General features: G+C 42.6%; 4 protein-coding genes and 1 long non-coding RNA gene across 7 annotated transcripts in view; 2 read left to right on the top strand and 3 right to left on the bottom strand.

Moving 5' to 3' along the window:
* The window catches only part of cfap299 (cilia and flagella associated protein 299), a 54399-nt gene extending 53663 nt beyond the window's left edge, over positions 1-736 (bottom strand). Inside the window, exon 1 of the mRNA XM_027028634.3 lies at positions 598-736. Within this exon, the coding sequence (XP_026884435.1) occupies positions 598-708 (111 nt within the window). The 5' untranslated portion in view covers positions 709-736. The remainder of the gene's footprint in view (positions 1-597) is intronic.
* A 6493-nt stretch (positions 737-7229) lies between these two features.
* fgf5 (fibroblast growth factor 5) lies at positions 7230-15618 on the bottom strand. The gene is made up of 3 exons (XM_027029723.3): positions 15302-15618; positions 13802-13905; positions 7230-8047 (listed from the first exon to the last, which is right to left on the bottom strand). The coding sequence occupies exons 1-3, from the start codon at positions 15516-15518 to the stop codon at positions 7682-7684; spliced, it is 687 nt and encodes a 228-aa protein (XP_026885524.1). The 5' UTR covers positions 15519-15618; the 3' UTR covers positions 7230-7681.
* A 7559-nt stretch (positions 15619-23177) lies between these two features.
* prdm8b (PR domain containing 8b) lies at positions 23178-28844 on the bottom strand. The gene is made up of 4 exons (XM_035530063.2): positions 28658-28844; positions 26405-26629; positions 25922-26153; positions 23178-25473 (listed from the first exon to the last, which is right to left on the bottom strand). The coding sequence occupies exons 2-4, from the start codon at positions 26624-26626 to the stop codon at positions 24224-24226; spliced, it is 1704 nt and encodes a 567-aa protein (XP_035385956.1). The 5' UTR covers positions 26627-26629; positions 28658-28844; the 3' UTR covers positions 23178-24223.
* Positions 28845-44026: 15182 nt separating this feature from the next.
* antxr2a (ANTXR cell adhesion molecule 2a) lies at positions 44027-84019 on the top strand. Of its 2 annotated transcripts, XM_027029094.3 has the most exons (17): positions 44027-44509; positions 45751-45822; positions 47910-47981; positions 48322-48403; positions 48932-49036; positions 49149-49217; positions 50008-50088; positions 52100-52160; positions 52279-52374; positions 53048-53117; positions 56869-56947; positions 57040-57135; positions 60030-60074; positions 60201-60296; positions 61294-61461; positions 61575-61655; positions 80636-84019. In XM_027029094.3, the coding sequence occupies exons 1-17, from the start codon at positions 44370-44372 to the stop codon at positions 80672-80674; spliced, it is 1452 nt and encodes a 483-aa protein (XP_026884895.2). In that variant the 5' UTR covers positions 44027-44369; the 3' UTR covers positions 80675-84019. The 2 variants fall into 2 exon arrangements, with proteins under 2 accessions (XP_026884895.2, XP_081570259.1); XM_081714133.1 differs by lacking the exon at positions 57040-57135.
* Positions 84020-142343: 58324 nt separating this feature from the next.
* Positions 142344-144179, top strand: part of LOC145657928 (uncharacterized) — a 20969-nt gene continuing 19133 nt past the window's right edge. Inside the window, exon 1 of one of the 2 annotated variants that reach the window (XR_014123879.1) lies at positions 142344-142418. This is a non-coding gene — a long non-coding RNA (uncharacterized LOC145657928). The remainder of the gene's footprint in view (positions 142419-144179) is intronic. The other variant, XR_014123880.1, reaches the window with a different exon arrangement.

Here is a 144179-nt window from a genome sequence, read left to right as displayed (position 1 = left end):
CAGCTTTTCGCAGTATAAATACTATAAAACAAGCCAACATATGTATAGCAGACAAATGCCATGTTGTTAGAGTTTGAATGTAAAGTTAATTAGATATAATTACAGTATCTTGCAGCTTAGACCTACCAAAAGTTACAGTGGTGCAATTAGCTTACATAAGCTACTGGTGGATCACAATAATTCAACACAGGGAACCGTTTCCTTACATTTTTCCTTTAAATATACATTATGCAGAAATAAATGCGTCGACATTTAAAATGCGTTAACCACGTTTGTGCTGCCATCTAGTGTCCAAATAGGCTCACGACCAATTTAAAGCACCGTGCGTCTTGACTACGCCACCGAGCGTCTTGACTACGCCTCTTTCAACCTGCTACTTTGCTATCAGTTTTAACATTAAAGTAATGTTCGCTCCGTTTGACTAGATTAAGACTATCTCAGATGGTTACATTATCAAGTGAGTTTCGTGTGTGCCATAGGACAGAGACAGAAATTATAGCTATAACGTTAGGTTAGTTAGCTAGCAACCTAGCTTTTTCGTTAGCTATTACGAAAAGAAAAACTACCTGCAGGCCAAAACTTTATACACATAATTACCTCAAGGTAATACAGGTCAAGTGATGTTATCTGAGAGTCTAAGAAGTCTTCATACGTGTGAAAATCTGTAACACTACTATCGAAAGCCGCAGCAGCTTGGTCCTCCTCCATTTTCAGTTTGCAGTAGACGCGCTATATGGTTTCCATAGCAACAGGTAACGCTTTTTTTTCTGGCGTTTACAACAAAAAGGAAACGGAAATGCTGGGACAAAAAGAAATATGGCATATAGGAAGGAAGACAATCAGTCACACCATTTATTACTTTATGCATGTGTCATAGATTGTAAATTCACCCCACCTCTAAAAAGGTTGCCCAGGTGGTTCTAGAAATCACTGGTTGCTTGATTAGATTATGGGGCAGTTATAGATTTAGCTAGCGGTTAGATAGATTAACCTGCTTAATATATACATCCTCTCAAAATGGCAAGATACACTAGCTAATCTCCAAATCCAGACTTGTCATTTACATACTAGGCTACAGGTTGGATTTGGTGTGAGCCGTGGGCTGTATCTGAGCCAGGATGAGGCTAAAGTTAAGATGTATTAACTTCTTCTTCTTAATCATCATCATCATCATATTACTATTATCATTATTAATATTCATCATCATCATATAACTATTATTATCATTATTAATATTCTTCATCATCATCATCATCATCATCATCATATAACTATTATTATCATTAATATTCATCATCATCATCATCATCATCATCATCATATAACTATTATTATCATTAATATTCATCATCATCATCATCATATAACTATTATTATTAATATTCATCATCATCATCATATAACTATTATTATTATCATTATTAATATTATTCATCATCTTCATCATCATTTTGTTTTTCTTCATCATTATCTTCTTTTCTTTATTTACATATTTTAGTGATTTTAATTTTCTTAGCATTTTTTTCCTTTCAGTTTGGATTCAGTTTAAAATAACTTTTGCCTGAAGGATTAATATAATTCAATACAAAGTAAAACTAAGCATTTTGCCTTTAACCACCTAAGAAGTTGTGCAATTTAAAATAACTGGGCAACAATCTTAGTAAATCAATAAATCGATACTCTTAAGGTCTCTAGCACTGCACATTCTATTAAATAGTCCGTGCTCTACTACCCCCTAGTGGCGTGTGTGCCCTCATAGTATTTTAAGCCGTTGAGGTTACTCACCAAGGACATAATGGAAAAGTAAGCGTAAATGTAAAGGTACCAGTTGCTTTTATTGGTTGTCAGAATAATCAAACTCCTTTAAGAATAAAAGCAGAATTTCCATGCAGATGTAACCTCTTCTGGAACCATATCTGCATTACTCAGTCTATTATTCCTTAACATATTCATTATTAATCCACAACAATCAATTATTTGTTGTTGCAATTTCTTCACATAATGAATTTTATAACTTTTCAAATGTCTTGCTTATCATTATGTTTCATATGCTCTGCAAAATGAGATAGTTATACAGTCATATTGAAATACTTTTATTTCCTTTGTTTAGAAAAAGAGCATGGTTATAAGATATGGTACTAGGTTTATCCTTTGTTTACCATTTCCTTGGATCAGTTTTTCCACGCAGGTTTTTATTTTTTTCCCAGATCCCTCAGAGACCTTGGACCTTCCATGTGGACCCAGGTTTTCAATGGGGTTTAGGTTATGGTTACTTGTATGGCCACTGCAAAAGTCTGAGCCTGTGGTGTGTGTGCCATTTTTGTGTGAACAAAAATAACAAGGTCATTTCACAAACATCAACCCACAATGTATATGGCAGGGTGTTCAAGCAGCCGCCAAATGGTTGAGGACGGATCACCTCTTCTTCACTGATCTGACCCTCCCAGGTGCTCTGGACATCTTCTTCTGGCCTCATCCCACGTGGGCAGCAAGGAAGACGCTTATGCTACAGTGTCTGTTTGAAACTATCGTATTCCAGAAGCTAGACAGCAACTGTCGCTCACGGAGCTCTTCACTCTGAAGCTGGGTTCTTGACTTCGCGAGCAACAGGCCTCAGGCAGTTAGGATCTGGTGCAGGTCGTCCCGCTTTATCCTTCCAAACGCTGGAGACCCTCTTCCAGTGTTTTGTGCAGTGTCCTCTGCTGTACCCCCGTACACCCACAACTGTACCGCCGAATATCACAGCAATCACGTTATTAATCATGGGACTGCCTACAAAGAACAGGTGAGGCAGCTGGCGTCCTGGTACAAGTGACAACAATCTCTCTCTCTCTCTCCCTCCCTCTCTCTCTCTCTCCCTCCCTCTCCCTCCCTCTCTCTCTCTCTCCCTCCCTCTCTCTCTCTCTCTCTCTCTCCCTCTCTCTCACTGAATGTCAAATTAGTGAGACAAAGACAAATTAGGTGATTGTGGGCTTGAGAAGGAAGTGATTGCCTCACACCCTCACACACATCAGTGGTGGAACAGGAACAGTGCAGAAATTCTAGTACCTGGGAGCACATGAACCGTTTAGAGAAGGACTAGCTCAGTGGTTAATAGCAAAACAGAAGGTTGCCAGTGTTGAGACTCTTGTAAACAAGTCCTTTAACCCTCGCTTGCTCAAGGTGTATTCAGTCATAACTGTAAATTGCTTTGGATTAAAGTGTCAGCTAAATGTAACTGTTATCAACCTGGTCCCTGTGTTTTTTACCTTAATGAAGAGACTTCAAAGCCCTGCTTTGTCCCTCATCCTCAACCGTTTCTATAGAGTCATCATAGAGAGCCTCCTGCCCTGTAGCATCACTGAGCTATTTAAAAACCACTCTGCTATAGACAGTAGCTCACCGGGTGGTAAAGACTGCCTGGCGTGTCAATGGGACGAGTTCTCCTGCCATCAAGGACATTCACACGGAACGGTGTACAGAGAGGTCCTGCAGCCTTAGGAAGCATGTCTCTCAGTTCTCATACGGCCTGCGTACTTTCCCGTCTCAGTCCCGTCTCAATCCTTCCCGTCTCAACGCAGGCTGCAGAGTGTGCCCTGTGCCGAGTCCTCCAGAACTGCACGGGCCGAACAAATGGCTTGCTCCCGCGCGCAATCAGACTGCTGAACCGTTCCGCAAAACGATCCCTTCCAAATTCAAAGTCGCCTGCTATGCCAGTCCTTCTCGCGCATGGATGACACTGCTTACTGCACTACTTACTCACTTTGCACTCGACATTACACTTCACTCACTTGCATTTGTACACATCGTCTGCTCGCCTCACATCGCCGCTAAGGTGCATTACCCTCCATCAATATGCAATGAATAATACATGTAACTCAATAACCCAGCCAGCCCATTACCCGGTACTGTGTACTGTCTAACCCACTCTCCTGTGCTTTATGGTTGTTTAATCTTTTGTAGTGATCTGTTTATTGTATAGTGCCGAGTACCGTTTATTGCATGCATTTATTGAGTTTATTGTCCGGTTGCACTGTTGTCTGTATTTATCATATTTATTGTCTGTTTGCACTATTATCTTATTGGAGATTGCAAAATGTAACATGTATCTATGTGTGATTAGTGAACATTTTTCTTCTATAACTATTCTCTTCATTTTACACAGGGGAATATTCATTGGATGGGTATTTTCAGGCATAACTCATGAAACCCTTCTTCTTTTGGTTTAATTTCATTTGGGTGTTCTCTGACCTTCCTTGTGAGTAAGTCATCTCCCAGTTCTACCACAACGACTTCCTAATGCTTTAAAATTGTATTTAAATACAAAGAATTTCTAGAAATGCTGAAAATTGTCATTTGCATGTTTTTGAGAACAAGATGTTTATTTCTTAATGACCTGTTTTTATTTAAACACTTTTGCTTGATAGAAAGCTGATACTTCTCTCAGAGTTTAAAGAAAAAAAAAACTCTTTATAAAGCCTTATTGGCTGATCATTATAAAGCTGAAGGAAACTGCCCAATTGCACTGTAATGCAAACTGCAAACTGGAGTTGCTCAAAACGATTATGATGGACAATTGTTACAAATTGTTACATTGTTATTAAATACCGACCTGAGTCCTGTAATAATGATTCATTTATTCTCATAAGTTCATTGTTAGAAGCCTGTGTGTGCCACTGGAGAAATCTGCAGGTCATCCTTGATCAAACTCCTTCGTTCCATGCCCATGTCGTTGTAGAAGCTTCTCTTTTTTTGCGCCTGCACAATGTCACTAAAAGTAGAGCACACCTTCCCGACTGCTGCCGAATCCCTTCCACACACACTCGTCTCGCCGGGTGGACGGTTGGAGCTCTCTGCTTGCTGGAGTCAAGTCTTCGCTTGGTTCCGAACTCCACTGCTCATCCTCTCACTCATCGCTCCCTACTTTTACGTTGTCTTTGTACTCCGTGTAATATTGCGATTAGGTACATGCTTGAAAATCATTACTTTATATCCACTCACATGGCCTTCCTCCTACATATGGGGAGACCGAAAGTGGCGGTGGAGAATGCTCTCAGGGTCACTGGCTGCTTTTGCCCATACGGCACCTTGTCTATAATGATTCAGGAGCAAGTTCACTTCAGTGAAAACTCACTTTAACCTTTTCAAATCATTTTTATCCATTTTTTAATCACTACTTCTCATGATGTCTTGAACCTGCTACAGCAACCATTTTTGTTTTAATCTGCATAGCCCATTTCTGTCCATAACGGCAAATGGCAACTCTCCTACCGAGGTGCAAGCAGTAACCCTCATCGCTTGGAATTTGTTAGGCTTAGCCACTCTCTCTTCTTGATCCCAGATCTCATCTGTAATTTGTTCCCTAAAAGGAAAGGATATGATTAGAGCTAGTTTTACTCAGAAGCATCACATGTTCACACTGGAGCTATAATTTCATTTAACGTGGACAGCTATTTTAATGAGACTATAACTAGAATAGTAAAACGGCAGGAGTTATATATATACACATGTACCTATCCCCTTTTAATAGACTCTCTAAAGTTGTAGTATAGAGTAAGGAGATATCCTTCTATCATGAATTACCCTAAATTTTAGTCAGTAGCAGATATAGTTCATTAGACCTATATGTACCTTTCAACCATTCAGTGTTAGAGAAACAGTACTAGTAATGTCTTAGGGATCATGACAAGATTATTTGATACACCATAACCTATTGCCCTCTCAAAACAAGACACTCTGTTGCAATTGCTGCACATTTTTATCTATGAAGAAGGCCTCTTCATAGTTGAATGCTCAGGGGTTTCAACAGGCGGCAGCTTCAGCGATGTTTCTTACGTTGTCTCTAAGGTCGAACTCTGTGGTAGTCTAGCTCATACAGTCATGGCCAAGATGACATGAATCCTTCCAGCTTTTTAACATTGTTTGCAATATTATATTTTGCAAAGTGTTGTTTTTGTTCCCCCAAAACCCCGATACACATGGAATTTAAAAATAAATAAATGGATATTTTTGGGAAGACAGACTCAGCAGTGATGGTGACACATTAAAAATCTCAGCAACTCTGTTGTGCCTGAATAAACATCTACCAGCTCAACACCCAACACCATGCCACTAATGTCAAATCATTTGGCCAGCAGCGGTCCTGCAATCGGACACTGACCACTGATGTAGTGTAGAGAGTGGCTGAAGCACTGCAGATGAGTTATAAATGAACTCTTCGAAAACATGACTATAATATAGATGATAATATAGATATATATTGGCCATGGAGTGTATGTACAAAGTAGGTGTGTAATGAAGTAATAAGTAGTTGGGTGTTTGTCTTTGGTGTGTAGAGTAAAAAAATCTGAACTCTTTACTAAATCTTATCTTATTTCCCCAGAATTTACAAAATGGCAACATCAATAATATCAGTACCTGATATTGTATTTGAAGCAGGCAATTCTTTACTTTTGCTCACCAGAACGACTCTTCTGCTGCCATAGAGATAAAAGAAGTCAAGGCAATTTGCCAAAAACACGCCCAAGTGTGTTTAGATAATGCCGAAAAGCAAAAATAAAAGCTTCAGCATTAAATAATACTTTTCTTACATTCAAATCTGGAAGAAGTTTAGTGATATTTTGGGCTTGGTTCCTTGAGAATGTGTATGACATTGTGTAATTAGAAGAAAACTAAAGCTTTTTGGAATCTAGTATCAGTGTCAGAAACCTGGGTGTCCATCAAAGCTCAGGTGTCTTCCAGCATGACAGTGACCCCATGCACTCTTGCAAAAGTACGCTGCAGTGACTAAATGTAAAGCACAATTGAAAACGTGGAGAAATGTGAAAAGATCAGTTGGGAAAAGGCACCTTCAAATCTAGAGAATCTGGAGACTAAGAACAGTGTGCAGTGGAGCGGAGTGGAGTTGGCCAAACTGCTCCACACTTACCAATGATGTTAAGAGCTTGATTACAGCTACTTTGACTAAAGGCTACACTGCTAAGATGTCCATTTTTATGTCAAAGTTTGAACAGTGGCATTTATGTATTTTCAAATATTACAGGCTACATTATTTTCTGAATAATATGAAAGGTTGAAATCAAAGGTTATGTAATATGGGCAGTTAAATAAAGAGAAAATGAGTTGTTCTCTTGTGTAGTTTGAGTAACAACCTGAATATGGCACTCATAAGTTTACTTTAGGCATGAAATGTTCCAGAATAAGACACAGTCTGTGTGTTGTTGTGTTTTAGCCTTACAATACAGCTGTACTTCACCTGTATGCATATCTGAAAAATATATTTGCATTCTCATCACATACAATAACTTTTCAAGATTTGGACATAGGTTAAGAGACATTTGCACATAAACACATTTGTACGTACAAACATAAATATTGTGTATCATATAAATAGATAGCTATGTGGTATAAAATGTGGATTTTGAAAAATTATCAAGGAAAAAAAAATCCTTTTGTTGAACAATGTTCAGACACATTAACAGCATGTGGAGGATTCAGTGACAATGTTTATATCTCCATAGCAAAAAGTTATTTTTCAGCTTTGGAAAAACTGATGTTTTTGAGACCATTTTTATTGACAAGCCTGGTAAGTGGAATGCTGCTTTGCCAGATAATAAAAAAAATCCCTCATAAACACAAGATTTAAAGTCTTCAGTGGTTGTCCCATTTTCAAGCTTTGTCCAAGTTTAAGACACTTCTGGTTTTATCCAAATCGAAATTTGGGCCAGTACTTGACAGTCTGAGACCCTTTCTGCCTTGTACTGATAGCAACCTTTGGGACAGAAGGCTTTTGTCGAACTGGGGCTGCAAGAACCTTCTCCTGCTCCCGGGCTGTTATCGTAAAGCTCTGTTCTGATTTCTCATGGAGGTTCATCCTGGGCAGAAAGTGCGTGGAAACGTGCTGGGCCTTGACTCTCGGGTTGGAGCCCATTTTAGCCTTCCCCCTCTTGTTTAGTGCTACAAACCACTCTCTACCAGTCCGACGGTTCTTGTGGATCACCGAAGTGTACGTGTTATAGCTGTTCTCCTGGAACCGCTCCCTGAACTTGCAGTCGTCGGTGAACGTCTCCTGCAAAACAGCGAACGGATCAATTCTGGACCAGTGGATCAGTGCAATCAGTGCAGTGCTGACACACACATTTGTTTGCTTAAACAAATAGGCATGTTTTAAGGCCACGGGGAAACCGGAGCTGACTCAGAGGGCACAGGGGTTTGAACCTTGGCATCTAAGACCATAATGAAACACACGAAGAGAAGGAGAACTTCCTCTCTGATGATGGTTGTGTGTGGTTCAGCTGGAGCACAGCTGTGGTTGTGATGGTGTTTTCATAGCATGAGGTTACCTTGGCTGTTTTTTAATTAACAAATGGCTTTTATTCTTAAAGTAATAGGCTACGACAGCCGTTTCCAGCCTAGTCTCTGTCTACTGGGTTTGCAGAGCGTTTGTTTACAATGGAAAAAAAGTTTCTTCGTGTTTGTTGTACTTAGAAAAAAAAGAGAAAAAAAATGTTCAATCGCACTTATAATAGATGACAGCTGTTGATGAAGAGATCAAGGAGTACAAAGTGCAATGGTATATTCATATATAACGCTTTTCTGGAATTTCCCCCACATCTCTTACTCATTAGAAAATCTATTGTGCACATTTGTATATTTTAGTAGCCAGTAAAATAATGTCCTAGGCCCTCTGACGAGGACAGGGGTACACAGGGCATGCATTGCTTGGGGGCCTCAAGCTGATGGGGGGGCCCCCATGAAGGGATCATAAATTTAAAAAAAATAAAATTTAAAAAGGGCCTTCACCCTGTCTCTCAAGAATTTTGTGCTACTTTGTAAGCCTATTAATATTACTAAAACCCCCACCTTACAACAGCTTTAAGAATTTTATTTAAAAATTACATTCTAACTCATTTCATTTAAGGCTAACTACTGGTGTAAATTTTCTCTTAAATTTTTAAGACATTAATTCTGTACATTAAAAAAAAAAAAAAAAAAAAAAAAAGGTTGACGGAATAGTCTACTACATTCTGCAACACGAAATAATAATAAACTGACAGTGATGCCTTAATTTATTATGCCGACAACCTAATCATAAACTTCGTGTCCTGTTTCAACTCCTCAGAAATAGAAACTGAACAGGCCACAGCGCTACATCAAAGCCGACGCACGGCAGGGCAAACACGCCGTCGTCAAACACCGCGTTTGCAGCTGCCACAGACCGATCCCTTTTGCGAGGAGATTGCCTCGGCAGTGCCGCGGGAAACGAGAGTTGAGGGGTCGCGGAATAATTGCGACACTCGCTTTTATCTGCAGCGCGCAGCTCAGTCATCAAAATGACTTTCCCAGCAAAGACTGCCGGTGAATGACAGGAGCAGAGCGTCCTCTGTGCAGGCTAAAAACCTCATTAACCCATGAAATAACTTTATCCACACAAGGCAGAGCAAAGCATGACAGAAGCTCTCGTTGTCAGGTTTTTAATTTTTTTTCTTTTTGGGGCAACCTTCATCTTTCTACTCTATAAGCTCCCTCTGTCTTTGTAAAGTTTCCCAAACGTGGCCACGGAACATCCAGGCATCTTTCTAAGCTTTGGAAAATCTGCACAGGAGGTCTAAAACTGATTAATTTATTACTGTGCGAAAATAATTAGCAGAGGTGACTGGTTTCACATAAATTGCCTGCAGACTGAGGTTATGACAGTATTACTCATTGATGGTTTTGACGCTGATGAGGTTGATCCAAGCAGTTCTTTAGCCTGTGTGCAAATGCCATTTGACTCTTTAATCCACGCTTAATTCTTCAAACAGGGACATCACTAATTGCCATCTGCCTGAGTGTTTTCCTTTTTGTTCAAACTCTCACTGCTTACTCATCATAAGTCCTTGCCTCCCCTGAGAGCTCGAACAGCTGATTCCACTCGTGAGATAATTATCCAGCCCTTCATGACTCGAGTCAGGGCTGCTGAGGTTCACGAGGACCCCACGACAGGAACTGAGAGAGATGCCTTATAAGGTCCCATGAATCACTGTTTTAGGAGGAGTGGCGCATGCCATCCTTCCCTGTCTGGCCGATTTCTTGTAGAGCTGCCCTTGTTTTTCCGTGCTATTTTTCAGCTATTGCTGTCACACCAACCACGAATATGAAGGGGCATCAGCCTTAAAGAATCCAACCTGAAGCAGAAATTGGCGAAATACCATGTGAGTATCCACGCATTGTAGCCACTTAAACTTCCCTGAGTAAAGTAATGCAGTGCATACCACACCACCCACCACCCACCACCCACCACACACACACCACATACACACACACACACACCACACACACACCACACACACACACGATTTTAAAAAATTCACCTCTACGTCCTAGGTCTTTGGCCTTTGAGTAAGAGAATGCCTTTACCTTAACCCTTAACAAGGAATGTAACATGTTGTTCACTATAAATGTCAATAACTACTATAGTGAAAGCTCTAAGATATAATGAAGGATAACACCTCCGGGAGGTGTAACAGGTGTCACAGTGCCTGTACTGCCAGACTGAGAAAGAGTTTCTACGCAAGAGCAATCAGACATCTTAACCAGACAAACAGCAAACCCCCAAGGGCAATCTAGCTACACAACCCAATTCACATAACACGCAATCCATGTCATGCTGCTACCCACACACACACACACACACACACACACACACACACACACATCTGTGTTGTTATTCTTTACGCTATCACAGATCCATCTGTTACTACAGATCCATGTATCTGCTGCACACTGCATTAGTGTATACAAACATCTTTTGCCCTTCCGTGTTAAATGGACACTTCGCACTAAATATTATACTGACTGGTCAAGTATCATAGACATAATGAACTGCACTCCTAAACACTGCACACAATGCATACTAATGCAGTTTGTATATTACACTAAACATGCATATTGTATACAGATAACAGACACATAATTTATATTGCACACAAATAATGTTAGCAACGTGTATATTGGACACAATAACATACTGTTTACAGCTCAAGAACTCCACTCATGTGCACTGCACATTATTATATTGCATGTATATTGCATACTTTTGACAGTTTAATATTTTATTGTACGTATATTGTATGTACACTTTATTTACTCTTTTTACTTTCTCAGCAGGGAGTCACACATTGAATTTGGTTGTACTGTACAATGGAAATTTTAAAACAAATCTAATTTTTAAATCGTCTAATTTTTAAAAAGGATTAAACAAACAAACAAATAAATACATGTTGCGTTCTTTAAACTTGTCCAGAGATGTAAGAGAGCAAATCCATAAAGCAGCTGGATCCCTAAAGTCGTGGACATATATACTTACAGTCTTGCCATGTCAGCAGAGTGAGACTTAACACGGTGAAGGACTGCGAATATACGCAGGAGTTCTCTAAAAATACAGCTGGTGGGAAAATGTATTGTGTGCCCAAGGATAGTTGCTCGCCGATATGGAGTGTCGAGTTACCCCAATCACTGAAATAATAAAACTTGTTCTGGTTTACTGATAAATTCAGCATAGCAGAAAATGATGCCATTACCATATTTTCTAAACATGCCAGTCACAGCTCGGCATGCCTAGCTCTGTAGCTGCATTCTTTTAGTTTGTGTGCACCGCCTTCGATATTATTTTGGTGCTCACTGGTGAATACTTTAACAGTGCGTTCCCTTAATGACTCGTGAACATTAGATTAGATGGTTCGGGTTTACATGAATTGCTCTGCGATGCTTACTGTCTGCAACCAGTACACTTAGTAAAGTCAGAACCGTTCTGCTTGGGAGGCTGACTGGCTTATTCTGGATCCCTGGTTCAGCCAATTATCTTCAAACAATTCTTTCCCAGGAAGTACTGCGGTGTCTCCCATCCTTCAGTGTAATCATCATTAGTATAGTGTTACGCCACAGCGGTACTGCATCAAGAATCCCAGCTGCTGCCTGATTGTACGCTTGCCTGATGAGTTCCACCATGTTTAAAAGCAGCATTTACTCCTTCAGTGTTACCCAGTATCTGAAATATGTCAAACGGTATGCAGCGAACACGGCAGCGAGGGGTTTGCCCTCCATGGGACAGAGGCGGAGTGCTTTCTCTCCTCCTGCTCTCCCCGTCTTCATGTCTGCTTCATAAATCCAGGCGACCCTTTAACCTTCAAAAAGATTCCGTTTTCACTGGCATGCGAGTCGTGCAGCAGTGGTACACATCTGTCTTCCCCACCGTTATCTCAGCGATAAATATAAATATTAAAGATGACAGAGAGCGAAGCAGCGTCAGACACAGAGTCACCCGATACCGCCGCGTCCGGGCATGTACGCGGAGAGCCGTGTTTTGGGGTTTAAGACCCAAGACGACAGGACTGTTAAAATAAGTATGCGCAACTGTAGCTGGGCAGGAGAAAATCGAACCTAATTCAACACTGACGGAGTTTCTGCAGCTGCTCTAATTGCTGACGATGTCTGGAGCGGCTTAGAGTTCGTCTTCAGATTTATGTGCCACAGTGTCTACCCCCCACCCCCTTGAACTCCCCCTCGACCTCTCCCTAGACACCTCCCGTGTGAGCCACACTCTCCGTCTCTCTCCCGACTTTTGTAAAACTCGGCATCACGTTACCAAGTTCATCTCACGCGCAACGTGGCTAAATGAAGAGCTGCAGGGGTTAAGACAAAGGGCTGACGAGTCCTTCTTAACTATAAGTCACTGTGACAAGATCCAATGGAACACTTATTATGACCTTATCATTTGTCGCAGCCCTCTGTAACATTGCATCAACTTACTAAGAGGAGAGGGACCCACAGGGTGAATAATAATTATAATTCCAAATATAATTTGAACATGGGGGTTGTGTGTGGCTGCATCCATGGAGGAGAAGATGGTCCTCGAGTCTCTCTTGCAAGGAAATGTCCCCTTGCACAAGCTGCGTGACGTGACAGTTATGTGACAAACGCAGCAAGCTGCAAACCCGTTTTGTCTCCAAGCACAAACGTGCATTGTAGACAACCGCTAAGTCTCATGCAACACTAACAACACTAACAACACTCTAAAGACAAAAGCTGCTGCATTTCACACAAACGGTTACACCTTTATAGAGGAAAGGAAGTGAAAAGGTTCATTTCACAACGCTTTAAAACCATGGCTTCTGAAGACGGTGACCTCACTCAAACCCTCTGCGTGTGAATTTGCTAAAGCGAAGCTGAAAAATGAAGTCAACGGACCTGAATTCTTAGTAATGAAAGTTATGACAGAAGCTGTTTATTGGCAACAGTCATTCAGTGCCACCATTATACTGTACGTAGGTCTTGGTTGGTTTCTATAATCCCAAGTGTCCAAAGTGACTCCCTGTCAGTTAGTTACGGCTTATATGCCTCTGTCCCCTCTCAGATCTGTCACCATGTGCCACGGTCACTGTTATGTGGACGTTGCACTTGATTCTCGGTCTCTACAGCTGCTTACCTCTGTTTGTCAGCCATATTGATGTTTCTGCCCACAACCCTTATCCCAAGCTCCTGTCTGCCTTTCCCATTAACACATGCTAATAAGCTCCCGATTCTTTCGGTTGGGCCCAGATCTCCACAGATTCCAGTCGGCAAAGCCGGCTTGCTTGGTAGCCGCCGCCACGCCGGCCATTTGCCGAATTTTGCAGAGGCTCGCAAACATCTGAGCCAGAGGAGACTCTAACCGCACACGAACTTTTACAGTGCCACCTGTTCTCCTCACTGAGGTAGCTGCTGCCAAGGAATCGTCAGCTCAAGAACTCTGTTCTATATCCGTGACCTCATGTACTCCCAGGATGCTTTTAGTTTGACTTACAGTAGCATGAAGCCATCCCCTCTTGTTCATGGCTAGGAAGCGGTTGCTGAAAACCCCTCGGATTCCTATGACCCCTTGAGACACAGCAAACAGTTCCAGGGCACCTACGGACAGACGCAAATGCATGTTGGTATGGCAAGGTTTTGAAAGGGAGCACAGGAAGTAAAGCAAAGTACCGACCAGACCTGATCCTTGGAAAATGCAGTAGGTCACCATTTCTATGCAACACCTATTTTGGAGCATTATAAAGTCGCATCAGCTCTGCACCCACTGTCTCACAATATTTATGGTGAGCTTTGAGTTAAGGAAAAGAAAAAGCCGCCGCTGCGGTCAGAAACTGACCAGTGATAAACAGGGCAGAGGAGTTGCTGACAAAATAGCAACAGACAGGCTGTAACTGGACACCTATACAATGCACGTATAAGGACTACCTAATGACATGGACAGTGATTGGTGAGGTAAGGTAGGTGTTTCTAATTGTGGGTGATGAGTGCCAAACACCTGAAGCCATAGCAAATTTAAACAGAAGACCTCGGGTTATGATGAAAACAACAGCCTTCAAACGTCTGACTCGTTATTCATTAGGCAGTGAGAAACATGAGGACACTGTTTTGGTATCATGAGATCCATGATGTGGAAAGTCAAACTTTATCAGGAGGTTCAGATACCTCTTTTCTGTTAGTGTTATTGCCATTAGGCTAAACTCAATCTGGGATGTCGGGTATGAAGCTTTTAAGAGACTCGGCGTATTATCTGTGCTAGGTAGGTGCTTGTTTACAGCCATTTGGCACGATTTAAGAGTTTTGTTGTGATTCATTCAATGCCCTCTGAATGGGCTTAATACTATGGTATGTGTCCCAACCATAGAATCATTAACAACAATTTAGGGCATGGCATGTTACTGATGATAGTAATTCTGGTTCTCTACCAGATGACATTCTCATCTGAGCCCTTGCACCTGCTAGCAACCAATATCTCCCAATAAACAGCAAACAAGGCCTTTCAGTCAGGAGAAGTAGCAGAATTTAGCGGCCATTCACAACTCTGCTTACCAGTTAATGCTTCAGAAATTGTCACCTGCGCAAACTAGGCAAAGAGCGTTACTAGCATAGTTGGTCGGTTAAGATTAAACTGAACGCATTGCCTTTTTGAAGAGCCATGTTCCTATTGTTGATTCAATAACGAACTACAGTTTAAAATAATGAGAGAGAAAACCGAGGACATGCTTTTAAACTTCTGCGTAAACTTGCTTTTTTATAACCGAGTAGCTTAATCAGTGCAGTTTAAAAACCTGACAGTAGTACAACACAGTACTGTGTTACACAACATAGTAACACGGGATACTATGTCACTCACGGTAACAGATCTCTGAACTTATATGTAAGATCTGCGCAGAAATCTTTTGTATAGGAATTAAGCAGACACTTGTGTACTTTCATAATTACATCTGAGCTTTTCAAATGGCTCCAAATCATCGCATGATCAGAACCCATTACTTACTTAAATGATTCGGCTCGTGACTCCCATTAACTCTTCCACTGGGGTGAATCTGAAGGTGGAAACCAATACCAACCCTACAATATAGTCTCCCAGTCCTGCGTCCAGATACGCTCCCTTCTCCGACACGCTGATCCTCCAAGGAAACGTGCACGGATCCCGTGACTGCAGCGGCGCAGAACAGCTGAACAAAGAGTGCAACGAAGAGAGGCACATTCATTCTTCCCAAAAGAACATTCTACGTTGGCTAGGCCAGTCCTAACATTTTGCTATTCTTCCTGCGCTGGTGCATTCGCAGCACTGGTGGGCATTACCCTGGGGCTGCAGGAGCTGGAATACGTCTGCTGGCAAGGAGATATTTATATCGCAAATGATCTCACTGCTTGATACATGCCTGAGTTCTGAAGGACGCTCTCTCTCTCTCATCCGGATTTTATTTCACACAAAAGAGTATGATCAACTATCAGATCGTACTGAACGCAAACAACAAAGGTCGCCACAAATTAGCACAGCTTCTACTTGGAAAAGGAGCACACGACAAAGCTCTCTTGACTGCGTTTTACGCACGAGTACTCAGTGTTTGGGATCGACAAGGCACGTAAATAATTCGTAACTGAACGAGTCAGGAGACTTCCCAGTTGCTAGAGCTTTCTTTCTCTAAAATTGAACTTCATGGTCGGGTTTTAAAAGGGTGCCGGTGCTTCTGAGGGATCTAAAATAGAAATAGCGCGCGGCTCCTCAGGTGGCGCCTCCCTGTTAGCATTCCCGAGTGGAGCTTTGTGCACGCACCCACGAGAGAGTTGGAAGCATTAGAATTTCCATATCGATATTCTTCTGGCACGCTAACTTTAAACAGAAAACACAGACAGTTTCTTCCATTTTTTTATTTGGAAACATTACGAGTTGTAAAAAATTGTTTTGGTTTCATGGTTTGTGCTCATTTTCGTTCGCAGACATTTTCAACACGTGTGTGTATTAATACAGAATTGCAGAGTGGCATATGATAATGACGAAAAATGAATAAAACTGTATCACATAATCATTTCAAAGGCCTTTTGAATGGAACCTTTTAAACAGTACAATGCTGTTGTCCAAACCAGTCGTCTCCATGCTGCTCCCCGCTGCGCAGCGCATGGGTGAAACCACTGTTTGTTGCACGTGGAGACGGGCATAGCGGGAATCCTTTTTGAGTTCTACTGAAGTGTCTAAACCATATGGATATGAACGATCAAGAGTAATTACTGCTTGTTTATAAGGCGTGTACTGAACATATATATTGCGAACAGACCTATATATCGCTTTGAATAAGTATTGCAATTATGTAGATGTATGTATATGCACTATACAAATTGCACAAATATTGATAAATGTGTACTTGGGTACATTTCTTTTGAGGTATTCAGTTTTATTTTGCATTAGAAGATGTTTTCTATTCTCTTTTTTTTTCTTTTTTTTAAATTTGAGTATGAGATTATTTGAGTATGTTTTGTGCAATTATGTGTTGAAGCAATACTCTGTGTTGAACAGTGAACCCTGGACATGTTATTGAACTTGACTGGATGGAAGGTCATTGCTATTTTGAAAGTGTGTTCAAACTTTGTTGCACCAGCTCAGTTGCACTTATGATATTATGTCTCCAACAGAACATCACGTTTTCCCCCCTTAGCAAGCAGAGCGTGATCTCCTGCTGAAGTTATCACTGCAGTCTCCACTGTTTCTAAAGGAATGTGCCATGAAACATTCTGATCTTAGTCCCTGGATGAATGATGGGACCTTGGCAGAATGCAAACCCTACGCCTCTTTGTTTCACCTGTTACAGAACACTCTCGATTGATGACTTCAGTATAAACAACGTGGAACTGTTTACCCCCTAAATTTTAAAAGCCATCCGTTTCTGTTGGACCCTCCAGTGACTAGAGTGAGGTAATCCCCCAGATGTGTATAAACAGTGAGTGTCCTGACTGATTCATCAATGGTCCTGGCTTTTAGCTGCCACCAAGCCTCATGCCAAACCTCCCCATCTCAAGAAAAACCATTTGTATCACTTTGGTATGGCTGGCTGTTATCTGCTCAGCGACAGGGTGACTGGGCGGAGACAACTTTGAAAGCCCCATCACACATAACGGCGTCTGGTTCAGTGTTATGGCCATCATCACGTCTGCACAAGGATGGATGCCCCTGTTCATTTACAACTGGTTTGAAGAGTTGCTGCCATAGAGGCGATGATACTGACAGCAAAGTTACATCAGATAAGTTTCCCCCGAACCATCTTTTTATGATCAAATGATGTGCATTACGTGTAAATTACTTTTATTTTTCCTAGAAATTCCAGAAAGTTCCAGTGACGTGCTGTAGTCAAGCCAGCAAATCCATGGTATTTTTTAATGTGAATTTTATAGCACATTACTTTTCTAAGCTTCATACACAGGGCTCTGAACACCAAGCGTGAGAGCCATAGTGATAGCCAGCGATGTGAAATGAAATAAACTATGTTTATAGGAAAGATTTCTTCATTTTTACGTTTTACAGTGCCTGTTTAGATATCTGTATCATGTATAAGCAGTTTGCTATGCAAAGTATTAGAATACAAATTTATGAGTCAACTATACCATGAGTCAACTATGCTATACCATGAATTAGAAAATATGCATTATAGGTCACTATAGGTCTTTTTATGGCTTTAAAGACATTATTATGTTGCTGTCTGGCATAAAATATATTGCTGTAAGCCACAAAAGTCTTGATGTGTCTCTTTGTAAGTAGCGTACACTAAGCATAGCACAAGAATAGTAGCTTTTCTCACTGCAGAGCTTAACGATGCATTGTACAATGCATTTTGAAGCTTAAATACAGTCTTAAACATCACAAAACAAGGTTTACAAAGTATATGTCATTTTTATCTTTGTTGCTCTCCTGTAAGAGCGAATATGTCATGCACTTTAAATCAACCCAGTTTCATTTAACCTTTTAATTACAACTTCAGGCTTTTCCCAGCACAGTTCAAAGTAATGTTGTTTTATTCAGTAACCATGTGATGTTATTTAGAATGTGCTAGAGTCCACTGGGAATTGATAATACTTGCCTTTTTTTATCACGTTTAACATTTAAAATATCACTGTTTGGAACATATCAGTTTCCTTACCACACAAGCTGTTTCACCGACAACTCGTATGATCGCCATAGTTACAGCAAGAGTCGAGTCAAATGGTATACGTGGCAACCCTCCTCAACCCTCCAGACCCTGCCAACATGCCCTCAGTCTTCTGGAACATTCCACACTGGCAAGGCAGAACAGGGGACAGAGATTCTGCTCCCTATCCCCTTCTCCCCCTCAACCTGCATATTTTCAGGCTTTAGGGGTCAAAGCCTGTCGCCATGTTCCTCCCTAATAGACACCCCCTCTCTAGTGCCTAAATGGGACAGCCCAGAGAGACGTGAGTAGAAGCACTCGATCCCAGCGTGTCATGGCCAAATGATCTGCGGCTCAGCAGTGTATTTAATCATCTGGAAGATCTAAACGCTTGCCTAAGTCAAAGCTCCAGCCCATTGTACAGTACAGTTGCATTCCTTTGCACGTGGGCCCAGAACATTTCATGAACAACAAAGAAGCACCTGTTCGTTCGGTACAGACAGAGCCACCCGTCAGACGAAGGCCTGCAGGCAGGCGAGCCGCCGTACCTGTTGAGCCGACCTGGGAACGTGGAATAACACAGGGGCGAGGGCTTACCTATCTGAGTGTGATGCCAGCGTGACAGAGCTGACCCAAAAAATGTCAGCATGTGTCAGTACAGATGGGCCCCTCGTTCACTACTGCACACTGTGCAAGGATGCAGTGAAGAGGCGCTTTAAATTCAGCATGCTTAAATAGGTTATCTCTAGATTCTTGTGTTACTAAAGTCTTTTGGGAAACAGATGTTTTGCCATGATCCAGATGAGATAAAGGTTGGACTCACATGATAAAAGGTAATGTAACTACACCACGTGCTTGACACACAGAAACTGTAAACAAAGCATTGTTTTGTTACAATTCACATACCAATTGGAAATGGCTGATCACACAGACTCAGACATTTTGGTAAAATGGTAAAATATTTGTTTTTTACTATCAAAAACAAAACTGCAAATTTTGAATTATTGAAATTTAAATTTACTTAATGCCAGTGACTACTTATTCAATAGTTTCAACCCACAAAAAATCGGGAAGCATTTACACTATAAAACAGTCACGAGGATGTTAAAGAAAAATGTTTGCTCAGATAACTTTTTTTTAGTTAAAAGGCGGTTTAATGAAGGTTTTCACTGTAGCTGGGGTAAAATTTCATAATGCGTGGTGTTACTGATCTTCAGGTAATTTAAGCCAATACTGTTGAAAATGAATTCCACGTTTGGATTTATCCTTAAAAAAAAAAAAAAAAAAACAGATTAAAACATAAGATAAGCTGTGCATCATTAATTGTTTCACTCTGCGACTACACCTTCAGCTCCGAACCTAAAACCTTTCAGGCAGAAGTCATTTGTGGCCACAGCGAACGACCCAAAATCGAAAGCGACGCGACCAAGGGACACGGCGCGTGAGCTTGTTCCGACGATGACATGCAAACATGTCATTTTGGCACGGACCATCGGATCTAACGTGACCATTCCCTGGCGTTTGTATTAACAGTGACGTGTGGAAGATTGGTACATCTTGCAAGCGGTTTGTAGGGTGCAGACTGCTTGGATAATTTATGTTCAGCTTCAGCTTACTAAATAGCACAGCGGGGTCACAGCAGCTGTGCATTATTAGCGATTGAACCGATGACATGTTTCATATAACTGTCCCCCTATGGCATGTGAACCGGAGGTATTTGCTTTGAGTGCAGATGCTTGCAAACGATAGATATATAAGCTAAAAAAGAAAGCATGATTTTCTGGTTAACCTAACTATAATGCCAAATTCATCCACCGATGCTGACTGTACATGCAACTTCTGTGAATACTGTAGCTATTTGTATTAAGAAATTCATGGCATTGTGGTTTTAGAAGAACAGCAATGATCTCATATGAAAATCCAAGGAAATCTAAGAGTCTACGTCCACATAGGTGAGAAGCATCGGCAGAAAGCAAACGCAAATTGTTTTATTGTTTATTACTAAGTATGAGCAAGCTACAGGTTGCACGTGGAAAGACCAGCTGATGTGGTCTTCTAAGCTTCAAAGATTTAATGCAGAGATTTAATGGTTCGTGGGAGGCAGTAACCAGAGGTGAAGAAACAGGTGCAACCCGAATGCCACACCATCTTTCTGATTGTTCTTTTTCTGTAACGCTAAATCCGAAAGGCACGCATATGTGTGTGGCAGGTAGGCCTGGAAGCAGTGATCCAAGCGCGAGCGCCAGGCAAGAACATAGGCATGTCTATAAAGACAGAAGGAATGTTTTAAGACTGCACGCTGCGTAAAACTGCGCCTGTCAGCAATGAAGCCGGCGGAATGTGGTCTTTATTAAATAGTCCAGGTATACTGTTATTTAGCGCTTATTATAACTTCCCTTTCGAGCCCTTATTGAACATGACCTAATCAGTAGATCAGCATGCCTTGCCACCTCTTTAACCTTTATTAAAATAACACTTATACAGTGTTCAGCTAATGAAGGTGCAAAATGAATAATACACTGCCAGTTTTTTTTTTTCATTTTATAAGGTACATCCACATCCAAGATTGTATGCAACGCATAAATAGGTCTATACATTAGAGCACGAAGTTCTCAATGAAGTTTCCTATGGTAATCATAAATCAGTGGGTGTAAATCACACATTTGGCTCTCATATGCTCTTCGCCATCATCTGGTGTGTCACAGTGTTGTTAGTGTGAAGAATCTATTAATACCTTGCTCGAATGGTATAGTGTACGCGCACGGTGTGTTTCCTGAGATCCTGTCGACCTGTTTTTTGAGCGAGCCACATTGCCAGGAGGTTACAGAACCTCGGGGAATAAGAGGCAAACGAACAGATGGAGCGATCGGGGTGAGGTGAAGTTCATCACAGGACACAATCACACGTCGACTATGGGAAGCCGGGCCGGGTAGGTTGGCCAAGGGTGACCGCGCGGGGCCGCGTGCGCGGAGCGTTGACTGGCGAGCGCTGAGTGATATGGTGACAAATGTAACCGGATCTTAGGAAGGGGAGGATGACCGCAGCCTCAAAGCACGGGGCGCAATAAATATCTCCAGGACGTAGAGGAGAACACAGCCCCTAAAGACCGACAGTGTCTCCCAGCTGAATTCATTCCAGTGTCCCAAGTTACAAAAGACAGTTTAATCGTTTTCTTTTGCGATGCAAAATAAAAGCGGATAATCAAGCTGTTGTGGATAGCAATTGCATTCATATCAACTGGAATTATACTTTGATTAGAATTGTTATTGTGCCCAATGTTGAATGCTAAACGAGTATAGATTAATTTGGTGAGCATTCTTGAATGCTTGTCCTTGACTCACCTGCAGTGGGAGCACTGTAGTGTTTTTAAGCATTATCCAACCTCCGACATTTTTGTTTCGAGGAAAAAGCTTTTAGGCGTCACTAATTCAAGTTTTAATTTGCTGTAAATAAAGTGACCCTAAAATTATAAATATTTGTTTAATCCCAGGGTCCCATAACACCCACAGACATTGCTACTTGTCCAAGATGGAGCCACTAAACTTAACAGCATAGTTTTGCGCTTGGCACCGATCATATCCATAGTACACTGTCTCTTTTTTCTCCTCTCTTATGCAGGGTTTTTTTTTTTATTGCTATCAGCCATAAAGAATTAAAAGATTTACATTCAATTGATATATTTCATTGAGAGTTTGTTGGATCGTCCACTGAAGACAAAATAATAGTAAAAGATAATAATAATAGTCTCAGTAATGTCTTTTGATCGAAACATCTATAAGGTTTGGTTTGGTGTATGGGGTGGGTAGGCCTCTCGCAGAGTCGTTTTACCGTCTGTACACGGGGGGGATATCGGGATTTAAGAATTTCGCACCATGAACGCTTGGTGACACTGTTGAGCTATTGTCGGAGTGGCTAAACTAAACTCTTATCCTTCCACCGCCAACGTAAACTGTGCACATCTCAAGCTAAGTGATGATTTGCATTTCTTCTTGAAAAAGACATATGAATGTAATAAAACAATAAAACGCAAAGTAAACAGTCGTATGGCAGTTGCTGTGTCTTACTATGGTAACATCATCATTGTAAATTATAGCTGGTTATGTTCGGGTTATAACCTCTTTTATTGTCGTACGCGAAAGCCTCGTGACATTTATTTTAATTTAACGCTATTTCTGGGGTTCCATTATTTTGTCGGTAAATGACTTGTATTCATTTCCTTCACAAGTAGGCTCATAAAACGGGACTGACTACATCTGGCTGCCTTCTAGTAGATACTTTGCAATTGTCAAAGGTTTACTCAACAGTTAAAGAGGAATACCTCTGTTTACACACTCCATGCCTAGAATGTAATATGTAGTCTCTGTCCATATCAGGATACCACTTTTCAAATCTCATTGCTTTGTAAATGTCAATGAACAGCAAATATCACTGTCATCTGGATGGCTAACTTAAACGGTGATGCTGCAGATTTTTAAGTACACTGTTTCTTCTCGTTAAGTATATCAGAATAACACGGAAAATTATACAAAATAAAGCATTTAATTTGTAAGAAATTTCTAAGTAATAAACGCTGTATGAATATCTTAATTCTTTACAGGGTTAATGTTGGAAAACCAACAAATGTAACGTTGTTCGTGCACATTTTAGTTATACTACTACTACTACTACTACTACTACTACTACTACTACTAATAATAATAATAATAATAATAATAATAATAATAATAATATTAACAACAACAACAATAATAATAATCAAACACCATATTTTTAATCTACTTTTTGTATGGGCTATTTATGCATCGATAAGACTCCAACTTCTAACAGATAATAATCACCACTCTATTTTGTAATATTAAGTTCAATTCATAAATCATCCATAGCTGGCATTTGCACGATAAAACAACAAGCCTGGTCGTGACGAAAGTAACTTTACAGGATTTGCGGAACGTAGACGCAAGATAAGGTGTATTAAGGTGTTTTTGGTCGGGTTCACGGATTGTTCTGGAACTGGATTATTTTAACACACATCATAAAACAGGAATATATTTTAAAATGCACCAGACAAATTGTACTTGTCAGGAAAAAAAATAGTTGGATATGAGCACAGCCTCCCTGTAACACATCTATCAATAAGCTTTAACACGGAGTTTACAGTACAGTTGTATATTATTTATTGCATTATAATGAAGCACGAAATCAATTGAAAATAAAGCTATTTTATTGTCAAAGCATTCAACATGGTTAGATAAACTATCAAATAGTAAATTTCAGCAAAAGGAAGAAACACTGAATCTATTCTCCACAGACACAAAATAACACTTTGTATTCAAACAAAACAAGTATGTACATTGTTGTGAATAGACTGCATCTTTAAACCAATAACTATAATTTACATGCATTCTTAAATATAGCTGGACATTATCCGAATTATACTCAGTATTCATCCTTAGGCCTATACACATGAAATCATCGAATAGTTTTCCATGAAATGGAACTACATTTCGGTTTATTTCTATATATTATACATTAATATATACAAAATACAAAGTACATTTACATGTAATTATCCCCCCTTTCACCCAAATAATAAGTGCTTCATATGATAAATAGATTTTCAGAGTTTTTGCTTTAAAGTCAAAATGCATTCGTGTACACAAAAACATGACATTTGAAAGAAACAATCCGACTAGAAATGTCTTTTTGAATGCAAAATCAAGTGGATTTCTCCAGATTGACAATATTCCCATTTTGAAAAAAAATTGCCATTTGTGAGTAAATATCCCCAAAAAAAGTCAGTTATGCGAGGTCATGTGACGGGAGAGGTGGTGCCGCTCCCTGAAGGACTCGTTGCAGATAGGGCACTTGAGCTTCTCCTCACGCCTCCGCTTGACCAGCGGTTCCATGGAGTACTCCTTTTTGTGGTGCGAGCGCATGTGGTAGACCAGGTCGGAGGTCATTCGGAAGGAGGCGTTGCACTTGGCGCACCAGTTTTGTGCAGGAAGGCAGAGGGAGGTGAAGGAGGGGGGTAGGAGTGTGAGGGCAGAGGGCATCTGCAGCTGGATGGGGCCTGACGCCTTGGGCCAGAAGGCTGTGGCGTAAAGGAACGGGCTCTGCTTGGCCATGCCGCCTGGCACTGGGCAGTTGCTGCCCAGCTCGGAGCCCTGCAGCTTGGCAGCCAGGTGGTCGGCCTGGTAGAGCCGGTTGGAGGAGACAGTGTCGCCCACGGCTGGGTGGCAGTCCACCGCTGGCAGCAGCTTCGGCGCCATCACCAGTGGTGAAAGCTGGGAGAAAGAGCGTGAAGGTTGGCTGAAGGCGCTCTTCCGCTCCGAGCCACCAGTGTCCTGCTGGGCCACGGACGTGAAGGCACTGCCCACCGCCGAGCCCTCGGAGCGCGACTGCGGCGGCTGCGTCTCGCCCAGCACCTGCCGGAGGCTCAGGGGTTTGTCACCGAGGCCGTTGCCTGGCCGGCCGGGCTCTGCCTTGTTCTCGGAGTTGAAACCAGAGTTCTTGCTGCCGAGCTTGGAGCCCGGTGGAGACTTTTTCACCTCCGTGAAGGCACTGCGCTTGGCCTCGGGTGCCTCTGAGGCACAGGGCGAGAATGCTCGCTTGGCTTCGTCCAGGCCGTATGCGCCACGGTACTGCTGCGCCGAGTTTGCCAGCTCCTCCTTCGACTTCAGCGGCTGCACCAAGCCTACGGCCCTGCCGTCTTCCAAATCAGAGAACTTGCGCTTTCCCGAGCTCTCGCTCAGGATCTCTGCCTCCTTGTCACTGGGAGGACTGGTCCTGTTATTCTCTAAATCCCTGGCCAGATTATGGAAGTCTGTAGATGGTTTCCCGTCTGGAGGGCTGGGGAAGCCCTCAGATCGGCCTAGCTTAGGGCTGGACCTGGCGAGGGGAACGCTGGTCTGTTCACTAGAGTCCTTCGCTTCCTCCTCAGCCATGCTTTGGAGTCTTTTGGTGCAGCGGAACCTCAGGTGAGCCAGGAGAGGGAACTCAAACTGGAAACGCTGATTGCAGTCTGGACAGATGTACGGTGGAGATCCTACATCCATAAAGAAAACAAAGACAGCACTAGTTTAAAACATTTGTGTGAGCAGTGATGTATCAAATGAAATATTACCATAGGCACAATGGTAATAGAAGCTTATATATTGCAGACATAGCTGTTTAAAATGCGCATGAACATAATAATCTTCACATCACTTTATTCAGCAGAAATTAATCCAAGCTATAGTTTTACTTTTCCAAGGTAATTTATTAAGCCATTTTAACATCATGCATGAATTGCACCTTTTGTGAGATCATTGGTGCCTGGTCACAAATCTGTTTTTCATAATTAAGCCCTTTTTTCAAGTCTTGAATAATTGTTTTCCAGTTATGCAAATGTACCTAGTCATCAAAATGCACACATCGCTGACTTTAAAACAGCCACTATAGACACTGAGCAGTGACCTCTAAACAGGAAAACTAAGTGTTTCCTGGGCTCATACCTTTGCTTTTCACTTGGCTTCTGTTGGAGCTGAGGAGCAGCAGCTCGATCAAGTCCTTTCCGTACCACACCAGAAGCTCCTCGTCCTTCTCGATTCTCCTCAGCGACCTGTAGTAGAGCTGTCCATTCTTCACATAGGCCTCCAGGTTCAGTTCCTCCCTGTCTCTAGCGGACTGGACCAATCGCAGCCACATCAGACCCTCTGAGGAAGTGTTGGCTGCTGACGTGTCCACCTATAGCCAACAGAAGCAAAACACAGTTTGAACAACAAACCCCTCATCTACATTTGTTCTCAAGCTTTCAAATTAAAATGAGGGATTTTTTAAAGTCGAGGAACAGGCCAAACACAATGAACAGTTCCTCAAATCGATTAGTAGGAATATATAATCAAGATAAAAAAGATCTATATTTGTATGAATAATACCCCATTATATGACTCTTAACCACTGTAGCCTCATCAATTAACTGTGAGGTGAACACGTACCCTGAATATGTAAGGTGCAGTCCTCTTATCTGTAGATTTTAGGGCAATAAAAGCAATACTGTCATATAAAGAGGTGTGACTCAGAACGCAAGGCCCAAAAATAGCGTTTTCTGGAATGTCACAGGTGGTGTAGACGCTGGTAAATATATCCGTTAAACACTGCTGCATCGCCTTTGCGTCGCCATCCCATGCAAGCTTCTGGGAACTCGATTCCTCCATCATTGCCTACAAAATGAAGACAACAAAAGGAGCAGGTCAGATCGTGTGTACCACAAGAGTTCTTAATCTTCATCATTTGAGACTAATATGCTAATTTACCCAATCATATTTACATATTTACGCTTGCGAACACTGTCAGGCCTATGTTAACCATTTCCTTATACACGATATATATAGTTTAAATTTCTATTATGATTCTATATATATAGCCTGATCGATTTAATTAAGCCAACACTCGTCAACAAAAACAACATAGTAGTAGTAGTATTATTAATAATAATAATAATAATAATAATAATAATAATAATAGTAGTAGTAATAGTAGTAATAAGAATAAGAATAAGAATAAGAATATATTCATTAATATAATAATTTATTCTTTGATTTCAGTGATGATATTACTGATATTCAAGGATATTACTTTAACAGTCATAACTACAATCGTTAGATCATCATCGGGTTATTTTACATGCCAGTGATACGGAAGAAAATTCCTATTTAGAATCGGAAAGGCATATCGAATGGATTTCAAGTGCGATGTCAAAGTCGCTGATCTCATGTCAGCCAACCTTTAGCTCTATTCAACAAGAAGGAACGTATGTCTGTTCATTATCATAATCCACCACTTTCCCTCTGAGACTTAATTAAGGCAGCACGCAGGGTTAATTTTTTTTCTTCAAACACCGAATGCATATTTACGAATGATGTGATTCTTTTTCGTACGCCTCAGAGACCCTATAATTTACTCACGAAACTTGTTATACACTGAACAAAGACCACGTATACTGTTAGAACTACCTTGTCATAGGGACAACGCAGGAAAAAACGCTATACACTACAGGCTACTTGTTTTCCTTCTGCACAGTATGCTAAATTTGTATGTCTTTCATCCTAATTTATTTTAAACTATTTATGTAGGTTTTGGTTAGTAAATAATTTACATGCAACTAATAAAGCACTAACATCTCAGACCAAAGACCAAAACCCTGAATTCTAAGAAAGAGGTTGGAACTAAGATACTATTTGTAATAGGCCTATTTTCTGCGAAAAGAATAAACTCTTTGACGTCTACAGACATGCTCAAAATGAATACGCTGCAGACAGAAAGCCTAAAAAGAATAAATTATGTTAGGTCTTTTTTGTTCTTAAATAGTACGCCTGATTATACAGACTTTTTTTTTCATTTTTAATTAATAATAATAATAACAAGTCACTTTTATTATTGTGTCTTTTGTGTGGATTTAAAAAAAAATCTTGCTTATTTCTATTAGAGTACGCAACTTGTAATGTGGCAAGAACAACGGAATAGACTGCACATGGTTATCGAAATACACACTGCCGTTGACAGGCGCGAAGGCAACGCATTAGCATGCCGAAAACGTACGACGGAAGCAAAACTTAACATTCTGCACGTTCTGCTGTCTGAATCTGAATCTAATCAAACCATCGGGTTTATACGGCTGTTTAATCATGTTCTATTTTCGTTTCTTGTTATTTTATTTTATTTTATTTTGTTTATTTATTTTTTGGATGGGCATTGGTTGAAAAGTTTTCCTTCCCTTTTCCTTTGCCACAAAAGCTTTGCTATTATTTTTATTCTCCTTTCTCGGTATCATGCAACTACACTTTCCTTTTGTAGTTGTTAGGTCGGTCTCACACGGGAAAATCGCACAAAAGAACCCAATGAATATGCATCTCAGCTAAATACTATAATGGACCACAGAATATATGCGCATTTCCAAAATAGAATCAATGAACCGGGTGACCTCCTACTTCAGGGTGAAATTTATAACCCTTTTCGTACGAGTTTGTTATTATTCCAACTTTACGACAGTGTATTAACGACTGAACTCATCTATCTCATTCAGCCACTGAACGTAGCACATTGTGAGTCAATGCGCCCTCCTCTAGGCTGCCATCTGCGGAGCTTTCTCCCCCGGTTACATAGCCGAAAAGATGCGGCTCGAATGCAGCGAGCTTCGACGGATTCGGTGTCCCCGGGCTGTTTTAAAATTTGAAACGTTGCATACTTACCGATTATTACAAGGTAAAATAATCCGCAAGGTTTGAAAGATGATGCGATTGTGCCGTCAAGTACGCGTTCAAAGCCGTGAAGTCCGTGCAGTCAATACATTTCCCAGTCCGTTAAAAAGTGACAGTGCTGCCGGGCGCGCTGTGATTCGCGAGCGTGGAGAGGCGTACAGATGGGGCCGATATACTGACTGACTGGCACACAGATACACACTTTTTGTTTGCTGCACATAATCTGCCCAATGAGGCGTGTCACTCTCCGTCTCCTCCCTTTAACTCTTCACTGGCCGACAGATAGTTTAAGTAGTTTAGTGCTACCAGAACACCTTTAAAAAATATTGTTTACAAAATTAGCCAGATGCCAGAACTACAGCTGCTGGCAAAATATATCACATTTTTGATGCAGACCTTCATTTTATTCATTTCTAGGGCAGTTCGTTAAACTAAACAAATTCAATCATTTTGTATATCTAAAGAAAAACAAATGGCAAGACTAATAATAATTGTATTTTGTATAAGCATGACTGTCATGATGGCCCTAGAAACTCATAAAATGACGGCGATTACTTTGTTATTGTGATAATAATAATAATAATCATATTGTTATTATTAATATTTTAAAAAAAGCCGTTTTAGTAGTCGTAGAGGTATTAGTATAATTGCCTAGTATGTTTGTTCTATATAGCGGGGGTTCCTTTATCCTAAGATTATTGTATGGTGTTGCTTTGTTACCATAGTTAAAACAATGAAAGACGTATGTGCAGCTTTCGCTTCCCCTACTCTTCGGCATGACTGAAAATGAACATTCCCTGGAATTAACATGTGAACATCTGAAACATGAGCTTGTAGATCCTCATAATAATGCTGCATTTAATATAGTAGACGGTTTGCCTGTCTACTGACCATTAACCATGTGTTGAATTTTGTACCTATCGACATCTGGGGCGCTCTCCTCACAGCTATGCTTTGCTTTTCGAGTAGACTACTTGAGAACGTGAGCGTGAATTACAAGAGGCAAGCTTGTCACGCGGACACCTGCTGTGGCGCTGCGTCCTGAAGAGAGAGCAGCGCGAGGTCACCGCGCGTTCAACTCCGACCTCATCGCTGGACTCATGTCTTAACATCTGGGTAAGAGAGTAGTGGGTATTGAGACACTAAACAGAAAAAGGATATTTCTGTCGTAATTCAGGTACATGCAATAGATTATGTGCCAGCAATACGTCTCTTATCTTTGAAGTGATATGTGAGGTAAACGCTAATTAATATGTCTTTTAGCTGCTTTAGAGACGATAGTCTCGGAGGAGTTTACAGCCTTGGTTGAGTGTTTACCGGAGCACAGTTCTCCACAGGTCCGGACTGTATCCAGCGTCTTGCAAATTGATACTTTTAAACCAATCTGTCATAACCAAAATTGTAATAACGGACCTGCGAGATTTTGCACTTTGATCACCAGTATCACAAACAGTCAAATTCCTTATTTTCTGTTTTGAATTAGGCTATATGTTGAAATAGACTATATATCAGTCTATATAAGTTTCTAGTTCACATCTTGGCCGAAGTAAAAAAAAAAAGAAAAAAAAAGTATGCCAATAAATCAATAATACGGATTAATTGAACGCTGCTTTTAAGTTCATTTTAAGAATCGTAAATTGCTTTACACGTTTGTATAAATGTACGCTTATAAAGACGTATTTTCCGAGTAAATATAAGTCAATTCAGTTTAACAAATTTCATAATCATATAATACATAAAATAATTTTTAGGCTAGTATGTTTTACATTGTTTGTTCATTTTTATTACTTTAAAAAATATATCTGTGTGTGTGTGTGTGTGTGTGTGTGTGTGTGTGTGTGTGTGTGTGTGTGTGTGTGTTCTTAGATTCCGCGATTCACCCAATTTACACTTCTACAGCGACAAGAAGTTGAGTGCGTGGAAATTATAAACTATATAGATATATACTGTTATCCACAGACTCTGAATGCCTATTCAATTTTTAAATGAAAGTTTGTTGGCATTTATTAATCTGTAATTAAAACTAAACATAGTTTAACTGTAGCCTGTCTTCCCACCTTTAGACCAATCCCTGAACTGCATGACACTCGTTAAGTATGTCAATTGACAATGATTTAAATTCAAATACTTAAGAGGGCCTCCTTCTAATAGGTTAAACAGTCTGCTTTTTAAAATATGAAGATGGAGATATAGAGTTTTACCATAGACAAGTGACACATTCATATCAGTAATGTTTTATTGTATCATGTTTAAATAAATGCTATAGATTTTGCAGTAAATGTAGTAATTCCATTTGTTTACACTATTATTTTCTAATTTAAGAGAGCTCTACGGTAAATTATATAATAATGAGTTTAAGTGTTAACTGAGCATTAAAGTGGAACTGAGAAAAATTCTTTTGTCAAACCAAAACAGTTCTTCACCTCATGCAATAGTGTTTGCTGTTTTGCTTTTATTTTATTCATGGAGAGATTTCACGCGCACAGAAAATCATCCACGTGCACTGTGCAGGCACTCGAGCACAAACATTCTTTCTCGAGATAGACTCTTTTCGGCGGATAAAACGACTGTGGTCTCCACTGAGTGTTTCAAATGGTAGGCTTTTGTTTTACTTTCTTTTATTTTTTACACTTGTGCGCATAGATGTCCTCTGTTGTACGGCTGTGGCATGGGTCTGTGAGGGTTTATCTTAGTAGTAAATCTCCTCTTGCTCTTCAGTGCCTTGCTTAGCCAAGCATGATAAGGACCTTTTTCCCATACAGTGCTCTGAATTAAAGCCACGAACCAGCCTGCTCAGTAGCCATCTGCTTCAGCCGTGAACTGCAGGCTCATGGTGACGGGGAGAGGCCACGCGGCCGACAGAATGGGTCCCCCCTCCTCCTTCCTCATTGTTTTACAACAAATAGCCCGCATTACCACCAGTTCTTTTATAGGGACTGTCTGCCTCCTCTGGGTGTCAAATATGGCACGGCACAGATTTCTCTGTGACACACATATTAATGCTAATTGTAGTGCTTTGAGGTCAGACACAACAACTTAGATCCATGTGAGAGAAATGCCATTAGAAACAAACAACTGTTTGTTGAAATAAAGAATGAAGGTAGTTTTGGTTGGGATGTTTAATATATGTTTTTTTGTTTTTTAGACGGTCAAAAAAAGGTTGTAGAATTTAATTTGAATCTATTGATATTTTGAGGCACTTTTATTGTGTGTCTTATGACATACTGTCTAGTGATCTATAATGTTTTTTTTAATTAATAGAGGGAGGACATTTTCAGATTCAACTTTGATAGATATAATCCTGGAAATAATAATTAACCAGCAGGTATCTGTCTGCACTTAAAGGTGCTCTCACTTCTAGGTGTTTCTGACATCTGGTATGAGATGTACGAGAAACCTTCATCCAGGGGATGACAAATGACATCATGGCATAGTTTCAGTTATGGTACTGATGAGGGAGACAGAGCTATGCAGTGCAACCATAGATATTTAGGCAGTGATACGGTTTTTACTGTTTTGTTTCTATTCCACCATATTGGGTTTGATATGAAACAACTATGAGGTGAAAGTGTCAGGCCTAATCTTATGTTTGTTTGCTTGCTTGTTTGTTTGTTTGTTTGTTTGTGTTTTTAAAAATCTAAATTGCACAAAACATATAGGACTCACAACCATTTATCTTCTATTTCAATGGATCCAGTTTAACATATCTTTTATTTTTTTTAAATGCCATGTTTCATACTTGTTTGCAAATCCTGTCTGAAGTCTGCAACTTACTTGCATCATCTAACACTGAATATCACCTTTGGTAAGGCTCTACACAGTTACTTTTTGTCGTCGGTAAGTGCAACACATGCTCAATGAGCCCCAGGTTGGGTAACCGCCTTGGTCGGCCAACAAAAAATCCTGTTCCTGATCCTGAGAAAACTCCATTGTAGCTTCAGAAGATCCTTTCGGGTCATTGTCTAAAGAGTCGTGAGGATAATTTTGGGTCTGAGCTGTTGCTGTTGTACATGACAGAATTATGCTCGCTGTAGCTGTGGGTAGTCCACTGGGGGTCACCGGGTTTCACAGATGAGGGCTCGGGACTGGAGTAGTTTCTGCACGCTTTCTTCATTCCATTCCTCTCATACAGGTTCATTGTAATCTCATGTCCATAAGACTTTGTAGTAGGTCTGGGCCTGCCATCTCTGTGCTTATCAGTGGTTTTGCATTTAGTGGTTGATCATGCTGCTGTTTCCTTCTCGTTCTGAGAGTTTTTGATACCAGTGTGTGGTGGTCAGTGTTCGTAAGATGTTCAAGAGATTCATGACTGAAAGTATTTTCCAGTTGTCCTGTGGTGCACCAGGTCTTTAGTTTTTGTTTCTTAACCCCTTACACTTCAAGGATCCAGAATCCTGAATTCAGACTCTCTTTTCTCACTTTTGTAACTGCATGTTGTTACTGAATAATTCCCAGTAGTTGCTGAATAACATTTTTTTTAGACTTTAGGATTCAAAATTCAAAAAGGACTAATGTTATGTTTTGGCTGTGGCTCTTGCTGATTGGTTGTAATGTAGCTTGTACCTTACTGGCACTGAAACGTCATTGGCCCTCATGCTGTGAGACAGCAGAATCCAGTTTCCAGTTAAAATGCCACATCCTGAATGAACTCTAAACATTTAGTTAGCTCTCTAGTGCATGAGATAATGATCCCATCACACACAGATAAACAGATTAGTGGCCAATTGTCCAGTTAGCTTTGGCATCACTAAATGAGGAGGACAGAGTAAAAAAAAAGAGTGTACATACTTAAAACTGAATGCACTTTAATTTCAAAGTAATGCTTTATTGCTAAAGAAATGTACTGGAGATTAAGCAAAGCAAAAATAAATAAAAAATACATATACAAATGCATATGCATTGCACCATATTAATAGCTATTTTCATTAGTCTTATAAATGGAAGCATTTTTCAAACTAAAGAAAAGGTGATGTTAGTTCTGTTACAATATAGACTGTGAAGAGCCTTTTCTGTTCGTCACAGCCCTGTCAGTGAGCATGAATAAGCTCTCAGCTGTTCTTTCACTTTTTCTGTTCGTCAGCCACACAGCATAAAATATATCCTGCGACCAAGCTCCTTTTCTGTTGTTTCTTGCTACTGTAATATGAATGTTTGCTCAAGTCATTTAAATAAAATGTCTAAGATGCCTATAGCAGTTCATAGTGCATACACTTTATAGTCCAATCCATTCGGCATTATTACACCCTGCACGCTTTATTGCTTGCATAAACAGCATGACCATTCATAGCTGCTGTTCTGTACATGGCTATGGTGAGATTTTAAATCTATTTAAATAGGTAGATATATATGACAATATTACTTTTGTAATAAAATAATAACATATTTAATAGAAAAGGTGAACATAGTAAATGATATTTTTCTTACAATACATTACCATTACCACAGGTTGCATTCTAAAGCTTGTTAACTACGCTTGCTATGTAGGGCCAATCAGAGGTGAGCACGCGAGTACCCATGTAAATTACATCCCAAACTGATTTCCAGTGGAGTTGACACCACAGCGCCTACATGGGGGGCGGGGGGGAGCCTATGTGATTGGCATGAAGAAGCAACAAGCAGAGCGGGCAAGACAGCGCAGGTCAGACGGTGGCCATGCATAACCGAGAGAGCTTTCTGTGACGCTTATATGAAAAGTGAGATCATAAATCAGCGGCACAGCAGAACAGAGCAGCGTGCTGCCGGCCCTGCTAAAGGCTTTCCATCATCCTTCCAATGGAGGGCAGAAGAGTAAAGGGAAGGAGATGGAGCTCCGACAGAAGCGGCGGAGGCAAGTTACAACTGTAGCGTGTTTCTGTTAAGAGTAAACGGAATGACTCTCTCTCTCTCTCCCTCTTTCTCCCTCTATCTTTACTGCCTCTCTCTCTCTCTCTCTCTCTCTCTCTCTCTCTCTCTCTCTCTCTCTCTCTCTCTCTCTCTCAGAGCTTTTCAGAGTATCTCCTTTAACTTCCTTCGCTCCGTATCCACATGAACCGCAGCTAGTGTGTAAGTGTGCAGTCCCCTCGCCTGCCCCCCCCCCCCCCCCCCCCCAAGGTCACTCGGTGCTACTGCTCCCACGGTGCACCTTAAACGAACTCTCTGAGATGCATTCACATCAAATGCTTCATCTGGAGGGAAAACAAAATGGGGAAAAGGAATAAATTAATAATGAGCCACTTTTATACTGGATCCAGCGATTATACAAATGGTGGAAACAGCCAAAAATATTCTGTTATGGCATATGGCACTTCAGCTGCCATATGTGCCAGTTTTCACAAAAATTGGCACCGCAGCGCATGATGGTCAGTCGCAACTGCCAAAAACACAGCGAGGGCTGTGCAGAGAGAGAGAGAGAGAGAGAGAGAGAGAGAGAGAGAGAGAGAGAGAGAGAGAGAGAGAGAGAGCGAAAAAACCGCTTGAGTGCCTCAGACAAGTGCGCTGATGTCCCTATGCAGTTCCCACTGCATAATCAGGAGTGAATTATCAAATGCTGGAGAAAGGATTTAGGCGAGATTAAAAAAATGCTTTTGGGTGCTCGTACTTCACTCGTCCACCCTTTTCTCCAGCCTGGCATGGCCATCGCCACCACCGTCACTGCTGCCGCGTCCGTCTGAGGCCAGGCGTCAACCTTCCAAACTTGCCGTGCAGCGGAAGTGAAGCCCGATATAGGTTCACGCAGGCAAAAAATTTATTTGGCATCCCGAGCTAAAATTTCATCATTAGCATTGTGATTTCAATCAAGTGCATCTCGCTGCTCTTTATTTCTGGGTGCTTTTGTGCAGCGCCAAAATGGCGCCTGCATTCAATTTTGCACATCGTAATTGTATTACTGCAGAAAAATGGTCTTGGTTCAGGTACAGCCAGTATTTTGATTTAATTTGATTCAGAAAGGAATCCCTAGTTAAAACTTTGGATGGATTGCTCATGAATGACCTCATTCAGACTTTGGTCCTTATTTATTCTTCACTTTTTGCCTTCTACCCTTATCTAGATTGATTTATTTTTTAAATTCTCATTATTATTATTTCATCCGCTACCTTTCCTGATTGGATCGGCCTGTGAAATCTGGCTCTGCTCAGAGACCATGACTACAGGCTCAGTTGTCCAGGCTTCAGATCCGCCCTCCCAGCCAAGCTGCCAGACTAGCTCAGAGATCGCAGCTGAGCTGAGCCACCATGGCAAGATTTAATGTTCCAGGTTTCGGGCAGCCCCAGGGCATATGCTCGCCCCCCATCACTTAGAGGAGAGCTCGCGTCTGGCACTGGTGAGTCGGGCCAGGCCCCACTGGCCCCTCTGTGTTCCGCTGAAGCCGGCCTCTCTCCCCAGCAACAGGGTTAGCCGGTGAGTGACAGGTTGTGGGCAATTTATTGGGGATTACGGACCACCAGGTCTACCGCCCTTGTTGTGCTTTGACAATGTGTGGCTTTATGTTGCCGTTACAGTGCTGTCAGTGGAATACTATACGACCTCAGACGGTGCTTTCCGGAAAGCATGGAAGCACGCTGTGGTAATGTGGATTGTGTCAAACGGACCAGCAGCATAGTCTTGCGGTTTTAAGGCTTATTAAACATATTTTGGTTAATATTTAATGCATTTAAGTGGCAACATTTTGATATTGGATCTCCCTGTAGGAGCTGCGTGATGTTAGCTCATTAAGCCTAGAAGCAAAATGCACCTTTGACGGCACCAAAGGCCGGATGTTGTTGGCCACAAACAAAACCCAGCTGGTATGCTAGGTATGCCCTCGTGGGGCACGTGGTGTTTTTGAAGCTGCATTTTCGAGTCTCTCTCTTTTTTTTCCGAGTAGCCATGTTTTTTTGATGTGGGGGCAAGAGAGCGTCAGGTTGACGGGTGGACGGCGAGCGCCTTGAGGAAGGGCTGTCAGCGCAGCCGGCCACCACCGAAAAAGCCCAGTGGCCCGAGCCAACAGCGGCGGCCCTGATCAAAGCCTTTCGTGGAGCACGGGGCCTCCGAGGGCCAGGCCCCTGACAGGCGTGGCTTTTGAGGAGGTTCGGTGCGCAGCTGCAATGTGCCCACTCTGTGGCACGCGAGGGTCCTCGCTCTGCTTCTGCGGTGACTGTGGCGAGGCCGTGGCACTCGGGAGGGGCGGGGAATTCATTATCAAAGTTCACTATCAAAGTTTAAACTGGCAAAACAGTGGGGAGAGAAGGGAAAGACCAGTATGTTGCGATTGGACTGCTTGGAGAACTCGTGTCTGATTACGTCATCCCATCACCAATGGAAGTGACGTTTTAGGGAGAGTCTCTAACCGTGAAAGCACAAAGGATCTTATACTCTACATTCCTATAATATCTTAAGAGTTGCCATTTTCAACTTTGCCTCTGGGTCATTTTTTAAGCCAAAGAGAATCTACAGTGGAGCAATAAAATTGCAACTAAAATTCAACTAATGAAAGCCCCCAGAAGAACTAATAGGCCCTTCCTTAAATTCCCAACAGACTGTGTTCATTTGTTTGATGAATACTTTAGCCTTGACTCGCCTTTGTGTCTGCCTATTGTGGTGGAGGAAACCGTGACAGTGTCACCCTCTCTGAGCCAAGAACGGGAGACACGTTACTAGGAAGCCGGCCAGAGTCGATGGCAAGCCCTGTCTTCTCCTCTAATTACTCCCATATATTTGGCCTCAACGAAAAGACCTAACTTAGCACACAGGATGCAGCTCACACCGAGGCACAGATCCACCACGTTCCTCTGCCGGGAACTTGCTGCTGGGTCTGTCAGTGATGTGTCCTCTGCCGAGGGAGAAGCTCATATACATATTAAAAGTCTACACAAAGAAGAATAGGGCAGCTACTGTGCCACCGTGGGTTCATGCTTTTAATATGAAGGCAAATCTTTTTAGAGGCAGTGAGAAAGGTGCTTATCTTATTCTCCCTTACCGTGCTTCCAAGCACGTGCTTCAGTTCTGATTCCGTGTGACGACAAACACCACGATTCAGTACCGTGTCATTTAAATACAGACCTCAGATTGTCTACTCAAACCATTTAATATTAAACCTCTTACTGGAATATGATTTTAAAAAAAATAAAAAATTACATGCTATTTAGGAGCAACAATGGGACTATTTCAACAAAAATGCTTTTAAGCTGCAAACAACAGTAAAACATGCATAATAAAAGCAGTCAGTTTTTCATTTGTTTTGTTCGCATGGCTACGGGAGGTTTTCGCTTGGATGGGAAAGTCTAAATCAATATTTATTGGAACAAATGTACACAAAAAAAAGTTGCAATGTGATTACTGCAGCATGATTGTCATAATAAACTATCCAAAGCTTCAGGGACAGCTCAAGAACTGGGGAAAAAAAGTTAACTGTTCAACTGCTCTATGAATGCCATAAATGTACAATAAAGGCTTATAAATGCAGCCTGCTGCTTGTTTGTGTATGCTAATGTGACCAGTCTCTCTTCTAAATGATTGGCATCTCGAAAAGGCAATGCAAAAGGTGTGCGTGTCCATCTGTCTGGAAAATGTGCTGCGTTGGTGTCGGTCCAGGCTCTAGATGTGGAACTACGGTGGAACAGTGGCCACTGCAGATGTGACTGCATCTCACTCGCTTTGACCATTTGTGTCATGCTTGGCTGAAATGACTGATATAATCATCTCTGATACGCGCTGGTACAGCAGCCAGCTCTTTCTACAGAGAACTAACGGCAAATCGTGTGAACATGCCGACGTCGAATGCAGCAGATTCGTTGACTTTTTTTGTCGCGTTTCGCCCATCTAAAACACACTATGCGTTATTTTCTCGAGCCAATAAAAACAGAATACACCGAATCTGCCCTGAAGACAACGAAAGTGTTACGATAAAACGAGTAGCCTTTAGAAAGGACACGGGTCCACAGAGGACGGCCTTAACACAAAACGCCAATACACGCAGCTACCGTCCTGAGCCTCGGTTAAAAGTTTTTTTCTTATTTTTTTCACGCCAACCCACACTTCTGTGGTAATCGACGGTGACGCGGCGCTTTTCCCGGTTGTTGAAATCGCCGTCCCGACAAAGGCGAGGCGGAGAAATAACGAGCTCTTGAACAGTGACTGCGCAGGCGGCAGGGGTGATGGCAGGCCGCGGATAATGGCAGCTGTCAAGGGAGCTGACAGGAAAGAGAGGAGGGGTGGAGGGGCTCAGCCGTCTGAGGACTTTGTCACACGTTGTGGCTACTTCAGGGGCCACTGATGAGATTTGTGGCGGCAAGGCTGTCAAAACGCTCCTCTTCCTGCAAATGTGAAGTCCTGCGCTAATGCGTAGGTAAATGTATTACAGAAAGGGTTCTCTTAGTCCACAGTGGTGAGACCAAACTGAAACGCATCACTGTGAACTGAATAGATGATATTTATTTTTAAAATTACAATAGGTATATTTTCCTTGAACTTTATTAACAGCACCTGATATCACACATGGTATTATCTGATGTTAGACTGTAATATGCATGACAACAAACAAAATAAATAACACAAGACAGTAACTTCAAAGTATTGACAATTTGTTCTCAATGGGGGGACACTGACTGATTACTTCAACTCCAACTCCAAAATCCACATGACCTTAAAATTCTGCATGAATGCATTGCATAATAATTTGAATTGTAACGATCGTGAGAAAACAGTTTTTCATGAATTAATTTACAGTGGGGTTAATTCCCTGCACAAGCAATGGTTACTCTAAAACTAGATTGAATCTGTATCAAATATTAGTAACACTAAGTTTCTGTATGACAGACTATGGCCCTGCAAGGTGAGTTAGTAACATGCACTTTTGTAGCTAGATTATCTGAACAAAAAAGCCAGGTTAACCTGAATCCGAGTTGCACCCATATTAATATCATTCTGTGTAAAGAGGATTAGAAGTCTTTTAAACTTTGTTTCATAGGGACCCATTTCACACTGATAGCAAGCTAGCTAAATTTGAAATTTCATCAATTACTTGAAGCTTCCACAAAACCGACAAGCATACAGACTTCAACTGAGATGAGTAGAGCTCCCCGCTATGCATTTAATGTGGTGGAATACTGTTCATCCAGTAATAAATCTCTGCATCCCTTCCTGTGCAAATCTGCCTCAGGCAAATGTAACTCGAGTTCCTGAATATAGGGTGTACTGTAACTCAGTGGCTATTTATTGTGCATTAAGTCACAGTTAGTCCCATGGACATGCATCTTCAAACGCATCCTCTCCCTGGAAGGACTCAGCAGTGCGTAATGATCGCTAAAATTGTAAAGCATAGCTCTTTTCTACTAATACTGGATCAATGCTTTCTCGCGACAGAGGTCTTAAGTGTCAGCGTGCTCCTATAAGTACTTGGACTTTGTTGGGATCACATAAACAAGGAAGAAACCAAGGAGACACATGTGCAATGGCTTCACCTCACGTGCGCTTATGCACGCGGCTTACACCACTTGGGCTGTGCCCTTGTGCACGTGCGCCGACATGTCAGCGTTCATGCTTAGGCCTGCTACTGCTGCTTACACTCGGTCCGGGCTCCCGGGGAAGTGAGATGCTGCCCAGGAAAAGGGAAAAAGAAACAAAACCTTGCTGACATTAATCCACACAGCTCTGGACAGGAAGTTGAGCAAACAATCATGGGGAGCAGGTGTCATTTGATGGACAAAGCTGCCAGCACAAGGCTGCTTGTCAAGAGTGTAAACAGAGAGATGCAAGAGAGAGAGAGAGAGAGAGAGAGAGAGAGAGAGAGAGAGAGAGTGGGAGAGAAAGAGAGGGAGAATGTCATATTCAAATTGTGGCGAAGGAGGAATTTTCATTTAACTCGCCTGCAAAATGGTTTGGACTGATGTTATTGCATTCAAAATAACAAAGTCAATGGAAAATTTTCAAATGGAATGGCTGTTGAGACCAAACTCCTGAGGAGCAGAGGCTGGCACTATGGAAGGCAACACAGTGATCTGAATGTCACCCTGATGTCATGAACAATTCACACTGAATTGATCTCATTAACAGTTTCACTGGATTTCATATGAAGGATCTCAAAAGCAAATCTATGATTAATAAGCCCTACTCTGACTCCATGAGTTTGACATCCATATTCTTAACTTGCAAACATGGCATCCTCTAGAAAATGTAAATTGCTGTATCCAGCCTGCCTAAGTATCCACTCTTGTGGATTGTGGATCGTTCTTCTCCTTCTGAATGACTGTTTGTAAAGTTTCATCAGGCGCAACATGCGAAATAGATCCTCTTACTCAGCGACGGTCCACTTTCATGAAGCCGAAAGCTTCACCCAGCGGATCAGTCTCCTGTTCCCACCCACCCAACCGACTATTCTGCCTTCACAGCCAATGCCCATTAACTGCACTGATTGAGTCCACTTTACAGGTCAATCTTCACGGCCACAGCCCTGTCCGCTTTGATTTCTCCCCCGCCGGCGTGCGTGCTGGGCCGCAGGAGGGAGAGGAAAGTGCCGGCCGCGTGATCCTCACACTACCCTGACTGGCCCGGCCGCGGCTATGATTAACGCCATTCAGGCAAAATCCAATCCTGCCTCTAGAGTTCTGTTCAGTGGGATAAAAAGGGTGGTGATGATGGTGGTGTTTTTGCATGTGTGCGCGATGTAGATAGATGAGGGGAGACGCAGGAGGGTGGGAGACAGATTTGACCAACGGCTCATCCGGGCCGGGCTGTTCATATTCAGCATGTTAGTGACTGAATATGCCGGCCACGCTCTTTGCAGCAGGTAGCTGTCGCAGTGGCAAGCCACTAAAGCTAACCCTGGTATGACTTAACGCTGCTTGTAGATAATTACTTGCTCTTGTTAATGGTTTCTATGGACTCTACTAACTAACAAAACAGACTGTTTAACGCTTGCTAGACAAAGAGCAGCAAAAAAGTCTGAGCACATGTTATAAGACCATGTTCTATTGTCTTTTGCCTTTGGACAGTTGTAAATGTGCACATTTCCTGATTCTGTGCCATATCATTTTCTATTGTCTTTTGCCTTTGGACAGTTGTAAATGTGCACATTTCCTGATTCTGTGCCATATCATTTTCTATTGTTTTTTGCCTTTGGACAATTGTAAATGTGCACATTTCCTGATTCTGTGCCATATCAATGACAGCTTAACAGTTCTACATTAGTTTTTTTTTTTATTTTAATGGTGCTTTAAAGATGACGCCATGTCTTGCTTTGGGCTCAGCTAAAGACATTTGAGTTCAATTAAGCGTGAGTGATGTGTCAGGTTGAAAACCTTCAGTGGACTGACATAAAAATTCAAGCCATATATTTCACATGCACTGATCTGGAAGTCCTTAATAATTTTACTTGGAAGTCAGTGGTGACTGCAGCATTAAAAAACATATGTCTGCAATGTTATTAATAGAAGGTTTCTCAAATTCTCATTTGTGCAATTGAATTACTCTAGTCAGATCACTGTGACCTTAGCCTAAGATCTATTAAAGTTCCAAAAGACAAAACAATGCCAATGTCTAGGAGAAGTAACCATCTGAGGTTACATCTGAGGTCACTAACCGACTGAGGTTGTTTTTTTGTTGTTGTTGACGCCTTGTGGCATGTGGTTTCATCTGAAAACCAAGCCTGCCAGTTGTAGTGAGCCCTGGTTGGGGGTTTAAGTAAACTTCTCTCAAACTTCTTCTGTCATCGTTTGCCATCTTGAAGGAGGGGAGATTTTTTGCATGAAAGTACTGCTACACCTTTGCACTTTGTCATGGAGTTTTACTTTTAATGAGTTTCAACACCTCAGTGACTCTCACAATTAGTTCAATTGTTTTCCCTGTCACTTCTGATTATTCATACCACTGTAATGTCCATGACAAAATAACTGGAATTGACTTTCTATATTCTGATACATTTTGAAATTGATCATCACAATCAAGTGCACAAAGCACATCCACTATTACAGTACACCACTTAAGATGCATCAGATGAATATATCAAATATGATTATTATGTATTTAACAGTGTATGGTAATTATCAAGATTTGATTGTCTTTGATTTACATTCTTGCTGAAAATGCATCACACTTTTTTGTAGCTGAAATCATGACATTTTTACGCCTTGTATATTCCGAATGCAGCACCAAGGAGTCACTTATGATAAGTTAGTTAATGGGATGAAATCACAGACAGTTACATTTTTAACAATAGACCCAAATGATAATCAAAACTAATGATCATTTCCAATTTATGATGCATTGATGATACAAGCAGACAACCACTGCATTGACTAATAATGGTCAAGGGATAAGTGTATACTCTAGTGGACCTCTAGTGTGCCAAACATTACATTCTCCATGAAGAGTGATAAAACAGTAAAGAAAGCCACACGTTAATAAACAACAATTGAAACGTATACTGCTAACAATAGAATTAAGTTTCCAATCATTGATTAATTGAAATATTAAATCATCATCATCATCATCATCATAAACAACATCATCATCTAAAAGAAAATCTATCAAATTTATACAAAATTACGTTACTATTCTAAAATTATACGACCTGAAGGTGTACAATAATCTGTACTTAGAAAGGTACATATTGTTTCTTAAACATGCCAGCAAGTATTAACTCTCTCACAACAACTGGTATAAACTGGAAAAGTTGCGCAAATGGCATTAAGCAATCATTACAATCACGTAATTGAATTTCCTTTCATGATTAACGCCAACCGCATAGATTTTGTCATGGCAATAAGTGTTATTACAAAGAATTGGATCTGGATTTGCTTTTTTCCCCTCAAGTGGCACTCCTACATGCCACTGGTAACTTCGGATAACTACGGAAGTACTTCCAAGAATGATTTTTTGTCTATTAAACCGTGTAGATATCAGTCTATGCATCTGACATCCTCTAGTGTTAATAAAGGCTTTTTGTTGTTGTTGATCTACAATTACAAAGGCCTATCTTTAAAGGCATCGACTGTGTTCTTTCCCATCATATTATACACATCCCTGGCGCTTTCGACTCTTTCTAAATTCTGTGATTTGGGGAGGAAGACTGGAGGTTGTTTTTTACGCACCTCAGATCACACACACGTTCACGTCAGCACGATTCAAAGCTTGCACAACTGCATAGCGTAACGAATTAGCAATTCTATTATTTTCCATCGGAGCTGACTACAGCTAGGTTTTGAGAAGGTTGGTTTATACAGAATTCTTCAGAAGCACTGCATGATGCAAATCCTAAACTGTCACGATTTAGAACGAAACCACCGGTTTCTGCCCACCGTTCTATCTGCGGCGAGCGAGCTAAACCGTTCCAAAGCACACAGCTGTTGGGTGTGCGCGACCTCAAAAACTCCCAGTGTCTGCACGCGCATGCTCGTTACAGCCAGGTTAACTTCCACAGAGGGTCTGCCCCCCTTACTTTTCCTGTCGGCGGGCGTGAAGTCGTCAAAACAGACGATGAAACAGGACAAAACGCGTTAACTTAAGGGTGATGTAAAACGGAAACGTGAAGAAATAGCAACGGTGACGTCGCTAACCGTATTCTTATACAGGAAGGAGTTTTAACTTTACTTCAAATACTTGGACATGTCGCGCAAGACTGCGAAACGCGTAGTCGTCCTTCCTTGGCAGTTAACCGACTCAGCCGTTTGATAGAAGTCTTTGTTTTCCACGTAGTGTACTTATTTATATGTGATCTTCCTAGTGATGCAGCAACGGTCATAGTTTAACTATGTCAAAAAAAACTTTCGACGTAAAGAATCATTTCACCGTGGCAGTTACGGCGATTTTAGTTCTCGGTTTTGTTTCATCTTGCAAGGCAGAGACTCCGGATTGCCATGGAGCATATGACCTCTACTTTGTATTGGACAGGTCAGTAGTTCTCTACATTCGCATAATGAAGTACTTTTATTTATTTATTTAATAACGTATTAAATAAGTTATGTAGCTAGGATAGCATTTCTGCGTTGTTACATTATGTTCAGGAGTAGTGGAGTAACAAAAGGTAACGCCGAGTGTTACTTCAGCTTGGAGCAGCTCTGCATCAGTATCTGGCCTCGTCACGTTAACTCATGCAGGCCTGCCAAACAAGCTTTACTTTGCATAGGTATTAGGGCACATATGCCTTAATTTTTTTCATTTTTCACTAATGCCTGTGTTTTTATTTTACAATACTGAGCATAAAGTGTGGTTACAGTCATTTACATGGACTGTGTTAAGTCGTTCTGTAGGCCTCAGGAAGAGGGGTGGCTTATTCTGCTAACAGAAACATCGTTGACCTGTTGTGCTTTTGATCAGCTCGTGGTTTGTGAAGTGGCCTCACTTGAGATTGTTGGCCTAATTTATGACCACCACCCCTGACATCAGGAAAATTACAAGATTAAAGGACAGATTCTATCAGACAAACTTAAACGTCACTTTCCTTAGAGCATCGCCCTGATGGTCTCTATATTTCTGGCATTTAAAGAGCTCCTTTGACATTCCTTATACAGAGTGGGCCTAGAAGTACTATTACCCTCAGCTCTTGAATACGCTCATTGACCTTGGACAGGACAACGGAGAAGGAAATGCATAAAAGATGATTTTCTAACGATCTAACTCTTGTATTTTATGTTCTCAGCACATACAGTGGACTGTAATTATTAGTTCAATTACCTTGTAGCCATTAGATCAAGGACACATTTTACACTCTTTACTTAGGCCTACTTAAGATAGGGCTTACACATTAACCTAGACTCAAAACTGAGATGTCCACTACCGATGTTATTTGATTTGAACTGCTCATATTATGTGTACTGTAAATGTATAGTGTGTTTCTTTTCTTTTATTTATTTACTTACTTAATAATGGATCTTCCCGAGTTGAACTGTACTGACTTTGTAGAATCTTCAACTGTTGAGATTCTAATATCATATTCCTACAATAATGACAGCACCTATTCACAACTGAAAGGCATCTGAATCAGCACACTTACAATAACCACATTGAACACTGCACTCTCAACAGTAATATTCCTTAGGTATACATGTAGTCGCACCAAGCTGTATTGTGGTCCTGTTTTGCTGATTGAGTTTGAATTTTCTCTTTTTCTCTCTCTCTTTTTTTTTAAACAGATCTGGAAGTGTTTCGACTGACTGGATTAAGATCTATGAGTTTGTGGAAAACCTTGTAGACCGATTTGTGAGGTAAAAAGAGTTCTGTCCTTTCCATAATGAGGTTAAGTGGCCAAGCTCGCAAGTTTGTCTACTCTTTACATCATGTATGCTTATACTTGGATAGGCATTACACAATACACATAATTCGGCTCAGCTAACTTCACACATCCGGCTTGGAAAGTATTCTGGATGGGGGGGTGTGTGTGCATGGAATAAACAAAAAAAATGGCCCGATGAATGTTGAACTTATGTAACGTTGACTCAATGTATGTGCCAGTACAGACGGTAGCGACCCAGCCAGAAGAAAGCAGTCTGCTTGAGAAAATAGCAAACGGAGCAGGTGGGAGTGGGTGGCAGGGAGGCTCAGTCTTCTGGGCTGTGAGAATGGCCATTTGCACTGAAACCTTCCAACGCCACACTTATCCCTCACACATAATGGGAGAAGAAGGAGCGAGTGTGCTTTAAGACATGGCGCGCGGGAAGACCAGCGCGGTCTGCTGTTGACTTTGACGCTCTTCTGTTGCGCCATGTGGAATCTGCTGGCCCCCTTCCTGCACTTGCTCTCTCTTGCCATTTCCCGGGCCTTTTGTTCGGCGGCGGACGGACCAGCTGCATCCAACGTTAATTAAATCATGGTTGGAGGAGACCCGATGGAGATCTCCAGTACACTGTAGAGGGCTCAGTGATCCTGCATTGCAAACAGATGTGTGTTCCTAATTCTGAACCCAGTGACACTGCAGAAGAATTCTATCTTTGCAGATCAAACGGTTGGTTAAGTTACAGGATGCTGGCCCACTCTAAAATTTCTTTGTTGCAAAACCTAAATTGCAGAGCGGAAATCGATTTATGGCTTGATTATTTTTTTTTTTATTTATTTATTTTTTTTGTCACTACATTTTGGCTGGCTGGTGCACATTTGGCTGCATTTTTTCCTGACTGTCTCATGTGGGATATGATTGCGGGTTGGATGTGTCGTCTAAGTGTGAAAAAGCAGCACCTCTCCTTATGTTCAGAGTCCTGAGACCTGACTTGCTGGGAGGCCAGGAACCCAACCTGCTTCAGCTTTTGTGACAGAAGGTCGCGCCAAAGACCAACTGCTTGACTGAGATATATTTCAGTCTAATTGATTATCTGTATGCAAGAAGCAAGGAAAGCTACAGTACCAAAACACACAACCAATTTGCATGTTAATTTGCAGGGGTATTTTTGTGGTTCATGTATGCAAGTGTCATCCCTATCTACGGCTTTCGACTTAAGAGAACTATAATACATAAAATGAATAAAGGGGCATTTATTATACTATATTATTGTAGCATTAAGCCATGTGTGGGTTTTGTAAATTCCGTATTCTTAGGTGACAGGTATAAAAATGTAACCAGGGACAGGATGTAGTGCTGTGTATAGGATGAGTCATGCTGAGGGCGACCTGCTTCCTGTATGTATTTTAATTAATCACTTCCTTCCTTCTCACAGCAGGGAATTCTTACAAACAAGTCACATGCTTTATTTGGTGACCATACTGCACATCTTACTCATAGACTAACTCTGTTGTTTACAGGAGACACTCATAGAATCTCAAGCTGTCCTCAAGTGTCGCTTTATAGAAAATGTCTGTCAGCATGCTGTTTTTAGGCCGACTAATTAATAAATCAATCATTTATTAAATGCTACTTAATGTAAGGAAAGTACAATATGCATATCAGTGTCTATCAGTGTATGAGTGTCACTGTATCAGTTTTCAGATCTGAACTGAGGTTTTGTAATCATTGGTCGTGCACATATGACTGGTTGGCCAGTTTATCATCATATCTGACTCGTAGCTAATGTGAGGGTGTGGAATCTGTAGCGACCAGATTTTTAGGCGTGTGATTTAGATGATGTCTATGTACTTGGTGGGCTTTCTTTTTAATTTGAAGTGCTGTACACCAGAGGTTTCCAAAATGGGGGTGAGTGGGTGGTTGGTTAGGGTAGACGTGTACGTCTGTGGCGTACCTGTGCATCAGAGTCGGGGGAGCTCTACAAAAGGGGGTCACTGCAGAGAATCTTTGGGAACCACTGCTGGACACAAAGTTTAGTCTCTGCAAATTAGTAATTGTAATGTTTATTTTCCATTTTAGCCGGAATATGAAGGTCTCCTTCATTGTTTTTTCCTCAAGAGCAGAGATCATTTTGCCATTAACTGGAGACAGGTACAGTACCACTGGTCTTAGTGCTTCCAAAAAAATAATATATATATATATATATATCTCAATATTTTAAAGAACATGTATATTTGTGTGTCTGAAAAAATTACAGTGAAATACACAAGGTACTTAACTATAACTCACCTGGGTTTCATATATATATATATATATATATATATATATATATATATATATATATATATATATATATATATATATATATATATATATATATATATATATATATAATGCTAGCAAACTGTTATTACACATTTATTTCAGGTAGTATTTTACAGTACTTTTTGCCTTTTCCTACATGCTACAATCTTTTGTATATTAATTACAGAAGCTTGATACAATCTGGACTGAAGTCACTGAGTGAAGTCAAACCTGCAGGTGAAACATATATGCATGAAGGGATTGTTATGGTAAATGAGTATTTTACTTTCTATGCTAATGAATGCTAGATTAGTATACTGTGCTTTTACCAAATATCTGATGTGTGTAATTGTAGCTGAAGCAGAATAGTGTAACTGTTTGATAAAAGTGGACACAGAGGTTTTATCAAGCGAGCCAGTTGAGTAATCATGGAATCCACCTTGTCTTTGACTGTAGAGGATGTGATTACAGTGCCACGACTCACATTTATCTTATGATTCTCCTGTGATTGATTATAACTTTTTGTTTAAGACAATTTTACTTGATTCATTCAAACTGCATTTGAGTCTGAACACTAATCTCTTGGGCTTTCAAAATAAATCACATTTGTCTGGTTTCACTCCAGGTCCAGATAAGGGATAATCAAGTGTTTATCTTTTTCACAAATTGCCCTCAATGACCCACATTCGACATCCTCGTTCCAAAGTCTGTTGTTTAGAGTGAAGAGGGCCTGCCTACTGCGCCCACTGAGCATGTGTGTTCACACATACTGCATCCCTGTGCCTTTCCATCTGCAGGTAAATCAGCAAATGAAGGCACAACCCCAAAAGTCCTCAAGCATCATCGTCGCCTTGACAGACGGGAAGCTTGGGCCTTATGTGCATGACCTCACTGTGAAAGAGGTGAGTGGCCGTTTTGTATCACTGCTGCGGCTGAACGCTTGGCGACCTGAGCCCAGGTGGTGTGGTTTTAATGAGCATTCGTTTGTTTTTTTGTTTTTGTTTTTTTTTGTAGGCAGACACAGCAAGAAAATATGGGGCTCGAGTGTATTGTGTCGGCATCAAGGACTTTGATAAGGATCAGGTGAATGAACTAGTGCCTTTTCCATGAGGTCTAGCCATGGTTTATTATTCTGGAATAGAATGGATCTGTGTAATGCATGATGATTGTCAACGTTTACATATAAAAGTGCACATCTTGTATTTAAAGAAATGCCCCAACATTTTTACCCAAGTCACAGATCTGGTAGATAAAGGTGGGGCTGAAAAATGCTTGAATGTTCTTGTGGTAGTACTAGCAAAATTTCTACCATGACCAAACCCTATCATGGTTTTCAGTGTTTATTTCAGCATTATCACGGCATTGTTAAATTTAAAAATGTCTGATGCACAATGCCTTCCGTCTTAGATAGGTAAAACAACTCTATAGCATTAGCAGTGCTGTCACCTACTTTCGCTGTGGTTTCACAACTACCAAACACACATTGCATATTGTGCCTGCACAGTCTTGGAGACTTCCTTGCAGAGAGGCTGTAGCACTTGCAAGATCTGTTCTCAAAACAAGCAACAGCAACCGCTAAATACAAACTCATCATAGCCATATCAAAATTATAGATTTGCGAGTTCCAGAAGCTCTCCATTTGACTTTGATGAGACATTTTTGCTGTATACTCTCAGTAAAGTAAAAAAAAAAAAAAAGGTTAATAATGAGCCGTGGGTTTTGCCGAGTACCAGCTTCCTTAAGCAATTGTTGCTCTTCATGTGTGTGAAGTGAAGAAGGACAGAGATACAGGAAAGGAAATTGCCATGCTGTGTGTGTGTGTGTGTGTGTGTGTGTGTGTATTTACTTCACCTAACTTTGTGTTTTCCAACAGCTGGCTCAAGTAGCTGATACCGAAGCACAAGTGTTCCCAGTCAAAGATGGTTTCCAGGCACTCAAAGGAATTGTTAATTCAGTAAGCCATTCTGTGCATTTTATGTGTTTTATGTAGCTGTAATTAACATTGTCATTTTTAGTTTGAGCCTGTGAAATGGTTAGCAAGATGCAGGGCAAGCAAAATGTAACTTGTCATTAGATTAATGATGGCTGTAATCTCGTCTTCATCAGTGTTGTTTAGTATATTACACACCAGCAAACTGTTTAGGCTCTACCAAAGCCACCAGCTACCATTAGTGAAAATAATCATTACTTACCTAATTACACAATTAATGGGAAAACAGTGATTACTCTTCATAGGCAAAAAGGCATGTAGTTCAATCCCCACCACTATCTAATTTGAGCATGCTGCTTGGGTATCTAGCTAGCTACTGTATGGATGTGCCGACTGTGGATGCATGCTTCAACAAACTGGAGTCAGTCAGTGAGTGATAATAACTCTTCTAGGCCGACTGGCCTTGGCCAGACCAGGAACAACATTTAACAATAGCAAAAAAAAAAAAAGCCTAACACATCCTACCACATTATCTACTCTGGATATTTCCTCCCCAGCAAAATTTCAGATGCCGTTTCCAAAAGAGTTAATACGTGATTTTGGACAAACTCCATAACCCCCTCAGAATGACCTGTGCTCTCTGTCTTGGTGTTAGCACTGAGCAGTAGGGTGTAGCCCCACCCCCCTCTCTGTGGTGCACGTTGTACAGTGTCTCCACAGAGGTCAATTTCACAATTATTTGTCCATCATCCAAAATGCACAATGAACAAGGGAGCATTTTCTCATGACACAGTGAAATATGTTTTGGGCAAATGTGTTTTTGTCCAGAGAAGAGTGAAAATAATATATTTAAAAAGCTTCTATCATCTAATTACTGACTAAGTCTGTTTGGCCAAATGGAGATTCGGGCCTAGCAAAACATAGGCATTCTCCAGTGATTAGTAATCCTGAAGGCTGGGCTAGTTGGCCCCGTGTTGCTCCCTGCTCAGATTTCCAGGATTTGAGATCATCTGTGCAGCTTCGCATCAAGGGCCTATGGTAGATTTGAGAGAGATTTCTGCAAAAATAAAACCGCAAACGAAATGCACCAAAAATCCCCCCCCCCCCCCCCTTTTCATTATATTCAACTCGTCCCAGTTGCTCGAGCAGTTCATGCTTTCTTGCTCTTCCCTCTTCCGCGGTGCTCTGTAATGGTGTATGTGAATATGACCACTACCCAGTTATCATATTGATCGCATTCATCTGTCTCAGTTAAAGTCCCCTGTCGTAAAAGTGAGAAAAGTCTCTTAGAAGGCACTTACAGCCTCAGACACAATAATGTCTTATCATCGGCGTCGGTGCATATTTAGATGCTGTTGCCTTTGAAAACGTTGCCTCATTAAGTGAACAAAAGCAGCTTAATTCCGTCGTCCACATCTAAACCCGTACACCTGTCTGGCGCGGGAAATGTACGCAGCATCCCATGCGATGATGGCGTCACCGCACTACCTTCAGGGAACACACCCAACCCCGACCCCCCCCACCCCAGAACAAGACGATGTTTACTGCCCTCCTGTAACGGTGGCATTGTTTATCATATGTCGTGTTTAATCAATCCCTCTTCGTCAGCCCCAGCACTTCAGCCCGAAGACTCATCTCCAGCGCCGCCAACTCCAGGCGCCATACATTTTCGTTAATATCGCCTTTTTGCTGCTTGTGTATGGAGATTTGCATAGTTTGGCCTCTGCTGGTTTATATGGGTGATGGGAGTGTCGGCCGTAGGCCCACACGGGCCGTTTTATATGATAATGCCAGCCGGGAGGCTTTAATAGAACGGAGGAGGACCGAGAGGCGGCGCATAATTTTCCCATAACGGCCGACGTAGTGCTGTCCAGCGCGCCGCCGGCTGTGACAGCCTTCTCATTGATTCAGATGCGATGCAAAATGCCCATCAGGCATGTTGTGGAGGAAGGAAAAGCACAGTGCAGAATAAATGGTAGCGCATATTTATTGACACTGATGGCAGGACGTCACACTCGCCGTTCTTGCTCCGCAGATCCTCAAGCAGTCGTGCACGGAGATCCTAACGGTGCAGCCGCCCAGCGTCTGCGTGAATGGTGAGCACGTTTGTGTGTGTGTTTGTGTGTGTGTGAGTGAGCGGGAGAGTGACTGCTTTGCTGGGTCGGTGCCCAGGCTTGCTTCTCATTATGTCCTCATCTGCTTTACAAACCACAGAGACCTTTGACATAGTCCTGAGAGGCAACGGGTTCACGCTGGGGAGAGCCAGAGAGGGCGTGCTCTGCAGCTTCATGGTGGACGGCAAAGCCTACAGTGAGTACAGTTGGGCCCAGTCCCCCTCCTCCTCCCTGCACATCTGCACGTATGGCCACGGGCCTGCGTTACTGAGCGGTGCAGAACAGGAAGAATCATAAACAGGATGCACGATTTGGTTTTAACAGTTAACCATACTCATTTCATTTCTTCAAAGTGGTATTTTACTGTTGCATCACAGACACGAGCTGACGTTCGAAGTCTCTGTTTACGTTAAGAGTTTGGGAAAGAGTTATGGCGGTCAGTTATAACCACATCTTCCAAATACGTCTCAGATTTGGCTACTTTGTTTGCTTTTATATGTAACATCTACTGCTGAATAATGCCGTTTATTATGACCGCATGATCATTAGATCTTAGAGGAAGATGGAATGAGTGCATCACAGTCATATTTTTATAAATGCATCCAGACAGGGATCGCATTGCTTCACTTTGGAAACCCTGCACCACACTGGTGACACAGTTTAGTTTCAAACTGCCCAAAACAGACCGCGTCACATTCCTCAACCTTCGTTTCCCAACTGCGGTGCACATGTCGGCAGCCCCAATACACCCCTGCTCTGGGACAAATGGTGGATCGTTGTACATCTGCAACGGAGGTTCTTCTGCAGCTCGTCCAGAGGTGTAGTGTGGTGCTCACCGCTCACACGCTTCCTCTCCCTTTATTTTCCAGATGAGAAGCCAACCACAGTGAGAGACAACTATGTGCTGTGTCCCGCCCCAGTACTGCAATACGCTGGACAGTGAGTGTTCAGAAGGGGGGGGCTGTAGAAGTATGTGTGTGTGTTGTGGGGGCGTGAGCATTAGTTCTTGAGCTGTGTTGTGTTTGTGTCATGGGAGCATCATTCTTAGCTGTTGAGCTCAACCACTCCAGAGCTCTGGAACAAACAAATCATTTTCGTCCATCACACTGCATCTACCATCATAATGCTGTTGAAGGGCCCAAGTTAATATGTTGCAGCAATCATTCTTTTAAGCTGCTGAGAAATGTCCAAATCGCAAGAACCCAAATTCTATTTTTGCTGTGCACTTAAGCACTTTGAGTTAATGCAGAAGAGTCAAGTGTGAGCAGTGGAGAAGGTCACCTCCTAGGAAGGGCACACGGCAGTAGGCCAGGCTTGGCAGAGCTGCTCAGTGCAAGATGACTGGGAAGTGGTGATGCGTTTACTATTTATATTTATTTATACTCTTTAAATTCGCTTTAGTAAGTTTCTAAAGAGTTTTTTTTCCTGTCCCTTAAATAAGAGTGAACAAAAATCCCAGTAATTGATTAAAAGGATGAATTCAGTATTCCCACAAACAAAATGTTCTAAAAGATGACAAATAAAAGGCTGTCCATTACCCCTTCAGGGTTTCATCTTGAAAGTACTGCAAGCAAAACGGTATGCCAGTCGGTGGGAGTGCCATGTTATAAATGCAGCCCTGCAGTTTCCGTGAGCTCATGGTGAGTCTTGTGCCTTCCATGAGCTCATGGTGAGTTTTGTGCCTACAGCGCAGCATGTTTCAACCCCAGTATGCAAACGCTATTGAAAGAGCTTGCTTAATTAAGTCTTGGCTGGCGACTGCAACCCATTAAACAGTTAGCTGCCAAGGGTGCTGGGTAGACACATGTGGCGGAGGGCTTTCAAAAGGATGAGTGCATACGGATGCAGCGATTCCCTTTTTCTTCCGCACTCTTTCAAATGATTCACCATGCCTCTGACAGCTGGCATACCGCGCCACCTGCATGTTGTCTGGGTCCGGGAAGCAAGTCTCTCCGAGACCATGCCACGTCTCTCCGAGACCATGCCATGTCTCTCCTAACCTCTCTCATCCCTGCCTGTTCAGCATGACAGGGCCTACTGTCCGTAGCGACAGCTGCCGCAGTGTCCGGACAAGGCGCATCTGGCAGCTGTCCGGTTACGATGGACTAGCCCCACCCCTCTGTGTGGGCGGGTGGCGAGTTGGCTGGGTGCTATCAGTGCAGTGTCCTTATCTGTGCAAAGGGGATGGGGGGGGTTAGGGTTAGAATCCTCTATAATCATCTGTCTGTGACATTGCTGAAATAGATGAGAGTGCTAAAATAGGTGCCACAAACAAACAAACCCCTCCACTTCCCCTTGGCTCCCCTTTTTTCATTCCAGGTTGGTGGATCAGTATGATTCTGGAACAAAATACTTGTTATTTTGAGTTGTTCATGTTTAACTTTTAAATGAAATACAAATGCAAGAACCTCGGCAACAATAATTACAAGTTCTGACTTTTGTTTTTGCTGTACCTGACTGTGCTTTGTCATAATTCTTTTCAAGAAATATTATCAGTTTGTTGTGAACCTCTCTGCCTGCTTAGACTACTGACATGATGTTCCACTGCATTTTTTGGCTTGCAGAAACTTCCCTGAGGACCATGACGTGTTTCCAGAGCTCAGTCAGTCAGTCTTGTACGTTGCTGTGTTGTAGATTGCCGGGCCCAATTGATGCATAAGTAGCTCATTAATAATTCAAACCATTTATTTTGACACAGTTAAGGAAAGTTTGAAAGCCAATAGTGACACCAGTGTCAGGCAGTCCAGCAGCATCCCATCACTTCCACTCTATATCACTGCATGCTTTCTGACTCAAACCGAACCTAAAGAATTTTCCCTAAGTCTCCTGTGAAGCTTTGAATGGCTATTTCATCATCAAGGGGACCTTTATGTCTACAATCATGGGGGCTTAAGGGACCTTTTATCTCTTCAGCATCTGCCACCCTCATTGTTTCTTTCAGTCTTCTGTGTCCCTCAAAGGGGGTTTGGGTTGGGGTGGGGCGGGGCGTACTGAAAACCTGAGACAGGAGCGCTCTGCGGAAAGTGAATGTGTGGAAGCTCTATCTTTCTGCAGACTCGCTTGCCTGATTCTTATCAGAACGTCGCAACTGTCATGGGCTCCTTGTGGGAAAGGGTAATGCAGATTGCACTTTCGAAGCATGAAATTTGACACAAGCTAGAGTTCTCAGGAAAGCTTTTAAGTAACAAACAGTTTGAATTAAAAAAACAACCTATGGCAGCCCCAGCTGTGCTAGGCATTGGTCCATATGAAAATGCAGATTGGATCACTTGGATGACTAAAGGCAGATTCCTCTAAGTATGTATCTGTGAAGCTTAAAGCTTCTCTTTGGAATTTAGGTCCTATAAACAGAGAAAGACAAAGATGGATGTCCAAAAAGGAAAAAAATGGAAAGATATGTCTACAACGTTTCAGCAATGGACAAATTTGGCACACCCCCCTACCCCCATTCAGTTTCCAGATATCCAGTTTGATTAACAACCAGCCTAACATTTGCATGTATTGACTGTGTCAGCTAAATTAGCCTCTCCGCTCATCCATTCAGGAGACACACCTAGTTAACATGCAGGAAACCTTTTAAAGGGTTCTTGCAAAGCAGTGAACTGGAATACATCCAGAATAAAACCAACCTGTTCAAAAATGGATGTAAATGCCATACCTAGAAATGTTTTTTTATTTTTTTTTTTATTTAATGTTTTTCTTTTAATTGGTATTTTAGTTGTTATATTTGCAATTACTGACAAACAGAGAAAATAAATGTGCAGTCTTCTGAGCTCTAGTGTTCTGAGAGGTAATCTGCTTGGCCGCAGTCTCGCATTTGTAGACCCCATTCAGCAGGAGGACACACAGCTTGCCCGCACCCGCGCACACATCCCCTGCACTGTGCAGTTGCACGTGGACACCATGGGCTGTGCTTTTCACTCACACGCTCGTTTTGGGATGGATCTCAGGCACTCACCGAGTCGATTTCGTGGTCGTGAATTCTCATTAGCCCCATGGTAATTGTCTCCCGCATAATAGACATATGGGAATTACAGTGCCGTTCATCATTAGCGACTTAATTGGGAGTACCTTCCGGCGTTGTCGTGTGCAAAGTGACAGGAATCCCTCCTTCCCCAGCTTTTTAAAAATCAGACCAGACCTGAAACTTTTCCAACCCAAGGTTGTATGTTGCTTCTCTCGCGCAGTTTAGGTAGCCGGTGTTTTTATTTTTAAATGAGCTGTTTAACGTGCCGTGGGCAGCATGGTGGTGCACTGGTTAGCACTTCTGCCCCGCAGCCACAGTGAGCTTCTTTTGGGTCCCGGCCTGGCCGATGGCTCTGTGGGGTTTGAACATTTATGCCTGTGTCGGTTTCCACCAGATGCTCCAGGTTCCTCCCACATTCCAAAGGCTCATGTGTTCCACTGATTGGTGTATCTATATTGGCCTGGTGTGAGTGGGTGTGTATGTTTGTGTGTACCATACGATGGATTGGCACTTTGTCTAGGGCTGGTGAACCTGAATTGAGTTAAGTGGTGTAGAAGATGAAGATAAATAAATGAATGTCTAACATGTCTTATCTGCTCTTTATTACCATGTAATTACATTGTATCCCAGTGTACTGTCTTTCTTTAGGGGTGGGGATGTGACTGGCTAGAGCTGTTCCACAGTAACGTACATGACCTCTGCGTCTGCTTTGCATTCCCACAGGAAAATGGAGGTCCTCATCAGCTTGAACGGTGGCACGTCCTACATCACGAGTCCGTTCACCATCACCGCCTCCAGTTGTGTAAGTTCAAAATTGGCCACCCCCAGCCAAACCCCGCCTACAGAGCACTTTCAATGTCCAAAGACCCATGTGACCTGCTGCCTTTTGCACAGTCGGACGGCAAGGCGGTGGTCATTGTGTTCCTGGTGCTGCTGCTGCTCCTCGCCCTGGCTGCCATGTGGTGGTTCTGGCCTCTCTGCTGCACCGTGGTGAGTGTCGGGCCGCCTCTGTGGACATGACCTTCCACCCTCCACCGTATCTCCCACCAAACATGAGAACCACGCTTTCCCCGCCCAAGTCTTTTTAGTTTGTTTTTTTTTTCTCCTTTACATGCAATCTTCTCATTTATCAAGGGCTGTCCCATTGTCTCCCTCACTGGTCCTTTTAGCTGCTCGTTGTTTTGAAGTGAGATATGGGAACTGGTTGTTTTCCTGCAGGAAGTATTGCAGCACAAGGCAGCCTGTTTTAGCAAGACGAGAGGTTGAACATGGTATGTTTTCTGCGCACTTCTCACACAAACATGAGGCAACAGTTCAGCTGTTTATAGTCAAGTGGGGGAAGTGGAAGTAAAACAGCGAACAAATCTTCACCACATCCTTTGATGAAGTCATGAGGTCATCCTTTGATGAGGTCATGTTTCTGTGTAGCGTGGTTTCCTCCCCCCCTCCCATGCAACTTGAGCTTTATTCAAATGGGCTGCTTTCAGGTATATCTCATGCAATACACAGAAACTCCTCAAAAAGTGTATTCACACAAACCCAAATCGGCAACACTTCAGAGGCTTAGCCAGGGAGCTATAGGCCTATGCAGATGGTGCTTTAAAAAAAAAGAAAAAAAAAAAAAAAAAGAAAGGAGGCTTGCTTCTGGAAGCCAGCGAGTGGAGCTGCAGCAATAACCATTGCCGCCCACCCCAACCAATGGTCCACCCCACCTCTCTCAGAGAACCTGGTGGGAGCACGTCCAGGATGAGATGGAAGCATATTTTGGAAAACCAACAAAGGCATTAAAATGTAAACCCCCTGCAGCGAGTGGGGAAGAGGCCCTGCTCATCTTGGTGGAGGAGCTGCCGCCCGCCGTCATCAGGGACCTCCGGCAGAGGAGGAGGGCCATGTGTGCTTTGTTAATATTTAAACTCTGGCATGCCAGGTTTTTCAGCAAGCACGTATACTCGGAAGCTGACCCCCCCCCCCCCCCACACACACACACACACTTTTGTTGGGGATGCTCAGTACTGCCCAGATTAGAGGTCAGTAATGAATGTCATGAGTTAGACTTGATTTTGGGATTCTGATTGATTCAGTCATGTCCTAATATTTGCATTCCAGCCCAGTGAAGTCTTTGTAAAGGCAACCTTTTTAAAAAAGTGGAGAGCACAGGAAATGTGGTTATTTTGGGTTTTTTTTTTGCTGTCAATGTAGGAGCTGTGTTATGCAGCTCTGTTTATTTAGAAATGTCTCTGTAATGTGGGGCCTCTTGGATTATTAAATTGATGTTTTCACACAAATGGGTTAATTTCATGTTAATGGAAGTGCATTGTTTTAATTTGCAAATATGCTACCTGCTATTTAGCTGTGATCACTTTAAGCCAAGAAACAGCTTGACACAACATGGTGTGCAGAGGGGAGAAACAGCAGACTATAACCTCCAATTGGACAATTATCCCAAAGCCATATGGGGAGTTTGCCCAGGCTGCCTCTGATTGGTCGATTTATTTATTTATTATTATTTTTTCTCCCAGTGGTGATTCTTAGCTGCTCAGGTGACTGTCAGATGGCTAAATACTGCGTGGCTTTGTATTTAATTGTGGCGCTACTTTATTATCCTGAACGGTGTTTCTGAAGGTTCGTATCTGTGCCACATCTGTCCGTCAGGTAGTTTGAAGACCTAACAGCCCAGCGTGTCATTTGTATAATGTCTTATTTACCTCATAATATGTCAGGGAAACATACATCTGCTGATTAATTACTCAGTAAAGGTTCTCCCTAAAATATGTTAATTATTGCTACGCAGGCCCCCACTGACAGGTGTTCCTGGATATGCCAACAGTCATTTATGAGTCAAAGAGCAATTAATTAACTCTAATTGATCATTTTCCATTATTATAATGGCAACAGTGGTGTAATGGTATCTGTGTGTTTTTAATGTGAATGAAACAGCTGTTCAAACTATATGTGATGGTTATGAAGCATTTTGCTAAGACGAGTGATTTGACAAAGCCTGCTGTATGCTGCGCAGTGGAAAAATGGTCGGTACAAGCTCAAAGGCTGATGGTCCGAGTCTACCCCCGCCCAAGCGCAGCCATTCGGCTGTAAGAAGTCCACCTCTCCAACGCTTTCTTGCACGTCAGCATAGCTGTCCAATGTTATGGCACAGGAGCAGTGCTGGACTTTGGGTGCATCGCATCTGCTGAGAGCACCCTTGCCAAGTATCCACTACTATCAGCCCTAGAGTGGGCTCATACACTCAGCCCTAGAGTGGGCTCGTACCGTGCACTGGGCTCATACCAAAAAAACGGGTTTTATTATGACAGATGCACCACTATGATACGATTGCTGCATAAGCCCCCACCCCCCCACCCCTTCATCCTGACAGGATGTGCATGTGCGCACACATGCGCTTCTTTCCTTCCACCGGGGAGGGGTGAAGCGCTCCCCTTCCAGACGGGGGCTGGAGCACAGCCCGAGCCTCCCTTCCGCATATCAGCGGAGCTAATTAACTCCTTAGGACTTTATGATTGGGGGGATTGCTCTGGGAGCGCTGAACCTCGTCCAATTAATTAAGAGATAAACGGGCAGCCACGCTCACCCCCAAAGACTCTTCTGTCAACAAGTCGATTTCGAGCTTTTCTTTATTTCGCACCAGGGGCCTGCCATGTTGGTTTACAAGCAGAGCCCTATAATCAACTGTACGCTGAGGTGCCATGCTCCAGTTGTTGAGCAGTAAATCTGGTCTTTGGAGACTGCACCAGGAAACCAAGAACAGCAGTTCCGCTGCATGCCGAACATATTCATTAACCGTGATGGTTGATTTCTTCATTTCTGGCTGTGTCCAACATGAGAAAATAATTGAGTAAATGTTTGTTTGTTTTTTTCTTTTACACCAGGTCATTAAAGATCCACCCCGTGAAAGGCCTCCTCCCCCACCTTCTGTGAGTACAAGTACCATTTTCTTCTGTTTATGCACGTGATGCAAATGTGTGAAATGGAGGTGAGTTGACTTCATTGTGTTGTCAAGTGTGTATTGTGTGACGGATGCTAAACTTCTCGATTTGCAGACACCCCCAGAGGACCCTCTGCCCAAGAAGAAATGGCCAACCGTGGATGCGTCTTATTATGGAGGAAGAGGAGCGGGCGGGATCAAACGCATGGAGGTCAAAACTCAAACTCTCCTATGCGCTCAAACACTCAAACGCACTCAGATCGCTGTAGTCTATTCTAGTGCTTTAATTTAATAGGTTTTGACTATGTTGGTAGTGCCAAATATTATCATGCCTACTTTCGGTGGGATCCCGGAGTTATCCCTCAGAGAGTCAAGTGTCTGCACGTTTAGAAGGTCATGGGCGTGCACTTGTGTCAGGAAGAGAAAGGGGCTGTCGTTAGCCTGCCATGTCCCGTGAACAAGTCTTGTCGCCCTGACCACCGCCCTCTGAGGCAGCGGGCTCCCTCCAGCTCGCTGATCGTTCAGCCGCTGCCGACGTCCACGGAGGGGGAGGGAGGAACAGCGGCTCTGCACCAAACCTCAGGGAAACCTCGCCTCCGAATTTTCCCAGGAGCCCCGTGATGGAGCATGAGCTGCAACAGTCCCCCAACCCCACCCCCTGCTCAGAGCTTTTATTGACCCAGACAGCCAAATCTCCATTTCTAAGGCTTCCTCTGTGGACGTGCAGAGAGGTGCTCCTAAGATCAACCTGTCCTCTTTCTTTCCGCTTAAAGCCCACGCTGACAAGCAGCTAGGGAGACCTGCGGCAAGAGGGATGTTTTATTCATTGACAGTTTTCACCTCCTCCTCCTTCTTCATCTTCTTCTTCTTCTTCTTCTAAGCCCTCTCCAACCGACCCAGGGTAGCCACAGCTGATGCAGAGAAGCTGCTCTGCATCATAGCAGTTTAACCCTCGGCCCGAAGCGTGGCGCGCGAATTAAACCTCCATCCTCGGTTACGTGTGGCAGGGTTTGCCAAGGCCGACGCATGCGGTGAATCTGCATTAAAGGCGTCAGGGTGGTGAGGGCAAAGCAGCCAAAAGCTGCCATGCGGAGGGGGATGCGTGGTCACCGTGGCCATTTAGCGAAATGCTGGTTATTCGGGTGAGGCAGCAAACCCCTTCCCCCTCCCCCAAACAAATAAGAGAACTCACTCATCCTGATGTCTAGGTGCGCTGGGGAGAGAAAGGCTCCACGGAGGAGGGCGCCAGGCTGGAGAAGGCCAAGAACGCCGTAGTGTCGGTGCCTGAGGAGGTGGAGGAGTCCATGATCAGAAATCCCGCCGCGCCAGCCCCCACCTACCACCACCCCGAGACAAAATGGTACACTCCGATCAAGGTGAGATGCTGGCCTACACCATGGTGCATTTCAGTGGCCTCTGTGGACCTCAAACCCACATGCTCTATACGAGTGCACTCAGTAAATTGGCAAACTGTTCCTGGGCTTTGCAGGGCCGCCTCGATGCGCTGTGGGCCCTGCTGCGCAGACAGTATGATCGTGTTTCCCTCATGCGGCCAACGGCGGCAGACAAGGTAGGCCACGGAAACCCGGCAAGGTCGAGCTACAAGTATGATCAGAAGAGGTAGTAGAACTGAATCTTGGTAGTAGAACTGTAGTTCTGAAGTTTTGGGACAAGCAGAGAGTAGGGTTTTTTTTTGTGGGGGGGGTTTTGGTTTGTTTTTTGTGGGGGGGTTTAAGGCCACAGGAACCACAGGAAATTGTGTGTGTGTGTGTGTGTGTGTGTGTGTGTGTGTGTGTGTGTGTGTGTGTGTGTGTGTGCGCGCGCGCGCGCGTGCGTGCGCGTGTGTCTTTGTGCATGTACCGCAGCACACCAGACAGCTGCCAGCAGTCAGAGCTGGATGTGACAGCCACAGCCATATATGGCAGACTGTTGTACTGTAGTCAGCTGAATGGCATAAACAAACCTAGACCTGCGGCCGCCATGGCCACCGCTCAACTTGGGAACAGAGCGCCCTGTCCTGTCCCTTTTCCGAACCACTTACTCGATATGCCACTTATCAGTGAGCCGTGTCCTTTGACAGCTGGGCTGTGTGAGAATTTATCTTAATACAGGAAGGTCAGCCTGCTACAGGAGGGAGGTATGAAGAAATCTGTCCTTGACATTCATCCAGTGTGGATACGTTTCCTTTTACTCTCCATTATAAGCGGGTTGGGGGTGGTGGTGGTGTAAGACTTGTTTCTTGTTTCACATGTACATAGTGCAGTCTTTCAGACTGGCTGTCCTCAGTTTCGGAGTGAAACTGTCACTGGGAAACTGCTGATAGCTAGGACTGTTGCGTAGGGCTGTACTCTGTACTCGGAATATTTCAGACACAGACAGCCTTGGTAAAGTTCCAGTAAAGGTCATTCAGTGCTGAGCTATGAGCCTTGCCAAAGCATTCTCTCTGGACACGGGACTGCTCAGTAGTAATTTTGTGTTTATTTTTTTTGTTTTTGTTTTTTTTTCTTGCTCAATCTTGCATACTGAATTTAAAATTCCCCCTCTGTCCGCTCCTGTTGGTTTCTACCCCTCTTCCTGTCCTGTCCCATGGGACAGGATGCGCTTTCTCTGTTGTTCCTGCAAACGTTAGTCCTTTGCGTCCCGCAAGTCCCCGGGGATTCCTGTCCAAATATCACCCTCCATCATCCCTGTTAACTGTTTTTGTAATTGTCGGTGATATTCCAGTCATGCTCGAGCCACATGTTCTGCAAGGCTGAGATGATTTTTTTTCCCCCTCAAAACAAAGTAATGAAAATGCAGTAACTCTGAGGGGAGGGTGTGCGCGGGGTAGTGGGTGGCGAGGGACCACAGCCATTGAAAGACTCCGAGCAGGTCTCTGGCGCTCTTTAGTCAGACCACAGCTCAAGTGCGCCAACTTCCAAGCTCTCGATCAGGTGCGCGGGGCCCAGGCACCAGCTATCAAAGCCTGAGGAGCCCCTCGTCAGAGCCAGGGCGGGCCTATGTGCGCTCTGCCGGAGAGAGCTCGGGGCTTTGATGGCCGACAGCAACCCCCCAGGGTCATGAATTTTTCAGCGACGGATTGCGGGGTTACAAGGACACGTTCAGGTGTAAGGAAGCAGGTTGTCGCAGACATCTGTTCAGCTCCCAGACCCTGGGGTATCCCCCCTCCCCCCCTCATAGCGCCTCTGCACCCACAGCACACCCCCCCCCCCCTCCCCTCGACTCCGCCTGCAGCCAGACTGCTGGATTGTCAGCAGATGTAGGTTTTTTCGAGGCAGCCCAAACCCTTTCTGGTCTCACATTTACTGCCCGAGGGGCTTCAACACCAAAGGTAAGCGCGCGGGGGTGGACACAGCTGCACTGCCGAGCTCGCCTCAGGCACAAATAAAGAGATCTGATGCGGTCTGACTCTGTTGTCGGGGGAGACCGGGGAGCTGGAGAGGCACTTCAGAGCCAACTTAGCGGCACAACATCTGCCGTCAAGTTTTCCTAGAAAAAGCGGCGGGGACGAGCAGGTAGGGGGAAGTGGGGGGGCGTGGCGCGGCGGTGAGGCCCGGCCCTATCACGGGCAGGGAGCGCCTTCTGAGCATCCGCACCACCGCCTCTGCCCACACCCAACTACCCTCCTCACCGGGGCCCCGCTGTCGATTTACAAAGCAGCAGCCCGCGAAAAAAAACAAAAAACACACACACACACACACACACACACACACACTAACAAGCCCCTTTATAAATGATACATTAACATAAATTAACCCCGCCGATCTGCTGCGCCGCAGCAAAGTCAAGACACACAAAGTCAAGAGGGTGGCTAATTTTAGGCTGCATGTGCGTGCTAGCGCGCGTGCATGCAGCGTGTTGGCACAGTCACGTTTGAGCTTCTCGTTGGGTATGGAGACCGGTACTGTGTGAGGTACTGTGGACAGAGCATGGAGATAATACCAAAAATGTCTGTAGAAATGTTTGGGTTGTTTTCTTATTCAAAGAAGGAGCTCAGCAGGTTATCACAAATGAGGAAATGAAGCTTCTGCTTCCCCTCTTTACTTGCGCAGACATATATAGTTCCTTGGTTCATGTTGTGCAGATGAAAAGGGAGTAAATGAATGCATTCATTGGACAGAGCGCCCCGCCCCACCCCAAAACAACATTCTGCCCTTGTGCAAGACAAATAACGTCACTTTAGCATTGCCTCCGCATATATTAAACCCCATTAAAGTCAGTCCCTGTAGAACGCATGCCGTATTAATTCACGATGGCTGCTAGCTTCCTAAGGAAGTGCCACAACAAGGTGGAGTGCATTTTTAAACAGCGGGACCTCCGGCCAGGGACAAACGTAATCGCGTGGGCTGTGAGGCCTCGTTCTCCCGTGGCAGTGGGCGGGGGCAAACCTCTGAGTGGCGGCGTCTTAATTTAACAGCCGCCGGTCACGTAAACAGCACGGAGGGAACGTTTTAATTAAGCAGCAGGCAGCACGACAGGGCCCCACTCTTGAGGAATGCCGTCGGAGGAGGGGGTGGACTGGAAGGGTTGGGGGGGGGGGAGGTGGAGACACCGAGGGAGGCAGCGCTGGCACAGGGAAAGAGCAGTTGGGCGGAGGAGGGTGGTGAAGTGGGAGAGGGAGAGATTAAGATGCTGGGCTGGCAGGCCGAGTCCCTCGGGTCGTCGACACACACGGCCAGATTTAGCTGTGGCAGCCTCCGAGAGCCTGGATCCGGCCCGGCCGCTCGGCAACGACACCGGAGCCTGGGCCAAATGAACCCGAGGACTTGGGGCCCTTAATGAACCAGCCGGAATGCTACGGACTGGTGCCGGCTGAGGCAGCGAGGAGCGGTCTCACGAGCGGAGCCGGGTTGCTTCTGCTCGTGGTTCTGCCGCCGCACGCGCACCCACACACTCCGCTGCCTCTACAGCCTCTGAGCCGTATCACGGTTGCACAGTGGTGTGTGCGTGCATGCGTGCCGGGGTGCGTGCGTGCCGGCGTGCGGGCAAGCTTGCATTATACGTATTAATTAGTGCTCCTCTGGTCTGTCTGCGCTGACTGAGGAGCTTAACAAAGCCGCTCAATTTTTTTTTTCTGCATTGCATTTAATGTCTCATTATAATCTTTGTCATGCAGATGAATTTCAGTGTACTGATCAGTGTAGCGATTAAACTGGACAATGCATTAGACATTTACAATAAAAATAACAAGTGATGAAAACAAGCTCTAATTGTTGGAATGGTCGGAAAGTGAATAACTGAGTATGTTAATGGGGAATCATTTGAGGCCACAGTGCTTGGTGTCTAGCTGTATTAAATGTGAATGCTCAGTGATGAACTGAAAGCCTTCATCTACGTGTTCATCAAAAAAAAATAAAAATCTGGCCAATGGTATGAAGTTGAACTGCACCCTAGATCAGAGAGCATGGCATTTCTAATTAACAGGGTAATTGGAATTAAACCGGAGCATCACAAGTAATGAAGGACTCCAACCAGAAGAAAGCCAACCTAGCCCCACATGCGAGGCGAACTAGAACCGGCCAGCAGAGAGCAAGCGTGATCCCGGGCGTTCGACTCTGTCCCGTCACCCGTGCCCCTGCTCCAAGTCGCTCTCCTGGCTCTCGGCTCTGTCTGACCGACTGGTATGGGGACGCCAGTATGGGTGAACCGTCAAGGGTGCGCAGGGGGTGAGCTTAGTGGGGACAATAGGTGCACGCCTGCCCTCTCCCTCTCCCCGACCCCTCATTAGTGCCGCCGCTCCGCCTAACAAGCGGCGCGTCGGAGGCTGACAGCTCCATTCAGACGCCACGGCCCCCGAGGAGTGACAGCTTTTAACAGCAGTGGAGTCTTGCTGATTTCATGAAATGGCCTCTTGCTCTTTTAACCAGATTAGATCTAAACCCCCAACCCTCGCCCCCCACACACCTCCTTTTTCTTCCCTCCAAATATTTTGGTACACGAACTGCGGAAAAGTAGGGCAGATGTCCGCGCGGCTCGTCGCAAATTCGATAATGTCTGCCGCGTTAAGCCGGGAGGCTCTCTGAGCAGCCCAGCCTGCTGGTAACAGGATTAGGCGGGGGGACCCGAGTGAGCACGCACCCCTTCCGGACGGGCGGTGCCGAAAGGAAGGCATCGCCAATGGAGCCAAATGGAGGAGGAGGCGGTGGAGCGTGTCGGGATGCGCTCGGCCTGGCGTGGAGGGTTTAACGCATGAGGCAGGACCGCCACCTTCGCCTCGCATGCGTCCAGCAGTAGGGACCTGGAGCTTCTGCGTTGTCATGACGTGGAGGCTTCCAGTTTCCATGTGCTTTAGAAAACTTTACTCCTGTCAGTCTGGTATGTTGAAAGACGTTTAGGTGTTTTTGTTGTTGGCATGTCATCTCTTCGTGGTTCTGTAGTACTTTTCAACTTCTTCAGAAATCCTGTTTCATTCCTGCAAGTGTTGGCCTGCTCAATGCTGATGTTCTGCCCCTTTAGATCAAGTGTATTAGCCACATTAGGGTTTCAGTTGTGTTAGTGGCCATGTGCTCTGACATTCCACCATCAGTCATGTGGGCTGGTACCTGCACACTTGAGCAGGCTTTTGTGCGTGTGCGTGTGCGTGTGTGTGTGTTTTGCGGGGGGTCCTACTGGCCACCACCATAGCCATGTCACTGTCTGCACCATCTCCTCTACACCTATTAAAATCAAAAAGCCTTTCACATAGAGAGCAGGGGGATCTCGGCTGTAATTAACTTGCATTATTGTAAATGTCAGCTTTTTCCAAGAGCCGCTTTGTCGTATGGATTTCTGTCTCACTATGTGACAGACCTACATGGAAATCACAAGGGAATTAGTAATGTATTATAATGCGCCTCTTCACTCGTCTGATTGATGTGAATGTTTAAATTGATGAAACAGTATCGTAGGGTTCTCTTTTAAATGTGTGTAGCGACATATATCATTTTGTGATGTTCTATTTGGATTTCCATATGGATTTCCATCTCATTTGTTTACATAGTGTATACTGTATGCATCTTGTTTTATACTGGGATATTTAATATTTTTGTTCAATAGTGGTGGCAATAGTTGGCATTAGTTCAGCAATTGGCTACATTGTAGAAAATATGACAATACTAACAGTAAATGCACTTTTTGATTTACGTTTGTTGTAAATTCATCATGTTCTTTAGTAATGATAAATGCTACACAGATTAAATAATGTATAATTACTTGGTAAGTTAGCATTGTTGAAACTATAGGTATGTAAAATTGTCAATTACAGTAGATGCATTTGACAAAGAGCTTTACTCCTTACAGTAAGATTAGTAAAACTATGAAACCCAAATTAGTGTTTTCGTCGTCATCTTCAGTTAGAGCTGAAAAGGAGCAGTAACATGTTAATTTCAGTTAACACCAATACATTTTTGGCATTTTGGCTAAATCAACTTGATTATGCTAATTAGCTTTATTATGCTAATTCTGGAGACTTTATTTTAAACTGGCAGATCAACTGAAATTAAATGCTTTCGTAAATTTTAATTTCTTTTTAAGACTAATCGTGCTCATAAAAGCTTGACTGTTGCTGGTTTAGTTGTGGCATGAATGTGCTGGGTTGTTTGATGTTGTTGTTATCATTTGTATTTATTTGTTTTTTTATTTATTTACTTATTGCCACAATCAGCACTTGATGATGGTGCGCGTCACACCCGCTGCCCTTTCCAGGAATGATCCACTGTGTGACAGATCAGGCCATTCAGATCCTCGGTGCGATAAAAGGGCAGCTGACTCCAGCTCTGACTCTGTTTCATGGACAGTTCTGTAGTCTAAAGAGTTTTCATATTTGCATGCACTTAACTTTGAGACTCAGATTTTGTACAGTTAGTGGGGATTAGTCTTTAAATATCCTCCGATATACTTTTTCAGATTCTTGCCTAGTCAGATTCTGGTGACGGGGCATTTATATTTTGGAGAATGTTTTAATAGTTTATCTTTTATCGTTCATCATTTCAATATCCATACATAAGTAACAGCTTGTGCATCGTTATTGATTAAAAGAACAAATATAAATATGACAATTATTGTATAGGTGTTCAAAACTGAATTTATTACTTTTGCACTGGCAGTTAAATATATTCTGTGGAAAGAAAGGTGCCCATTGCAAAAACTGAATCCAGTCTCCTGCACACTGGCCTGGAGTGCCAAAAAGGAGATGGGAATTTCAAACAATATGCCATTCATCATCATTTGATGGCATCAATTGATGGCTATGATGCTAATGGTAACAGTTTATAATCTAACATAATAACCTTAATGATGATGTCAGCCATAATGAGGTATAGGTCATCCTCTCCCATATATCATTAACGAGTGAACGCTTCAGCTCGATAGACAAAGATCAACTCCATCTTGAGGGCAAGAAAAAAACATGCATACATTCTGGTATGGGGAGAAAAAAAAGATGACTGGGAAAAACGGTGTTGTTTGCTTTATTTTGTTTTTATCACAGTCGTCTGGCTTTGTATCTGCGGGTCTCAAAACAAATGCATGTAAGTAGTTGTGAATCCCGCTCTTTGTGTGCACAGATGCAGCCGCGCTCTTCTGGTCTTATTAGTTTTAACCCATCAGATGGCCCAAACCTTTTCAGAGTGACTGTCACACAGTTTTGCCAAACATTTTTCTCATATCAGGAGCTGTTGGGTCTTCAATCCTTCCAGCATCCAACGAAAGAGCAGACTTGCGCACACGCCCGCCCCCCCCCCCACCCCCCCGACACACATACAGAGACACACACATACAGAGACACACACATACAGAGACACACACACAATTTGAGGGCACACAATACAGTAGATGTCAGACCATACAGTAGAACCACTTCATAATTAAATTTTCAGCTATTATCTTCTTTAGTGTACACACACACATTCTCCACAGCGATTCTTTAAGAACTAAAATCTCATTTTCCACCTCTGTCTTCTCAAGTTAAGATGAGCAGAGCCTCTCACAAGTGACAGCAGCACTAATGAAGATGTAGACCTGTGGCCAGCAGGTTTCTGAAGGTTACTCTGCCTATACTGAAGGGAGCGATAAAGAATGAAGCCAATGATGACATGTGACGCTTTCACCAGACCTGATGCAAACTACCACTAATGAAGGCAGGGAGTCAGGGGACAGAGAGACCTTAGACTGTGCGCATGCGTATGTGAGTGTGAGAGCGAGAACGCGCTTATGTTTTGGATGTGTGTACATTTCGTGGTGTGTGGGGTCCCACTAGTCCTAACTAGACTTGTGACACGAGCGGGGTTTAATTTTCAATGTAGATCATATCAGTCAGCAGGCGTGATGATGACATTTGTCAAGGTGTTTTAAGAATTTGGAGCTTAATATTGAAGATTTATTACTGTCCATGATTAAGAGTCACTAAGATTAGTACTCAGAACACTGGAGATTACACTTTATGATAAACAAAAAACACTGGAGATTACATTTTAGGATAAACAACAAACACTGGAGATTACACCTTAGGATAAACAACAAACACTGGAGATTACACCTTGTGATAAACAGACAAAAAAGAACTCAGGGATTTTCCCGCACAATTGAGGCCATAAAATGAAAATATAACAGACCTGGCACTCATGCCAAAAAAACCAGTATTCATTAGCTGCTGGATAAAGATGAAGACAAAATTAAGCCCTTCTACAACACACAACTAGCCAAATGTTATGATGGCATCAGATTTTATATTGCGTTTAAAGTAACCGGTTTATTGGCAGGAGATCAAAGAAAGTGTCTGCAGTTAGCGCAGGGAACCTAAAGCTGTGCAATGTCGTATACAAAAGCTGAAACTAGCCTGGGAATTAAGTGACTGCATCTTCCTGCTTCAAAAAGGGAGGAAGTGATCTGAATCATAATGCTTAAAACATACTACATACAGCACCATTCTTCCAATAAAGCTCTTTTGACATCCTGTGCTTAGAAACGCTTATTTAAAGCACAAGATCATCAAGAAGTGGTCAGCGTAGGCCAGAAACAGCTATTTAAGACAGTTGTTTTTATTAAAAGGTTTGGTCAGGAACAGACATTTGTCACTGTTCTCCTTTCAGATGGTTTTTCTGTGGCATATATGAATTGTCATGACTTTCTTAGTAAGGGCACAGATTGTATTAATGGAAAATGGAAGTTACATTAATATTTTTCAAAGTTAAAGTGGCTCTAGAATTTGAACATGAATGCATATAATTTAGCCAGTATAGTCCAAGTTTAGAATTTTCTTTGTGGACTCGGAATAATATTAGTCATTTTTAGCGTGTCAACAAAATTTCTTTATACCCAGACGTTAGGGATGGAAGCTTCTAATTTCAAGAAAGTTGACAGTTGCCTGTCTGATTGTGAGAGAAATCGTTTTTGACTGATTTCAGTAAAGTGTAAAATACCAGTGCAGTCCAAAATGTAAAAAAAAGAAATCATAGAAATTATTAAACTGTGTTTTGCATTTTTGGTTTGTTCATATGTATTCTTTAACTATAATAACACAGCCATTTGAAATGGGGTGGTGTGTTCCAGATATTGTTATGCTTTTGGCAACAACTGACAGGTTGTTTTGTTTGCTGTTTGTTTGTACATTGTTTTTGGTTTTTTTTGTTTTTTTGCGGTCACACACAACACATTTTCTGGTCAGAACTGACCATGACGCGCACATTAGACAGTGAAGACCACACACCCAGGCTGGGGCTAAACAGCAGCAGTGGTCGCCGTGGTAGCAGTTGTGTGGGTCAGACCACCTGAGAGGGCGACAGCTGCCTCGCCAGCATCCAGCACACGTGCATGCGCTCACGCATCACCTCTAACGACTCCCAGACGCCACCCCAGCCCGGCCACTTTGCTTCAGTCTGCAGTGCAGCACATTAGAATAATTACTCCCTGTCATCCTCCATTTAATAGGCACCCCTCCCTGCATCTCTCTCTCTTTCAGACACACACACACTTGCCCTCACACAGTCGCACTCTCTTCGTTTGCAAACACACATCACACACGCATGCACGTGCACGCACAGTCACTGAATGGGGGCAACAAAGCACTGAAAGAACTCCCACCGACCACACACACCCCCCTCCTTTGCTATTTGTCCTTAGTGGATTGCAAATGGCGTTTAAAGAGGATGAGTGGAGATGAAGCGACTACCTGTGTTTGGTTTGAGAAGGAGAGAGAGCACGCACGCACGCACGCACACACACACAGTGATAGAGACATTTGCTTTCATGCTAGGGCCTATCTGAGGAGGCATCTCATTATCATGACATCTGCATAGCCGAATACGGACACGCTGCCTCCTCAGCCTGTGGGGCCTTTGCCATGCTAACTCTGCCTCCTCAGCCTGGCCTGCAAAGAGCTGCTTAAGACGTGGAAGTTCCCAGAGAGACCACATCAGGCCTTCCCTTATTGAATCTCATTTCCTTTTCTCAGTAATATTCTTGAGTTACTTTTTCAGGGGAAGAATATGTAACCATAAATATGAGAAGAACATTATTCCCCATTTCAAGAAATGGCACTTTATTTTTGCATCCCGCTTGACCGTCGCTTTTTCTCCCCGTTCTTTGCTGTATTTTGTGGAGTCTTAGCTCTGGCTATTGACTGATCTCTGCTGGAGTTTCAAGTAAGCACTTTGGATGTAGTGAGTTAGCCTAAGCACTTAACACCCATCTGCGAGTAAATATTTATCCCAAAATCTTGAGGCGAAAATAACAGACGGTAGCACAACCTACCTCAATTTGGGTATTAAAGTGGGCATGAGCCTGCCAAGTAGTTCAAGTTCCCCTTTGGTAGCTGTCTTCTTTACACTTCTCTTTCTCTTCATCTTGTCAGTGTCCAGGTGAGGGCCTCCTTTCTTTAAACAGCTGCTGAGTTTGTCTGTATCAAAGTGTCAAATTGGCATGGAGGAATGGTGTTCCCCAATACCTCAGGACAACCAAGTTCTCTTTTAAAACTTCCATTATTTGCACAAGTCCAACAGTTCGATTTTTCAGCAGACCAAACAGTGCAACGATGTGTGGGTGTCCTAAAACCCCCATACCCTTAAGACCATCTTTACAGTTAGAAAGCATAGTCAGGTGGGGTTCTCTCAACCTGTTTATTTTAGAAAGGCCACAGGGAAGGAGGAGTGACTGAAGGGAAGCAGGTGGAGAGGGCAGTTGAGCCGTGCAGGCAAGTGTGGGTGGAAGATGTGACGGCCATGACCCATCATGGGTCTGCACGCTCCCACGGTCGCAGGGTTAAAGGTCACAGCCCATCCTCGTATACAGGCATGAACACGTAAAGCAGGAGTGGGAACCTCTGCGTTCAGTGGAAGTCCTGATCGTGAAAATGTTCCTGGTCTGACAGGGTCTGGGTCAGAATGAGGTACTTCTAGCACTATATTCTATATTCTGTGTGAGTGTGCACATGTGCACACTCTTACCCCTAACCGATCTGTTGTCTGACTAACTCAGGTCACATTAACCCACTTCTCACAGTTGTGGTCCACACAAAGCCCCAGAGCCGCTGCATTGCCAGCCGGCGGCCAGAAGCCGCCATCACATCTCCTCAGCGGTCGTGTGGCAATCGGGTTATTTACTGCCTACATTACCATGTGGCTTGATAAGCATATTTTTCTCAGTAGACATAACAAGATGTTTTATGGCCAGGACTTACCACTGAGCAGAGCGCCACGACCAGCCTGACTTTATTTATACACCTGTGTTTTATGCCACTACATAAATAAAAACTTTTCTGTCTTGTAATTTAGAGGTAACATTTTGGCAGTGAATTATGTCGCAAACCTGCATATGAAGACATTTCAGTGGCATAAATTAAGGAGGAGTTTGCATACTTACATTTTTGGAGTAAATAAATAAGTATAGCACATGAGGGTGCCAGGACTTTATTTCTCCAGCTAGCAGAAGAGCATACCTTTCTCCTTGACATTACTCAAAAAAGTCTAGAACTCCCAGTTAAACTATGTAACGTAAAACGTTACATATAAGAAAATATACAGCACTAGAATATGCTGGATCTTTGAATTTTGAGGTTGATCTTCATTGATAATTAAATTTGAGTAAAATTGTTGATAATTGTCTTCTAAATGTAATTCTTTATTTAATCAAAGGAGTTGGGTGTACAGAAATATTTTAACTGGTCTTCACAATTACATTATTAGAAACTACAGTACATCCAAAACTTTACAAAATCGTACCTCTTACCCTACACAGACAAGACAATAGCTTGTGTTCAGTCTGTAGAACTTTATGAAACTGCCACCTGTTGTAATGTACTCTGGGCCAGTTGGCCCGAGAGCCACCCCAGGCCCGAGGTCCACATATGAATGGCTATACGTTAGCCTTTATGTCGTGGCTCTTCCAGAAGGTCAGGCCGATCAAACCTGTGTGGGCTGAGCACCGGGACCTCTTCCAACAGCATTAGCCTCACAGCAGGCTGTAACACATCAGCCCAGCACTCCCACTCCCACACACCGGGGCCGCACGTGTACGGCTGCTGCAGCACCGCTCTGACAGCGCCCCCCCACCCCCAGTTACTGCTCCCTGTCCCAGGGCCTGCTCCTCCACCCTCCCAGGTCCATGTGAACCCAGTCACGTTTACAAACACTTGCATGTGCGCACACACACACTCGCACACAAGCACTTTTTTTTCATTCTACTTACAAACTGTCTACCTAATCAATGTGAATCATTTCCTGCCCCTTGACTTGTGGGCATGTGTGCATTTTAAGTATATACATCCTAGTCACTTTACATGAGAATCATTACACTACTTTTTCAGTGATATGCACAGGACACTTTCTGCTGTGCAAACTGCCTGTACTTTAATATCAGCAGCACAAAGTCCATGCAGGTTACACTGCTGTAGTTTACATCTCCATCTTGATCTGTCCTTTGTCTTTTTCTGTTGCACTCCGCAAATTGTTTGCAAAATTTATCGTTTCGTTTATTAAGTAGCTTCTTGCTTGGATCATATTTCCTGAGGTGTAATGTTGCAGCATCAACCTCTCGCCAGCCACTGCTCTGCGGTGGCACTTGGGAAAACCTATTTCCAGGGGGCTTGAGAGCAGAGCTGAAAAATGAATGAAAAGTGCAGATGAGGTCCAGCTCTCTCTGAGGACATTGGGAGAAGCAGGCAGACACCGTGGAAGGGCTCGAGCAGATGCGTTTACTTAAACTATTACAGATGCATGAGAACTCCATGCAAGCACCTAGAACAGCCCAGTTAGTTAACTGTTATGACTGTGCTAAAAGAAAGAGACGTTGTTGTTGTTGTTGTTTTTACACCTTTTCACATTCTTTTGATAATCAGTACTTATCTTTTCCTCGATTTAAGTTAGAAACGATGCTTTATATTCTCCGGATCAGCCCCCCCCCCGCGTGCGCCAACCCGCCGTCATTCCTGCCCCAACTTGTTTGGCCTCCGCTGGAGCATGTGCGGAACCGAGACCAGTCTCTGCTCTGCCTGATCTCGTTGGCATCTTTCCAATCAGCCTCTTTACGACCCTTGATCACTTTAAAGCGACAGTGCTAGAAGCGGTGCAGCCGTAGCCGGCACTGGAGGCCCATCGACGAGGCCTGGCTTCCACCGCAGCTATTTGGACCGGTCCCGTTCCACGGCGAGGGCCCGCTCCCTCTGTTGGATTCCACTTGTCCATTAGTGCCATCTGTGCCCGCCTTTGCCGTCTGTGAGCACCCACGTGCCGCCAAAACTACTGGCATTTTCTCTCAAACAACCAAGGGAGGGTGCCCAGAGCTTTTAGCTGGCAATGATGTGCACTTACTCTGACCCAAAAAAAAAGAGAGAGAAAAAAATATTCTGGTTGAAGAGGCTGAGTTGTGAGCAGGAAACATCTGCATGTTTATGCCCTTCCCATAGCAAAAAGGCTCCTGTGGTGTGCAGGGTCTGGAGGATAGTGTTAGAGAAGGAAATGAAATGGGGAAGAACACTTTCACTGCTATTTTGACATACTTTTAAGGTATAAGCTTACTAACATTTATTGTATTAAAAAAACAATAATGCAATAATAATTTCATACTGTTTGAGAGAGCTCTTTTATTTGAATTAGCCTTCTTTAAAAGTGTATTTTGTGAGAAGCCCATCACTACAGTTTCTTTGAGCTGTCATAAATGTAAAAAGGTGTCAAGTTTTGACATGTGATATGCAAGTTTACAGTGGTAGCAGGAGAAGAAGCTTTGAGTTACCGAGTCAACCTGTAACTCCTGTCTCCAGCTACAATTCAGAACCCACTGGTGTTTTTTCCCTTACAACCGAATCATTTGGTTCCTAGTGTAGAGGCCGGATGCTTGTTCCCCACTTATACTGTGGAGTAGAAAGCAGACACCTACTCCACATCATCATCAGAATAATTATCAGAGCTTGATGGAAATGGCCAAGTCACTAAGAATGTTGTATGCTGCTCTTTTTGTTAATGTTTTGAAAGTCTTTTTTTTTTTTTAAACACCTGCTGCCTTGCTTGACAAATATTTTTTTTCAGTGTTCTGGTCTATTCATGATGTTCAAAACACATTTATTTGGTGGAAAAACCTCTTGCCAATGGTGCGACTATATTCTTCTGTCTTTTGTGCCTAACAGTAAACAAATGACACCAATAAGTTGATGCTATGTAAATGTAACTCCAGTGCTAAGTGCTTTGTACTGCCGCCACAGATCAGCGGTAAGTTTAGATTGCTAGTCGCCATTGAAATGGGTTCTGTTGTTCAGGCTTCTGTTCCAGAAATCTGCATAAAAGGAACTAAGACTTACAAAGTATATGCAAACTAGACAATTATATCTATGAGAGATGGCATCATTCTTAACACTGTATTAATTAGGGCTGAACCGAGTCTGCGAGAAAATTGAGTAACTCGATTACTAAAAATCATGGATGCAAATAATTTATTTTAATCCAAACTATATGCATGATATTCCTACGCCCCATTGTGCCTTGCACAGAAAACGTGCAGTACATCCATCAAGCCAAAAACAGATTCAGTAACTGAATACTAGGCTCGCTAACAACAAAAAATGTGGGTGTATACCAAAATAACATTAAAGCTAGGTGATATTGTGTTACTTTATATCAACAACTACTTAACAGCTAAAAATAGTCCATTTAATAATGGATGTTCTGCGCATAAAAAATAAAAAGGTCATGTGAAAATACCTGGATACCTTTTGCTTTAAAATAATTTGAAATTCATTTTTTATTTACTTTTTGCTTTTGCGTTTCAGAAAATGCTTTATTTAAAACCCGAAATATAGTAGGGCATTTAAATACACTAAATTACGTTTAGTTTTGACAGATACCATATGAAATTATCAATAAAAATGTTAACAAGCCAATTAGTTCATAATTTTGAGATACCTGTCTTGTAGTCTCTTGTATATTTACTATTGGTCTTTAATAAAGCAATAGTACTTTTTATTCAATTACTTGTTTAATTTATGGAGTAATTGATAGAACACTCGATTGCTAGAGTAGTCGAATACTGTGGTCCTTGTATTAATACAATCAGCTGAGCAACCATTCACTGGTAGATGGATCTGACAAGGAGAGGTGAGTGACACTGAATGCCTCTGAGTCTTTCTGTGTGTTTACCCTCAGCACCACTTCCATAAGTGCAAATGTGGCGCAGATGATGGACTATATGCAAACAGTATTATGCTGGACATCAGCCTAGTGGTTTTTATGGCCATCTTGAGATTAAAAAGCATCACTCCCCTTGTTTCCAGGGTCAGTCCGGGTCTCGGCAGGCTCGATTGCTGATCATATGCCCCTGTATTTACCCAGAAGATTCGATTTGAGTCACCCCGTCTCGTTGAAAGGATTCTGCTGTAAATATCACGTCAGCACGAGGAAAAATTTTATGGCCTTGTAAATAATGAGGGCAGAAAATTCTACTGAAAGTCTTTGTTGTGGTTTGGGAATTGAATTACAGGGATCACCAGCCTGTATAAATCAGCCAGTTCCCTTTAAAAGGGAATGGGGTTATACTACCTTGTCTTGTAGGACCTCCTGCAGATTTGCTCTGTCCTGTTCCTCTTAGATTTCAAAAACTTAGAGATGCATTATTTTTCATTCAGAAACCGTGAAGCCAAAATACAGTTTTGGGGGCATCCTTGCTCTCAGATAACATTTAAAACTCACCATTCTGTGGTGATTTTAATGCACACTGTGGTCCAGTGCCTATATCAGGTTTTTTTTTTATCGACTGGAGGAATAATCCAAGTTGTCAGCAGGTGTGATGTTTTGGCCGCCTTGGCTCAGTTCAGATTCTCCACTCTGCCAGATGGCTGTGCTATGTGGGCTGTATGCAGACCACGGACGTAGCAAAGCGAGGGCCCGCCATTGGACCGCCTGATTGCTCACATTCTGGCGGCAGGAATCGGCCTGTTTGCAGCCGAACCTCTTGTCCCACGCTGAACTTTTAACGCGTTCAATATGTGGCGGGGAGAGCCGACACCTCATGCCGCATTACATCAAGACAGATTTTGCTGTTCAGAAGTTAGTTTGTTGCCATTTCATTTTTTTTTCTCCGTCACTGTAGAATCGTAAGCATTTTATTTTAAATGAAGAGTTGTAGAGCATCTCCTTTGTAGTGCAACACGATGCAGTCGCCGGGTCAACTTACAAAGAGCATAAATCGCACTGGCACCGAGCTGCCGTTCATATTGGCGCCATCAGGCACACGCGAATGCCCATAATTATTGTTGACCATTCTGCGCTTGGAACCGGCAGCTTTAAGATGGGAGCGCTGCTTGAACGTTTCGCGATGAGGCGCTCTACAAAAGGACACGGGCCAGAGTCCAAGCACGCTGTTCCACCCTCCACTTCCTGCATCTCGCTCCCGCAGAGAAGGGGGAGTGCAAGACGACTCCCCGGGGGGAGCAGGAGCGCTGGGGGAACCGTGCTACCCCGGCGTGCGGGCTAGCCAGGGAAGAGAGGCCCATATCACACGTGCCCTTCTCCATTGGGCCAGTGCCTGAACACCCGGCAGAATCGGAAACCCTGGACACGTTCCTCCGAGGCGGGGCAGCCCGTCGGCCTCGTGCAGCGTGCAGAAAATGCTGCGTACACACACACCAGAACAGTGCTAGTGAAGCAGTAGTGGTCCTCTAACGCGGCGTTGCCATTTGACTGTTTTGTATAGGTGTAGCATATGTTGGGAGTCAGAGAGGGGCCTTTGATGAACTGAGCCTTGTGTCTTCTGTTTAAGATGGCTGGTGGAACAGACAGGCTCTGTGATCAGGGAAATCAAGCGCAAGTTTTTTTGCCGAGTTTGTAATAAGGCCTGTGTTCTCACAGCCTCTTAAGCTCGTCCCCTTTCGAGCCATTTTCTGATGAAACGTCTGCTGGTCCATTGGATGCAGAGTCTTCTTTTATGGGGTATCCAGTGCCGCCTTGCAGTACCAAGCAGTCTTTGTTTCCACGTGTGGATGACATTTATTGTAAGCACCAACCCCTTAATGCAAAGCAGTGATTTGTATACAGTGTACAATATTCCAACACCAAACAAAACCTGTACGTATCATGCACCAGTACGCATTGAAGCCCTAAAGACTGTCGAGTGCACATATCTTTTTTTTTTTTCCCTCGATTCCACCTCATGCCATGCCTCCTGCAGTGCCGGTCTCCTCTCCGTCCCCGTGGCGCCCCGAGCCCCTCCGTCCTTCCTTGGCTGCCGCCAAATCCGAGTGGCCGGCTCGGCGGGGGCCTGATCGTATTGCGACGCACCTGGCCGCTGCCGCCATCCGACGAGCCTCCTCCACCCTCTCCCAAGCCCCCCGTCCCCTCCGCATCGCCAACATGCCCGCCCCCGCCAGGGCGCGCAGAGGGGGACGGCTTTTCCGAGCGCCTACCCCAAAGCCCCCCAAAATCCAGTGAACTTAGCCGCGCCGTCGGCCGCAGCCAAAACAGCATCTGACGTGCCTTATTTGTTGACAGAGCGGGATCTAGCGCAGAGGGTCTGCCTCGCGCGGCTTACGGCAGAGGGACGGCGCAAAGCTCTCCATTCGCCGAGAGTCCGCGACGACGCCGACGTTCGGCCAGCGTTCATTAGCACTTGCGAAAGTAGGGCAGATGACGCCAGCAGAAAGGGGCTCTTTTCCTATTTATGGTTCTGATACTCCAGTATTTCTAATCAAAGGGACAGTGTGTTTATGCTAGGCTTCCTGTCATGTGGCAGAGCAGATGTAGAGTTGCAATGTTAACTTGTGAGTAAAACATCTCAACAACCCTGTACCCTCAAAGGTGTTGCAGGAGTAAAATAAACTAAGCGTTGTTGCCAATATACACATGACGAGAGAGATGTCTTGGGTTCAGATGACCATAAGTGTGTGTGTGTGTGTGTGTGTGTGTGTGTGTGTGTGTGTGTGTGTGTGTGTGTGTGTGTGTGTGTGTGTGTGTGTGTGTGTGTGTGTGTGTGTGTGTCGGGGGGTGCAGGGCATGTCTTTCGCTCTTTGTGGGAATCTAATGTCCCCATGATATTTGACTGGTGCCCCAAGAATTTTTTGTGGCCTATTTTAATAAACAAACAAAAAAAAAAATAGAAGAATCAAGAGAATGTATTTTAGGATTAGGATGGGGAGTAAGCATAGTATTATTTAGCACCTCTAATACATAAGTCAGTACAAATTACAAGACTGCATGTCTGTATGCAGATGTATGTATATGTATGCACGTGTGAATGTGTCTCCTGGGGGTGGATCCGGCTTCAATCCCAATCCATGCAAGTGCTCCATGCTATAGTATTAAGAGTCCTTGGGCAAGATTCTGAACACTATACTTGCCTACCTCTGTAACGTGATTGAAATTGTAAGTCGCTCTGGATAAAAGTGTCTGCCAAATGCGTAAAAGTAAAAGTGTGTGTGTGTGTGTGTGTGTGTGTGTGTGTGTGTGTGTGGCAGTGGAAATAAGCAGTGTGAGAGCTCCCTCTTGGCGCGAGTGGTCTAAGTGTCCCCAGAAGCCTCTCAGTGGCCTGCACTGTGTGTTTTGACTAACAAGTTGTTAACAGTGAGGGCCAGACATTCCAAAAATACACTTTACAGCTACGTTGATGTATGGGGATACCTAAAGAGAGAGGAGAACATGGCATGTTCACATGAATTTAGCACATTTTACAGCTACTCTGTGTACTTTTTTTTTTAATTAACATAAAACATTTCTAGAATTATTATTCTTTTTGAAAAATTATGATTTTGTTTTATATGTGAATACTTCTCCTGTTTTGCAAATTTTAAGGAAAATTGTTAAACTCTGAAACCTATATTTGAGTGTCGTAATTTTTATTTCTATTATTAGTTATATAAGTGCCAAAATTGGTGTCTTTATAGCAATTAAAGCATTATTTGTAGTTTTATTAAATGTAGCCCTATCTGTGAACATTACATTTCATTTACATTTCAGATATTTTCTATAAGAATGCCTCACTGACCTGAAAATGGGTTTAAAAAAGCTGAGTTTGTTATTCAATAAACTTAGGAAGAATGTCTTTTGGAAGTTTTAATATATTGCCAGTAATAAATCTTTAATGTCTCTTTTCTTCTTGCAGGGGCGCTGTATGAATTTCAACCGAGTACAGCATCGCTAGACAGATTTAAATCATCAAAATCCATGGATAACCAGAACTCCAGTGAAACCAACAAAATTTCCTCTCTGTTTCTCTCTTCCAATGACTTATTTTTTTATGATTTATGTTCTTGATTGGGCAGTGTACTGCAGCATACATCTGTTACAGCCCTTTTAATTTTAGGTTTGGCCTTCCAACACAATTGCACCTGCTTTAAATTATTTAGATGGTATCTCATGAGCTGCTAAAAGGGCCTTTTAGTAGTGTATCCAAGAGAATAAGTGCATAAGAAAGTTCTGGGGTTTGTGCCCTATTTGGTTAGCTTTTTATGGACTTTTATGGACTTTTTATGGACAAGGCTTGACATATTCCGACCATATTGTGCCTTCTTTGAAATAGAGAAAAAAAGGAAGTAAGCTAAATTTATGGATGCAGACTGGGGCCATTTTAAAAAGAAGAAATAAATTAATAGGGTACGGGAAGAGGACTTTTGCCATTGGAGTGGAAGTCGGAAATTAATCTCACTAGGCTCAGGAAGCACGGAAGTCCAGCACCTCTTGGCCATGTCCCAGTACGCGGCCTCCCCACGTCCGGTGTGGCCTGACGCCCGGCGGGACCTGTCTTTTCGGCACTGAAGTGCACACGCCTGACAGATTGCTGACAGGAACCCCCAAGGTGGCAGACGTGGCACGACTTTGCCCTTTAGTTTTGTGAAGACACCTTCCCATCATCGCTCAGGAGCTAAAAAGTGAATGGAGCACGACTGCGACCCAGGCAGCGCAGTTACGTTTCAGGGACGGATTCTCTGAGACTTTAACATACTGTGTTGCGTGGGGGACTTTTCTAGAACCACGCCACCACCACTCCAGAACCCCCACCCCCAGTCTGGCAGTCTGCTCCTTGGCTGCTAAGACACGGGTGATCACAATCCATAAAAGTGCTTAGTTTTGGGGCATGGATACAGCTGCCTCACCACTTTCTCTCTCTTGAGCAGATGAAATCTTGCATGGTGCCCTAGCCATCTCCACCCAGCCACGCAGTCGGCGCCAGAGTGTCGGGAGTTTAATTAAAAGAATTAAAAGCAACAGCAAGCAGCAGCCTGCGAAGCTTTTGCTCATCGCTCTTTATGCCTTCTGACATCGAACGACCCATTACTGTATCTGCCCCGTTCGGAAATAAAAGTCCCATCTGCCAAAGCGAACTGAAAGGGATTCGTGCATAAACCCCGAAAAGCCAAAGCCGAAAGGGCGACGGACAGAGTATTGTTCATTTCCAGAAATGACCCTCATTGCCTCCCCCTGACCCTCAACCCACTCCCTCGCTCCTCCGCGGTCACACTAAATAAGCGAGCAGCGCATTTGTTGTACGTGGGGCGAGGCACACTGTCATGAAGACTTCCAGGGTGCGGCGCCGGCGTGGGACGGAAGCGCCGTGGGGTGAGGATGAAGGAGGCGGCTGAAGGGAAAAAAAAGGCCGGAATGATCCAGTCACTTTTGATACGCTACTTCAGACACGCAGCGGATATTCGAGTGGAAATCTGACAAAGCGCTCCAGCTTTGACGCGAAGCGGTACGGACAATGACCGGTGGCTGGGTCAGTGGGACATCTCGGTGCAAGCAGGGAAGCTTATCAGATGACACTAAAAATAAGTTCAACAAGCATCAAGTTTGAAGTCGGGGGTGGGAGTGTGGGGTGGGTGGTTGGGTGGCTCCCGCACTGTTGGCATGAGGCTGCACGAGACAGACAACACCAAAATATCCTGCTCTAATTATTCCTTTGTGATCTTCAGCTGAAATTTTAAGAACGTGAATGATTCCTCTGGGCTGAAATCATAAGAAAGAAAGAAAGAAAGAAAGAAAGACACAATGGAATGGAAAAATAAAAGTAACCTTACTTGTGAATATTTGACATTTAGTGCACTTTTTAGCAATGACAAAATATATATCACAATTTTCTGTCTTGTCAAGATTCAGAGACCTGTTATTAACCCTCACTAAAACATATTTATATACTGGTCACAACACATCATTTCATTGTACTAACTCATCACACAAGATTTAGCAGCTGATTTTTATACTGTTTTATATTTGTGTTTATCATAAAGTATTTTTCTCATTGTGTGTGCACATGGAGAGGAGTCAGTAGAAAATTCTATTTTATTTTTCTGTTAGCAGTGTGAATTACTCTTTTTATCTTTTTTCTTTTTTTCCCCCCCCAAAACCTTTTTTAAAGAACACTCAATATGAAGGTTTCTTAGATGCTACACAATTTATACCCATTTGAGCTGGACATAGAAAAAGCAAATGACTAATTCTCTTATTAAAGTTTTTTTTTATAGATGTTATGCACCAGTTTATTCTTATCAGGATATTTTTTACATATGTACCCTAAATGAACATAATACTAGAATTTAAATATTTTTGAATATTTGAATAATATTTCTTATTAAAATGGATAATTATTGTAACATATAATTAAAAACCCTTTGAATGTTGACACAAATGTGCTATTCTGTATACAGATAAACGCAGCATATTTTAGTAATGACAGTTGTTTAATGTAAATTAAGATAGAAATGTTTCTCCATGTATTATGTGATGCTGTGATTTTCAACATATCACTGAACTTTGGCCATTGAATGTATAATACCCCAAAATCTATGTTCCTTTCTGTTTTAATGTAATTTATTATCTGTTCTGTTGCATTTTGTCATTGGTAACATATCGCTAGCTAGTGTTCAGCCAAAAGCATCATATCTTAAGTCAGGCCTTCTATAAACCTTTACTTCAGTGGACCTTTTAAAACATGCATTAAACTGTGGGCAGACCTCATTTATTTGGACTCAAAGGCAGTTATTTCAGAATGATGCAGAAAGGGTATTCAGCTACTTAACATATATAGTGTGTAGAGTATAGCAGCTGTAATCAGACTCACAGGTTAATGTGAACATTGCAAAGACTCCTGCTCCAGCCTAAAATGCTCCTACACGCATGCCCTCATCTTCTTATTCACGTCTACATTTATCGTTGCTAGGAAATCGTAGTGATGGGCTACAAACCGGTTTGCAATATGGCGCCTCACAGAAACTGTGTGATAATGAATTCTGTGTGGAAACAAGTTATGCAGGGTGGTTGTTTTTTTTGTTTTGTTTTGTTTGGGTTTTTTTTTTTAAATCCCTTCAGTTACTTAATAGATACAATAGACATTTCATATGTGCTAAAATGGCAGTACTGTGCAAAAGCATGGTTGTACTTTTCCAGGAGGATTATTCCTGCTGGAGCTTTACTGCTGATGCCTTGTGATCAAATAGATCTTTCATGACTGTTCTGTCCATTTGTATGAAATAAATGGCCATTTTCTCAGGCATATCTGCTGTCACTGTCTGAGCACCCAGATGGTATCGCGGAACGTTAACTGATTCATCAGATGCATAAGCAGATTACGTCGCCGAGCTTACCATTTTGTACAGCCAAAAAAAAAAAACAACAACCCAATAATATGAAGATATTAAAAGACATATTTTCATATGCTTTTCATTCTGCACATTTATGAACTTTATTCTAAATATCTGTCAACTTAACCAATCATTTTCTGAGCTATTGCATAAGGGTTGTAGAATTACCTTTCTCTTTATTATAGTACTGTAGCCACGGTGTATATTGAATATTAGCAATACTAGTAATTTTGTGCACATATATTTTTTGGTAGTTTATTAGATGCAGAATTGGAGATGAAATCACCTGTTTTAAATCTTATTTTCTGCAGTCACGTCAATGAGATTTTTTGGCCTCTAATGTTACCTGCAAATCAATGTGTGTTATAAACACTATTAGTACATAAGGCGCTGCAGTGGAAAATCACACTCTTGCGCGTCCTGCCATGCAATATTTTGCTTTGGCCATATCTCATACCTTTTTCACCTTTCTTCCGTTATGACCTGCTCTCATCCTGCAGTCACCGACCAGGCTGCCCAGCTGAAACTACACCTGCCACTTAAAGCACACATATCAACACACCCTTAGCCATCCACCCCTCTCGGGTCCTTGTTAGCCGCACCCAGATCTCGGCTTCAAACCCCAGAGCTGTCTTTCCAGCCCTGAACTGTACACCCCCCCGCACAATGTATGGCTAAAACCACCTCGCAGTTCCTAGACCCCTCTGAGCCAACTGGCTACCGGAAAGAGGTATAATTGAAGTGTCATGTACCTGGCTTTAGCAGTAAAACAACTTCACTTAATGTTATAACCTCTACCTTTAATGCAACATTAGGTCAAATGAGGGAATTTTCTGCTCAAGGTAGAAAAGTGCTCTGAATTAACAGAATTGCATGGCTCATCATTAGAGTGTTTACACTGTCTGATAAGCTTCTTATGAGGCGTAAATGTTGAATTACATTATTTTAAATGAATCCTCCATTTTCAAATAGTCTGATGAAGCATAAAACAAATTTGATGTTCCTGCCTTGGAGACTAACGCATCTAAAAATTTACAAAGCAAAAATAATGAATGATTTATCCTTAAAAGTGTTAGTCTTAAAAGTGGAAAATATGGCAAACATATATTCGTAAATGTGTATATTTAGTGTTTATATATATATATATATATATATTTTTTTTTTTTTTTTTTTTTTTTTTTTTTTTTACATTTTGTCATATTAAAATATGTATACATATTTTAATATGACAAAATGTTTTAAATTAAAAGTTTACATGTTGATAGAACAAGCATCGGTTGAAAAGGTGTAAGGAAACCAAATGCTTATATTATTAAAGTCATCAAATAAAATCGCACTTCCTGTGGTTGGTGTTAATTGAGAGAACTGGCTTAGGCAGCTGTTTGCTCTTTCAGCCTGTCTAGGTACAATGGTCATCTCGGTTTTCACAGTTGTTACAGAAACGCGGCTCTCTGAAATCAGATACTTATAGGTGATAATCATTCATCAAGGGGCCGCTCTATAGATGCCAGGAATGTCCTACACCCAACTTGTTAGACTTCAGACTTGATTTTGTTGCACTGTATTTCAAAGCAAATAAAACCTAATCCCTCACTTATCGTAAAGAATTCTGTTATTTCCAGCATTTGGAAAGTACAGGTGGGAGATTATTTTTAGGCTTTTTTGTTCAATGTGTTTTGATACTCAGGACATAATCAGGTGTTTTGGTAGATATACAGACTTAACTGCTCACCATTTAACTGATGATGATCCATATCGCCTGAATTGATGTAACTACACAGTACACAGTTACTCTCTCATCTTTATAGGAGGTTTTAAATATAACTATTCATAAAGCAAGCATTTTTATAACATTTAAATCTCACCATCTATAAAGCAGACTTTCTGTTGATTAACTGATAAAGCAGAAAACCTACTAGTCTCAGAAAACAGACAACACACAACAAAACCTCAACACAATATGGGCAGTGAGCTACCATGAGGCATGTGTTGACTCAGACGCCAACACGCTCACCTCAGTGCTGGAGGGCCAAAGCTCCGTCTGTTAATGATAAAACCCAACATACGAGTGTCAGTTCACCGAAGGCCCTTGTAGGAGAGCAAGAAATATTGTCCAGACAGCCTTTGGTTCAACTCAGCCTGGGACTAAAACTGATTGAGGGGCCTCTCAGCCAATGCAAAGCCAGAAACACTCGGGTGGTGGGTGGAGTTTGTGGCAGGGCATAGAGTCACCTTGCCACTGGTCAGGAGAGTTCATTTAATGAACATGGAGAGAGAACAATGGCTGGAGGTCACACTCTCGTCACATTTGGAGACTCCATGTCACATAAAGCCTTAAACAGCTTTTAGAATTGGAGAGCAGATGTTATGGAAATTTAAGATAATATTGAAGATGCCACATTCTGCTCGCAACCTATGTGAGGTGATATGTTGACCAGTCTTGAGATCATTGCTTGGAAGCAGTTGATTTTTTATTTATTGCTATAAATAGTTTTATATAATAGTGAGACGCATAACTGAATAATCTTAAAAATGGTACAATAAAAAGAGTTGTTGTTTCACACCGCAAGGCTTACGAGTCAGTTCACTCTCACATAAGCCATTCTACTGTACTAATGTACTGCACCAACCACACAGACACTCTTCCCTTGCCTGTGTAAACTGGCGTTACGGGTGGCTCCTTCCTCCAGCTCTTGGTGTTTTGTGGAGGCGTCGCTGACCGTAATCCAGCCTGCCCGCTAGAGAGCGGGACTGGGAGAACATGCTTTACTACCTCAGCTGGTCCGAGTTCCCGAGCAAACAGGGCCCTCCCACGCGTCCAGCAGCACCTCTCCCCAGTGCTGGCATCGTTTAACATTACGATATTTCCTTCGTGTTTGCCGACGGATGATGGGCCCTCATTGCTATGCAAGTGCCAGATGAATCATAAACCTATACCATATGCCGTCACAATTTGCTGATGGGCCCAAGCTGTTTTGGTGGATATAAAATCCAGGGATTATAAATGCTTGATCCTCAGCGAAAAGGCACAAGGTTGGGTGGGCGCAACCTCCCTTATCTCGCAGCTTGAGTCAGCACGCCCGGGAGAGCGTCAAAGACCCAGCAGCAAGGACAGGCGAACTCCGTCCGGATTAACCCCTGGAGCAAGGAAGGGCATGTTGGGCTGGGAGCGGGAGAGCAAACAAACGAGTCCAGAGGGAAGAAAATACCTGCGCTAAAATAAGGGTGTTTTCATCACATTTGTTCAGTGTTGTAGCCCTTTGAAAAACAAAAAGATAAGCAATTGGATTATGGTTTATTCTCACCTCATGGGTGTTGATTATTAGAAGAAAGGACTGTTTTCTTTTGTGAAGAGAGAATTATTTTTGAGGTTTTAATTACATAGGTCCTTTCTAATATATGATTAATGGTAGCCACATTTGACCACAAACTCTATTTTAAATTCCTAAAAGAAAAATAATAGCATTAATATAATAGCATATATTGTACATAGGTTCTGTGCGGTCACATATTGCAGATAGGTGCTATGTGTTCACTTCTGTATACATTGAGATACTTGACAATTTTTAAGAATTAGATTCCTGGTTTTAGGGGGTTTTCCATTTCATTATTTGTTTGTTTATATTTGACTCTTTTGATATTTGGAGCCTACTCCACTAAAAATATTTATCCTGCTTTTCATTTTACTGTATTTACCTAATACTTTTAGGTCAAAACCTAGGTGTAAATCGTTTTAGTGAACTAATAAACAGCAATCGTTACATTTTCCTTTCTATACCTAAAAATATTTTTGAGTGGCATTGTGCCAGGTTGTCTAAATTTTAGAGTCCATGCAGATGCAGAATTTGTCAGCTAGGGTATTAAAAAACAAACAAAACATTTTTATACATTCCTTTTATAGGGATCAATTGACCCCGGGGAATAGTGGAAATAAGATAATGATGAAGTGTCTTGTTTACATGTGATTTTTCTGTAACTGCCTTTCCTGAGCACAGTACCATATTTTGAGTCACAGAGACTAGAGTTGGGATGTCTGTTAACTCCACCACAGACTAGAAGCAAAGCTGGTATATGTCAGCTTCCTTGACAAGTGCAGTTTTGGATATGTGGTAGCAAATCATATATGACAAAAGCAGCCACCTACTGGGAATGTGACTGTCTCATTTTTAAGGTGAACAGTGTGTGTATATATATATATATATATATATATATATATATATATATATATATATATAGTGAGAGTTATATATAGGCTATAGGGGCATTTGAGCCTGTGAACCCTAAACTGGAGGAGTGGCTCCAACAAATTCCAGAAATGTATCAGTCTCAGTCAAGAAGAGAACAATCTTAGGAACATCAAAAATACTGTGCTGCCCCTTCAGACTCCTGGGCCTTTGGTATGGGGAAAACAGACATGACCAGCCAATAAAAACATGAGACGGGGATCTTTTTATCCGTAGTAAGGTTGTGCAGCTTTGCTTGTACAGCTGATGAAGGACTTCTGGAAACCTCGTATACAACAACGAGATTAAGGTCAATCCAGGAAGCTCTTGGGGCCGCTCCTCTGTCTTAGGCATCATAGCCTCCAGTGCTCCTGTCACCACTGTGACGATCTTGGCCTGAATCTTCCACATTCCATATTCTTTTTGTAGGATGTTTGGATCACTTAGAGTGCTCCATCTATCAACACTGCTGTTTTCTGCAGCTTATCTTCTTTCACACATTTTGTGCACAAAAAATAACATATCCTAATTTATGACCTCAAACTGATCATGACGAAAGCATTCGATCTTGGCAAGGAGTTTCAGGAAAGTTAACCATCGAAATTTTTGCCATCGGTACATACGTAAGTAGTATTGCTGTGTTAATAAGCATGTAAACATCAGCATGATTTGTGCATTACTGTCTCTGGCCACATTCAAGTACATTATCTAAACAAAGTCTAAATATAACCTTATTTTCGCCTAAAATACACAGCAGATATTAAATATTACTAATCTGACAATCATAAACTGCCATTCCTGAAAAGCCATCAATCCTCCCCAAAATGACCCCAAAATCCCCAAAATGTTATAGCTAGTTGAGAAAGAGCATTTTTCCAGTACTTTGTAGACATGTAACCCCCCGCCCCCCGAGACCCTTGAACTTATTCACATTTATGTGCTACAACCTGGACTTGAAATAAGTTAATTGTAATTATATGTCATAAATCTGCACAAAATAGTTCATAATGCTGAATTGTACAAAGATATAGCTTTGTCAATATAACTTACAAAATTATTCACACATAAAAATCTTAATTACATAAGTATTAACCCCCATTGCTGTGAAAACTTAATTATAGCACAACCAATTGCCATTAGAAGTCCCATAATTATTTGAATAGAGTCTACCCGTATGCATTTAAGGCATTTGGCAGTTTGTTCATATCTAGTGTGACTTACATATTTATCAGTGTGAAGGGACCAGTGGCGGTTTTTACCACTACGCAAACCATGCAAATGCTCAGGGGGCCCACTGTTGGCCACAAGCAGCTGGCTGAAAAAAAAAAAAAAAAGACTAGACGCATTCTTTCTTTCATCATTTGACGCCAAAGTGATACTGTAACATGCTAGCTAGCTAATTCAGAACACAACCATGAAACGCTTGTATATTGAAATATGTCCAGGATAACATTGTTAAAAAATATCAAACTTGGCGTGGTCCCCAAATCCCAAAATGTGAACATTCCATGGAGTAAAATTAAATGGTTAACAATCCAATGAAGTTCATTTTATTTCAAGTTGTAGCAAAAAAAAAGTGAAAAGGGGATGAGCACTTATTAAACGTATGTAGCCGATTATGTTTATCTCTGGCTGAGTAGCACAGCATCTGTGACAGTAGACTGTCAATCACGTATGTTTATTAGAATATTAAGACAGTTGAACAGTATATTTCATTTGTTTTTTTTATGTTAAATTTAATTAAAATGTTGCTGAATGTTTAATACAACATTCTAATTTATTGTCATACAAATATTATAATACTTTATAATATGTTCGCTGAGTCTTTAAAATGATAGTAGTTCTTATCAAAATGTAGTGCAGTTCTATGGACATATATAGGTTAAATGAAGAAAAATCTAAATTTCAAAAGCATAAAACTATATGGTTACTCTATGCAAATCTTTAGTAAAGCAACTCACTGAAGTTTATTGTTTAGCCTGTTCATTCATTTGTTTGTTTTTGTTTATTTAACTACGTCACTGCAGCCCCTTCAATGTCAGGAAGCAGGCCTATGTGAAGTCATTAGTTAGGTTTGGTGTGAAAGTTGTTTATGCAAATTTGAAAGGAATTCGCCTACTTTCAGTAGCTGTAAATTGGTTGTACTCATTTAGACCTGGAATGACACTGGCCAATTTTTTAAACCTTCGATATCATAGTTATGTTTGACAATGTAATGAATTTATAAAATGACGTGAGCAACCGAAAGGCATAGTGAACTTAATTCCTTGAGGCTCTAAACCCTTGTTTGGCAGGGTAAGCTTCAGAACACGGTTAGCTTCCTAGCTAGATTTTGTGTCCAACACAAAAAATTATCACGAGAAACATCACACACCTTCAAACAGATCATGTTGAAACATGTAGTGTCGAAAGTGTGAGAGATCACATCCATGGGTCCTAGCCATGAAGCGAAGAGGTTTTATTACATTTCACTTTTGATAAAAAGTAGAATTAAATACCAGTGAACATCTGGATGAAATGAAAGGATAATGTGTTAGTGATCCATTTTTTATTATGCTTTGAACGCTTAAACATGACCTGAATTCCACAGAGCAAAATGTCTGTGTTTTTGTTCAACATACCCCAGGTATCTGCTGTGAAATGATTATTGTTCTTGTGATTGAGAAAGAAAAAAAACACTTTTGGATTAACTGAGGTTGTGGACCCAGATAAGATTAAACCTCGATAAGATTAAACAAAATATGTAATACAATTATTGTGATTTTATTTATATGTTATTTATATGTTCTTGCTAACACTGTAAATTCTAGCTAGAACTAACAAAAATGTAAAATTGTTTGGGTTTTTTTTTTGGGGGGGGGGGGGGGGTTGGCAGCATGTTGGTTGGCGTGATGAGCTGCCAATATATTTCACTGAAAATAAATGGACATTGTCACATTTAAGATTGTTATGCTCTGTGGTGTTTTGGTTATGACTACATTGTTACTAGCTTCCACGTTGCTTCAGGATATTTATTAGTGGGAATGCATGTTCATATATGAAACATTGCAACAGCTTTTGTCAAAAAAATCTCCCCCAGAACACACCCTACTCATACTCACACACACACACACACACACACACACACACACACACACACACACACACACATTTACTTTTCATTTGAATAATTTTGTTTACTCTCACAAGGCTTTAAAACTACTTTAACCATGGCATGAGAATTCCACAGCTAACACCACCATTCCCATAATCCCCAAGTGTGACCGGCTGCAGCGTGTTATGTGATTATTCTGCTTGCAGTCACAGTGGCTGTGGTACAGGTGGCTCTGTTGCTTTGTGTCTGCAGATTACACAAAGCTCAGGTACTGTATGTGCTACCTGCACAGTGCTGTACAATGTGTCTGTCCAGAGGGACATAATGTAAATAAGAACCAAAATACTTTGTACTTAAATTATACTTGTCATATTGTTCCTCATGATTCTTTTCTATCTCACTCAAACTCTTAAATTAAAGGATATAGGAGGACATTATGTCTCTCACATACACTATTGTTAAGCCAGGGCCCAAAAAAATTGTAAAAATTGATCTGTCGGAGTTCAGTGATGGTGTCCATCTTCATATTTTAACATCCAGAGTGTTAAACTATCTCCCCTGCGCTTCAGCACTTTAGACTCATGTTAGAGTCCATAACTCATCCATTTAGAGCTGGTAGGATAGCAACCACCCTCCTCGTTTTAATTGAGCAGGTCTGAAGCAGCCTTTACTTCTTACCTTTTATGAACTGAAGGTCTCCTAATGGTCGGAGACCTGTAATTCCATCATTTTCTTTGTGGAGAGTGCCAGCTATCATTCTAATGGATTCCTTCATCAATCAATGTTATGTAGTTCTATACACTCTAAAGCACTGATAGAAGTGGTCAAGCCATGAATTTTCTTTTTATGAAGTACATTTCAGCTAAATGTTTATTAGTAAGGGAATATATGGTGTGAGATATAGATACTCGTGCTAACTGTTAACAAAGAGCATGTTCTAGGGCTTTTGGTAGTGGGAGGATTGGCTTAAAAGTGGTCATGATTCCTAACTCTGAATGTTCGTTGATATTTTTACCTTACTGATAGTTTACATGTACATATGTTTTTTTCAGGTAACCCAAAACACTTCTGTTCTTCTACAATCTTTTGCTCTGGAAAATTAGCTATTAATAAACATGTGTTGTACACAGTCAAAGGTTTTTTCTCATTTATCAAGTAAAACATCACATGATGTTGCATAAAGTCAGACCAGGGTACTGCAACACTTTGTGCTGCACAGTACATTCAAACCAAGCCGACGTTTTCGCCTTTTTTCCTAGCCAACTGGAAAAACAAACACTGGGGGGATAAAATCCAAGATATGAGGTTAGGTTGATCCAGCACAGAAAGTATATCACTCCCACACAAAAGGCATGTAGGCAACATTTAATTTAGCCTTTACCAAGCTGCTGCCTATCCCTGGTGTCACGGCTTCTCTTTTGCCTTTCTGGTGTTGTTTTCCAGAGGAAATAGACATGGGCTGGAAGATGTGGGTGGATAAGACTTGCAATAGCTCTCTCCCCAACCCCGAGGCCCACCAGGTGAGGGAGGTGGGGGGTGGGGGTGATAGTGAGGAAAGAGACACAGCAGCGGAGATCTTCTCAGGCAGGCGACGGGACCCTGCAGGCAGCTCTCGTTACGTGAAGGTCATCCTTCTCAGATGAGCAGAACACCGTGACATGTTAAAGGCTGTCCTGGCTTATCTGCCGGACACCGTTTGACAGTCAAATGGGGTAAACAAGAGTCTGGGCTTGGTAAGGAGGGGGGATTAGAATGTTTTATTGGTTTTAATATCCAAATATTCTGTTAGTTTATGTATGTTTTTTTGTTTTGTGTGTTTGATTAGGACAGCCAATCAGAACCCGCCCTGTACATTACATGGAAACAGACAGTCCAAAATGTCCAATATGTTTGTAGTTCATAGAGGAGAATGAATAGAAGACAAGAATGGCGATGTCCGTAGCCTTCAATAGGTTCTCAGGATCCATCCGTGTAACCCAATTAGCTTGTAATTGATGCACTTTGAAATTCATTAACTTTCAAACCAAAGGCTGGCTTATAATTAACTGTCTGCTTTGCATCCCACATTTAGAATGAAGGTGCTGTTATTAATTCACTAATGCACTATGGTGAACCCAGTTGCACACTGCTCATGACCTTTCGCCCATAAATCAACTTTATTCCTGACATCAGGTATCTACTAAGTGTACAGCGGTAATGTCACTTTTTGAAGTAATTTGGCACAGACAGTTGCTATTCAGAATGATCAATGTGTGTATTGTGAGCCAAGGATAAAAAAATGTATATAAATAAGGATACAAACAGATTGAAGGGGGAAAGATGAATGACAGGAAGCGATGAATTACTGATGTGTCATGCAAGTAAATTTTCTAAATCTGCGATGGAATAAATTTCATAACAGTGAGTGAGTAGGCAAACTCACTTAAGATGAACCAAAACTGAGTTTAGCTTAGCTTAACATTTCTCTTCTGTGAGACTGTGCTGAGACTTTGCCACACTGTGCTAAGATGATCTAGGCTGCCTTCAGGTACTTACTTAGGGAAAGTAAACCAAACTTTGTGGCAGTTAATATGGAGATTTTACACACACATGCATCATACAGACAAACTTGCACTATGTTTCTAATGACCTTGTAGGGACTGATACCATAAGGTACATAGACTATGATACATTTTCTAGCAACTGCAGGACAGTTCATAAGTCATAAGTCATTTTGATGGCACTTTTTCTTCCCTTGTGCTAAAATGTATCTTATCATTGCAGGCCACAGTCTGAATCTTCCAGATCGGCACATGGATCATGACTTCTGAGTTATCTGTAAACAAATGCTCAGAATCATAAATTTAGGGTTTGCATATGCTACACAACGGAGCACTTCAGGTGAATTGTAAACATGAGTAGAGTCACTTTTTTGTGTGGAGTAGCATTTAAATGATTCACATGTGCCAATTAAATGATTCAGCTGGGGTGGGTTCAATTACTTTGAGTGGCTGAACCAAATTTGCAAAAATGTAGCTGCTGTTTATCGATTCCTATTGCAGTGAACAGCTTTGGAATCTGTCATTATCTATGATTAAGTGAATATGAAAACCTTTTTCTCACCACTGTAGCTAGACACAGTGTGTGTGTGTGTGTGTGTGTGTGTGTGTGTGTGTGTGTGTGTTCTTGTTTAATAATTGCATGCCATACCCCTGCAATCTTAGGCAAAAGAAAACGTAGGCTAGGTGGCAGGGGGTGTTAGTTGATAAGTCCATCGTGCCAACACAAACGGCAGCTGAAATAGCCTCTTCATCTGCCCACATTACTCTACACTTAATGAATAATGAAGCATTGTCCTTCACATCTCTCCGCATCTCCGTCTGATACATATCGATCTTCTGACGTTTATTTAAGTTCAAGATAATGTACTAATCCCAAGATAATTATTCAATATCTGTTTGTCACTGTTGATATTCCTCGGAAAGTGGAGTGGGCGAGGATGAATAAACGGTCAGTTGACACCACGGGACAGGAAGCTGGCAGTGACAACGTTGTTTTTTTTCGCCGTACTTAAGAATGGCCATATGGGGGATGTAGCAGCAAGAGATTCCGACATGAGACAAATTGTTCCCCGAGACGCAGCGTCCGTCTGGCTTCCTCAGGCAGAAAATGAGAGGAGGAGAGAAGAAGCGGGGGACTAATTTATGCGCGGCGAAAAATGCCAGGCCCCGCTCGAGCGCCGGACTTTGTCATGTGTGGAAAAATCGCACTGCGCGAGGGCATCTTTTAACTGTGAGCGACAGCCTCGGGGGAGGGGGCGTTTATTGTTAGCTCGGAGTGTGTCCACAGAATGGGTCTCGATTTACATATTGCAAATGGAGAGTAGTGAATAATTGAAATTGCAGTGAATTGTTTGCATTACGTTGCCTCGCGTTCTGTGTCACATAGTGGAAAAATGGAAGTCGGAGCAGCATGTCTGGAGTGTGTGAGCCTCTTTCACTGTTAACAGCAACAGGTGTGGATGGGTTCACGAATTGGCCCTCCTTATATTGCTGATGTATGTCCTCGCCACACCCCAGCCCTAATCCTAGGTTATCTGGTACTGGTTGGCCCTGATTTAGTCAGCGGCAGAGCTTTTAGTGTAAACCCCTCTAAACCTTGGCACTCTCCTTCAATGTCTCAAGGATCTCACCTGTATTTTTGACTCAAACCAACTCAAACCCCCCTCTTTATTCTGTGCTATTCTTTTCTTTAATATTTTTCTCTGTGCTGTATCTGTCTTTCTCTTATACTGTCATTTCCCTTATTTACACTCTCTTTCTGACTGTATGTGTTTATTTGGATTTATTTCTTCTTTTTGTTTGCCTGGTATTGCGTTGTTCATTTATTTCTTAAAGTGACACAGAGTTTGAGGAAGGTGCTATAAAAATGGAACGTATTATCATTATTTTTTATTGATTTTACTGGTTCAGTTGAAAGCATTTAACTAAAGGCATTTGCTTGCCTTTTATTTGTCTTTTCCCCCACAGGTCATAAATAAGTAATACAAGTAATTCTATAATGCATTCTTAAGCTAATTGTTATATTACCTCATCTGTGTGGTACAAACCTGAATGTGGGTTTAATGGACAAAGGCTTAGCCCGCTCCATTACCAGCGTCCCAGTACTGGCCACGGCACAGTGTGTGCACACGGGGTTGTGTGTTGTTCATGCCATCTTGCAGCTGTCTTTGTCGGAATGTCTCCATGGTGACTCTGCAGGCTGAGATGGCCACTCCCTCTTCTGGGTGATGGATAGCAGAAGACACGCGAGGCGCCTCAGTTCAGCATCTGTTTTTGTTATGTAGCTGAACCAATATGGACAGAACACTTCCAAGCATACCCACCCACAGCGTGTGTCTGTGTGTGTGTGTGTGTGTGTGCATGCGTCTGTGTGTGTGTCTGTGTGTGTGTGCATGTCGTGCACCCTATCGAGCCTCATAACCGTTTGATTTCTCTTGTGATGTTACATTCTGAAGGTATACATCTAGCATACTCTTCCATTGATTTTCATGCTGCATACAAAACGCTTGTAATGGTATTCTGAATATTGAACAAATCCTTTAAATTGGTCATTTGACCTTATATTAGATTAAAGCATTACTGATAATTACCCTACAACACTTCATTGCAGTTACTATATTGCACACCAACCATTGCCTCTGTTTCTCAAACACTCTGAAACAGCTTCTTAGGTTTTAATCTCCATCTGTGGTGCAGAAACTTCTTGGCCATGTTTGCAGGGACAAAATTCAAATGTTACAGTTATTTCAGTTTCTCTATTCAGCTCCACCCACCACTCCCTCTGCAGTGGCCTCCGACGGATGCTACTGCGCGCTCACCCCAAAACAACATCCTCCCCCGGCTGTGTGCGCACGGCCCAGCCTCAGCAACCAGAGGGCACGCTTTACAGTCGCGCCGACACTCGAGCTGGCTGGCAGAGGTGGGGTGGGGGCGCAACGGCGCCTACGTCAGCAGTCTGAAGCTTTTCAGGGCCCCGCTGCTGTTCCGAGGATGCCGCTCGCACGTAGCCCGTCTCTGCGAGAGCAGATCCGAGAGCACAGACGGAGCCCTGGATTGTCTCTGAGAGATGGAGGGAGAGAGGAAGGGATTGGGAGAGGGTGAAACGTGTCCTCTCTGCTAGTGTTAAAGGCAGAGGGACTGAAGCTCAGCGTATGTGACAGGACAAGTGCTGAGGAGGAGGAACCATGCAATATTAACTCTCATCTGGAGCAGCTGGAGCTGAGAGCATGAAACATTGAGCAAAACAGCTGCCATGGATCTACTGCTTTACTACACACACACACACACACACACACACACACACACACACACACACTCACAAATACAGTGACCTCGTTCTGTACGTCTTTCTTGTTGGCATGGACATGACATCATATCACTGAATGTGCTTTCCAAACACCTTTGATGCTTAGCTTTGAACTAAATGACACAGTCACTAATGATTCAAGTACGGGGATTGCTATAGTACTGTACTGGGTTTAACTTGGACATCAGTGCAATGTGTTTACAAGGGGCTAATCGCTTTGTTGGCACAGGGGCTTGACTGAGCCTTTCTCGGGAACTGGTGAGCCCTTCCGTATTTTCAGTCTCCAGCTACTTGGGCAGGTTTTGGGGGCAAAATACTTTGATGTAAATTAAGGCCAACATTCAAAAATGACAAATATTGAAGATTCCATCTTCAAATAGAACCTGCCCCCTGCAAGAGTCCCTAACTCCAGAGGTTCCTGTTTCTAAGCGTCGGTAGCTACGGTCTCCGTGGCTGCAGTCACAGCCTGCAGTCCTGCAGTTTAGTGTGTCAGCATTAACACTGTAACTCCTAAGGCTTGAACTGCACCCACCACCACCGCCCCTCTACCCATCCACCCCTCCCAAAAAACCCACACAGTGACAGCTACCCCATTTTATACCTCTCCAATAAGGAAGACAAGTTGTACTTTAAAAGACCTTGGGGTGCAATGCAGACCCCACAAGACAGGTGCTCGTTTATTTAAAACGAAGGGGAAATCTGTGCTGTTAAAAGCTTCCTGATTCCTAGGAACATATTAAAAGAGCACGCAGCCCTGCAGAAGAATCAGCTCTCTCCCTAGACCTGACCCCTGCGTTGTCTCCAGGTGGCAATACAAGCTTCTCGCTCACTAGCCAGAGTGCCTGTGATGGATTCAAAGGCAAATGGCCCTGAATAATTGATCGGCAGCAGACTAGCGCTAGCGCAGGGCTTGCTAATGAAGAGGAGGGCATTAATTTTACAAGAACAATTAGAAACAGGAGTAATTACACTTATTGCCATTCTATAAAATTGATCCTCGGCATGCCCCATGAATATGCTGTTTAAAGGGGTTGAGTGAACAGAACCTGGCCAAAAACAGAGGGACGGGCTTCCTCAGAAGAGGCTTTGGCGACGGTAATCTCCATTAATCTTACATTTGAGACATTTTCTTGTATTCACTCACTTGAAACATTTATCTTATTGAAAGTTTGTTTTCCTAAAGAAATTCACTTCGGGTGGCTGAGGAACAATCCCTTATAATTATTAAATAAAATACAGGAATTTGTCCACGATTTATTTATTTTTCCCTTAATTATTAAGTTTATGCTAAATTGATAACATCTGACTAGTACATTGTTTTGGTCCTGCAGAGCATTACTGGAACTTTTTTTATAATTACATTCCTCTCCCCTTGCACTTGTAATTGGGAGATGAGTAGGAGTTGTGCCTTCATCACAGACTGTGCTAAAGCAGGGGATTTTTGCCATCCAAGATTGCATGAAAGATAGTTAGCTTTGTGCCTTATGTCAATAGTGGCATCCAGCCAGCATTCATTCTTTCTAATCAGCAAGCCCATTACAAGACAGCATCCCTTACTGTGAGAGATCAGAATACAGTTACCATGCTGTTGTCCATCCTGATCCGGCTGCCCTACAAAAATATGTCTGGCACTCATAGAAAAGTTAAGACAGGCACTAACATTTGGGCAGAGACTCAGATGCTCTCTGATTGTCATGTGCACAACAACTTGGACTGTTTAGCATATGGGAACTTTGGGCCTACCTAAGATGTCAAGCCTAATGCAGCCTAATGTCAAGGAATGACAAAGGTCCCACAGAGTTGCCTTCCTGCAAGATGGATTTTAAAGCTAAGGGCGGATGGGGCAATGTGCCTTATGACCAGAGAAATATCCTCCAAAATTATTCCTATTTGACTCATCATTTCAAATGAAAGTAGAAGTAGATGCCTCTAACCAGGCTGTGCTGTTGCTGGATGTAAATTAACCTATAGCCCTGTAAGATGGCTCCATATTATAGCTGAAAGCATATATCAGCCATCAACAGTTGGAACTGAGTTCATTCCACTTTTTCAGGGCATTTCCTAGCCAGCCACTACTTTGGCAAGTTTTGACCGTTGGGAATTTGTTGTAGAAAATCCCAAAGGTGTGTTGCTTGTTTCCACAAAGAAACAAGGTTTCATTATACCAGATATTTCATGTGTTAGATCTCTTTTTGTGCAGATCTCTTTAGAACCGACTGATGAGGAAGAATGCTTGGAACTCTGACACAAAGAGGACTTCTTTGTTAGTGGTAGTTAATTTTTTTATAGGAACAGTACAATGAATCTTCAGTATTTCAAAACCGCTTTTAGAAATACCGCTAAAAGAGGCATATTTATAATTTGAAGTTCTGACTAATGACAGCTTCCCAAACTGTGAGAGATCAACAGCAAATGAAGTGCTTCCTTAAACTGCTTGAAATACTTAGGCAGTGTCACATCACGGGGAAATGAGCCCATACAACATTTAGAAGAGAAAATCAAGACCTCTCTTGCAGTCAGATTGGACACTGGAAAGCGATCAAAACCACCAATTTGCATCTATCATCTGCAATTTGAAATTGGTCCATCACATCTGCTGTTTGCCCAAGCTCTGGCTTCCCTGCTAAGAGAATCCAGAAATGAACTATTAGTTTGCGTCTTCACCTCGTCCCACCAGAATGACTGGGTACTTAACCGATTCAGAAATATAGCTCGAGACGATGAATTGGAGCTGGCACTACCTAAATTGTGTTAATTTGTAAACACTGTCTGTGGTTTACCCGAGGAAACACTTGTTAAGTGAAGGTTAAAATGGGAAAGCGTTGGGTGGAGTTTTGAATACAAGTGGCTTTTTTTTTTCAGCTTTTGCAAGTGGTTGTGATCTAGTTACAAACATCATAACAGCTTTGGTGTTAAATGCCTAAAACATATAGGAACAGTGTTTTTTATTATGAACAAACATTGGATTTTCTCTATTATCACTGCAACTTGCAGTTGTTAACAAGCCATTATAGTTGTTCAGATCATACTGTTGCTGTGGAAAGGGGGGAAAAAATCACTTAAGAAAAATAGACACTTGGAGTTCAGCAGCAGTGTGAAAATCAGGGCAGTACCAGTCATGTGTTGTGTGGGATGTCTGTTAAAACTAAAGCATAGCAGCTGTCTGCTTCCAGCTAAAAGGAGGCAGATTGGCTTTAGTACTAAAACTAGTGTCCCCTCCTGCCCTCCCTGTTGGTTTAGCACATTAATTGACTCATTATTGTTGATAAGCAGGTGGGGCTTGAGGCGGAATGTTAGTAGGCATAATTCATATGCACTGTGGATCTCTGGCTCCTGGTGGTATATATTTTACACACTCACTGACCAGTCTTCCTAGTGCTAAAAAAGAGTGTATCTGTGAAATTCTTTTACTGTGTTTGAGCATTACCAATATTTAGCATTTAGAAATATTTAGTGCTAGCGATTGCATGGTAGCAATAATGCTAAGTATCCTGCCAGTTCATCAAATACAGTTTCATATCCTGACAAAACAGAGTTGCTTCTATTATGGCCAGAGACAGCTAGGTCCTCGCTCTCTAATTAATCAATGAACCTCAATGGTCTCCCAATCACATCTTCTCTAGTTAAAGATCTTGGAGTTTTTATGAATCCCAATCTCTCGTTTGAAGCTCATGTAAAAAACATTTCTAGGACCTCAGGAACATTTCAAAGATTAGGAACATGCTCCCCTCACATGATGCAGAAAAGCTAGTTCACACATTTATCACTTCAAGACTGGACTACTCTAATGCCTTACTATCTGTCTGTACCATTAAATGCCTAAACAAGCTCCAGCTAGTTCAAAATACAGCAGCCAGAGTTCTTACTAGAACTAGAAAATTTGATCACATCACTCCTATCTTAGCTACTTTACACTGGCTCCCAGTAAAATTTCATATTGATTAAAAATGACCAACAAATGACTAATGACCAACAAAGCACAGAATGGTCTTGCCCCAAAGTAGAGAACTCCTAGAGCATTACGATCCTGCTTAGATCAAAAGGTGCAGGCACTTTACTAGTACCAAGAATTAGAAAATCAACCACAAGGGGCAGAGCCTTTTTCTATAAAGCTCCTATACTATGGAATAACCTTCCTGTAAATGTTCGAGACTCAGACACAGTCTCAATATTTTAGGCTAGGCTGTACAGTCAGGAATTTTATTAACTACTTCCCATCTTAGGTAAAGATATAGATCTGGGGGTCCATGGGCATTGAGATTATGGTAAACTGGGATGTTATGATGCTGTCACTTCACCTCTCTTTTGTCACTTAAGTTTGTTGACAGATAGCAGTGTAGTGCTAATGTTCCAGGTTCCCCTAATGCCTGTGGTTCCTTCTGGCTCTTTCCTTTTAACTGTGCTGGTATAGCTAGATCTCCTGGAATCCATCTCTGCACATTATAGTTCTCTAATTTACACACCCTCTTACCTGGACATGCCTAATAATCTGTTCTCTTTTTTTTATCCCTGATGTCATGATGTTACTGAGCCTCACCCCGTCTCAGCTGTCATGGCTACTCCCACCACACTCTGACTCCCCTGCTGTAGCCCACCACACCTCCACCCCAGCCAACTACTTCTCCATTGCCCTTGATGGACATTCTAGTGTAGGAGGGGTTTTGTACACATGCACAGCATTGGGACAAGACTAGGACCTCTAGAAAATCAGCCTAGACGTTAATGCTTCTTTTTTCATTTTATTATTATTTATTTATTTTTCTCTTAAAATTGCTATTATTGTGGTGAAAGTTGTCGGCCAGAGGAGGATGCCCCCCCTTTGAGTCTTGGTTCCTCTCATGGTTGCTTCCTCATGCTCTAGGGAGTTTTTCTTTGCCACTGTTCCCCTTGGCTTGCCAACTGGGCGCTTGGACTTAGACATTTGTAAATCTGCTTTGTGACAACATCTGTTGTAAAAAGCGCTATACAAATACATTTTTATCTGAATTTTAATATTCCATTTCATAGTTATATTGTCATATTTTCTTCACAGAAGCATATTCAATCTTAGCACTGGTCAATTCTGCGGTGTCGCTTCTAGAGGTTGCCAGTAAGTCCAATTCCATATAGGTCCTTGAAGGCTGTCCAAGAGGTAAGAGTAAATAATCTAATAATCAAAGTAAGCTGTGGCATACCTCTGGTGGCATCAGAAAAAGATGTCCATCCGGCACAGCAGGAATATGGCTGGTACACCATAGTGGCCAAATTTTAAGATTTTCTAGATCCTCCATTCTGAAGAGCAGGTTGCAGTCAAAGAGTTTTCTGAAGTCACTGCAGAAAAGTATGCTGCCATCATTTTAGGCCGGAAAACTCATCCATGAACTGGTCCACCAGTAACTCTTGATATTGTGCAGTTATCATGATGAGTATCAGTATCAGTTGAGCAGGGATTGTGCTCAGGACTCTTTTGCTACATCTGGTAAGGCAACTATAACAGTCAGTGGTTGAATTCTTTTCTCTAACAAATTAATGTGAGATATTTGCTATACCTGATGCCTCCCTTGCTGTTGTATTTACATGTTAACACTTTCTACCATTTCTGTGTCCATGTACTGTGTGTGCCAGCTTGCAAGATACTTGCAGATTGTAAAAGTGGCAAGGACAAGGACCAATCCACCGGAATTGAACAGGGTGGTTGTATGTACTCTGTGCACTACTGCATATCTTGTACATATTTATTAAGAGATCTAAAGGGCCATGTCCTTTGCTCCTTTGCCTATTTGCCCACATCTTGGGTCTATGGCCCTGCTGGTGCTCAAATGGCAAAAATCATGAAGGCCTGGAGCCTCTCACTGCAAACAGAATATTTGGGAGAAGATGATGTCAGAGATGTTCACTTGCTTTACCCATAAGTAAAGCTCATAGGAGGTTACTTCTAGCGGCATATATATATATATATATATATATATATATATATATATATATAGAGCTGGGGATGCTGGCTCAGATTTCCAGTCTGTGTTTTTACTCTCCTGTCTGACATGGGCCACAGTTCAGATGCTATTTCTTGTTAGGTGCTAGTCCCGGCTGGTCATAGTTAGGGAGTCCAAGAGATCACACAGTTACATGGTTCCCAAGGCAGACATGAACTGGCAATATGTCAGAGATGCCAAGGTGATGGATTCCGAAATCCACAAGGGCCTGAAAAGGGGTCTTGTCAAAAAGGAGTTGCTGAGTCAGAGCTGACAGGGTGCAAATTCAGAGTCCAAATCAGTCATGTTTCTGAACCATTTGAACTGCGGCCGAGCCAAGCTGGGTCCAGTGCCTAATAATTTATACCTTTCTACCTTATTGTCCTCCAATTAAGCTGTACTAGTCAATGTATTGCAAGTATTAAGAGTTAATAAATATAGATCATTCAACACTTAATTTATTTAGACTAGCCTATATCACTGTAAGAATAAAGGCCTACTGACCCAAAGTGGGGAAACAGAGTTAGACCTTGTGGGCAAAAATGAGCCCAAATGGATATCTAATGAAGGGGGCATTTCACTGTGTGTAATACATCAAAACACATTTGCCACATTTGCTGTGTATCTACAGCTCAGGGCTATATCAAATCTATATTTGATATGACTATATGGGGCATGATTAGCACTTTGGTAATACATTGGATGCCTGGAGTAGGTTTCTGATTCACCTCCTGTTGCTGAAGACAATGGAATGGGGAGTCTCTAATATAGAAGGCATAAATTGGAGAGCAACATCAATGAGAGTAAAAACAACAGTTTAGGGGCCATGACAACAGTGACCAGTCTGAATTTTGAGACATCTATGAGTTTGCTCCCAGAGAGTGTGTTCATGAAGCTATTCTAGATATGGTGAAGATAGTCCATAAAGGGCTATAAAGGAGTAGATGTACCTCAGCAGAAAGAGAGAATAGATTATTAGGCATGTCCAAGTACAATGGTGTGTAAATTAGGGAACTACAATGTGCAAAGATGGACTCTGGCAGATCTAGCTATGGTAGCACAGCTAAAAGGCTTGAGCCAGAAGAAAACACCGGCATGAGTGTAACGTCGGCCCAAGAGCCGCAAGGCGTGGAACAGGACGCACAGACTCCCTTGATTCAGTGAGACGTTTAATGACAAAAAAACATTGATGACACTTGTGGCTCTCACACATAACAACGAACAGTGTTGACAGGAACAACGATATTGAATGCTAACAATGACTATACACACACTAACGCTAACAATACCAGTAACAGAAACAATGACCAACAATGAGGCACACACAGGTGGGGGTTTAAATAGACAGACAAACACTTAACATCAAAACCCCATGCAGGTGTGTCATCACGGAGGCTGTGGCTACAAAGAAATGTGATGTAGCTAAGATAACATTAGGCCTAACATAGTCACCGTACAACTACGAATCCAAGGAGCTGGCATATAGAGCCAAAATGAAACGGTCCTCATCCAATTACGTATGCATAGCACTGCATCTTTAACCCCACTGTCCCAGCCTGGAAGCATGACATGCAGGTGGTCTGACATCTCCAGTTATCTCCAAACCAGTTTACCTGACGGAGGCTGGCAGAGCCGGTCACTCATGCCCACACATCTGATTTGGGGGAATTAGGAAGGGATCAATCATTCGTCATGCCTGGGTCTCCTCAGCCAGGCTTTTGTCTCTAGGCTAGTCGGCAACGGCAAGGATCAAAGTGGCATGAGCGGGAATTTAATGCGACTCAGGTTAGAGGCCCAGTACTTGCTCTGAGAAACGTACTTGAATATTTCTCCAAGAGCTTTTTATTTCTTTTCTACAACCCTGTTCGCTAATGGCCTTCCATATTTGCTTGGCACTATTAAAGGAATAAAAATGCTCTGTTTAGAGCAGGTAGAAATTTGAAATGGAAATTAATGTGTGTGGCCCAAAGTAAGGGAATATATATATATATAAACGTTTCCCTTTTATTACGTGCTGAGTTAATCTTTATTTTTTTGAAAGTTTTAGGTTCATGATGAGGGGTTCTTCTTCCAGTGGTTCACACATATGCCTGGCTATATTGCAGTGTTCTGGTAACGACTGGAGCTTCCATTGCCTGCCATGTCACTTCCATATTAAATCAATGATTCCGTCCTCTGTTGCACCTAGAAGACCCTATCTATTTCGGGTTAACTACGCGACCCTATCTCCGCAAATGTGGTGAATAAATTACGGCCCATTCATTAGAACCCTGCTAGCCGCTTTTCCGCCCGCCGTCGGTGTCCCTGTGCTTTTTGACTGTCCGTTCACCTTGCTTAAGAAATATCTCATGTAAAATGTTAGAATGTTTCCTTAGCTTAAATATGCATGAATCAGATTTTACTTCGTGGAGGAGGGGGAGAAAAACCCGTCACTTCAGCAAGCTGTTCTAGCGCCTTAGTCGAAGCTGCCAACTGGGCCCATTTGTGCACTGAATTAAAAACCATTTAAATGGACTCTGAGGACCTATACTGTGTTCGAATGCTACGATACACATGTAATTGCAGACGCCGCAGCACAATAATCACTGAAAACCAGTTTTGTTTTTAAATATATGACCTAGGTATTGCATTTATCTAATGTCCATGTGAGGGCATTGAATTTTTAGAAGGATTTTGTGAGAAAAATGTTTCACAAGTTTGTTCTTGTAGAAAGGACGTTTTAAAGTTGAACAAGCATTATATTTGTAGTTATATTATTGTTTGCTGTAACTGCATGTATGTGCGTGTGTATGAAAAAAGAGTAATGTTATTCATTATTCATTAAAAAAATACAGAAAATCAGCATGCATATATATATATATATGTGTGTGTGTGTGTGTGTGTGTGTGTGTGTGTGTGTGTGTGTGTGTGTGTGTGTGTGTGTGTGTGTGTGAGAGTAACAGAGGTGCTCCCTCAGCAGTGCATACAAAGCGCTTCAAAGTACTTCTATACACACAAACTTACACACATTTTACATGTCACGGACCAGTCCCACTGTTCACGTGGTACGGACCGCCGCGTGCTGTGGGAGTTTGTCTTTTCGTTTGTAGCCACGCCCATGTTTGCACACCGGCACCGACTTCTGCGTCTAACGTCTGCATGTATTTAAACCGTTGCAGGAGAGAGCGGAATTCTCGGTCTTTGTTCATGTTTGGTTATGTTCATGTTCGACTACGTATTCATGTCATGGTAGTATCGCGTGCTATGTTTGTAACCTGTTGTCTGTGTTCACCTACCTGGTTTTCTGTGAGTGCCGATATGTTCGTCCTTCGTGTATGTATAATAAATGTATGTCTACGTGAAGCGAGCTTGTGTCTCCTCACCTTCGGCAGTCGGGACGTTACTATATACATACCTACATACATACATACATACATACATACATACATACATACATATATTACAATCAAATGAAAAAATTACACCGGCATCATAATTCTGTTCTATGTCCACCACTACTAGGCCTACAAATAAAAAAAATACATATTCTCCTTGAAGACATCTGCTATAAAAAATTCCTTAATGCATACTATATATTTTTATATACTTATACTCTGCTACTTGGTCTGTGCTGTCATCCTGACCTCAGTATAGTAATTGCTGCATTGCTCTGTGAAAGCAGCTTAAAGAAGGGCCTCAGTTTCACTGGGGTAACTTGGATCTTCCATATGTTGTAGATTATTATGTATGGTGTTCCAAGGGCCTATGGTATTGCGAATAGACTGATCAGAACAGAGGACTCCTTTATAGGATTACAAGGGCCCGAGAAAAGCCGGCTATGAAAACAGGATCTAATACCGACTCCAACCAGTAGAGGGCTCCATCACCTTCTAAGTAGTCTATGAAACTGAAACAGCTGGTTATCATTGGAGATGAGCCTCGATAGAAATGCATTCATACAGTCTGTCACAGTGGAAACATGAGTGGAAGCTCATTTAATAGACTCAGTTTAATATTTCCATATTAGTGCTTTCAATCATAGTATTGCAATCATAGTTCTATGAGTACTGAGCATGACTCCTACAGTAAAAGGGGTCATGGTCAATACTGTTCAGGGAGATTCATCACTCCTCAACTACAGCCTGATAGAAAACATACTCCTAATACATTATTGTATGTCCTCACTTATTCATATATAGAACACAGTTTCCAGTACATTTGCATGACAGTATGGAAGACGTTTGGCCCATATCAGTCCTGACTGGTTGGGGCAAAGGTTATTTCGAAGCCTCAATACCCTGTCCTGTCACTTTCCCTAAGCATTTTTTGAGTAAGGTGCTTTAGAAGTACTACAAGAAATTACCCAGGTATTGCAAATAATAACAACAAATTAATAAAGTATTGCATTGCTAAAATCACTCACTCCTGGAAGTCAAAGAATCCCATCTTGTGTCCATGCAGGGGTGTATGTATTACCTCACTGCAATTTTTGAACATATCTCCACACACACACGCACACGCACACGCACACACACACACACAAATATATATATATATATATATATATTATATATATGAACATGGCTTTTTTTTTTTATTTTAGGTACTATGCTAAGGTTTCTGTTATACTATACAGAAAACAGAATCTCATGGTGAAGTGTATAGATGAAAGAAGTCACAGTAAACAAACTGAATACTTTTTTAAAGTTTTAAAAAATGTGTTTTTACAGTGAGCTTGATACATTGTGACTATTTATATTAGTACCCCCTGCCTCATCACAAACAAATACAAGGGCATAAAACATCTAATATCCCAAATTGCAGTTATCCATCGAATAAACTCTCTGTAATCCTCATACAGTCCTAAGCAGTGACTCAGCCATCTGAAAGTAATGTGTATTAAAACACAAGTCAAGCCACCTTTGTAATCTCCATAATGGCGAGTGTAAGTGGCTTCTCTGATGTTCAGCATGGAGTTATTAGTGGCGGGGGCTAGACATGGGAGGGACAGGGGGTGGGGCTGGTGATGTGGGGGTGGGCCAGAGAGGGGGCGGGGCGACGAGGCACGAAGGCTGGTTTATACCCACTATCAGAGTGGGAGGCTTTGGACGCGGCTCAGGCCAAAGTGACCGCCGTATACCAGTGGGTTTGGCCACATGTCAGTCTCATCACGAACCGGACGTGGGGAGACACGCGAACAGAGAGCTGTGCGGCAATCTGTGGTGCCAAAGCCTCTTTGGCAGACGCAGGCACCACATAAGTCCATTGTCACTCAGTATGCTAAAGGAGCATAAGCCACAGCACAGCACAGCGGACCAGAATTACAAGGGGATATCCATTCGAAAGGGATCCCCTAAGAACCTGCATGGGTATTTACATGCTCCAGGCCAGATTAACAGAGAGACATATAGGTTATCTGGTGCTTTACATGCGCAAGACTTGCACTTTTGACAATAGGGTGTATGTTCTTTATCTAATACTGATGTTATGACAAGGACTATGTGTTCTTTTGTTTTTTTTGTTGGTCAGTGAATTTGCATATGCCCATGATTAAGAACCAGGAGGTAATAGGAACTATATTGTGACAAGGTCAAATGATGAAATGATAAAAGTAAATGAATAAGTAGATTTTAGTAACCAATTAAAACAAACTCATATATTAGGTTAATACTATTACTATACTAATATATATATATATATATATATATAAGAGGTTGAGGCTTGGGAAGTGTTTATTGTGATCACTTTGCTATTGTGATGAGTTAATCAAGATGTATGCATTATTCAAACAATGCCTCATAAAACATTAATGGGCATTTGTTTTGATGACAGTTAAATGTAAGCAAAATCCATTTATATTTGTTAGCACTTATGGGTCATTATGCTACTGTCATTTGTCAACACTGGGTATGGGGGGGGGTTCTTTAAGACTTTAAAGGGGAAGAATACTGCACTACCTTTCCTGCAGGGACATTGGTCTTGTGTGGCCCCATGCTAAGAAACGATCAGTTATGCTTAGTAGCTTGTCTATGGCCTACCTGTGTTATGTCACACCCCATAACCCCACAAAAAGCTTTTTGAAGCGGTGGCTATTACTTTCTTCTGAAACCCATGAATGTGTTATGGACCACACGTTTATTCAAAGTTGTACTTATCCACTTACATATAAAATGTTGCCAGATTTAATTGTCCTCTTAAATCACACAGTAACATGGCACTTCAGAGTGAGAGGTATCTCTGCTTGGACTTATTCCTGTTCAATAACAATTTAAACATAAGCAATAATCTAAGGATTAGAAATACCAAATATAAGCCACTCACTGTCAGATCAGAGTCAGATCTTTTTTATAAACCTTAATCAATAAACTGTGCTTACCATCCTACTATATGGTGGCCATCATGATAACTGCACCAATTCAATATGTCCCTGACAGGACATGAATGAAAAATAGTGTTGGGCTTGACAAAAGATGTTCTTTATCCCGTGTTGTCTCTATGTCCCCTTGGTGCTTTACTACCTGAGACCCCACCACCACCACTGCAACAGACGTCTTATCAAACGTGACTGATTGCCGTAATCTGTACTCTGGGCAGCCATTAAGCAAATTACCTGAATCATTGCAAGGATTAGTCTCATTAACACATGATTAGCATCAAATTAAAATAATGAGTGTTTAACTTGTGATGTCTTCCAGTTGTTTGAACAGCTTGATCAGGCACACACCAGGCTTGCTGAGCGCCAGTTTGTGCTTGAAAACAGGAGCTAGGGGAGGTTGGTGGCCCTTGGGTGGACCTCATGGCGACAGTCAGTAGGCGATGGTCAAAGCAAAAGTGGTGAAGTTACTCCAGAAATTCTGACTCGCAAGTCTGGTTAGTCATTTGGATTCTTGTTTGGCTGTACTAGATCTGTTCCATGTGAAATTCCCTTAAAGGGACTAGCTGAGGCTTCACTAGTAGGTTGAAAGAATGACAAATGCTTTATGGATATGCCACATTAATATAACAAGTACTGACATCTGTAATGATATTTTTAAATGGATATGCTTATAATTGTCAAGAATGATTAATAATTAAATCATTAATGAATAATTAAAAGTGCAGTGTTTAGAGAATAGAAGTTCAATTTGCATGATATTGTTGGTAAAAAGTGGAGAATGAAACCTTAGTAGAGAGACAGTTAAGAAAAGAATATACTATGACTTGTGCAACCTATAAGGTTAAGATAGCAACAGTGGTTTGTAAGTATGGATTCATTTCAGGTGTACAAGCATATGTTGTTTTATGCATTAATTAAACCATAAACAAATGCAACTGGATGCAAGCAAAGTACAAAAAGCAGTGATGTATTTACCAGAAACCTTTGCACAAATAGTACTCTAGCAGTGATTTACTCCAGTCCAGGTGACCTTTGCCAGTCGGCACCCTATTAAGCTGATTATGTAGGGTCTAATCAGAGGGGCTGGTAGCAGTGAAGTTGTGCATAAAAGGGGGAAACTGCATAGACAGTTTAAACTGTTTTACAACCAATCATGTTTTAGCATCTCCTTCCTTTAACCCCTGTGTTGTTGGTGATCTTAAAGGCAAAAACAGCCAAGTAAGTAAAAGAGAGCTTGCCACCCAGATTTGAAGTTGAAGTTATTGCAAAATAAAATGCGCAGGCAACGTGGTGGTCTGCCTGACCACCGCCTGATCTCATAAATCAGAATCCAAGCACATCTGTCTTCTGTGACATTTGTAGACCTTATTCCATAATCCATTAAAATAAAAGCAATTTTAATTAAAAACATTCAGCTAAGTAAATATATATAGGTTATGCTATTATGACCATTTCACAGGATTCCGACTTAAAGGGAAAGTTGATAAATGGTTGGTGGCACTAAAGTGTAATGCACCTTCTGCTTTTAGCATAATAAAATATTTAGTTTAATACTGAAAATGCATATTATGGTAGCATTAAGTAAAGAGTAGTTAAAAACTGTAATGCTAACCTGCTGTCAGGAGATTATATGCAGCAGTGAAATCGTGTTTTATGAAGAGGCTGTGGCTGAGAGCAGCTCCGCTAAGTGTCATGCGTGGTGAATGATGTCTTAAATGCAGATGACAACAATAGCCAAGACTTAATATGCAGCGCATACACTTAATTTAATCCACAGGGGGGATTATGACTCTCCCTAATGTCAGATCCCTTGGTGAACATTAAATATGTTTGTCTACAGATGCTCCTCCGTTATCTGGTGATGTCCATGGATTTTTATTATGTCTTAATCCAACCATGTGGAAAGAATATCTTGGAATTGGTGTTAGATAGGCACCCCCCCCCCCCCCCCCCAAATATAATACTTTTAATTTGAGTACATTATTTTGAGGCTATACATTTAGCTTTGAAAAAGAGGACTGTTTTCTTTAAGAGGGTAATACTTAGAAGTACTGCATCAATTAAGTGGTGGTTGGCTTTCTAATGACATAAATGAGGCCTGTTCATTTTTACTGCGAGGGATCATACACCAGACATTCATGCAAATTTGCAAAAGCTTCTCAGTTTCTCAGAAAATGTATTGCCAAAGGCGAGGTCATAGGTTAAGATACCATTTGGCTGAATACAACCTATGAAAAAAAAGGTGACACATTCTATAGAAGAAGCAGCTTACTTATTCCTTAACATTTTCCTGAAGATTCTGTAAAGAACCATCAAGAGGTTTTAGCAACCTCAGGCCAAAGATGTCAAGGGTGCAGCGACAGATGAATAGGGACACTGTGACGTGGGCAGCACAGAGGAAGTGAGAAGCAAGGTTGTGCTATAGGAAGCCTTTTACATATATAGATACATGCACCTTGTGTGGGTGTATATATGTATATATATATATATATATGTATGTATGTATGTATGTGTGTATGTATATGTGTGTGTGTGTGTGTGTGTGTGTGTGTGTGTGTGCGTTTAGATACTCGTTAATATTTTTTATGTTCATGCATCTTGTATTAACTGTAGTTGTGATTTGTCTCTTTTTGTGTTAGGAATTGAAGCAGTTAATTTCACTGTACATTCGCACTTTGTACAAATGTGGATTTGATTAATAAGCTTTGATATCATTTTGAAAATGGCACCACTGCATATGATTTGACTATTGTAGCTTACTGATGTGTGAATACAGCTTTCTAGACATTCACACCAATTAACCTGCAACCTAGCAGTCAGTATTTGAATGAACAAAAGTAACGACTGTACTAACGAAGTATTAAAGAAAGGTGCTTGTAATTAGTCATTCATTAACAGCTTACGTAAACATGGTTTACAATCACATTTCTAACGTTCAGGACTGCCAATGCCAAAGAATTCTGGAAGACAGCCTTGTCCTTACATTTGAATCGCTGGGGTTTGACGAGTTAATGAACTTTAGATTAGAGTAAGTAAAAAAAAAAAAAAAGGTCCCACTCCTACTGCAGCAAATAGCCAAGGGCAATAGCTGATAACTAATGTGTGGAATATTGCAATTAGCATAGCTAAGTACTTACAGGGATCAAATTAAAAAATTCATTAGTGCACACACTTAATTAAGAAACACTTTTCGGGTTTACATGATAAATTATGACACCTATTAAATCTTCCCCTAAAAGCTATAATGGCCTCTTTGCTCCTGGGTAAAGAAGAGTTTCCTTTTGGGTTCACGGGGGCCTCCAAGGACCTGCTGAATTTGTTACTGTTTTATTAAGAACAATGTGCCCTGCAACGGTTACAGGACTGCGGTGGTTTTAGACAGCGGAGGAGTTTTTACGGGGTTCTGCTTCACCTCCGTCTCAAACTCAAACATGTTCTTTTTTAATTGAAACAAGGAAGTAGATGAAATATGTTGAGTCGAAATATTGAGTTTGAGGGCAATTTTGTATCCTCTGCAAAAGATTTTCTTTCTTGGGGCCACTTCCATAATATCGTGGGACAGTATTTAATATGCAATCTCTCAGATTAGTCAGATGATTGTTAAGAAAAACTGAATGACTGTTAAGAAGAAAGTGTTTTGTATGAACATAAAATGATACTGTATCAGTGATACCATTTCAAATGTTACTGTATCAGTGTCTTCAGCTTACTATATTGACTAAAGCACGGCCTAAATTTAGAATATTGAAGATTTGACAAATGCTAACTACTCTGACCAACTATTCAGATGTTTTTTGGTTTGGTCTAGTTACAGTACAACAGCAAGATGTTGATCACATTTCACATTTAAACACATTTGGCAGATGCTTTTATCCAGAGCGACTTATAATTTCCTTTATGTTATAGAGGTTGGCAAATGTAGTGTTTAGACTCATCAGTATAGCACTTGCTTGGATGGGGTTTGGACCTGAATTCCCCCACAGGAGAGGCATATATTGAGGGTATATACTGTATATAGCAAGGGTATATACTGTATACAATTAGGGTATATACTGAATATAGTGAGGGAATATAGTGTATATAGAGAGGGTATATACACTGTATACAGTGAGGGTATATACTGTATATAATGAGGGTATATACTGAATAAAGCGAGGGTATATACTGTATATCGTGAGGGTACATACTGTATATAGTGAGGGTAGATACACTGTATATAATGAGGGTATATGCTGTATATAACAAGGGAGTATAGTGTATATAGCAATCATATATATATTGTACATAGTGAGGGTATATACTGTATATGAGGGTATATACTGTATATAGTGAGGGTATATACACTGTATATAGTGAGGATATATATACTATATATAATGAGGGTATATACTGTATATCATGCGGGTCTTCGCAAGTTGTCTGTCAAAGCCCTCCTTTTAACCATCTGCAGTAAATAAATGTAATTAAAGAAAAAGGCTCTTGTGCTGTATACATTTGGTTTATTTACACCAACAATTCAACCCTTGCAGGATAATAACTCCTCACTGAATTTCAAATAGCATAAAAATGTATATGATGAAAAGCGTTCGAGGCCCCTCCCAACACTGAACTGGTTGTGAGAAGGCCTTTTGTAAACCTGTTGTAAAAATGAGAGGGAAATTTGTCTATTTATTTTTATTCGCTTTTAGCGTTTTTCTATCTCTGTCTGTCACTCTATCTCTTGCAATGGTACATTTTTAAAAACCTTCCAGTGCATGTTGAACCTAAACTATTTGTCCCTGCACCTGTTTTATCTTTGTGAAATTATATGGAGAAAAAGAAATGGTAGCGATGGAATTCTTTTTAACAGTGAGTGGCACATTAAGTTGTGAATCTGGTTTAGTGGCCTTAATGTACCTATATTCATCTTTCAAACCATCTCTGGAGCCAGTCCAATGCCAGCTCATTTTTCAGCTGCAAAGGGTCTTGTGAATGTTGTGAATTTACAACATTTAGCCTTATTCTTTCACTCTCTGAATATGTAAGAGCTTCCATGAATAATTTTACTGGCTTTGCTTATAAATGCTTTAGAGCTGAATTTTAGACACACCTAAAGTTTTATGCCATGTTTACTCTCTGTCTGTGTGAGCATATTTTGAAATGAGAAAATGTATCAAATAAATCAGTTGACTGTATGTTCTTTTAACCTTTTTACCCAGCAATCAATATCCCTTTATCTTTTTTTTCAATGTGAGTACGTGTAGACCTTTGCGAACACCTAGGTCTACTTCAGGTTCACAATATCACTTGGCTGAGGAGCCCTTCTCACTACTGTTCCTTACAATTGATTGACTTCATATTAAATCTCATAATGCCACCACACCCATCCTAATGCAGAAAGTCCCACCTTTTAAGTAAATATTCTCCCCACTTTCTAAGTAAATATTGTCAGTCTGTTTGACTGAATTCTTTGCTTTAGGCGCCAAGAGCAGTAGACAGTACGGTTAATTTAAGCGTCAACATGGCTGCCGCTGTTCACTCCCTATGCTTTAAACAAGTGGCCAGAGTCGGAAGCCATGACTAAATTATTAACTGTGTATTTCATAACGTTAGTGACAATATGTTAACACGTTTTTTTCGATGCCCCGTCCCCCCGCCGCGAACAGATGGCTCCTTTTACTTTATTTTCCACATCAAGTATGATTATTTCTTTGTGCCAAAAGCCACCTGCCGTTCTTCGGTCTCCGCACTAATTATTTATGTTGGTAACACACAGCAGGACTTGTTATCAGTTGGATGGTGTCTTAATAAAGGCAGGCACATCAACATATTGACATCGTGTTCACCGGGAAAAATTTATCATGGGCCGGTGTGGCCGGTCAGCACGAGACACGTCCCGAAAGCAGGCCACTCGCCAGAACGGCGGAAGATGACCTCCTTTACGCCTCGCCTCTTTGTGCCGAAATGTGCATGAGACGGCAATTAGGTGAAAGCCCATTAAAAAGTCAAATAAGAAGGGAATACATTAACATTGAGTCCCAAACCAGACGATTCTACCACTCACTGCGTGACAGAAAAGGACAAAGAGGCCAACTGCTCGCAGGAGAGCATGGCCAGGGAAGTGCCTTTTGTCAGACCCGCGGCGTGTTACGTCATGCCTCCAGCTCTGCGAACGCACACACGAATACGCAGTTGGCCCAAGCTACAAGTACCAATTAAGTTAAGTATCCGCCGAGTTTCAAAGCATTATGGCTGAGGGATAGGTCAGTTTTAATCACAGATACAGGCCTTCTCAAATGTAGAACACTTATAATTACACATACTCAATACTTTAATCCTCCAGGGTCACAAAATGAATACGACATAATTACAGTTTCATGCACACATGAAACCCCTCCACCTCCCCACCCTGCCTTTCTACTTCATGTAATGTGGCTGAAAGTGGGTTCAGAAATATGTCATTTGTGATGGACAGTAATGCCAAATATTCTGAATAATTATATTTTCGGTGCTGGGAGATAAGCCCCATTCATTCTAGACCAAAATACTAAAACTGGGGATTAGCGAGAGAAAGCAGACGCCCAAGTGCTCCTATATTTAAGATCCTTTATCTGCTCATTTAAGATATATATGGGTTTGAGTCCTCAGAGAAATGTGAGGTTTGAACACACTTCTGACATTCAGTCAACGTCCCAGGCCCCCATCTCTCCCACTGACAGAGTCTTTAATAGCATTTATGATTAAAAATATGGCTCTTGCGTTTAATTATATATTGTGGTAGCAAGTTTAACTTGGTGGTAGGAGTGAAACACCAAAGACAGTGAGAGAGGCCAGAACCAGCAGCTGCGTTCTTCATGCTGGGTTGTCTTAAGACTGTGCGCCTGATGCAGTCAAAGGGAAGATTCCCTTACCAATGTTTGATGCCATCTCCAGACCATGACAAAACACGGGATAATGTGATCATACTATAGTGCAGATTTCATTAGTGTGGTTTATATTGTGAAAATCTGAAATTGAATAAACATACAAATAGCTGGGTCAGGGATGAGGAGTGAGGAATATTTGTGATGACATTTACATCAGATGCAGACTGAAGGTACACACGGTACACACATTCATTACATGTGAGAAAGGTGAATTCCCTGCATCGTGCTTTATATGAACCAATATGCCCTCATGGCATTATAATACGTTATTAATATCTGGCAGAATTGTACTTGTCATTTTCTCTCATACTAGCAGATGAAGCTGTTTATGTAACTTTTTTTCCTCTGTCTGCAGTGGATGAAAAAAACTGTTCGGTCAATGTCATAATGAAATTGTGATTAAAAAAATAAATCATTCTTAATTGAAATTATAGTAAACGGAAATCCCTCAGGTGGACATTAAATATAGTTATGAATCACAGACAGAAATTTTCAAATGGCACAGACTGAATTCACTGATGTTTTATCCAAAAGGAAGAAGCAGCATTCATATCCACTTAATACTAAGTTCCTACTTTCTATTAAGAACATTTTAACAATAAATTACTATTATGTTTGGCAAGAATACCGCTACGTATATTACATGGTGTTCATTAGTATGCAAATGTATTATTTTACGATCTTCTTCATAATATTTAACCTCTCTATTTATCTGCCAAAGTAACAGTTAGATTGAATCCATGTCTGCCATGTAAAAATATGTAGTAATTTATGACACACTATTAATTTCAAATGCATTGCTTATTAACGACATGCATTTTTGCGGCTAGTCATAGACCTACAGTAATGCAGTTGTACGGACTTCATATGCACAAGTTTATGGATCTCAGTCCTGTCGAATCCGCGTATGAATCTTTATGCAAACATATTTCAAAGGCTTTTCTTTCTTTCACATCAACAGCTTTAAGAAACAAACAACAAACAGGACTGGGAACAATTGGATGTAATAAGTAACATCTGGAAAGAAAATTGTACAAATTCGGCCACGGACACCTGTGAATCGGCCGGATCTCATAACCGCCAACATCTATGCGTAGATTTAGCATTATTCATATTAAAGTGTTGCCATTCCTCACACTCGGCGGAGGCTGTTAAACTGTAATTTCACGATTAGCTTGCATGAGAGAACACATCTGGTTGCCTGTCTCGAGGCCCACCAGCGCTAATGCAGACATGCGATTCATGCACGTCTGCGAGGATCTGCGAGCAGAGCTGGCACACCGGTGCCTGTGTTCCGTGGCCACCACTGGGACACCTCAGAAAACCTGCCGGGAGAGCGAGCTGTTGAGTCGGGGGGAGGGGGGGGGGTCTTCTCGTCTGAAGAGTTCGGATTTAGAGGGATCAGTAGGGTCTTTAATCCCTGACTGTCTGTCTCTGCATGTTCGCCCCTGCCATCATTATCATTTTGATACTGTCTAATCCCGAAAGAAGCTATGCTATGAATTAATATAATCCCCTCACACACTCCTGTTAAGTGTTAACCCAGACTCACCTAGGTCGCTGCTGTTAGGAAAATCACATACAGGCATAATACGTATAAAAGGACGATCGGAATTCCGGGTGGTGCTTCTCACCGCGTGGATGGCAAAGCTTTGTTTTTAATCACGCCCCATCTAATAAGACCCTGGAGAGTAATCTTGCCACAATTTCCGGCCATAAACAGGATCATATCACGGCAGGTCACCTGCGCTAACCTTCTGTCGAATTACGACCCCAGCGATCCACTCTGATTGCTTCAATCACCGCAGCGGCGTCGGAATAGCCGCGAGAACTTTCCAGTAAAGCCCTCAGGCTCCTGATTTAGCCACACATTGAGGAAATTGCATTCACTCCCTGTCCGCACTGTTTGGCATCCATTACCGTTCATTATTATCTCGCACACGCGGGACCTAGGGGGCGGGGAGCTGGAAGAAAAGCGGAAGTTTGGGCGCAATTCGTGGCAACTCTGCCGCTGCGACACAGCGGTCTGATTCTGGTTGCCGCCTTTCTCGCGAGCTTTCCTCTCTGCGTGTGCGCAATATCTCAGCCTACTCGATCCAGATGGAGTATCCGGCCAATTAGCCCAACTATTAACAGTGTTGTCAAAACAAAAATTAGCAATAATCGATCAAAAGTAGAATAAGGAAATGGAAGCAGAGAGGCGAATGGTGCAAAAACACTATGGAACACACTGTAAAATCGTTCAATATTTGCATGTGTGGAAGAAAAATTACCCAATTTGAAGATTTATGACTTGAAGCCAGAGAGAATAACCCCCTTTCAATTTATGACATATTCATCAGAATGTATTGTGCAACTCAATTAGCTGACTTGAGCTGTGAACCTAATGAAACCCTTGGAGAGCATGTTAGTCATATAAAGAAACCAACATGTCTCCATCTGTAGGGAGCTGCTATCCCAGAAGGCTAGTCTGCTCTCCTAGCATTTCAGTTTCTCTCAGGCTGTGCTGGGTTTAGTTCCACCAGCAGGCTGTGCTGGGTTCTCTGCAACAGCTTCCATATCTTTACCTGGAAAGCTGTTCCCAGGACATGGGCACTAGACCCAGTCCCATCTACATCTAACCAAGGTAGACGTGCTGGACTGTGTATTACAACCCCCTAAGTGTCATAACATTAGTTGAAAAGTGCTTGTTTTGCCCAACTAGGTTTTCTCTTTCTCTCTCTCTCTCTCTCTCTCTCTCTCTCTCTCTCTCTCTCTCTCTCTCTCTCTCTCTCTCTCTCTCTCTCTCTCGCCTGGCTAGTCTCTAAAGAAACTGCCACTGAGCGAGTGTTTGGGGTTATCATCTGTGTCTCGGAGCAGGTGAAGACATGGGACTATGCAGGACATCAGCCCCTCCCCCCATGGCTGGCCTCGCCTCGGCAACTGAGGTCTTCATAAATAATCTTTAAACAATCTGCCTCTCTCCGCTCCCCTTATTAATTACTTTTATGGCCAAAATCAAACATCTGTCACCGTGGAATATACAAATTAATTATGCGGCTTCTTCTCATCAGAAACGACAGAGTGGGGCTCACGAGTCACCGGCTGGCCGAGGAAACCTGGGAGAAAGAAAGAGCCTCAAGAGGTTTAGAACCATTCCCCCCCCCCCCGCAAATGTGTTTTTAAAGCTTGACAAAAGAAAAGGCATCTTTTGATTTGTAATCCAAATTAGTCATCTTCATTAAGCCTCAATCCCTCCCAACCCTTTCTGTCCAGTCAAAAGAATGCTTTTAAGTGTAATTCGGCAGTTGTCTTTGTTCCGACGTCTGGCTATTACTATTACAATTAGAATTTTATGATATCTGTGCTAAAACCAGACTTCTGAAAATATAATGAGTCCTTGCCTCCCACAAGAGCCAATGTCATCAAAAGCTGTGGAAGAGAGATAGATAGATAGAGAGATGAGAAAGGGGCAGTGGGTTTTGAAAACCTTCACCGTGCCCATGAAACTTTTTTTTAGGTCTCGAGTGAAGTCAAGGACCTTCATTTTCCTCCAGCTTTCATTCTCTCCTCACAATTTCTGGCGAAGTCCTTTTTGTTCGCTGGCCTACATGGCTTGGGGGGGTGGGGGGTGGGTCGTCAGCTGGATCTGCCTGACAGAAGACAGCTGTCTGCCTCTCCTGTGGCTCACCGGTGAGGTGCCCCAGGACTCCGCCCACAAAAGGGTCAGCACCTCTGAGGGGAGGCAACATTTGGTAGCAGTTACTGAGCGGCAGGGAGTCCCGCCATTCCCTTCCCTCATCTTTCAGGAGGGAAGGGGGGGCGGGGCTGGGGGGCTGGGACGAAGGCGGGAACCTGACCGGCTGGCAGGCGGGGTACCACGCTTTACCCATCATCCCTCAGACCTGAAGGAGGAAGTGACCTTGAGATGGTGTGTGGTCGAGCTGCATGCTGCGCACGGTGGTCTCTCTGCTCCAGGACTGACGGGGCTTGGGGTTGAGTGAGTATCAAGGGTCTCGCTTTGTCTTCTGAGAGGAGTTCTAGGTGATCATTCCTCCATGAGCAAAGAAACTTGCTTTCGAATTAAAAAAAAATTTGCCTCACTCGTCAATGTCAAATTGTATTTTCACAGCGTCATCATAACAGGACTAATCACTTCAAATGTCTTCTCATTTATTACGCTTCTGTTAAATGGCCCTGCAAAAAAATTAGATTACATTCAGGTCACAGATTTCAGTGGTCAACAGTTTTCCTTCCTTACTGTACCTTTGCACCCACATATAAACAGTATGTGCAAATAAACTCCGATAGTAAGTGATGAACATTCATAGTAACTGTGACATGTGGAGGCAAAGCAGGATGCGGGAACGGGCCGCGTCTAACACAAGCAACGTTTATTTAATACAAAGACGACAACACGGTTAGTGAACTAACCTGGTTCAAATATCGACAACACTTATACTCAGACACAAGACTTATACGCATGCACACTAACGACACAGAATAAGGAGCAGGTGTGAAACACGGGGAGGGCGTGGCCATACGGATGAACACACACACGGGCCGCACCGTGACAGAGCCCCTCCCCAACAGCGTGACTCCTGGCACGCCAGCCTATCGGGCTACTGCCCTGAAGCCCACGCTGAACGGCGAGGCAGAAAGACTGAGCAACCCGATACGGGCCAGTGTGAGCAGGACAGCGGAGGGAAAGACAGGGACCAAGACAACAACAGACACAGGGACGGACACACTGAGGGGAACAGGCCCTGACATGAAGGGAGACAAGGCAACAGGTACTGTGACCAAGACAGGGATAGACACAGTGATCGGGACTGGTACAAAAACAGGATTATATAAATGGCTACTAAACAGTCCAGGGAAAGTAGCAGGAGCCCCAGCCAATCCCCCAATCGTCGGCTGGGTCAGAGTCCGCCCCGGCTGGATGGGATCCTCTCTCGCCGACGTGTGTGGGGGCGGCTGCTCCGGCTTCGGCGCATGTGCTTCCGGAGACGCTTCAGCTGATTGGCCCATCTCAGAAGCGGGCACCGGTGACGCCGCCTTCTCGCCTTTGCATGGCTTCGGCGCCTGAGCTCTGGGGCTGTGAGCCTTCACAGAGGGAATGTCCTCATCTGAGGATGATACTTCTCCACAGGCCCCATTGGGCTGCCTGCTTATTCCGGCATGGAGCCTCCTGGGCAAAGCCTTAGGTGGTACCTTGGGCGCTGGAGGCTCTTCGGTCTCGGAGTCCGCCGACATGGTGTCCATCTCCGAAGGAGAATCCCTATGGAGAGCTTCCTCCACCTCCATCGCCGGATTCTCCTTCTGATAGACTTTTCTTGTCCAATCGGAAGCTGACATCAGTGTATTCTGATCGGAGGCTGGTGTCCCTTTGGCACTCAATCCGATCGTGCTCCCCATGGTACTCCCGGTGGTCCCAGTAAGGGTAATAGGACCCCATGGAATCAGGACCTTGATACTGGTCTCCCTGGTGCCAGCTTTCATAGTCCATCAAGGAACTCTGTAGGACTCTGCGGAGTCCTCCCCAGGACTACACCCAGGGCCCCCCCAAAATTCTCCAGGAGCACTCTGTCCTGTTGTCACGATACCGAGAGTGCCCAGCAATATGGAGGGATTCCTTGTAAGGGCTGGGGAGGAACGGTTACACCCCTTCTTCTTCTTCTTGTTAGTTTTTCCCAGCATCCTTTGGCAGTCGATGTTTCTGTGACGTGCGGAGGCAAAGCAGGATGCGGGGACGAGCCGTGTCTAACACAACAAACGTTCATTTAATACAAAGACGACAACGCAGTTAGCGAACTAACTTGGTTCAAACATCAACACCTATACTCAGACAAGATTTATATACATGCACACTAATGACACACAATAAGGAGCAGGTGTGAAACACAGGGAGGGCGTGGCCATATAGATGAACACACACACACACACACAGGCAGACGTTTGAGAGAGGGGCCATACCATGACAGTGATCTCATCCTCAGCACAGTTTTAAGTTCTTCAGAAAAGTTGCGGCTGCAAACAGCTAATGGGCACTAAGCATGGCAGCATATATTATGACAAACAACACATGCTCCATTATGCCAGCTGGTGTGATGATGCAATAACGTCGGACTCATTAACTTCGGCACACAGTTTACGGTGGCCTTTTACGACACGATTAATTGATTCACACGTGCATTAGAACCAAAATATCTCGACAGAAATTCATCTTCTAATCTGTCATAAATGCGTCTGGTGGTGAAGGGAAAGCGGGCATCATTCACGCTAATAGTGGCGGGACACACAGTAAACGGGAGGAAAGCAAGCCTGCCATTTCACTATTAACTTCTCATTTGCTTTTTATTAGCGAGTGAGTTCTCAGCGAGCAGGGGCATTCTTGAGATGGTGCCATTAGGGTTGACAGTTCTAATGAAATGTTCCCCAAACTGGACCCATTAACTTTGGCCCATTTTGCAGGTGGGTGGGCGATGGGGCTTTTAGGGTGTATTATCTCCATTATCTTTGGGTACACATTTAGTCTCTCTTGGGTGTTCAGTTCCTGTGTTCTTCATTTGTTCTTTCAACCAGAGCTAAGCTTCCTTTCGACTTGAAAAGTAGTGAAAACTGTCTTAAAGACAAAGCTCTCAGCAGCGATACATTTGTAACAGTCTAAATAGGCACCGTATTTTAATTATTCATTTAATAACAATAACAGTACAAAATGACCACAGAGGGCTTATTTATTTCAGTTATTTGAGGTCTTTTAAAGGGTCTCCAAGGGGGCATTCATTTACGTGTGACACAAAGTCTGATGTTTCATCAAAGATTTAGAGCGTTAAAAAATCGCAAGGTGCTCTGACAGTTACTGCCAGTCATTTATCACCATATGTTTATGGATTTCCTTCCATCTTCATGATGAAATGAACAAAGGATTTGTCTTAGGGATCATTTTCTGAGCCTGTACGATGAAGGTCAAATCAATGTAGTCCAGGGCTCCATATTGAAGAAATTATGAAGAAACTGAACTTAGAAACTGAACTTAGTTGTATACAAGCTATCCACCACTCCAAACTAATGAATTTTAAAAAATCCCAACCTTCATGTTGTAAATATGCAATTAAATCCTTTACATCCTTTAGTGTAATCCAGTGTAATCCATTTTCAGAGAACTGGCTAACAGTTTTTTTGTTTTTTGTTTTTTTTTCAACATAAACGAATTAGTGGTACATTTCTACATTCTAAATTCTGTCCTGAAATGACATGAAACACACAGTAGCTGACAAAACCCTTCACTGATAATACGCAACAAATAGCATCTTATTGTCAGAGTTTTGTAGATTACATAAATGATTACATAAATTTTGTAGATTACATAAATGAAACTTAATCCACTCCACTGCTGGACGTAATATTTGGTTTCACTGGCCCAAACAGCTATAATGGAACACTGTTCCATCTAGTAAAACCAAATATATATCCATCTCTGTGGGACACGGTACTCGTGATTATGATATAGTGATGTTAAAATGATCCACTGTTTGCACTGCAGACAAACACAGAGTATTCCACTGGTGTCTCTCTTGGTTCGAGTAGACAAAGTCTTGAATCTTCTTCATCCCAGAACTCATCTAGTTGCTACTATGATTATGTGAAACCATTTTAAATAGCAATATCAAAAGTTTATAACATATTGGCTGATTCCTGGGTTCATAATGAAAAAAAGGAATTACTAGTATAACTTTATCAATCCTGTCAAAATCCCTTGCATTTATCACACTTTGTACCAAATTTCCCTGCTGGTGAAGTTGTTCTTAGTTTTTGTTGTCCTGAAGCTGTTTATCCTCACCAGAAGGAACCATTTTCCTTCTCATCTCGCTTGTGCATTTGTGTGGATGTGAAGAAGCCGACCTCTGCTCCACCCTCCTCTTCTGAAGAAAGCTTGGAACGTATGAGCGCAGGGCTCATCCCTTAAGAACAATGTCTGGGCTGCTCTCACATGGCAGCAGATGGCAAAGTACACCTTTGGAAATCAGACGAGTCAAAGGGGTGGAGGGCCCGCGCTGCTGCGCCAGTAACGCGGTGGAGTGATTGGTGTCTGCGGCCGCTCGCAGACAGATGTCGGCGGAATCAATGACAGCCGACCGTGCTGATCCTCCACTAATCACTTGCGATGATCCCGCCGTGACGCGGAGCGGGGGAAATATGTCCGTCAAGAACCCCCTGAGCCCCAGCCCTGCCCCAGCGTGAAGGCTCTGCCTCTCCCCTCCAAGTTCATACCCCCTTAATCAACTCTCAGAAATGACTTCCTGTTTGCTGTTAGAGGAGGGCAGATGAGATTTTCCTGGTCTGTAAAGCCAAATGATTTGATTGTGCTTAAATGAGTAGGGTAGAGCTTTACTGGCTGGATACTGGAGTGTCATTCTAGTGCACTGGTTTAATTTGGTCACATGGCTTTTAGAAATACTGGAGTTGTAAGCAAATGTTTTGAAAGAATAAAATCTGTGGTACCTGTTGTGTTTGGCTGTTTCCTGTTGTGTTTGGCTGTTAGCCCTATTTCACTTGTCTGCGGCACGGAGGGAATGGTGGTCTCGGATACAAGATGAAGCTGATACTCAAGTTTCACTCTATGTTATGTTTCCATGGCGTGAGTGACACCGAGCAGGGCACCAACGAGACGTCCTTTCACTAACGGATACTGACATACATTAAAGCGAGATATCGTCATTAAGCCTTCTTGCAGCCCCCGGCTCCTCACAACTCTGCTCAGCAATGACCCTGTGAGGCAAAGCATTCCCAAACAATTGTTTTGTTTTTTTTTCCATTTGAAAGTCCAAAGAGAGAGTGAGAGTGTGTGTGTTTGCATGTATTTAAGCAAGGGGGGGGAAGAGTGTGTTTGCATGTATTTAAGCGAGAGAGAGAGAGAGAGAGAGAGAGAGAGCAGGAATACGTGAGCTTTACATATTCACAGCTTCAGCTTTAGGATAGCATTGCCACAGCTAGTCTGTTGCAGAGCCCTTGACAGAGGTTGCAAACTATTTGCCCAAAGTTGTTACAGAAATAAAGATGGAAAGCAGTGATCATTATCTGGCGGCTAGCGCCACCGTTAGGAGCCACTCCAGCATATGCTTGTGAAATAATAAAAAAATTGCAGCATTAAATATGGTGGCAGAATTTCATTCTGAGGAACATACAGCAGGATCATTTCCCCCCCCCTCCACTCTCTTCTGTGTGCAGGGGGCCTGTTTAATACCCGGCTGTTAACGCCATCGCCGATGATGTTTTTTGCATAATATAATTTACAGTGGGCCGAGGTCCATAAATAGGAGGCATTGTAAAATATTTCCATTATGCCCAGAATGTCAGAAGGTAATAAAAGGCTTTACACCACTTTTTATGAGTCTCAATCTGTTGTTGTTCCGGGCAATGTTGAAATCTGTTTAAAAAAATTGCAGATTATTTTAATAGATCCCTTCTTAGAGCTGGATGGGGTGGATGTGTGTGTGTGTTGGGGGGGGGGGGGGGGGGTGAGAGACATGTTTGTATTCTTTTTGCACTTTCTATGATCTTTTGACTGGACATAAAAGGAAAAAAGCCCCAGAAAATCCACTAAAAAGAAAACGTCTGCGTCTGAAAATTGTTATAGAAGGTCCCTTTATATAGGGGTTATATATCTTTCCTTAACAGAGCTGTAAAGGTTTCACAGTCATTTAAGCAGCAGTTGAGACAGATTGATGTTTATGTCATTAGGGTTACAAATGAAATGTGTCTGACTCGCTGGCCGCCACATAAAGCAGAAATGAGCTTCATCGATCATTGACACGAGTGATGAACTTACTTGTTTGCGGCTGCTTGTGTTTACAGTTTCGGCAGAACTTCAGGACCCGCAGAGCTGGGGCATGCGGGCTTTCGGCAGGGCAAAGCGACGCCCGTGTCAGGCGCATAAAACAGCAGTCCAGAACGTGTTTGTACTGCTTGTAGATGTATTACCAGCGAAGGCCATACATGCTCAGAACCACAGAGGCTCGGCATATCTGGTCGGATCTGCGGACTTGTGCGGAGCAGAGGGTAATGACATGATGCATCTTGGTAGTCAAACGCCCTTTCTGTGAACCAATGAAGGTTAACCTGCATAAGAATTTTATGGAAGGGGGTGGGCTGGTAAAGGCACAATATGCAGATCGCAGCTTGGAAGGGGCCGTTTAAACAACGCAGTCCGTGTTGGGCTTAATTCTCAGTATCCATGGAGACCATCCGAAAGCCCTGCTCCATATGCTGCACACATAATATCTGGCCAAGATACACCTTATCTGATTATAAAAGTTGAATGGACATGAGCATCATACCTGGTTTGTTTCCCCCCCCTGCTGATTAGTACAGGTGGAAACATGCCTGTGAGCTCTTTGCTGTTTACTGCGCTGTAATCTCCTTTCCAGTCTCGAGCCCCACCAGGAATAGCCGCGTGCTTGTTTGCCTGTTTGCTTATGTATATTTTAAAAGAGTATAATCTCTGATGAAAGTATGTGTGTTTGCTTTGAAGCCTTGTTTGTGGCGCAGTCCCGCTGTTAGTGGCTTAGGGCTGGTAAAAAGGGGAGATGGGAGACCATGGCAAGCAAAGGAGAGAAACGATTGAAATCACATTGGCTAATGCGGAAGTACTTCAGTACTGCAGGGCTGAAGTCCAGCCCAGGTCAGTGAAGTCCAGCCCAGGACGGTGAAGTCCAGCCCAGGTTACTGATTTTCCATGTCAACCATGAGGTAAATCAGGTATGTTTGAGTAAGGAAAATCACCCCTGCGCTGGAGCTCAGATCCCACCACCAGAGCTCAGAGGCCCCAGATTAAAGTGTCACAATATTCACTGAGGATGAGTTATTGTAAGATGGAGAGAACCCTGATATCAAGGCCTTCATACAACCACCTACTCTTAAACTGTAACGTTGGATGGTTAAACAGGATGCAGGGACGAGGCACGTTGAACAAAAACATATATTTTAATTTAAATATAACATTCATGACTCAAAACACATACACACTACTTGGGTCAAACACCGACAACCTCAACGATACAACACGAGACTTATATACATGCATGACAATTACACACAAGGATCAAGTGAATGACACGAGAGGGCATGGCAATACACACACACACACACACACACATACACACACACACACACATACACACACACACACACATACACACATACACACACACATACACACACACATACACACACACATACACACATACACAGAGACATTTTAGGGGGAAGGGGCCATACCGTGACAACTCAACTTTATAATAACAAAGCACAACTAGATCTGATCAAAAGAACCACATATACAACATATAAAATAAATTAAACAAATCCCCATTACACACACACACACACACACACACACACACACACACACACACACGTTATTATTATTATTATTACTGTTTCTCATCTTTTGGGTTTACTATATAAGAATGTATAAGTACATGTATGCTGATCAGTTTATGTACTATAGTTCTACCATTGCTGACATTACTTTGTTCATTCACACCTGTTGCGTTACAGCTATATGTCCTGGGACAGCCTCACTGATTTATAACTAACTAACTAAGTCTAAACAGTGCTCCAAATAGTCCTCCCCTCTTAAAAAACTGGATGTGGGGGATTATAGAGATGTAACCATAGGGTGGAAGGTAAAAGGATATGGGGTTTTTTTGTGGACTTGAAACTGAATTGAATTTCACAGGCTTTTATAATTCCATTATTAGTCATATCCATTTGAAGGCTTAATGAGCCCAGGGCTGCTGAGGGCTGTTGTACAGGTGTGACCTGCATGGAGAACACAGTCATTTTCCATCACAGTCAGCAATGTCCTTTTCACATTGCTCATAGCAATGACTTAGCAGGCTCGCTCGTGCTCGCGCTCCCCCCCCCCCCCCCCCATTTGAGACTGCAGCCTGTGCCAGGCTATTTTCAAACTCGGCCCATCGCCGCCGGTACTTGCAGAGGCATGGATCGCGGCCAGCGCACATGCCGTAGCTCCAGGGGTCCTCCCTTCCACTGGCTGTGGGGAGCCAGGTATTGCTCTGAGGGGCTTCTCTCAGCCATTCTCTTTATTACTGGTGTGTAGTACTTAATTGCAAGGCTTAACACTGAAAGGGGGAAGGGGCCCAGAGAATTAAAGCTGTTAAAGGAGCGCTCAAACAGCATGATGTTAAACAGTAATGAGAGATAAATGCAATACGTAGATATGGAAAAGATGTGGTCATTTATAATATCATTATCATTCAAACCTTAACTGGTTCGTGTATAGCTGGTATTAGATTCTTGTTGCATTACCTCAGGAACTTCACAGCCAACACTGACAACATGCATATTCATGAAGAAAAATTGTTTATTTGCAGAGACGACTGGCCAACGGAAAGAACAGCAACAGCATATGAGGACATCCTGCAGCAGTCTCTGATGTATTGTTGACCTAGCTCTGTAGAGTTCTACGTGAATGTGTTCTGGATATGTGAGAAAAAGGGCCCCAGTCTAGACGACTGATGGTGATTCATTAAAAACAAGGTAGTGCCTCATCCTGCCAAACAGTGGAATTACAGAGAACAACCCGCTTGGATGTGAATAGAAAAGGGGAAAACAAAATCCAACAGCTGATAATAATACTAGACTATATCATTATTGGCCAAAATACTGTGTGTTGTGTATTTATATACATATATATAAATTCATCAAAACGGTGCCTGATCATGAACCATCACAACTTCATGTACTATCTGCTTTTGTCAAGGAGGGTCATGCAGAGTGGATGTCTTCTTATTATAACCTCTGTATCAACAGAGTCCAGTCAGGAAATCAAAATATCACGGAGATTTATGTCAGACGCTAGTGAAGGTCCAGGCCTCTGAACCTGTCGTTATGCCAAGGGAGTGATACAGCGGCTGATCAGCACTGTGGAAATGAAAGGCCGTTATCTTATTCTCTGTGATTTATAACTACCTTCCCTTGACTTGGCCTGTCTTACACAAGGTTCTCATTTCCTTCCTATGTATTGTGAATATTTTACTTTTCAAATAAATCGCGACTATAATGCAAAAGTTCTCCGAAGACATAAAACGATCTGCCCAGAGCTAGAAATGTCTGGAGTAGGAACTCTCGAAACTTTTGGAATTTCCGGGAAGAATCAGTCACCCCGGAGGCCTGATAAAGAGGATGTGCTCCGTTTCGATAAAGCAGTACTTGAATTTGGATTCCCATTTTCTGATGGCATTCCAGGCCATTTTGCTGCTTAATGATTACATGTTGCTTTCAGGAATCGTCCTTCTGTTTGTCACCCTTTCAGTTTCTCAATGCGCTATTTTTGAGCCTCTGCAGTATCCGTAACAACAGAGCAGTCAGCTCTCTTCTTGTTATTATAAAAACAAAAAACAAGCAAAAAAACCCAAAAACAACCGCACTTCAGTACTCCGACATTCTACTTTGTCAGCTGCATAACCCCTGCATCCAGTTACTGCAGTACAATGTTAATAAACAAAAAATATAAACGCGCTTTTACTGACTGACGCTAACTGGGTGGAGTGAACCTCCGGGCCGTTCCAGCTTCACGCGCGATTCTGCGTGAGGGCGCGCCAGACGTCAGGGATATGGAGAGTATTATACATTTGTAATTCTGTCATACATTAATGCTGCTTGTGGTGTTTGTGCAGTCAGAACTGGCTAATTGAATCCTAACTGAGGCGGGCTGCAGTTGCCATAAGGGCTTTTATCGTTCGCACTGTGAGTTCTGCGCAAGGCATGTTTTCACATTAGCCTTGATGGAGAGAAACACCTCTTAAGGACGGTATTAAGGAAGGACTGAACCCTCATGTGATTCATTTTTGAGAGGTCAGGCCGCGCGCCCACACATTGTGTGTGTGTTCGTGTTGTCTGAGGGTCTGTTTGCAACCCACTGCAGCATGGCAATGTAAGGCCTGCATTCCCCATAGACTCAGGTGCCAGAGCCTGTTTTTTTTTGGGGGGGGGGTGTGGAATTGGGAGGGTCTGGAATTGGGGAGAATGGCAGGGGAGAATGAGTGGACCATCTGCCAGATTGGAGCCAAATCACCACAACGTGCAGGTGCTCCAATATTCCGCCCAGCACGTGAAGTACAGCCAATGGGGGTGGGGGAAGCACAGCAGAAAGATTTAAACAGAGATCATTTGGTGACAAATATAGACCTTGAAGTTCCGCACGTTGTAGCGGATCTTCAGTACATGGCTTTTCTTAGGTTATTCTACCTAACGCACAGTATTCCAAGGATCTTATTTTATAATGGATTGTCAGCAGGACATCATGTTCAGTGTAATTTAATCTCAGAGAGACTATTTCTATATTCCATAGACAGGCATCACCTATGTCCTATATTGTCCATATACAATAAGGCTTGTCCATGATGTATGGACTACCAGACGTCATTTTGTCTGATAAACTGGGCAGATGTTTGCATGAATCCTCTGTGCCTGGCAATACAATTACTGTTACTGCATAATCCCACATTCGGAGGCAAAGAAATTAAAGAGATATGCTTAGAGAGAGAGTGGGACAAAACATCTCAAATATAATCCTAATATGTTATCAGAAGGCTAGGGATTGTGACATAGGAGTTCAGGTGTACTAGGCCAAAAGTCCAGGGATTAGTAGAAAAGGTTAGTGTAATTTTTTAAATAACACAGAGCAGATTTCATTATTAAAAGGCTGAGTGTACCATCTGTGCACGAATACTTTTCGCATCGTATTATGTTCCCCCACATATTACAACAACTTGTAATGCTGCTTTTCATCATGCCAGATGCCTGGCTACCAGGGAGTTATGAATCTCTCCTGTGAATTACGTCTGACGCATTCTGGTCATGTGACAGAGGAAGCTCAAGTATTTCCATCAGTACAGCTGTATTACAGTGATCCCTATTCCGATAAGTCTGATGAAGACAATTCGCTGCATGCCAGTTTTTCCACACTGCAACGCAGTTAGGTTGGGGTTCTTTTCGGCTAGAGCCCATTTTAAAACCATTTTCAAGTGGGTACTTTGCTTTCTGCCCAGTATCCCAGACCAGTACTGCCTTCTCTCTGTTCCACAATCCCAGACGGCAGCCCAGACTGGGCTCTTTGGCTCATGTGTTTGTGACTCTGTGAGTGTGTGTGTGTGTGTGTGTGTGTGTGTGTTTGACTGTGTTGCACTTGTAACAGCATTGTCACATGGCACCGATCACATTGTGTATTTGTTTGCTTGTTTGTTTCTTTCGTTGTTTTCCCCAAACTGCACACGGAGCTCGCAGTGACAGGTACACCAGTGTATCTGGGCACCCTCAGCCTGCGCTGGGCCTCATGCACCCTGATGGACAGTATCTGCTCATTGCCGAGGAGACAGTTGCCCCTGTAGCACACAGGTACAGACATAACGTTTGGTGCTATGACTGCTTGGGTCTACTGTCCAAAAGTAGAGAGGTGGGCTAGAACAGTTGACTTTAGAATATGTTGTACAGATGTACAGATGTGAAATCTATATGAAACCACCCTCTCTCCCACCTGCCTCTACCGTGCAGCCAGGTTGTTTGATCGTCTGAGTCAAGCAGACGTTACTGCGCCACCGAATCAGCCGTGTCGCTGTCCGCTGGGCTGTGACCCTCCAGACGGCCATCTTCCACCCCCTTCTGGCGCGGCAGGGACCGGTGGCATTTACAGCTGCAGTGGGCCCTCTGTAGGGATGTCCCTATCCATCCGGACAGACTCACTGTCATGCTCTCCCAGGCAGGGGAAATTCCACAGCGGGGTCTTCGTATCCGTGCATGAGGTGTGACACAGTGTCAGCTTCGCTTTGGGAGCTAATTGATGGAAAGGCTATTTGGCGGGGGGCATGAGGGGGCGACTTTCCGTACTGCAATTTGCATGTTTGTTTTTGGTTTGTGCAGGATTGATACACACACACACACACACACACACACACACACACACACACACGAATCGACTGAAAACAAATGATCCTGTAGCCGCCCGTCGGCTCCAACTGTTGAACTGCTGCTCTAACTGCCTGGTCGCATTGCCTGGAACACCTTTATCTTGACTAATGGCCCGTTACGTTGGAAGGTAGATAAGAGGAGATAAGAACTGAGAAGCTTCTTCTGATGAAGATTCACCTCAAGACAAAGGATGCTCTTCAAGAACAGAAAAGACGTAAACCATGACTCGGCCAGGCAAAAAGGACGTATAGGAAGCTTTCTACACCATGCTGTTCGGACCAGTGGGGGGACGGGGGGAGGGGTAGCACTTCTAACTCTTCCCAGATTAGAACCAGTCCTGGAGGCCCCGGCATTGTCCTGATGATGTAATTATTTCCCAGCGGCACCTGGGAAGCAGGCAGTCTTAGGAAGGCATCGTTCACCGCCAAAGTGTGCAGATGTTTCTAATTGCTTTCCATTACCAAGCATAACAGCTGTTTATATCTATCAGCGCATAATTCACAAGAGTTCCAGACTGTTAGGATAACATATCCCACCTGGTGACCATCACCAGTTGTCAGACATAAGAGAAGGACACTTCTGCCGGCCTGTTGCTGTGAAAGCTCCCTCGATGAAAGCAAGTGTCACCTTCAGCCGTCTCGCTGGCTGCAACGCTGGGCCAGATGAAGGCTTTGGTGCTACAAGAAATCCCACATGGGCAATATGGTTCTCATTGCAAACAGGAATAAAGGTGAGGTTTTGACAAAATCAAGGACTTTGGTACTGTTCCATGCTGGATTGTTGACACATTTAATTATGCTAATCCATATATCAAAAAAGAATTTTTTTTTTTCCTTCTATATAAACAGGAAAACTCTCAACCAGCCCTATTTATACTCATATTCAGCAAATGCTCACATGCCTTTAGCAGGTGAAGAAGGTAAACTTATGGAATTATAGCTTCCTGAAAATATGTCATTATGGAATTATAGCTTCCTAACAATCTACAACCAGAACCTCATTGTTTGCCTCCTTTAGCTGCAAATGTTTGTATTTCTTTATTTATTTTTACGTATTGATTCATAGTTCATTTATACAGTTCTCAGAAGTCAAAGGTCATTCCAAAATCTTAAATTCAGAAATGTAAAAAAAACAAAACAAATAAATAAACAACTGCAACAACGGGGCATTTATTGTGGAGCCAGAATCTAGTTTTCATTTTTTGGCTGACCTACAAGACCTTCACATTTCCTCATTATGAAACGCCCATGCACAGCACCGCAGCTCATGAGCTACCGAGCCCTGGTTTCGGCACGGGAGTTGTGGCCTGAGTTGGTCTCCGAAGACGGAGCCATGATAGCCGGCATCTGGTCCGGTTCACTGCCCTCACTGAGGTCTCCGTAATGCTGAGACGTGCAGTGCTGGACAGGACAGACTTACTGTGTCCACGTAATGTTTTATTTTGCAGGGAACGACTCCGTTCCACGATCTTTTTGGAACGTTACCAGGCCAGCTCTTCCTTGTACGTCTCGTTTCATGGGGCATCAGCCTTCATTTCTTCCGCTGCTGACAGCCTGATGCTTATGAAGCTGTTTTGCCTCCCTATCCTTTTTTTTCCCCCTCAATAAGGGAAAAAAAGTCAGTTCTCTCACTTTGGATACACGATACTGTGGCTAGATGTCTCCTTCCATTACTGTAACGGCCATGCCAAGCCCTTAGGTGTTAAAGCTAAGTCTACTATTACATATCAAAGTCTGAGACTGAACTGCTGTGGGTGGTAGCGCATAGGTTATTCATGGACTCCACGTTAGTCTGAGGGCAGATTTTAAGAGGTGAAAGAAAAAAATAATAATTTAAAAACTCGGTGTCCCACTGACCTTGGCATCTTCCTAACCTTCAGCCCATGACCCTAAATCTTCCTCGAAACGTAGCAGCCCGAACAGCTGAGACCTGGACAGCTTCTCTGCAGCTGGTCAGGAACCTTGGGCGGTGGTGCGGTAATACTTTTCCCTCACCCTCCGGCCCTTTAAGGTGGTCACCCTCTTCACGGCGTTTGCGGGCACGTGGTGTCTGTCACCCGCGTGCTTCGGAGTGAGCTATCTGCCTGGGAGCCTCGCCAGCGAGAGCAGAATGTCATCATGCACGGAGGCAGTGGCGAGCGCTCCCGCCATCGCCGGGAATTCATCACGGAAAGTGATGATCATAATGGACTTTGCTGCAAATGAGTTTGGGGGGGCTGCACTTTTGGCACGTGCCGCAGAATCAGTGGCGGTATTAATGAATCTAAATAAATAAATAAAAAGTCAGATGGTGGGGCTGGCCAGTGGAGGACCACTCCTGCATCGCTCCGGCAGGGACATTATCTGTTGTAGTTACGAAGGCACGGTGTTTGTATCGGCTATAAAGCGCACATTTGAAAGTTGTGTCTCCCTTAGTATAAATGGGATGTCCTGAGTTCCAGAATGTCCCTGTATAAGAACACAGAGTCTCAAAATCAGACCACCTTTTCTGAATAAAGTTCTCAAAACAGTACCCTTGTTAAAACAGAATTTCACATAGACAGTGAGTGATCCTTTTTATACATTTGCCTCAGCTTTCTATAACTGATGGTAAGTGTAAAGGCAAACTGCACAGAGTTTAGTGAATGAGTACTGTATATTGACATCAGAATGTTGGCAAAAATATTCTTCCCCCCCGATGCCCCATAATGAAATCAGGAAGATGATGGATTAAGTGACAGAGTACAAAACTGTGACCCACCCCCCTCCCCCAGGTCCACCCCCTACCCTCACCACTCAACCAAAACACCTACAGTCATGGAAGCTAGTTGGGTAGGCTCATAGTATTTGCAGACTGTACTGTACCCAACACTGTAAGATCCAAAATATGGGTTCACTGTGCTAGACTCAAATTATTCATTTCTGGACACTGTACGTTGTATGAATGATAAATATACTTTCACACGTGACAAATCAAGTTTTTGTTTCATATGGCTACATGCTTACTGAAGACTGGAATAAACTATTTTTGAATTTTGCACAAAGAAATTACATAAAATAATCAGTCAAGCTTTTTTATAAGTGTCTCTTCATTTGAACCTGAAAGTCCACAAGTAATTGGCAAACTTTTTGCGGGCATGCTGGAAGCTGTATCATTGTGCATTAAAATTAACTGCTTGGTATTGCACACTAGCAAACATAGCTAAGGGGAGGTAAATAACAATGACTTACACAATTATGACAGGGAACAGGGACATAATGATTCCATTTGCTCATTATAAAATAAGGACAAAGCACCGAAAGGAACAGTAAAACGGCTCTAAATGTTCGGTGCCTCATTAAAACAATACACTTGAAAGCATCCGCTTTTGACTGGAAGATCAAAAACGCATGTTGCCATCATGAAGGCACGGTTTTATGTGCAAATTAAACGGAAGGTACAATAGCATCACAGCAGACTGTTGACCACATAATTAGCAGTGGTGTTTTTCACTCAATGTACCATTCCGCCGCGCATATTAATATGTGCACGCTGCTCTGCCATTTCAACTGGTTTAAAGAGTTCAAACAGGCAACAGAATGCCGAGCGCTCAGAGGCTCTCCCTCCTCCCTCCTGGCCTCGCCTAAAAGCGTTGGTGGGTTTTTTTCCGCCATGCAAAACATCTTTCGGCTTTTATTCCTCCCTTTTTTCTTCTCTTTAAAAAAACCCTCTCTGTTTACAGCTCAGAGCGGCGGAATGCGCTTGCCTTGGCTAGTAATGTGACAGCTGTACTTTGGCTCTCGGTTCAGTGAGGATGTTTCGGAGCAGGGGGCTTATTCCGACTTATTCCGATGTACATCACGCGTCTCAGAGTGCAACTTTCAAAGAGACACTAGGAAAGGAAGTCGATGAAGGGTGGAAGGGGCAACATCGACAGTGTCGGAGTAAACAAATCAAGGGGTTGAATGACCACGAAACCCGCTCAGACATGCAGTACGCGCACAAGACTCGCGGTCGGAACACGACGGCCTAGAAGCTACAGGTCAGAAGGGTTAGAGGATATGTCCGCAGGCCCTTAGAAAACCTTCAAAACCCAACAACTCAGCCACTTACTGTACCACTAAAACCTAGAAACCAAGAAGCGATTTAGGTTATATTCCAGTAACATTAAACATTTTCAAGTATTCTTAATAGTCTTGTACTGGAACCGCTGAAGGAGGACACGGTTTTTTCTAGCTACCAAGCATATGCTTACCTTTCTACACCTCCCTAATTAATTTATACATGGCAAACTCATCGCTAATTCTCCACCACACACCTTTTTGTGCACTAGGCGCAGAATGCTAGAGGGACCTTTGAAGTATCCAGCCGTAATTTCAATTTGCAATGCATATGTTTTTGGAAAAAGCCGACAGTTAACTCACCCAAAGCCTCCAGAGCCATACGGCGTGATCTAGCTCCTGTGTGTGCGTGTCGGAGAGGGGCAGGAATTCCATTAAATATGCAAGGTGTTGCTAAAAGCTTCAAACTGACCTACATGACAAGGTTCGGTATACACTTCCACTGTGTGCTACCTCTTGCGGGACTTTGCCATGCATGTTTCACACCCTAATTAGAGCCTTTTTTTCCGCCGGCTGGCCTTCTCGGAGTGGCTGTTGAACTTAGCCGAGAACTCCCGTGTCAGGGTTGTCGTAGGCCAGCGGAGTCACGCCGCGTGCTCTATGCGCCGCTCGTGCAGCTCTCGAGCGCTTAGTGACGGACGCGTTAAGCCGTTTGAAGGAGATTTGGCGTCGGTAGTTTGAAGCACTCTAAACGCCCGGTGGCGCACCAGCGAGGGTCGACAGTACTTAGGCCCCCTCCAGGTAATCCTACAAGCCCTCTTCAGCCGGCGTGTATTAATTAACTAACAGATTTCTTTTCTTTTCTCTCCTCCTCGCTCATTTGCATCGAGTTCAAGAAGAACGTTGACACAGAGGTGATTCGAAAACCGAAACGAAAATAGATTAGCATAGTTATTAGCACACTTTAGCTTTTGTTAATGTAAAGTATCAGCCTGAAGTGTTTGGGGATTTGAAAAGTTAGAAGGTGTTAGCTAGCGGTATGTATTTATCAACAGAGAAGTTAGCACGTCTGATGCTAAAGGACAACTGTTGCTAAAGGAAATAGTCCACTGGATTCCAATAAACGGTTAGGGGGGTGCAAATGTTTCACCAGGTTTTCGAAAACGAGAACCTATGTGATTCTACAGGACACCACCAGGCAGATAGCTTTGAGATAGATATTACTGCTGGGGAGCACAATTTAGTTTTTTCCTTAAATGTAAAGATCTCATTGAAAACATAGCGTCATATTAAAATGTTATTAATAGTTTTTTTTTAATGTGTTTTCCATATGTTTGGTGGCATCACGTGCACTGATTTGTTAATGTTCAGTGCTAATGAATTTTAAATGAATATGAGACGCAGGCATCTCCATGATGCAAAATTAACATATCTCATTTAAATATGAATCACTATATTCATAATGGTCTACATTTTACATTTTGACATATAACTTATATGTCAAACATTTAATGGAAAAGCCATAACCTTATTGTGATGTTAATGAATCATATTGCTCTTCTCTGACAATAAAGCAGTGATTACTAACAGTTTCCCAGGCACAATGACAGTATGGTTACAGCTGATAAACCTCCAGTCCAAACAAAATGCTTGTGGCCTTTGTTAGTGAATAGAGTTCTTCTATTTTTGAGAGCTGAGAACAGAATAAAAAAGGTTTTTGTCAAAGCTGTTGTCTCAGGTCTAGTGTCCACTACCTAAAGCTTCTCTCTTCTTTGTGTTGGCACATGTTGTGAGCTATAATGCTCAGAGAGTGCAATTGCTTTGGGCCAATAAAGGGTTAAGAGTATTAGTTTTGTTGACTAGCTAACATTAAACATGACACAAATCTGTTGAAACACATGAATGTATGTTTTTAAAAAGCAGAGATGAACAACATTCTTTGGATAGACTACTAAATTGTGGCAGCATTTATTTTTAGTTGTAAAGCAATTTGGTAGCTTTGAGCCTTGAAGACTTGCAGTTCTCCTATTACCACGGCCCTTTATTTAGTGTGTGTTTAACTATGTAATGGCTGTCTCTTCAAGCAAACTAGCAGCAACAGCCTTATGGTACCAGATGGTACCAGACACCAACTTTACAGAATGTGTAAGAATATGCTAAGGTAGTCTTAGGATTTACAAAGTCTGCATCTAGCTCCAAGACCAGCCATGAACATCAACACAGTAACTTTACTGAAGGTTTAGGCTATCCCCATGATTCTCAAATCTGGATTTTTTATTCAAAGAACTCAGTGTCCTCATCTAGCCTGAGCATTAGATGTACCAGTTTACAATGTCTATGCACATCATAATGTGGAAAATAATTGTCAGCAATGCAGTGTAAGGGTAATTCTTGACTTATAATATTCTCCATTTTATAATTTGGTTTTAATGTCACAGGTTAACCTTACATGGGTTGCATGCATACCCTTCAGTACTCTGATGAAATGCTTTTCTTTTGGCAGGTATTTTGGGCCCTTTTTCAATGTTTGGCATTCATAAATGTATAATCTTGTTATGTGTTTGAAGGACTGTTGCAGCAGTTGGTGCTGATAACATTAAGGGGAAAAACAGATTATAAGATGATCACATTCATATGAAGAGACCCTTGTTTAAAAAAAACCAAAAGACATTAAGCTACTTATATACAGTTTAAGGAGCCCTGAATCTCAGTTAATAGCAATGAGAATTCTATATTATTACCCACAATCCCTTGCTTTGTTCCCAGCCACACAATCAGTTTTTTTCTGTATGATTGGTATCTCTGTGATGTGCATCATGCTACATTATTTGTACCAACATTAGAATGTCTTCAACCCTTGAAGTAAAAATGTCGCCCACTTGTTGCAGAATGCAGGATAACAAGACAAGGGTGGTATTGCTAGATCAATATGTGGGCTGCCTATTTCTGTACAGTGATTTAGTAGAAGCCTAATGAGCGTACAGGATGAAGTGGTTTGTTGTCTCGTGTAACCAGATGGATGTAGGCAATGATTAGGAGCAATTAGTGTGCCCCTATCTAAATAACTCTCTGTCATTAATGTACATATTTTACACCTAATTAGAACTACCATGATTGGAGACTAAAAAAAAAAAGTAAGACATTTGCATTTCAGATTCACAATATGCTTCCAAACGGGGGATACAGCGAAGCGCAAGCCATGTGTACAGGCGGAAAGGAGAATCTTAGAGAGTGGGTTAAATAATTGTAGACCACATCTGTGTTAGCTGAATTAGCTTCAGTAGGCAATACATGATTTCTCCTAATTAACTATGTTTTTTTCCCCCTGAATTTTTTTTCTTTCCTTTTTTTTGTAATGTAAATGGGTGCTGCAATCAGTTCTTGTGCGCCAAAATGTGCATCGCGGGGTGAAACAGGCAAGATGTTAACTAATTTTATTTTTAATCTTCCTCTTTTCGCCGCCGAGCATGTCGTCCGGGTACGCGTCTTGTCTTCTGAAATTTCCTCGCCTCTTTCATGGAAACATATTGGGGCAGCATTCGCCAGCTGTCCGCTTCCTTCGCCTTCTGCTGCCATTATCCTCAGGCACCACCCCACCTTATGGCTGGCCAGCCTGCCAGGAGAGGGAGAGAGGGAGAGAGGGAGAGAAAGAAGGATTGTTGGGGGTGGGGGGTCTTTCTAAAATCAAAAGGTGTCTCTTCAGACCATCCTCACGGAACTCATTGCATTTTCCTTGCGATATGGTGGAGCCATTTCATGTGGCAGTCCTGTGCCACGGTCAGGTGATATCGTCCTCGAGTTTCGTGGTGGCGGAAAATACGTAGCGTCACCTCAGCACCTGAAGCCGTTGCCAGCAATATCTCTCTACTGTGTCTTAATCCTTGGAGTTGGCCTGGCACTTGCCAGTCTAAAATGGGAAGTAATTGAAGCTCCTTTTATGAGCAAGTATTAGTGTGGCTGCCGAAGAGGCTGCCATTTTGGCTCGGGCAATGGCTTGTACACGTTTCTGGCCCCGAGCTGAGGGTTCCTGCGGCGTAATGAAAAAGCTCTAAACTGGACTCGAGTCAGAACCGGAGGGCCGGCGGTAAGATATGGCCGCAGGACCGGGTCTTAAATCTTACTGGGGCTTATTTGCAGACAGTAAGCGGGCTCTGCTGGGAATGCTCGTGTCCCTTTCAGACACCAGTAGGGTAGGAAGCATAAATTGTAAAATGGTCCCTGTGTCATCTAGAACTGAGTGTTGAACAAAAATTTCATATTAATTAAATGCGCTTTTCCATTTGCTGTTTCCAAAAGATAAATTGCTACCTCTTGCCCTGTTGGCAGCGAGTGGGTCCATTTCGACTTGTAGTCTCCGGCTGCCTGGCGTCCTCCACTCAGCCAGCCTCAATAGCAATGACCAGCTGAGTATACAGAGTCCCATTAAGGGGATTATTGCACTAGGAAGGGCACATATAGCGTCTCTCAGTGGGAACTCGGACGCGTGCCTGCCTCAGTCCCATTAGGCTGTTTGTTAGCCTCATTTCGCTGCTGTCACAGGCAATCTCGGCCGCTCCCCTCCATAAATACACACACATCACGGACCACATGTGTACATCTGGGGAGGGGGGGTGGGGGGGTGAGGCCGCAGCTGTTTACACCCCCCCCCCCCAACGGAAATCCACTCTGGTTAAAGTGCAGCTCTATCATTCCTCCAAAATTTGAATGTGCTGCGAGTGAAGTGAAAGGCACATTGATGAAATGGTGGGGTATTGGGGGAAGGTCACTTTATTAGCGTAGCTCATCAGAGGAAGGTGCAGGCAGTGCAGGCTTCGTTGTCTGCGTTTAATGGCCATTCCACTTGGTTTAGTGAGATTTAAGTGATGCAAGTTATTAGCTTTCTGCTACTATGTCATTACAATACCTAATTAAGCGTTGAACAGTGACAAAACTGAATTCATCTTTATTTATTGCATCATAAGATTAGAATAATTCAAAGTAATAAAGTTGTAAGGGTAAATAGATGTTTTAGGGTTTTTTTTAAATTTTAAAGAACAGTTTTTCGGTCATATTCAACAAAGCTGATATGTTGGCCCTGGACACAGACATGTTTGAATATGAAATGACAAAAGTCTGCCAAAAAAGCCCCCCCCCCCCCCCCCCCCCAATTGTTCAGATCATTTTCTATGATATTTCAAAGCTAAGTTTGATCACAACTTCATCGTGCATTATCTGTCCATAAATGCAACAAACTTTGTCTTGAATTTGGGGGTGGGGCCTTTGTATAATGCAGCTAATTCCGTCTAAGAGAAACAGCTCATTAGTTGTAATCCGCCCTTTGACTATGTACGTCCTGCTGAAGCCTGACCTTTCCCCGTGCACTTCCCGTAAAATCTCCTGCTAGGACTTTTACCATTTGATGCCTTGCTTAATTGGGAATGATTTGCGGCATTTTTTTTGTGTGTGTGCCTCTGCTTTTGTTCATGTGTCCAATTCAGCATGGAGCTAATGGCTAAATGTCACCACGACTGGCGGACTACGTTAGCCTGGAGAGAGCTTAATTTTCCCGACACCAACTGACTAGACCCGGTGTCAACATCCCCTCATTAACAATGTTGTCGCCAACAACAGCAACAGTTGTGGCCGGGGCGGGGTGAGGGGGCGGACGTGGCGGATAAAAAAAAAACATTATTACTTCTGCGCTCGCCATCATTAGCCCTTAATGCCTCCGTTATCTTAGCCTGCTAATGAACGCCCGTGATAGTCCTGTAGCTAGGCCGTTCCCGCGTCCTATCACGTCTAATTATGCTGCCGCATATTAGACGGTGTGGCATTTCACTGAAAGGTCAAGAGAGCTCCCTCGCCTTAATCTGTGGAACCTGTGCCTTCTAGCCCTCTGTGATGGTCAACCAGATACACAAGACACAGCACAAAATGGAACGATACCATGCACGCTGAATCTAGTAAGTTAATAAATTCGTTATTTTCTGGATCTCGGATCAATTTCAAATGACACTAAAGAGAGGGTATCCTAGTTACACTATGAAAATGGGTAATACACAAACATAGGACGAATTTCATTGCCGTGACTTTGCTTTTGTTTAGTGTGATGATATTTAATTTAAGTGCTACACTTGTGAGCATCGGGGTGTGTGGTATCTGAGGATTATTTGCAGCTAAAGGAGCGGTGAAGGAAGCCTGTGAGCAGGAAGCCTGGCATTACTGCTGCCAGCCCTAGCCTACCAATCCTTAATGGAGCTTTGCCAATGAAATCCACCCCTTGGCAACCTTCCCCTGTGTGCCAGCCCTTAGAGTAAGCAGGCTTGTGACCTGGATTTGAGCTCTATATTAAGGGAACATATCGTGTGTCCTGCATCTCGAGTGTCTCTTACAATCTGTGAACCGTGTCTGTTTTGATAGTGTGGAACCCAGTGTTTAACTAGGCGATGGCTGATCTGGGTCATTGTATCGTGAAGGATTTGGTGTCTAATCAAGCATTACATGCAGAAATCTCAGATTAAGCACTTTTGGAATGGAGTACTCTTACCACACCTTGCCTTTAGCCATGACAGGTTCTGATTATTGTGGGGAGGAAATTTAAGTAAAACTTTAACATGGACTAGCGGGTGCTACAGTGTGCGCTACAGAGCTCAATTTTTTTTTTTAAAGAAAAAAACGTTTTCTCTACCCATCACCCATAAAGTATACACTGTGTCAAAAAACTGATTATGTTTGTGCAAATGATGTGCACTGGGAGGAGAAGCAGACACATAGTAGGTGAGATTGAGGAGGAGAACAAAATGGATGCATGCTATGAGTGTGAAAATGTGCATTCAATCAAAACTCAATGTGGCATCTTGGATATCTAAGGAAAGAGTAAATGGCCCATTAGCTGTTTCTAAGGCTCATCAAGCTTGGAGTTTTCAAATGTGCAATTTTCAATGAAGACTTCAGAGTTTGACAGAAAAGGCTGATGGCAATTTACCCACGTTGAATCTTCTTACTGTGGAACTATGTTCCATCAAAGATAACCGGTCTGTCCAGATCACTCTGAGGTAAACAAGTGCGTGGTCTCTCACTTAGGTCTCTTAGCCTTTTCTGTTAATATGTCAGAGCTGGCTAGAACATGGCAAGAACCCATAGGTTTCTCACTGAAACTAAACAAATTCCCCCCCCCCAACCCCCATTTACTCATTCCACTTTTTTTCCCCATGTTGTTCCATCACTGGACTGGAACACTCCCCATCTTGCAGCTAACGGCAATTCAAGGAGAACGGAGTGTGGCAGGAAGCACAAGGGAAGGAGAGCATGGAGGTTCTTGTTTCATTCTCATCTGCTCAGCCATGCTCAATCCTCTCTCACCTTGTCTGAAGCACAGCACTGCCCTAGCTTCCACAGCCAGGCAGTCGGCCAGATGTCTCCTGCTAGCTCCAGGCTCAGCATCTCCAGAGAGGCTCAGTCACTTGGGATCTTGTTACTGCTCTGACGAGTCGGCAGTCTCGTCAGCCTGAGGAGTGGGGCTGCTCCTTCATGCCAGCTACCTACCTTCATTGCTATAGGCGGCGAGATCTTAAGGTCCTTCTAGGAGATCGGGTGATGAGTCAGTCAGTCATGGCCAGCCAAGGCCAGGTAGCCGGCCGTGGTTGGGCGTAATGTGCTCGCAAGGTTGGGCGACCTGCTGCTCAATGAAGGGGATGGACATTGCCATGGCAACTTCACATCAT

The sequence above is a fragment of the Electrophorus electricus genome, chromosome 5, assembly GCF_041902795.1.
Source record: "Electrophorus electricus isolate QZ-2024a chromosome 5, ASM4190279v1, whole genome shotgun sequence".
Taxonomy (NCBI): Eukaryota; Metazoa; Chordata; class Actinopteri; order Gymnotiformes; family Gymnotidae; genus Electrophorus; species Electrophorus electricus.
The sequence above is the reverse complement of the archived record's forward strand: the minus strand, read 5'-3'. Positions and strand labels throughout refer to the sequence as shown.

Coding starts and splice junctions, on each gene's coding strand:
- fgf5 (XM_027029723.3), bottom strand. CDS start 15,518: ATGAATGTGCCTCTCTTCGTTGCACTCTTTGTTCAGCTGTTCTGCGCC. Junction 13,906..15,301: donor TCACGAGCCGAATCATTTAA/GTAAGTAATGGG, acceptor GTCTGTCCGTAG/GTGCCCTGGAACTGTTTGCT. Junction 8,048..13,801: donor GGGGATGGCTTCATGCTACT/GTAAGTCAAACT, acceptor GCTGTTTTGCAG/GAGACGTTCACCGACGACTG.
- antxr2a (XM_027029094.3), top strand. CDS start 44,370: ATGTCAAAAAAAACTTTCGACGTAAAGAATCATTTCACCGTGGCAGTT. Junction 48,404..48,931: donor TGCATGAAGGGATTGTTATG/GTAAATGAGTAT, acceptor TTCCATCTGCAG/GTAAATCAGCAAATGAAGGC. Junction 61,656..80,635: donor GGCCAACGGCGGCAGACAAG/GTAGGCCACGGA, acceptor TTCTTCTTGCAG/GGGCGCTGTATGAATTTCAA.
- prdm8b (XM_035530063.2), bottom strand. CDS start 26,626: ATGATGGAGGAATCGAGTTCCCAGAAGCTTGCATGGGATGGCGACGCA. Junction 26,154..26,404: donor CTGCACCTTACATATTCAGG/GTACGTGTTCAC, acceptor TGTTGGCTATAG/GTGGACACGTCAGCAGCCAA. Junction 25,474..25,921: donor AAGCCAAGTGAAAAGCAAAG/GTATGAGCCCAG, acceptor TTATGGATGTAG/GATCTCCACCGTACATCTGT.